Source organism: Scatophagus argus, chromosome 6, assembly GCF_020382885.2.
Source record: "Scatophagus argus isolate fScaArg1 chromosome 6, fScaArg1.pri, whole genome shotgun sequence".
NCBI classification, from domain to species: domain Eukaryota; kingdom Metazoa; phylum Chordata; class Actinopteri; family Scatophagidae; genus Scatophagus; species Scatophagus argus.
This window is the reverse complement of record NC_058498.1, coordinates 11705487-11849665: the sequence shown is the minus strand read 5'-3', so window position 1 is coordinate 11849665 and position 144179 is coordinate 11705487. Positions and strand designations below refer to the sequence as shown.

The 144179-nt window shown below is 40.8% G+C and overlaps 1 protein-coding gene and 1 long non-coding RNA gene across 17 annotated transcripts; one reads left to right on the top strand and one right to left on the bottom strand.

The window, feature by feature from the left end:
- Positions 1-41603: 41603 nt before the first annotated feature.
- Positions 41604-134985, bottom strand: adgrl2a (adhesion G protein-coupled receptor L2a). 16 transcript variants are annotated; one of them, XM_046391068.1, is made up of 25 exons: positions 134871-134985; positions 113796-113981; positions 95661-95874; positions 84501-84610; positions 79170-79184; positions 77217-78017; positions 66220-66519; positions 65370-65473; positions 64190-64375; positions 63519-63557; positions 61398-61581; positions 60551-60673; positions 59911-60116; positions 59087-59260; positions 58253-58462; positions 57259-57479; positions 56543-56609; positions 52531-52622; positions 49897-50065; positions 49567-49695; positions 48706-48802; positions 46917-47045; positions 46172-46189; positions 44851-44903; positions 44073-44211 (listed from the first exon to the last, which is right to left on the bottom strand). In XM_046391068.1, the coding sequence occupies exons 2-24, from the start codon at positions 113869-113871 to the stop codon at positions 44866-44868; spliced, it is 3702 nt and encodes a 1233-aa protein (XP_046247024.1). In that variant the 5' UTR covers positions 113872-113981; positions 134871-134985; the 3' UTR covers positions 44073-44211; positions 44851-44865. The 16 variants fall into 16 exon arrangements, with proteins under 16 accessions (XP_046247011.1, XP_046247012.1, XP_046247015.1 ...); XM_046391069.1 differs by having other exon boundaries at positions 44074-44211; positions 44865-44903; XM_046391067.1 differs by having other exon boundaries at positions 44129-44211; positions 44865-44903; positions 46138-46189.
- LOC124060293 lies at positions 133500-136382 on the top strand. The gene is made up of 2 exons (XR_006843549.1): positions 133500-134707; positions 134963-136382. It is a non-coding gene; the product is annotated as an uncharacterized LOC124060293 (long non-coding RNA).
- Positions 136383-144179: the final 7797 nt, after the last annotated feature.

Below are 144179 nucleotides of genomic sequence, written 5' to 3'. Positions count from 1 at the left end.
CTGGAATATTATCCAGAGGTGAGGGAGATTTTGGCGTTGCATTCGCTTGAAGAAGAATGTCATACAAATCTTTAATTGAGTTAAGGAAGCATCCTGAAGATGTCTACAATACCCCACATTAGCTCACTGTGAAATCTGTGTGGAACAGTTTGCTGGTATTATTTGCTGGAAACCACAGAGAGCTGTGTAAATATGTTGTTAGATCCTGATGCAGCATGAGAAGATTTAGCTAATTAACAAAGGTATACATGGTGTTTGACCCATACATAATTAAGCACAGCACATTTCTCAAATTAGACTCTGCAGGTGGAAAGCACATTTAGCTCTTGCAGCTGTAGTGTAATGGCTTCAGGTATTTGCAAAGGACATTACGCATCTCAGAAGCAGCTGTAGATATTTTTCGTAAAAATGACGCCTGACTTTAACCAGAACAGATTCTACTGTAATTGCATTTTTTTTTTTTAAAAAATGGTATTTTGATATGGATTTTAGCTTGGGTCAAAGGAAAAGAAACAAAATTCAACATACATGTAAATGTTTTTTGTATAATTTTGGAGACGTCTCTATTCACGCCTCCGTGAGTTTAAAAAAAACTGAGAATTTCTTTCTGCAAACTGCACCGAGTGCTAGAATGGCACTGCATTGCCTAATCTGCATAAACACAAACTCAGCTGTGCCACTTTAAACTCTTGGGGGCTCATCTGGAGCCACACTCCCAAACAGGTGTGGACACAACAACATGTCTAATAAATACGTTTACACTAACTTGAAACTTTGCATTAGCACAACATTAAAGGCTTTGAATGAACAGGTAACAAATGTTCTCTCCCACAAGTTGCTGTTAGACTATATAATTAAATGGTCTAGTCCTCTTTTCCTCTCTTATGAGGACTTGTATATAGCTCTATATTGTACTGTGTTGGCTGTACTTTGTAAATTATTAATTATAACTGTTTTTGCACACTTCTGGCTTTTTGCACTCTTTTTCTGTTCTTGTGAGCTGCCACGACAAGTGAATTTCCCCACTGCGGGATCAATAAAGTTCATCTTAATCTTAACCTTAATTTCAAGATGAGGACCAATACCAGTGAGTCAAAACCTAATCTCGTTCTTTTGTGGATTCTGATCATTTTCTCTGCGATTCAGCTTGATGAATCATCCACAGCATCAGACTGACAGCTCTTGACAAGTGAAAGACTGAAATTAAATGCATTGTTGGTTTTAATCGTGTGCTTCTGTTTTGTTTTTATTTTTGTCATGTTTTTGTGTCCTTCTCTTCCTTTTGTATCTATACTGAATATTATGCATTTTCATTTGAACGCACATGCTCTCTGTCACACACATACACAAGCTAATTTACTTCTCCAGCACTTCACTAAGTACTATATTGTGTATTTTAAAAGTGCTGCCTCAAAACTAGAAAACATGTGTTAAATATTTAGCATCATTTACATGTGTCATTTACATTTGCGTGTGATGCTTTGGCAATTGAACATCAAAGTTCTTTGGATGTGCCGTATAATCGACACTGTATACAGTACAAAGTTCAGCAGATGTCACCACGATATTGTGATTTACAGACACGCCTGCCAAGGCCAGGATAGTCTGTCAAGCTCTACGGCAATTGCCAAGTGTGTAGCAAAGACATGTGCGGCTGAGGCTGAGTTTCGCCATGCTGGCTGTCTGAGAAAACACTTCCAGGGAGACAATGTGAGTGTCTCAGCATGTATACCTGCCCTATCCTGCTGCCATCCCACAGTAAATGGCTATTTATCATGGCAGGGATGGATATGACAGCCTCTACCTGCCTCTTGAATTCAACAGCATTCACAGGCACTGCACAGGGTAAATTATGCCCTCAATTCAGATGGAATCAACCTTATGAGGGTACAACTTTTGGGTGGCAGATTGGCCTACAGGTAGCAAACCTGTCTAACAACTGAAAGGCTGCTGGCTCAAACTCGGGCACTGACAGGGGACTTTATTCCAGCAGTAGGATGACAACCAGTGGGTGGATGCTATTATATTATACATATATGAGACTCACAACGACTGCTGACACGCTTTCAAGTCAGTGAGCAACAGACTACTGCTTTACAGCAAACCCTGAGCTTTGGGTTCTCTGGAGACAACACAAAACAATAACCATCAATAACAATTGATTAATTTCTTAACTAGTTTATTGGACAAGTACAATGACCCAAATAATATTACTTTGGTTTAGTTTTGCATATCAGTTGCACTTCAAAACTATCATTTTAAAAAGGTGGAATGTAATCTATTTACTTAATTATTAATTCATACTAAAATTCTGCAGAGATAACCACTTACTGTGAATATGTTAACCGTTTGTCAAGACACATAACATGCATAGGAAGTCATAAGTGTGACACAGAGAAACAAACATCATTTTAACTAAAAATAACAAATAAAAGTATAATCATATTAGTGCTGGAGCAAATCCAGAAATCAGCAGGTGGAAATATTCCAATATGCTATGTAAGTCTTGGCATATCTCTGGAATTGTATTGATCTCTAGATTATCTCAATTAAATCCTGTGTGGCAGATAAAATGGTGCTTTATGTTATCTTCTTAAATTCCAAAAGGATTTTTTCCCCCTCAAATCCTATAACATTAAACAGGGACTATTTGAAGCAGTAGTAGTGCAAGTCATAGTTTTATTTTTAATTCCTTTAATAATGTATCAGTCAGGTTGGACTCGAAGGTTTTCCGAGCTTTAAGTTACATCAGAGCTGCAGGTAAAAATTCAAAGATGTGTCCAACGCTGGAGAGACTAACCAGACATCCAGCCATGGCACTTTCAGCCACGGCTTTATTTGTCCTCCAGTACTGCTTTCCTTTTATTCTTTTCTTCCTCATTTCTCATTCCTCTTTCCCTACTCGTACTGGGCTCATCCCCCAGACTTATTAGAATGGCTTTGACCTCATTATTCTGCATAGACCCAGCTGCTTTCTCCTTTTTAATATCAGCAAAAGCTACAAAGAATAAAGTCTGTGTGTGTGTGTGTGTGTGTGTGTGTGTGTGTGTGTGTGTAGGAGGTGGGTATTGGTCATCAAAATGTGTCCGAGTCCCACAAGCTGTGAGTCAGATAGAAATGAGAAAAGAGAGAGAAAGAGGAGGCGCACTGGCCATGAGGGAAGTGTGGGCAGACCTGGGGAGACATGAAGATGCAGGTGTTTGGCCGGTTTCTGTGGAGCAGGTGTGTTTTCTATGTGTGTGTGTGTGTGTGTGTGTGTGTGTGTGTGCACTGTGGCGTAAAGGCAATGCTAGCCAGCAAAATATTGAAATAAGCACTGACACCACTCGGATTGAGAAGAATAATTTTGACGAGGGACTGCAAATGATTACCGCATTAGAGCCCTTCCATCAAAAAACAACACCTGCACACCTCCGGCTTCGCGAGCCGCATCACACACGCAGGAGGCACCGAGAGGCATCCTTACACGCACACACAGACACATATACACACACATTCTTCGGTGCAGGTGGAAGATATAGCGGGAAAAACCAGAGTTGCTTTTTAGAGATTAAAAGGCAATGTAATGTTTGGTCATTACAGTTTGCTTTTTGTGGCTCTTGTTTAAATGTGTAAATTAGAGCCCATTTGTCCCGTTATGGAAGTGAAAAATGTGTCCCGAACAAAGAATGAACAAAGCCATTAAGCATCTATGGGCACAGAGGACACATGAGAATGCAGGCACAGATGCATTGCACACTGTGCTGGGAAGGTTTAAGAAAGTTTTGTTTGGTTTACTTTCTCTGCTTTATATAGAATATAGGTAGGAAAAATAAGCCAACAAAATCACAACAGCCTTTATCTGCCATTGACAGGAGAAAAATAACTGAAAAATGTGGTGTTAAACATAGTTAGAAGCCCTGAGGTAATGTAGTTTAATATCCCTCAGTAAAGATAGAAACTGCCTGAGTTTGTTCCTTGCTAAGCAAAACAGTGAACACCTTTCCCCGACAGCAGAGCGCTGCTGAGAACATGAATAACAGCCCTCAGCCTGTGGTGCAACTTCAAACAGGATCAAGAGTCAATAACACTTGAGGTCAAAATTAAAATCAAAAACCCGAGTCACAAGTTAAGAGATTTCAAAATAGGGGAATAATACTGGATGAATAATTTATCAATTTCAAATGAGAACGTACTGATTCAAGGATGAACACGCAACGCTGTCACCGTTCGTCCTATAAATAGGCACGTTTTTGCTGTAGCACCTGAGCCCATTCAAATATTATGGATATATGGCAGACCCGCGAGAGAGACAGAGTGAGTGAGAGAGAGAGAGAGAGAGAGAGAGAGAGAGAGAGGTGTCACTGGATCACAGCAGTAGAAACAGTGGTTACCATGTAGCGTTCGTCGTGGTACCCAGCAGTAAACATCTGTGCCATTACGGGTGTGAGCTCCAAAGGATGAGGCCTGGAAAGAATCCGAACAGGCAATTAGACAACCTCAGGCCAGCTGCTCTCCATCCCTGCAGCAGCGGGACCTTCTTCTCTTGGAGCTAATTACATAACAAAGACAGTCTTTAATCAGGTCTTGCTTGTCCCCTCCCTTCCCTGACACCACCCCCCACGACCCTCCCTGACATGCTTCCTTCCTCCCCCTCTTTTATCTGCCCAACTCATCCTCACCCAGACTACAGTTCCATGCAATCTATGAGATGAAAAAAGGAAGTAAAGAATAAGCAAAAACGAACGAAAAAAAAAGCGAGGCCAGTGGTGGTTCTTCTTCATGTTCAGACACGCTGCTGTCCAACTGGCTTGCTGGTTTTGGTTGGCCTGCTGGCCTCTCTCTGTTCATTAAGACCCTGACCACTGATTAATTTGAAAAAAAAAAAAAAGAAAAAAGAAGAAAGAAGCAAAAGAAACATAAAATCAATTGTGTGGGCTACAGTTCAGGGAGCGCAGAGCTCTGAGCATGCCAGATCGGTTTCTTTGTGCTTCACCAAAGAAAATGATACATTAAAAAAAAAAATCATTTCTACTTATTTAATTATTTTACACTTTATTAACCTTTCCCCCCCTTAATGTTAATATTGTGTTTGAGTTCCTGGAAAAAGAAATTGTGCTGTCATCTTGACACTTTGCTAATTTCTGAAAATAGCTTTTAAATATGATGATGAGTTGATCAGGAATTTCTTTTATTACAGTTTATATATGTATATATATATATATATATATATATATGTGTGTGTGTGTGTGTGTGTGTGTGTGTGTGTGTGTCTATCGAGGATCTAATTCACCCAAAACATAACACACAAAGTCACATCACTATGTAAGGATACATCGACTGTACTGTGTACGACTGGAGATTTCTTTGTCAAATAAACAAACACAAGGGATAGGCATATCTAACATGACATGTAGAACATGACATGTTATACTTGGCGTAATAACAATAACAAGGCTTTCTGCTCAATTCTGTATTTGTTCGGCTTTGCCAAATGTGTAATTTGTATCGAAGACAAGGGCTCCCACTTTTAATAATTGTTGCCTATAAGAAAATTTTAAAAAGACATCTGAAGGAAACTGCTAACTACTAAGCAGTAGAGTCTGTGAGACCAAATGAAATTTTCTGTCTAATTTTTGTGAAATTTTAAAGTTTAGGTAGAAGCTTCAAATTAGCCCATTCTGCCTCTCTCTGCATCATCATTATTTTTTTTCATTTTTATTCTATTTTTCCTAATTTTTGTTTATTTTTTTTAAATTGTGTCAAAGCTAAAACTAAATGTCTTTCATTCATCCCACTTGAAGGCACTTACTGGCATTTATCTATGATCCACCCCCACAGATAAATGGAAGAAAATGCTGGAGCAGAACAGGCTTTGAATTGATAAAGTTTCTAAAGAGAAGGTAGACAAAGTTGGAGGCAAAGTCCTTGACTGCTTACTTGCTGTGTTCTTGGTAGCCTGTACAAAAGCTTCTCATAAGCCAACAAAATAAAATAGTCTTTCATCTTTCCATCCATTAATCCATCCACCCTCCAGACTCTCAGAGTAAGGTTAAGGGGTCTGGTGACAATAGGACCACTTCTAACTCATAATACTGTTCTCATAAAACATAATAGAAACAAAGAACAGAAAGTTGTTCTGAGATTTTATTTTTTTTCAGATAGAATTGATAGCATCCCAGGACTCTTCTCTTGACTTTTCTCACCCAGCATCACCAAGCACCCTCAATGAAAATGAACCAATGAGCGGATTTGGAGAACCGAACGTGAACTTCGTGGTCAGTGACCGAAGATTACACAAGAACAGCACACGAGTACAGACTTGTACTTGAGTAGTTCTGTTTGATACTTCTTTATACTTCTACTTCCTTACAATTCAGAGGAAATATTGTACTTTGTACTCCGCTTCATTTATCTGACAGCTGTAGTTGCTAGCTACATTTTACACAATTTACACCATCAAAAACTCAACCATCAACACCATTAAAGTGCTCCTTGCTTGTTATTACTAATAATAATCTGATAATATTTCATACAGAAATCTAAACATCAATAGGGGCCTTTCTGCAGTATATTTAGTTTTGATAGATTCAGTTCATTTTGTTGGCCAGTATCTCTAGTAAAATGTTGAATGCAAGACTCTTATTCAAGTAAAGGATCTGAACGTAGTTAACGAGGGCGAGACTATCCTACTTTGCCAGCGTTAAATCCTGAAGAGAGCCATCGCAACCCAAAGCACACACAACTGGTGCACACGCATACATCATTTAAAATCACGATCTGCACCAAGTGGCATCAGTGGGCCACATGTGTCTGAGATTATTAAACAGATTCCTTCTTGGTTCTCTCTCTTTTTGTCACAACAGGAGCTCTTATCCTCATGTGCCGTCGAGATGCAGCCATTCCAAGTTGGGGATGAAACATCCATCACAGTTAATGTTCTTAAGGAAACTCTGGGTTATCCTAATTATCGCAAACACAGACTAGCACAATTTACTCGTTTAATCAAGTCGTGTGCTTTTGTTTAATTAGCTGGATATGTGCACAGAGAGGGAGAGGACAGGACGAGTTTTTTGAGGCGAGAGAGAGAGAGAGAGAGACAGAGAGGAAGAGTGAGAGAGAGGGCCATGCATGTACAAACATTCTTTGCCTGAGGACAGAAGGAATTAGAAAGAAAATTACCAAGCCATTGTAGAATTTGCACTCAAAGCACAAAAATTAGAGACATTTCACGAAAACTCCTGCAAAGACCAATTCAAGGTGCAACTAAATCTGTTCCACAACGAAGAAACTACACTTTAGACAAAATGGTTGACGCCATGGCACAGCGACTGAACTGCATGCTTATTTTAGAGTGTATTTCCTCAGTTTGCCATGTCTTTCACAAATTATTTATGAATCTGGTGTGAGTTTGCTTCTGATGTATATTTATGGGTGTTTATCTTTTCTTTATTTTGCTGGCTTGCCATTCGAAAATTCCCCTTGTCATTAAACAAACTGTTATTTTTTTTACGATTTTCATAAAGTCACGCTGATGTCACTGTCAGAGGTTAATTGCATCTCAACTTTTTCACATGTAATCCACCTTGACTTTCCACTTGTATTTGCTTTGTTTGACAAATTAAGCTCGGGAAAAAGAGAAATCAAACGCTCCTCTGAAGTCAGATACAATTTTCTGAAAAAGGTCCATATTCGCATTAGTCCACCATTACTCACTATCATAATTACTCTGTGCTTTCAGAATTCAATATTTAACTCCCTGACCTTTGCAAATAAAACCAGTCTTCATTCAGAACGATTAAAACAAAGGACAAAGTCAAGCCTACTGTTCAACACTATAAAGCCCTCTTCATAATCTAATGCTGTAAAGAAAGTTCTATGAAAATGTATATTTATTTAACATGATTCAGAGAGCTGGTTAAATTATTCTATTCTCAAACATCCATTTATTTAGACATAATATAGAATTCAATGACTATTTTTAACTTCTCCATTGAAATCACCAAATTTATTGGTGAGATTTTTCATGCTTTTACATACACTCTGACTATTATGCATGAAATCTTGTCCTTCAGATGCATTCAAAAGGCCCTTTGAGATTGCATTTATTCCAAAAACATAATAACTTATCATATATTCTTACACCATCATTAAATAATAAAATACTCGGTCAAACTATCACTGTCATTGTTATTAACAGCTCAGAAAAACACCAGCCATCCGTGTAAAGTGACACAAAACGACATTGCAGTGAAGTCTTTACCGCAAAGAAACCCCCAAAAAACAGAAGAAATACGAAATGATCAAAGCTGTGTAGCAGAGTGCCTAAAGTGAGTCCTTTAACTCAAGTGGAAGATTGTGTTCTTTTCTCCAGGACACATGATCCACTCTTCACCCTACATTGCAGTTGCCCTGGTCCAGCTCTCTGAATCTAACCCTCTTCAGTGTCAAATGAGACCAATTACGTCTCCCACCAATCAATCGTTCCCAGCAACTGAACCAACATCAAACTCATTGATTGAGAACAAGGCTCCGGTCGACGTAAGGTGATCAACTCCTCACAACTTCTCTCAGCCACATTGATTTTTTTTTTTTTTTTTTTGGCCACTGCACTCAAGGCAGATGAACAGATACTGTTAGATAACGCATAGTAGATAACACCAACTGCCAAGTGTAACTTCAGTCACTGTGGACAGAAACAGAGTTGTGGCACTTTCAGGAAACTCTGTGTATGACATTTGTATGATTTTTGCTTCCGCCTTAATGTTGCTACATGTAGCACACATGGACATGACAGGATCTGTTGTTACACATGCTGCATTTCGATGCCCTGTTTACAATTTATGCAGACTTCAAAAAAAAAAATCCATCAAAGCAATAAAATATGTGATGTATAGTCTTAGGAACAGTGAAATTAGTGAAAACAACAGCAGCTTGTATTATTTATGTCTTCACTGTCTATTCATTTTGAGACAATGCATATGACATCAATTTGTCAGTGGACCAGAAAAGGACAAAGCGGGAAGAAAATTTATTTATTAAACTACTACTTTATTTTCCTCCTTGGAGTTTGTTTAGGAATGTAATTGCTACCTGGACAATGTTCTCCTGCAACATGTTTTGTTGTGCAGCAATGTGAAGGCCACGGTGGACAGAGCACATAGAAGGCGTTTGACACCAGAGGACAGAGTATGTATCCTGACTCTAGCGTATGGTTTGGCTGGAGGCAAACAGGAGCCTTTTGTCTGAGTTTAGGCCGAGGTTGTGGTTTCAGTTAAATGTTAATAAGGTAAACGTGTGTGTCTGCCTCTGAGTCATATCTGTTGACAATACGGATAGCAAGAGTGAAAGACAGAATATGTGACCGTAGCAGATAAGGCTTGTGTAAAACTGAGAAGTGTTTCATAAAGAAAAAAGAAGCAGAGGAAAAGAAAAAGAACAATGAGAAGAGAGTGTGGCTGAGAGGATGTGGCAGAGAAGTGCATGAACATTTCCTAAGTCTAATCATTTTCAAAGGCACATCAGCTGTATTGTTTTGCCATTTTCACAAAACTCCGTTGTGTGTTTGTTGTTTTGTTGTAAAAGATTTATTCAATTTCTGATTGGTAAGTAGATTACAGATAGCGTAGGCACACACACACACACACACTTCTCCCTAAGCTGCTTATTTAGTAGATTCAGTGAGTAATCAGATGCAATGATAACAGGTCTGCTAGCTAATAGTGAAAGGGTTAACAGGGGAATTATTATACTCACACAAACACAATAAGTACGATGCAGAGACTATTTTTTTTTTTTTTTTTACAAGAGACTATTAAATGTTATGCATGTGCATTAGAATTTCACACAATAACATTTCATTGCATTGTGCATCAACGATATGAGTCGTTTTTCCTGCACTGCATGTCAGATGATTGCATTAAATATGTCTATTGTTACCTTCATATGCCTTCTACTTTCCACTTCAACAAATGTCTTGCGCCGTTGCCCTTTCGCTTCTTTCAAAGGTAATATTTAATAATGCACTCTGAGAATCTCCAACCTTGTCATTCAAAACAATCACAATGACTTTCTGCTACCCGGGTTTGGGTTTTTTTTCTCCCCCTCGCTTTGTGTCTGTACGCACTTAGGAAACAAATCTCTTGTCCTTGTTGCAGCTCAAGGACACACAATGCAGTGTGACCAGTATTATCAAATTGTTACAAAGATAAACCTTGGGAGCCTCAGGCTACAACTGCCTGGGAAAGTGTTTTGAATTTTTTATGAAGCGTACCTGATGCGGAGCGCTGGACTCTGTGATAGTGTCGCACTCACTGGCAGGTGAGGAGTAACTAAATAGTTTCACTCGGGAATGGGTAAAGGTAATCGCACTTCAGTCGTCAAATTGGAGGGAATGAGCTTGTCGTATGCCTAATGTATAGAGATTAATGGAAAAATGTTGTGTGATGTTTCTTCCAGGATAAACACAGAATCTGTGCTCCTCTTTGTGCCAATTTAAGGAGGACAGACTTGACAATTTTCTGACAGTTCTTTCCAGGATTATCACCATTACAGATATATTTGTGACCTGAAAATGTTTCACGATTGTGAAAAATGCAGTGTACTGTGTGAAAACACTAATCCGCCATTATTGTTGTGCAGAATTCTGGTTAAAATAACTGGTAAAAAGCAGTGTGTTTTGTACACTTAAAAGCCAAATCAAATCAGGCTCACCTCAGCTGCAGTTCTTTGTCAAGGAGCCAACTATGCTCCTAAGTAAATTAAATTAATGAAAGTGTTGAGCTATAGTATCACTTAAAGCCACAGACACCTTTAGCCCCTGATAGTTAGCATGTCAGACCATTTAATGCAGCATTTGGAGAGCATATGGCTGAAACCGATCATGTATGTTTCATGGTGAAACAGGATGTTGGGTCGGGGGGTTGGGGCAGAACATGAGGACCAAAGTGTAGCACAGCGGGATGTCAGCTGTTATGGGAATACTGTGATAATTATTGTTTTTTTTTTTTAATAGAGACAGACGACACAACTGTGCGCACTTTGATGCAGAAAATTATTTTTTCTGTGTCAGTTTGAAGAGATAAAGTGATCTTTTTGTTGCATTTTGCATGTTTTCTCCTCCAGTATTTGAAAAGCAGAGGAAAGTTAACATCTGCAGGACATTGCGTTGCTGCACACAGACACCGTTCTGCATGACCAAAGGAGAATCACTTTTATTGGAAGTTGCAGCTCTCTGTATGGTAATTAGAGAAAAAGGTTTGTCTGAGAGTTTGTGATGACCACATCGCAACAGATAAACCAGGGGATACAGTTACACAAAACTGTCTGTAATAACAGGACGGAAGTGAACAAGTGTCACATAAATGCGAGTCATTAATCCTCTAGTCAGTGTGAGCTACTCTGTTAAAATAAGAATAATCCCTTCACATAGGATAATCTGACTTTTCTGACCGATTACATTTCCTTATTCTACAAAGTCACAGTGGCAATAAGGAACAAAGCATTTGACATTTGTAAGGATTTTGTCTAAGCTAGAGAGATATTGTCTCTATAATCTGCCTTCTTTATAATAACTATGGCACCTTATGGAGAGGTGCAGAGTTGTGACTTTTACTTACAGAATTACAGACTATACAACATCATACTTGTTATAGACTTGATTTTATGTGCCCTCAGTAGAGGTTTTGTTTCTTCTTTTTTGTAACTGCAGTAGGCCTTATGACACAGATAATGAGGTAAAGAAAAAGAAAAAGGAACGCATTAGTTGGTTCAACAAATGCCTAATAAAGACATATGTCTGAGTTCAAGTGACAAAGACCTCTGGTGGCTGTATTATCACACTGGAGGCCTGATGGTTTCCTACTGACACTTGGTTTTGGTTGCTTTTTAGTGTGACCACCGTGCCTTACCGGCTGCAAGTCAAGTTATAATTTCAATCATAACGAGAAAGTTCTCTTAACCTCCACATAACAGCAATTTTAACTCACAGTCTTTAAACTTTACCAATGTTTTGAGCCTAATCAAACGAAGATTTGAAGAGCAGTGAAAAATTATGTCTTAAAAGAGTACTTCACCTGTACACTGTATTTGTATTTTAAATTTTAATGCTAAGAGCAACTAATGTAGCCTCAAACTGCTAGTCTCAAGCAGAAATGAGGTGCAGGCTACAGAGGTCCGGTGATGTAACGATGACTGGTTACCATATTTAGAATCTAACAAAGCATGATTTACTATTCAAACTAAAGTCTTGCTATTACAGTCAACGGTGTTCCCTCCTGTTCAGTATCAGGATAGTCCTTACTGAAATATGTTCTGATTAACTAAGCCACTACCACTTGCCACTTTTCGTTTTTCTGACATCTCTATTTGTGACAAAATGATCTGATGTGCTGACGAGGGGCGTTGCATGTTGGAATATGAGAACCTATTAAATCTCAAGCTCTGTGGTTGAGCAAATACTGCACAATGAATTCAGCTTTCCCAGAGTTGGTGGAAATACTGTGCCACGTAGTCACTGTTAGCCAGAGAGTTAAATGAATTAAACCGAATGAATTTGAATAGCTGTCTCAGGGACAACAGACACAACACTCTGAGAGGCTTTCCGGGAGTCGGGGCTGTCAGTTCGAATGCTGTAAACAGGCCGAATTGGAAAGAATTTGTTAATTAGTTGGTGATGGGAGCCAACTGGGGCCAAATAGACTGGTGATATGTTTATTTGACTAAGTCTGCCTGCAAGGGAGCGTTGATAAAAATGCAATTGCTTCAAGTAAAATCTGAGTTTTGTCAAAGTACACGTAGGATTTTTAAACGTTGGTTAGGAGGGAATTAAGACCTTCATGCCACTGAATCTATATCAGAGATTTCCCTGCTGATAGCTCTTAAATATAGTCTTGACACATATGAAGGTAATTTAGCTTCCTTCCATGCCCAGAAGATGATGAGTTGAATTGAGGACACGTTCAAGTCGCTGGGCATCATCAATGTGAAAATGCACAGCGGCTGCTCAGAATGGTATAATGTCCATTTTTGAAGCTAAAGAATTAAATAAATCAGTGGATGAAGGGATAAATGAATTTAGATGATAGGAACAATTTATCTTCACTGCTTCACTGCACTTATTTACCAAATCTTTGCTTTACAAAGGCCTGCAACACTGGCTTTAACAAAGAAGGACATGTCAGTGTGGCTTCTGTGGCAGCCACAGTCATCAGTCATCTCAGCTGGATTTAAATACTCCAGAGAGACCCATACATCTGAAACGGTTCAGGGCTGAGGCTTTGTGGTGCCTTAGAACATGTGCTATTTATATAGAATGATGGGAGTGAACTCATGTCTTTGCGACTGTATTTCCATTCACACAACATTTAAACATTTCAGCTGAGAAACATATCCAAACAGTGAGCAGCGCTTTATCATGTGACTGCACTGCAGATTAACTTACATCACTCTGCAAAATAAAAGAAAAAGTCAGTCAGTTTTCTAATTTGTCCTGACAGATGGATGATGGATAATTTTGCTCAGTACATCAAATGATCAGAAACAGGGACTGGAACTGACAATGGAAACTTGAAGGAGAAAAACATCCAGATAAAAATAAAAGAAGAAAGGTGGACTGACAGAGGACGGTTAAATACTTAAATACTGTTTATGCAGTATACTTAATGGGGCAGACTTAAAGCAATCATTATTTACAAGCTGTAGCCAAAGCCTTTTCTGTTTGTTTAGTTAAAATGAGCAGCACAAGTATCAGCAAATGAATTGTTTTGTCACAAATAGGATTATATTCTACATTCACTATTTAAAAGTTGTCAAGCGGATCTCAGTTATGTTAAATATTTGTGGGTGAGCACCTACTTACCAAAGGCTATATTTGGAATAATTATCCATACTTATTTTTGCCTTGTCCGGGACTGTGTAATTCTCGTTTGCTGAGGCTAAATTCTGATTGGTTCACTCAGTGTGATGTCACCTTCTTGACCACAATTATTTTAAAGTGGCGTGAGGGACGCAGAGAAACACAGCTCTGTCACGTGATAATAACCCAAACTTTAGCAGAATAAGTTCATGTAGGCCCCTGCAGGTCACATTAAGAGGCTGAGTGGGAAAATAAAAAAAAAAAAAAAAAAAGATTTTCAGGGCCTTTAAATATTCACTGGTTAAAGAGTCTTCACTGTAAAGGGTGCCGTGATCATCGCAGCAGGGTCAGCCCACTGATGAGTGCCCTCGACGACACGAGTGTGTGTCCAGTGCACAGCTTAAAAGAACTACCACATTCGAGGGCGTGTTAGTCTTATCAAACATCTATTGATTACTTTGTGTGAACATTTTTCAGCCAAGAACGGCAGCTCGCCAGCGCTTCACCTCTTCCTGCTGACAGCACAACTTTAGCAACACCACCTCTTCATAAATTGATAAAATTTGTCTTCTTTTTTTTTTTCCCCTCTCTCTCTTTTACAGATGACCAGACTCCCTACACTCTCGACCATAAATCCTGCCAGGCTTTTCTGGGCCCATTTGTTCAGAGGCCTCCGGTGCTGCGCTGGCAGGGGCCCCAGTCCTGGGGGTTTCGATCGGCCTCGGCAGACAGATGGCCCTTGCGCTGTAATGGCAAAGTTCTTAACTGAGCCTTAAGCTTTCATCAACAAGGCCTTGACGGATGAAGACACTCATCATTCCAGGTTAGGCGCCATTAGTCTAAGATCATGCCATTTGTCTTTTCCTGTAAGTGCCTGCATATTTTAGAATGACGGCTTGTGTTTTCGAAATTTCAGTTATCTAATGGCAAATAATCTTCAAAGTGAGATCATACACCCATACAAGATGGAGCCAAATTGCCCCCTTATCTATATAGTTAGTTTAGCTGAACACTGTGTTTTGACTGAAAACACTTACTCAATGAAAATACTCGATTTTCCAGTTTATACAAGCTGTGGTTTTGACATTTTTCTTGTGTTCTTCAGGCAAAGTGAAGACTGAAAAGGAGAAAACAAATAACAAAAAAAAAAAAAAAAAAACCCAAAAAAACAAAACAAACAAAAACAAGGCTTTTGGTGGCTCTTAGGATAAAAGCAATTTTAATTGTATACACACATTCACAAATGTATATGTTTATGTCGCAATGCATTTCAGAAACTGGCACAAATAAGATCATTAAATGCGAGTAAAACATCTGATGGAAACTAAATGTGCATAATGAGTTTCATACCTCTGTGACAGGAATGTGGGCTCAAATCCCACTCGCACAAACCACAGTCCTCACTTGCTTACATCCTCTTCAACTTGACATTTTTGTCACCTCAACCACTTTAAGACATTAAAAGGCCAGCTTACTATTTCTGTATTTCTATCTTTTCCTGCACCATCGAGTACACTCTTATCTAGACAAAGCACATTAAAGTGAAGCCCCACATTAATCTTATCTGCAGGAGGACTGAGGCCAACAACGTCAGGTCGAAAGGTCACCATTTGTTGGTTTCTGTGGAAGGAGTGATGGAATTTGTCAAATCTTAATCAAAGTACAGGCTGTGGTCATGTTCAGATGTGGTTTCAGTGATCTGACTTGCATACAAATCTAAATTACCATTCAGCAAAGTTTATCTGTCAGAGATGCTAGTCTTTCAGATCCAGCATCGGTGCTCTGCTATTAAACATTGAGGTGGGTTTGCAGCCAAGAGTTACAACACAGAATACACCACACACGAAAAAAAAAAAAAATCAATTCAAAGAATAAAATCAAAGGCCTCACAATCCCGTACCGGGACCTCATTTAAGAAACCGAGAAGCGGCAAAATCAGTGAGACTTTGGAGATGTCACTCCAGGACTACAGCGTAATTAACCAAGGATTACAAAGCAAGTCAAGAGTTGATCATCGGGGGCTACGGGATAAGTTCACTCACTGACTGATGAATATCTATCAAGATAGGGAAAGAAAAGACGTGCCTCTCTTGATCACTCTGATATTTTTGGCAGAAGTTGAAAGTCTCAGTAAAAACTGCGGACTCCTGTTAATCACTGTGTGGTTTGCTTAGGGATGCCAATGTTTACAGAGAGGAGTCTTATGAAAAACCTTTGATTGCACGATGAGCATCCACATATTTCGCCGATGTTTTGGCGCTTCATACGCTATAACTCCAGCTTCATATCATCAAATGAAGGTCCAAAAATAAACCCTAAGTCATGAGGGATTCCTTTCTAACTGTCTTGATTTGCGGTTGACAAACCCAAGAGCTTAAACCAAACAGCACCTTTTGTGATATGAAAATCATACTGAGCTAAGTTGGCAAGTTGTTTATTTTCTGTTTCCTTCTGTGCCATGACATCACTGGAAGAGATGCTAACGGATGAAGTCGTTCTATGAAAGGCCTTTAAATCTAAGTTTATTGGGGGAAGGCATGCATTCAAAATTAGACATTAACATAAGATCTTAGAAAATAACAAATAAGAATGTTATACTACAACTAAGTGGTATTGACTGTTAATTTCCTGTTCACAAAGTTTCAAGGCAGATATAAAAAAGATAAATGCACAGTCTAAATAAAAAGCACAAAGGGAGGCTGCGTAACTTAAAAAGTTTCCTCACCTCAGGGAGCGTGAAGAGATGGGCTGGCTGCACTGCAGAACCACTGCAGTGCTGAATCGAGAAAAACTAAACGACTTGCACTTATCGGAGGTGGAACTTTAACATGACCTTCATACAACATCACAATTACAATTACAGGCAATAAAGAGATACGAACGCTGCAGTTAGTTTAATTAGTCGGACACCCCAAATTGTCACAACTGTTTTCTTTTTCGGCTTGCTTGAAATACAAACTTGAAATGAAGCACACACAGTTTTTTGGGGTTTTTTTTCATTTTGATTGTCGTATTGTTGACAATGGTTCTATCAGATCCCTTTGTGTTTTGCTGGGTAATCGTCTTCTTTAAATTAAACTGTAAACAAATGGAGGAAGGGGAGAGAGAGAGAGAGAGAGAGAAAAGCACATCTTAATAACTTGATGACACTAATGAGTTTTATCGGTCCACCTCACTTCTACGACATTAATTTTTATTTCTCTTTGCTGTGTGCATTACATGGTACATATGTGCAAATAAACAAATTGAATATACAGCTGAAAACCCCATTTAAAAGGCTCAACTATAAGCCGACTCGTGAGTGAAGCGGACCTTCGGGTTAAAACACCTCATCTACTGGTGATAACTAGCGAGCGATCTATTTCCCAAGTGCACTGCTAGCAGCACGAAAAACAAACAAGTAAGTAAATTAAATTTAATTTAGCCTACAAAGCAATCTTGTGCCAGGAGAAAAAAAAACAAACAAAAAAAAATGGCTGTGAGTTGAATGTGATTACATTTATAAAATCCTGGGCCTAATACATTTAATAATGACAAATACTTGGTTTCGTTACAGCAAAGTGGGGTGAAACAGGTTTTTTTTTTGTGTGTTTCTGAGCGAGTGAATGGAGTCAGTTGTCATTTTTCATTTTGCAATAATCATTAATGAATAAATACAGTGTAAACATAGTAACATTAATTATGAACCTGGATAATTATTGATTTGGGCATAGTTACGAACTTATTTTAGCTTGATAACTGCACACACTTTTCCAAAAAAAAAAAAATCTCTCAATCATGTAGTTGTTTTTACTCTTCTGCACACATACTAAAAAGCTATTTTTCTATTTTTAGTTAGTGCACATGTTTACGTCGCAGCGTGAATGATGTGTACAATGTTACTTAACCACACCCCACAAGAGACTTACAAATGTCTCAGTGTGTGTCAAAATAGCTTGTGTGAAATAATAGCCCAACATAAGAAATTCAATTTATGGCTCTATTTTTCTAAAACAAGGTTTAATCTGCAAGTGTAGCTCCACACAAGCAGACATTTTTTTCTTTGTAAATCAGAAGAAGCTTACGGTTAGAGGAATACAATATGAGCAGTTGGTACTCACTCTTTCCCTGTAAAAGCAACAGAAAGTTTCCTGATGGATCAACCATAGAGTCCAGACCAGCTTCTTCGGACAAATCTGCCTCTGGAAGGTCCAGTGTCCCAAAGCACACATACACAGAATCCTAAATGTGCTTCCAAGGTCAGATGGTGACCCTTTTTGTTTCAGGGAAACACTGAAATATATCTCTGTGTGTAGTTGAAAGGTTACGACGTTGAGAGAAAAGCAATTGAACTTGGAGATTTAAACACCAGTTGAAATAACCAGTTCAAATATTTATCAGCCAAAATACAACATACCCTAACTGACAGTTACCTTACCTACCGTTTTAAAGCCAGAACAGTTGCTTTTCGTACCTGCAGTTGTGCTACATGGCCTCCTGTTCATACTGCATGTGCAACTGAAACTGCAGCTCAGCACAAGTGGTTTTGTTCAGAGTCATGTCAATACCGCACGCAAACCCAAGGAATGAATTTGCATCGCTGAAATGGAACCGCAACTTTGGATGTGGTACCGTTGATGAGCACTTGAATTAAGGTAAAGTTCTTAAGAGAACACTTAGTACCATTTGTACTTAACACGAGAAGAACTTTTGTGTGTTTCACCATTTTCAAAGACAGGATTGACATAAAAAACTGAGATATTACATTGATCATAAATAATTAATATGGCAAAACAATTATGAAAATGTCTTAAATTGAGTGAAATAGATTGTGAAATTATTTTTAATTTTCAACTTAGTTGCAATTCTCAGGGGAGACACTTCAATATCAACTGTAACAAGATTCGTTAATGCATGAGTGATCCTATTCTCCAAATGGAATATAAAGTGGCTCAAACGCCTGAACACACCATTTGCGGTTTGCCAAAGCAGACACTTCCACCAATACCTGCACATTTACGGGTCACCTCCTGATTAACTTCCATCGTCATTAATGATCCCTTCATCTGAAATATGATTTCAAGACTTTGACAGTGTGCTCACCAATTTTCAACATGTTATTAGGACGGCTGTCGAAAAGGAAACAGGCGACTTTCACGGTTCTACCAAAGCAAATGGCACTGCAAGTCCTGTTAGACTTGTGAGGCCCAAATGATGGGGTGAGTGAAGGAAGGACTGCAGGAGAGTCATTATTTTTAAGCCGCTGGATACGAGCCCAGATATTTTGAATTGGTGCCTAACAGGAGTATGGGACAAAACTATCAAGGTCTTGTCATTTCACAAAACTTTTTATGATGCTCTGTACTGTGTGGTGAGCAATGAGCAACTTTTGCAGTGGGCTGCCTGGATCGCAGACTGGACCATACTGTGTCTTAGCATGACGAGCACCTGCCAGCATACAGATGTTGTTGGCAACAGTTTAGGGTTTCAATGTCAGCTCCTACTTGGATTTAGCAGATTAACAGATTTGACAACTGCAAATTCCAAAAGCCTTGTCCTGAGCGACAAGTGTGATGTGCAACCACTAACTGCATCTCATATCATTTTAGAGAAGTCTCGTCACTTTTTAAAACTCTTTGCTTTCGGGCATATACGTCTCTCCATATGTTGGCGGCCGTTTTGCTGGGACTGCCTCAGGGTTCTTAGAGAAAAGCGGCCAGAATGCGCCATTACAGTTGCTGGAAGAGGGGTCAAATCTGTTAATGATTGGCCCACTTTGCTGGATGAGGTGTGGAACTGGCCCCGCTGCCCCCGCACTCCCCTGTTTTTCAATACACAGTCCATCTGGCTGAACCAGGAATGTGGCTTATGCGTCTGTGAGAAACAGAGTGGGTCATTGTTCGGGTCTCTGCCTTGCAGACCCCAACTGGAAATAATTTCTTCTCTATACATGATATAAGCAGCTAAATATACTGTTATGTTAATGTAAATCGCATACGCACTGTTGAGGTTTGGAGGTACCTGCATACTAAAAAAGCTTGGGCTGAAAATAACCTATTTAAACTTTTTCTCAAGTACAGTTTTGAGTACAGGAGGTGTACTTGCACTTGTATGGAGACTATATTTTACATTGCAGTATTTCTATTTTTACTTACGTAAAGGATTTGAATACTTAACCACTGCTAGAATTAGGGCAGATAATTCAGAGGAAATTGATTAGAAAAAATATCTAAGACAATATAAATCCATGCGAGGTGGACATTCTAAGACATGCAGTCCACCTTCTGACGAGGAAAACACAGCTTTGAGTTTGATATGAATCTCCAATCTCTATCGTACTCCCTCCCCTTTTTTCAAGACAGACACACCAATATTCACACACATGGATGGATTCAACATTGAACAAATGAGACGCAACAAAAACATGATGATTGTGTTGTTTTTTCTCGCACCCATCACATTGAATTACATCTTTCATGCCTCCACTTCAGCTCCCAAATGTCTCCTATTCAGGTTCCTCCCCATCAAAGTCTTGGATCCATTGCTCTTCTCGTGTGTGATGGACAATGTTTACCATGGCCATGATAAACTATTTCCTCATAAACGATTTTGTCACGGCCTTCTGCCGGCTGTCATGTGGGATTCCGCCTGCAGACTAAAACAACCATAATTCACTGGGTGTATTTACCTCCTCAGAGGACAGAAGCTTGACAGATGATAAATGGCCACTGCTGACAATCATCAACACATACCGCCCTGTGTTTGCCTTGAGTATAAGTGGCGCCAGGACATGGAAATAAGACTTTGACATATCACGTATGGAGAGAGAGAGAAAGAGAGAGAGATAGAGAGAGACATGGAAAGAAGGGGAAAAAGAGAAGAAGAAAAAAGAAAGAGGGAGACAAAGAGCTGTGCAGTCACGGCTCTATTAGCGACTGGTTCAGAATGTGTGCATTGTGTGTATTGAGCGTGTTTGTTTCTCCGTTTCCACGTGTGTTGACTCAGTAATATTTTCCTCCTGTGAATGGATTGATGCTGTACATGCAAACCCAGCAGGGGAGATGCACAGCTGTAAATTGAAGATGTTTTTTTTTTCCTCCCCGCTGCGTCGATGCGGTGCAGTCTTAACAGCATATGAGCGCATGACTCTGAAGATAACACAGTCAGGGTGATGAATGTGCATCTCTTTACAGCATATTTTTTGTGTAAAGATGTTTCCCACATGGGCTAATGACATGTAGAAAAGTCACCTGCTGTACAGCCTGTGCAGTCTTTCGTGGTGTTTTTTTCTCTGTGCGCTTATTGACGGTAGCTGTGTGTGTGTGTGTGTGTGTGTGTGTGTGTGTGTGTGTGTGTGTGTATGACAGTGTGGGCTGATGGTTAGAGAGACTCTCCTGTTAGTGAAAGCTCTCTAGTAGTCATTTCATCCATCAATCTGCATACATCATTGAGGAAAAGCATAAAACTCTCTATGGCACCTCTTCACTGCCTGGAAGTTTGGCAAAATAAAAGCTTCTGGAAATGCAAATAAGACTATTGCCGTGTTCCAAATCCACACTGTCTACTGATTCTAAGCAGGTTTTGTATCTGTGTCCACAATATAAAAGTGAGGAAATACAAATGCAGTCAGTTACTGAGTGTGCTGTGCTATTCTCCCACAGTGCACTGCAAAAAAAAAAGGAGGAAATGAAGGAGCAGATCACAGTTGAAAAACATGAATCAAATCTCCAAATGAAAAACCTTTTGATTTCTATTTCTTCAGTTTAATTTGTGGAGATATTCTAAAGTTGCAGTTTGAATGACATCCGACGTCACACATACTGTATCTTTTCCTGTTTATGCAAAATGATAACAGGCTGTAACTAACTGAACACCAATATTACACTAGAACATAAGTATGTATTGTTTATTTGGGACACAGCCTTAGAGTTTTAGACCACGCAAGCATTTCTGTGACGCTTCACTGCTAACAATGTCAACGCCTACACTCTGGTGTTAGCACATGTAATGTTTAACATATTAACCACATAGTTTAACATATTAGCACGCTAACAGTAAACAAAGAGTACATAATTAGGCTGATGAGAATGTCTGTTTTATGAACCAAAGATTTGTGAATTTTGCGAAATAATAATTTGAGAAACAAAATGTTGACCTTATGCCTTTTCTTTTAAAAAACTCTTAAAAACTGGAAGCAAAAGAAACATTTGTTAGCCATACCCATCTTACATCTCCACGACTTTAAATGTAGTTCTACTTTTTTTTGGACTTTTTTTTTTTTTACCTTCAAATGACCTATTCAGCACAAAAATGTGTTTTTTTTGTGTGCCAGTAAATATGGCTGTGCAACATGTTTTGAATGTACCTCCACCCCATGAAAACAAGGATAATTCCTAATCACCAAGCCTTTCATCCAGGTAAAGTACACCCCTGAACACAATATTAATTAGCAGCAAGTCTTTGATCTTCTTCTAACAAGGAAGTATGCAGTGTAGAGAGTCTGAAACTAAGTGTGTTAAAAAACATTGAGGTCTCTGCTATTTTCCCCAAATTTAGCAGTCTCATCACGGCCGCCGCTTCTTGAAGTTACATCTGTGGACGGTGCTATTCCTGGTAACTTTGTCCAGAGATGTTTTGCTGCGCATTGGGTAGACCAATGTGGCCTTGGATGGCATTTAGCTCTTTACTGCAGAAATAAAAGACAATTATAGCTCTCATGTATGCAACACTAAAGCTATTTAAGTGCCTTTGTGTTGCATCCTCCTCCTTCCTCTATGTGCCACACATTATCTATTTGTCAGAGAATTAGAAGATTAGTCATGTCAGACCCTACTTCCTTTGTGCACTATCTGTGAATTAGGCTCTGTGAAGGACATTTTTGCCAGACAGCAGTGAGAGGATCCTTCTTGTTTGCATATATTTCCCACACATTTTGCTTGCAAGTTGGGCACACATGGGGAGCCTACAGCTGTTCCCTCCCCTCAACCCTGCCAACAATCATTACAATGAGTCTGAAACCGAACACTTGCGTTAGCCTCATGCAAGAAAATGTATTCCTTGTTTATTTAAGTCTAGCAAATTCAGATCCATTAACATGGTTGGGTTTTAACTCCCAAGCTTCAGAAGAAAATGCAGTTCGCCCGCAAAACTTTCACAGCAAATGAAACTCAATCTGTCCCTTCTGACAATTTCAATAGGGTCAAAGTCAACAGCATGACATGTGGAGGCACTTCTGTTGAAAGTTAGTGATGCATCTCGTATCCAAATAGTTTGAAAAGGGCTCGGAGGATTTAGATCACTGTCTCGATACAGTATATTTGATTTGTTCAATTTCAGCCCCGTGAAAATCCAAAGAACATGACGTTTTCAGAATGTCAATGTTGTGTGTCATAGCCATCATAATGCTTACATATCCTGCTTTAGGACTCTTAGGTCTCTTCAGAATCCAGAGCACATGGTGAAACGAATGATTCCCAGAGATATCCTGGGGATATTGGATTTCCCCGGCAGATGAAACTATTTGTGACCAATATGTCAATTTTTTCCAGTCTGTTTGCGAGGGGCGAGGAAGGCAGGTTCTGACAACCCTCTGCCTCAGCAGACACATGTTCTGCTGACCAGCAAAAGCTTCATGTCTAGATATGGAGAGATTGCTCTGTGGCAATTTATTAACAGCCTGTCCAGGTGACAGGGTCAGCTCAAGACCTGCCTCACATTTGCAGCAAATTTAAGTGTGGAACTGCTCTCTGCCATCAGATTTGCAGCAAAAATCTGCTGCAGTATTTTAGATATTATGCTAATTGACATTAATATGTATGAGATACAATTTAAAAAGACATGCTAATGAACTGAATTGCACTCTACTATCTCAGGTCAGTGTTACATTTGCCAAAATTCAATTCAGTCAGGCAAGATATGAACGCTGTTCCAGATTTCATTAAGGTATTATAATAATGATTTGAAAAATACTGACACAAAATAGCTGCCTCCAGATAAATCACCCAAACGATAACATTTCCAGATCGATCAGCGCTGGCAGCGTCCCAGCCCTCACTGAGCATATCTACTTTTCACAAGGCATTTCTGTTCAGACTGATGTATATGGGAGCAGGCAGGCAAACACAGTCATTCTCAGCTCCTCTGTGCCATTTTCTCTTCCTCTGTCTGTCTTGAGAAAAACAGGACTTATTGACTCTATAAATGAAATCAGTAGCTTGAGACACAAGTGTGCCTCCCAGAATTTGTTTATTGTGCCAAGTTTCATTAAATTCACTTTAAAATAAACGGATACTTGCAGTGTGCCGTGTTTACTCACATCACTTAAAATGGTTAAATGCTGAAAGGTGACACCTGCTTCTGCAGCTGTGACACGTCTGTGCTGAACTGTTGTTGCGGTCCAGCTCTTTGTCAGTGTTAATTTTCCACAAGTCTCTTATTTGCTCTAAATCTAGACAGATCATCACCACTTAAAATGAGTTCCTGAGCATGCCACTATTTAGCAGTAACATAAACGTGTTTTATTCAAATGACGAGCGATAAGCGCACAAGAGGAAGCCATATCCCCCTTAGTGCCAGCAGGCAGGCACGTAGACGGATAGTCTTGCAGACTAAATTGTGCTTTTTTTTCCCTGAAAATTGGCAAGCTCCGGCTCACTAGAGGCACACTATGGTGTTGTCAATAACAATGACTGCCTGTGGCTTATTTATTTTCTTATCAGCTTTAATCAGTCTGTGTTGACAGTGACATCTGCGCTCAGCAATATCCAAATGCTACCAGTTAAGATCCATGTACATATTTGTGTTGTGTTGTGTCATATGGCTGTAGTGTATATTTTAGCATTTGTGTTTGAAGATACAATTGACCATCTAATTTTGGTTATAGTCACATATGTTATTCAAGAGCTCGACTTACACTGTATGTAGAGAGAGTTTTTATAGAGATGTGTCTTGACCCACTGAAACACAAAATACAAGACAAGGCATCACAACAACCCGTAAATTCATACAGCCTCGACAAAGAGAAAATATGCCTTCGATTTGGTTTGCTATTCTCAAACGAAAGCTATGATGAATAAAGTTCATCAACAACCTTTTGTCCATGACGAAGACAAGAGCATGGTGAATGATAACGTCAATGCTAAAGGTTTTGGTCAGAAAAAGGACTTAGACCTCTGGACACAATTTATAATTCAGCAGAAAAGAAAACACAGTGGTAAGTTAGCTTCAACTGCAAGTCCAAGTCCAAGCATCTAAATATGCTAACGTCAGTCAGTGTTACCGGGTCACTGTCAGCTTGTTGCAAATTTGTTAACAAGCCACCGGCAAGAAGCCAGTTTTTCCTCACAAAAAAATTCAGTTTGTGGTAGCAAAACGATGAATGAATGAGCCTGACTTTCAGGCTAATGTTGGTGATCAATGTGTTAGCAACTGCCTGCTTCCCAGAGCTTCAGAGCTGCGGAGTGAAACATTCAGCACTTCACAATCAACGTTCTAACTTGTCTGAGAAATCAAATCTATGGGGCATGAGCATCAAGTGCTGCTGCAAGTTTGCAAGTTTATTTATTGGACAAGCAACTTGTAATTATGCTCCATCCATTTTCAATTACTTGCCCTTACCAGAAAAAGCTTAATGGCACTGAACATGGCATGGATTGCACTTATTGTCCAATTATTGTTTCTGAGATTACACAGTAATCTATTTGGAAGACGTTTGTGTGTGATTTCTTAGCTCAAAGACAAGGTAAGTATTAACTGCGATTCTGCGCTTGTGTGATTTTAATGGTAATATTTCCAAGCGCACCTACTCCGCAACCTGTCAACCTGTCTGGCATGTTTAAAAGACAATCTGCAAATCTGCACAGCTGCTGATCTCTTCTGGTCTTTTCAGATGAGAAACAGCACACAGCCTGCAGACCTTCAGAAAATCTGTACAACACTGTCCACACTCAGGTCTGGTTAGTGTAGCGATCGATGTCCAATACCTGTATTAGTCTAATTAAATTAGTATTAGAAAACATTTGAACTACAAGTTGACAAAAATTTAATGGCTTTTTGTCAGTTAAAATTAGACTTTGTCCTTTTTCTTTTTTGTCTAGAAACTAAATTTAAAATACCTGGCAAAATTAATGCTGACAGTTACCCTAAATCTTGAAGTGGGACTTTGATAATATGAAGTGGGACCACTGATAAAATAGTATCAAAAGCCTTTTATTGTTATTGCACAGCTATACAATGAAATTTTAGTGCTTTAAATTCTACATAAGATAAAGTGCAAGATAAAAAGACAGAGTTAAGAAGATGAACAACAACAACGACTGACACACATAATAAATAAGTGATAATAGCATAAATAGATATGCACAGCATAAGTGGAGAATTTACAGTCAGTGCGTCGCACGATTCCTGCAGAATAATAACATAGCTATTTATGTGCAGTTATTTCCTGTAAAACACCGGAGGATAAAAGGTTATTCACTTCAGATTTTATAGCTGACGACTGAGTGAGAGATGAATAAAAAGACTGTGGCCTTTTGCCCTCTAGTCTCTAACTGAACAGATAGCTGCTGGTTTTGGACAGCTGTCTGACTGACTGCGTCTCCACTGAGGAGCACATTTTTCCACTTTTCTGCCCGGATCAACTGCCGGGTATGCCGAGAGGCGTTTGCCTGTCTGGAGAAGCGACGCTGGACTTGTGGGCAAATGTGTGTGTGTGCGTTTGTGCGTAAGGGTCTGTGTAGTGGTACGTGTATCGTCTATGTCTACCTCTCTCACTTGCTGAAACATATCCGTCCAAATTTGACAGCGCGAGGGCAGACAGCCATGTTGCAGAATTCTGATCATTTAAATGCTCAGAGGCCTGCAGAATAGCAGAGGTGTTAAAAAAAAGAAAAGAAAGACACACAGAGAGGAAGATAGAGAGCAGCCCTCCACATGCCTCCATATCACATAAGGGACGGCCTGCCACTTTCCTGTGAAAAATAATGCTCACTTGTCAATCTTCCAAGAGCCAGTCAGATAGCCGCCAGTCCCATGGAGCCCTATTGAGGTGTATGCTTTGTTTCATCTGGGGCACGCCTCAGAGGAGATCGGAGCTGTTGTATGTTGGAATTGCCTCCAAAATACAGGGTCAAAAAAAAAAAAAAAAAAAAAAAAAGGGGGAGCACGTTTGAAACTACTCTTGAGCCGACATACTGTCTTGCTCCAGTGTAGAAAACAAACCATTTACTCATTTGCTTGAGCAGAAAGAGACACAAAGAAGACAAATAAATGTGATCTGGATTTGAAAGCCATGCAAATTATGATAAACTAAAAGCTGAAAGGGCAAAGATAATCAGCATTTACGCCTTGCAGATACTGCTGAACTTGCATAAACACTATTTGAGCTGCTATTCAATGGCACAATTGCCCCTGAACTTTTTGTTTTAAAATTTTAGATTTATCACTGCCCTAATTACTTAAATTACTGTCTGATGATAAATCGACTAGCACACGGTTATGTACACAAAGGTACTGCATTCCTCCAGAAAAAGCAATTCTCTGTAGTCCATAGCACAAACTATAAAGGTGTCAAGTGATTTATCTATGCGGCACTGCAAATAAAGAAAAACATACCCAGCAGCTTGAGGACGAGGTCTGCATATCTGTCCACACAAACATTTCCACGTCATTTTGAAATACACTGCCTACTACAGTTTCATGATGCATAGCACTGAGGCAAGCCAAAAAAGCTTACTTGTACAGCTGTGGGAAATATAACTTTACCGCCAGAAAGGCTTATTTTTTTAAAAAATAAAGCTAATAACTAACGACAATGCCATAACGAGTCCAGAGAAGCCGAGCGTGTCTTAAGCCTACAGCGACCATGCAGAAAGAGACTCGTCTTAAATGAGGAGGTTTACATCAGTCTGTCTTGTACAGAGAGAGAGAGAGATTGAATGTTTTGCAAATTATTCACAGGGATTATAAATCAGAGCAGTGTCAGTGTTTCCAGTGATGGGAGAGGATGCTTCCTCATTCCTTAATACAAATGACATGGAAAACAACAGCTGCAGCAATAAAACGCTCTGCCATAAAAAAAAAGGACAAATAAATGTAGAAAAAGAAAGAGCCGCGGCTCAACATTAAATGTGTCGCAGTGGATCTCAATGTCATCTCAATGACTTGATTCCTATTTTATTGTTGTTGTATTTGCTTGTTTCGGTCTTGTGTAGTCAATTGTCTGATTCATTGACCTCATTCATTTTGTCTTTATGTTTATCTTATTGGATTTTAATTGTTATTGTTTTTCCCGTCTGTGAAGCACTCTCCCAAAGTCTTGAGAGGCAATTTTTAGCTTCCCTTGTGGTGATGTACAACGTAAAGAGAAGATCTCGCCATCTTGATATTGGTCAGTCAACAAACTGCATTGCAGTGTGTGACAGCTTCATATTTCTGCAGCATCCCGGTGTCATGAAATGACATTTTAATAATGATGGCACTTTTATAAACAGCATATTCCCAGATACACTCACACACAGGCACACACTTGGTAGTTTACCACAAGCTGCTAGCAGATGAAAGGCTATCTTCAAAAAAAAAAAAAAAAGTGAGTGAAATAGAAATAAGTAAAGTCCTCTGTTTAAAAATTAAGTTTGAATGAGAACCTGTAGTCTGACCAAATAAACATATGTTGGAAAATGTGCACGGCTCTGTTCATTCACGGTTCCCTCCAAGCCTCGCTTGAATGACAAGCAGAAAACAGAGGACTCGAAATTTATTGTTGTGGTAATGCAGTAAAATGGTTTGTTTTCACGTTCCACATGTCTTGTTAGCTTCCCCCATTCTGCACTGAAGACAACACAATAACACAATTTGCATAAGGCAACAGGTCACAGTGTGCAGTTAATGAACATCTTCCACTGGAGGCTTGTTATTCTTATACGGATTTTGAATTCAGTACCATCATGATGATCTGAAGGCAAAGATTCTTAGTCAGTAATCAGACCAGGGAACATACAGTTTGATGTGTGTTAACTACTGAGCGACACAGGTGTTGTGTTTGAACAAAGAGTTATAACTACATGGCTCTCTCCTGTGCTTTTTGAAATTTAACCATGACTTTTCAGTTCCAACAGTGCATCCAACATCTCTGCTATAACAGCCTCCATATCAAGGATTCAAAGACAGAAATATACTTGCAAAAAGTGAAACTCAGATCAGCAGCACTGACACAGCCGTAGTGAAAGGATTACAAAGCAGGACCAAAGAAATTTAAGAATCTTGCAAGCATTTGATTGTCATGAAGAAAAGTGTAACCATGAGGAGTCTGCACTTGGAGGAAAAGAAGTGAAGACTGTACCTTTTCTGGCTTATCCACTGTACATCTATAGACACAGCGCCAGAAGACAGGAAAACACCTTGGACCAGTTGTCTGTCCGCTGTAGGGCCAACACCTAAACACACACACACACATTCAAAGTCATTCCTAAAAGCTATTTCACCAGGAATAGCTTTGTCTTTAGAGCATGAATGAGCACAGAGGAAACTCAATATTCAAACAATAGATGTTTCTGAGAAACCAGTGTTGACCAAACTCAACCGGTCACACTACATTTTGGATTTTAGTTCAAACCAAAGAGCTGCTTTATTATTTCTACAAATATTTTACTGCAGCGACCTTAATCCCTGAGACTGAATTAGAACATTAAAAACAGCCAAGAATCAAAGTTACTGTAGATTTTTCTCCCCCTTGTGACAGCAGTGATGAAAAGGATAATAAATGACCGATGAGGGATAATATTCTCCAGCAGTCACCCCCTCCCAAGGCGAGTGTCGCCCCGTTTCTCCCTCAATTTGCTGCACTCTGTCATTATGCAAGACAGCAGCTGAGATAGTTAACTACACTAAGGCCAGGTGAGAGCGTGTGGTGACTCTGGCTAATGAAGGTGAAACACAATGACACTTCATTTCCACATTAGCCTCCCCCCCTTTCCTCTGTGGGCTCACAGTGACCCGATCCTCCCTGCTCATCTGTGTCCTGTAACGGCCCCAAACAGTCTCTCTCTCTCTCTCTCACTCACACAAACACATTTTAATTAATATACTTACAAGGACTGGCTTTATTCTTTATCCAGCACTGTGCAGACATTGCAGCCGAAATACTCTGTGAATAAGAAGTCACATTTCTTACAGTCAGGCACTTCTCTTTTGACTTTTAAAAATAGTTGAACCTTTGTGCTATGATTAGCTTGGGGGGGCAGTTTAACAAGAACAGAAGAAAAGACACATAAGTGGCAGCGTTTTTTTATGTCCTTGCGTAGATGTTGAAGGTATACTGCGTGTTGTGATCGGCCTCATGTCTCATTTTAAAGGATGAGGCTGATGATGTTCTATATTGTTTTACAATTGTAAACAAATGCTGTGGACAACCCCAAAAACCAACAATGCATTCGTACAACCCTCAATACTTTCTGACTCCCGAGCCCGTCTGTGGCACTCAGTCTCAAAACTATTTTGTTCCTACTGAAGACAAAAACCTTGAAGAGCAGGTCTTGAGCACTTACAGACAAAGTAACTGAGTATTGATAGCAGAAGGGTGACATATGTGGGACTGACGCAGTAAACTACTGTGCTCATGTTCATCATCATGAAGGAACTGGTCATAGAGTACCATGTTGTGGCTCACTTCTAGTTTTGGACAACAAAGTACACTTGAATAAGCCACACTGTTTAATACTAGAGCAAAGGTGCAAACGACTCTGCTTATTTTAGACAGAACTTGATTGGGGCCCTCGTATCCACACGGCCATATGTCCATGATAACATGATGAGACAGGGAATGAGCGACGCCGAGGACAATCTGGAGGTTTGAGAGCGCGAGAGGACAGAGGCAGACCCAGAAGAGCTCAGGGGGCAGCTGAAGTGCCAGATTGGAAGGAAATTGATACAAGTGTGAAGAATAAAACTGATATTAACTGAATGAGTTGGATTTCATTGTTCTATCAGTGTTCATTCTCTAGTTCAGGGAGGAGTAGCACTGCTGTGAGTGCAGCAAATGGCAGCCACAGGAACAAGAGGAACTAAAGTATGAGCACTCAATACTGTTGTGGAAAGATGTGAACTCAGAGGTAAAATTCAACTGACAGATTTGATACTTAACTGAGAATTTAATGAAACATTAAAGCAGAATTCATACCTTTTCTAGTGAGGTGCTTGTACATAGACATCTTAAAGAAGGAAGAGAACTGTCCATTCATAGCCCTTTTTTTAATCCTAAGATTCAAGGCTTCACCATCCACGTTTCATTTTCGTCAGGTCAAAAAGCCACTAACCATCTGGGTGAATGATGTGATGTGGTGTGCGACAGGTGAGTCAAATCAATGAGTAATCAACATCCAACATAGAATCAGAATCCATAGAGAGGTCATCCACAGCCAAAGAAGGCCTCCAGCCCTCTTTTTGCCAACCTTCAAGGAAGAAAGGACATCAAGAAAAATCAAAATTAAGTTTTTGCACACAAACAGTACAATTCTCCAAACCTTGACTCTCTCCTTGATTTAAACAAAGGTACTGAAGTCAGATAGCCTTGAGAAGTGTGAAGTGAGAACTAGCCATAATGTCCTCACTTTGTTTTGTCTCACATAAACTCAGCCAACTTTGATATTAGTCAGCCTGCATTAATCTGTTACACTTAGGATGTTGTATATATTTGCACCCATTAGTCATAGCATTTTTATGGTGCCAGGTAGGTATTCTCCACCCCACCAGTATTAGAAATGTATACAATGAAATACAAAGAGTTTACTCCAGAGAAGGGTGGACGCACAAACATGACAGATTCAGAGAAAATGTTCATCAAACATTTGGTATATCCTGCTACATCATGCAAAAGGACTATACATAACATAGTCCTTGTGCATTATGTAGAGTCTTGGGTTGTTTGCACCATGTACACTTACGTACAGGTTATATTTAACTTCTCATGTAGTGTAGCCTAGCACCTGGTCCCTGGAGGAAAGTTGTCTCATTTCACTTGCTGACTTTCACTGACTTGAGTTGAGAAGAAGACACTGAGACAAAGTTATGTGCCAAGTACACTGAAACACTGCATGAGGCCTGTAATGTGTAACTTTTCTTTTAATCCACTATGACCAGTTTAAATTTTCTAGGAATGTGTTGTGGGAGGGCCCCGCCACCTGCTAGCACTGTGACAAGATTAATTTCTTAATCCCTGCTAATACTTTCACTTGCAAACATTTTTAAGACGGACCAAACGCCGAGCACACAGCACGGCTGTTCTAATATTAATTGACTGCTGTCAACTTTTTCTACATGATGTAATGGATTCCTCAGATTGACTCGGAGCGGACTCATGATACTGTGTACATGATATTGTAAAGGCTGGGGAATTAAGCATGGAGCATATGACCCCAATTAGTACTTATCTCCATTACTTCGAGCGCTGCAACCCCATGAGGCGGATTTTAAATGATCATTGTCAGTCAGCATGAGACGTCAAAGAACTTTGAGAATGGCACTGTCTCAGAGAGATTTGGCCAACTCGTTATAAAAAAAAAAAGACATTTTTTTGTATGCAGAGGAATGTGGCCTTAAGTACGAAAGGATAAGTCAGCAGTTTCTTTTACTCTGTTGTGGCTAAATAACACTGAGTTGCTGCTGAGGGTGTTGATTAGATGCAAAGGCGAAAATCTAAGATGCTGGAAAAGCTAACAAACCAATATATATTCATGAGGTTAATTACAGGATGTGCTAAAATGATACCTTTTCATTATCATTGCCATTGTCAAATAGCAACTAGTGCTGAAAGGTGTCAGATTACAAATCAGTGGCAATTATATAGACATTACGAGTCGATGCTTTTTCTTAGGCTTGCGGGTTTGTGCTGTTGTGCAGCACACCAAAGCACTAAATTGTTTGGAGCTTGCTGTCACAGAGTGTTTTTATTTACTGTTTGTTACCTCCACTGCGAATCAGTTTGCACCGGGTGTTAAAAGATAAAATGAGGTGTGGGGACATCTGTTGGGTAAAGGTGAATACACAGTAATTCATAACACTGACAGTCAACTGTGGAGCATTTGTCAGTGGCTACCAGGAAAGAAAAAAATGTTTTTATTAGACTGAATAATAACGGCTGGAGGAGCTTCATTTTTGTCAGTAACGTTGGGCTCAAAGTCATTCATATAATGAATACTTAAGAAAAAAAGCACACATTTCATGAATCATGCAATGATAATCATAGTTTACAGGGCACGATGATGCTAAAAACATTGTGTTAACAAAAAATATGCCCTTGGATCTTGGATGTTGTTGATTTCAAATTTAGCATCACACTTAAGAGATTTATTTGTCTAAAACAAGTTGAATGGCCCAGCAATTTGAACAGATCTGTTGATTTAAAAAAAAAAAAAAAAAAAACTCAGCACACACAAATACAAACGTGTTGATCTTGAGCTTCATTTTTTTCCCCTCGCAGATGCCAAATGACGCCATTAATCAAATCATGTTTTGGTGGAAGGTGCAAAATTTAAAGTAAATAAAACGCACTGATTGCTCACTGATTTACTATTGTGTTTCACAATTGATGTTGTTATATCACTTTCAACCAACAAGTGGTCTGTAAACCAGCTCATGCCAAGAATCACGAACATGAGCGGCATTTCAATGCTTTATAATCACCTTGCTTATTATTCAGAATAGTCTATCCACTGTTGATTAATGCATCAGAGCAAATATGTACGGAGGGCCTAATTGATCTGCAGCGCTGCTTTAATCAAGTGAACCTTTGTTTTGTCCAGCCATCTAGTTTGTCCAAGAGCCTTGCACTTTCACATGGTCACTTTGTACCGATCACAGCAGAGTGAGAAATTCTGCAGAGAAAAAAAAAATGCTGTTGGACTTTGCCACTTTTTACCCTCTCCCTCACTCATCTGTCTCTACGTCTTTCCTTCCTGTGGGTGCTTTCAGAGTCTGGCTGTAAATTCTCTGAGTATTTTATCATGCAGTCGCGGCTGTGGGCACCCCTGTCAGGTTGCTCTGACCCCAGCGGCTCTCTGCCACCATCGACCAAGTGACCCAGTGTACTGTAAAGGGAAAACAACATTTCCTGCAACTGCGCTGAGGTCCCCGAGCAGCAAGAGAGAGACCGGCAATGTGACTGACATCGGGTGACAAACACTTTGAACTCAGACAACAGGAAATTAATGCAAGAAGCGCAACTCGATTCACAGCACACTGCAGGCAGCACACTTAAATCGACACTTCTATCCAGATGACACATGTTGATACTTTGGCTGTGGCCTTCGTGCAACTTGTGATTCTCTGCATCTGTTTGTCCTCCAATGCTGCTGGCACACTGGCCACATAAAGACGGACCCTGCAGATGCTGTAGCTGCTCTGTGAATACAAATGCAAGTGGCTTAGGTTTTCCAAGCCGAACAAATATCAGCATGTCCTCAACAACTTGCTCTGTGCTCTGAAACTACCACCTATTTTAAAGCACAGTTTGCACTTTCTATGTCCATCAGTCATTACTTCACACCAAAACACCCACCAGCGTGGGCATGGACAGCATCTGGTTTTTGGCCTTGTTGGCCTCTGGAATTTGCACCCGTAACCCTTCACGCCTACCGAGCTAAAAAGCTGTTTGTTAGCCTTGTCTCTTTGCTTTGTTTCCGCCCAGTCCCAATTAAACCCTTCAAAATAACCTTTGACGTGGATGTCGGATTTCACACTTAGTGTCTCCCAGGTTGCATTGAACCAAGCGAATTTAAAACAAAAAAAATATGGCAACCCTCTTTCCGAATATCTGCTGAAGATTTCATTTCACTGCTCTGCCAACCGGCGCTGTAAGCTATAACATCAAAGTGAGTCGTAATGTGGCTCCTACATGATATCACCTTCAAGCTGAAAAGCCCCCAGTGTACTCAAGACAAAACAACCATTCAACATCTGTTGGTCTCCCCCTGGCTCTGCTTTAATGCAACAGGGCATGTGCAAGGAGGAAATATTGTTGGTCCCCACAAGACAGACATCACAATGAGCATTTACCATTATTATTGCACTCCACTGTAGGCTTATACAGCGAATCACAAATTCAGCCCACAGTCTGTCATTAAAATGCATTCCCAGGAAGGACATCTGCAGTCACGGCCAGACTTGTGCTAAACACAAAGGGTGAAACGAAATCAATCAGGTGGCAGCACCACCGTAATCCATTACACTCAACCTTATTGAAATACATTCAAATTAAAAGTCTATTTCCAGGGCTTCTGCTAGAACATGTAATAAGCGCCATTCATAGCAGTGAGTGTCAATACTGTGATTATCACAAATAAGCTGAAAGCAATTTACTCTTCTGTATTAACAGAGAAATGGCTGGGAAAGGCGGAAGTGCGCCTGACATTAGACCATCTGATCATTTAAATCTATTTTTGATTGCTGGAGATATGAAACCCCAGCTCAGATATCATTAATTGCTTGTCCTCCCTTTTTCAGTCAACATAATGCTTCCCCCTCTTCAATATCTGCAATGTGATCCAGTGAACCCGAGATGTAATTTACATGATTGGCAAGACATCTTATTGTCATTTGTAAGACATCAGACTTAAAAAGTTTAAAGAGGAAGCTTTAAAGGTCAAGCCAGTAATTCCATCAGCTAAGAAATGTAATGTGGTTTGATTTGCAGGCTTCCTTCTGAGAGAGAAACAATGGCGTTGCACTCTCATACTCTTCTGTCGCACCGTCATACCACATTTAAAATTTTTGTCAGGATCATTTAGCATATGAGACACAATTATTTCTTAAAGACTATCACACTTAGGAAGATCTGTCTCAACTTTGCTTCAGAGTACAGAAACATTTGGGGGCATTTTATCCTTTCTTTACAGTCACACAATAAATGATCAGCTTTTAATCCTTACTAAAAGCTTCTACTTATTTTCCAAGTTGTTTGTTTAAACGAAATTTGCAGACCCTCAATCGAGCATATATTCAGTCATAGTCAACCAACGACGTGGTGCTATGAGCTGGTGCTGCTGGCCATGGGTGAAATAAACTGTTGATATGAATCAAAAAAGTGCAATTGATTCCTTGAAATGCATTCACATTTTAATAAAAATGAAATCAGATTAGATCTCACAACACTTCAGTCATGCTATATTGAAAGTGACCTGCAGTTCAGTAGACATTACATTATTCAGCACACTGTGCATTCCTCAGATGGATTCACCTGTTCCTGTTTCATTGCCTAAAGCAATGAATATATTCAGTGTCAATACGGTTTCATAAATAAGACGAGCGGTTTGTAATTTTTAACACTTGTTGAGTCATCGTTAAATCTCAAAAAGAAAATATGCCTGTATGGACAGTCTGATTCTGTGCTCTACCTGAAAAGAGAAGCAGCGCAAGTTGTAGATTTTGTTGTCTCAACCAGTTATTTGACTAAGACAAACTACTACACAAATAGGACAATGACAACAGAAAGGCAATGAAAGTGATATGACAAAGATCACAGACACACACGCACACACAAAAAAATGTTCTGCTTGCTCACAGTTGCTGGGAGCCTGTGGGACCACTTGGCTGGGATTAGCATGACAAGGTTCCTCTGCAAAGACTCTTCTGAATCTTAATGAGAACTACAGTGCAACAGAGACATTCATAATATATTTTATATCTTGTCTTCGCAGTCTCATTGCACCTTCGCCACCAGCAAGGAAACTTGGAATCAATATTCAGTTGCAATGCACACCTATACTCAAGGTTACAACTGTTTTCCCTCGACTTATCAATTATAAACACAGTGCCGGGCCCATCAACCTGCTTTATGGATCCCATTTATGCCCCACTGAGGTTCCCAGGCACGGTGTTTTGATGAGACATGACCAAAGCAAATCAATGGATCTTGATGTCCTAATCATCTTAAATAGAAACACTGATGATGGGGAATAATTTTGCATATAGATTCCACCAACATTTACAATTCAACACATATGATTAAACGTTGTCATTAGTCTTACATTAAGCAGCATGCAGGTTCTTCATGGAAATAAATGCATACTTTTGAGCTCTGAATAATCTATGATTTGTTCCCAGAGCAAATGAGCGGGTTTTACTTATTGTTAATTCTCTTTTATTTAGATAAAGCGCTGACAAGATGTTCCGCAGAGAGCTTGGAAAATCTGTTTCCCTGATGCTTTAAATTTAGAAAGTGACCTTCAAACTATGAATGTTCCTTCCATTTCTGAAGACAAGCCAACTAGTGAGCACTCACTGGTAGTAAGAATCCTTCAGCATGGTTTCTTAGTTCACATAAAATGATGTTCTATAAATATTTCAAGTATTACCTTCTCTTATGAAGGCTTTCAGGGCACTTGCTCAAACTTTCTTTGATAGGAGAAATGGCCGCTGATGGATATACACTAATAATTGAGTCTTTGATTTTTCAGTTACAGAGCAGCCTCTGTTACATTCCATCTGTTCTGCAGCTAGAATAATATCTCGCCATGAGGAAAAGTAACAAACATCCTCTGTGTTGTTATAAATCTCTAATGTAGAATATTAGAGATTGCTGACCCGCTCCAATTTGAGAGTTAAAATGTGTTTCTCTCAAACCTGCTTATTACAATAACAACAGCACCTTAAGTGTAAAGCAATAGTTACCCTTAAGAAGCAAACAGCACAGGTGAGCGGCTTTTAAGTTGCTGCGTGCCGTATCATGAACAAAGATGTTGATCCTGTGCGAAACACCAGCATAATGGATTCGTTTGCATGAGTCTGAGCATACAGTACGTGAAGTGTGAGCGGGAGTTATCTATATAAGCCTGGAGAAGCTTGTACGCAGCAGGAGTTCCTGTAGTTTTTGCTCGAGGCTTCCCTCCAGCAAGTGCCTATGAGTTTATCGGACAAATGTTAGATTTATTGATGAGACAGAGTCTCTCTGCTGGAAAGGACATGAACACACGAAATAAAGCATTGTATGGTGTCTCTTTACTGACAAACTTGTGTTATACCATTTATTAAACAGTATTGGATGTTTCTGAAGTGTAATTGCACTGAATATGTCTATTCCTGACAAAATGCTTCAATAAAAAATAACAGACGGAAGGGGACACTTAATTAATTAATTTGGATTAATTGTTTGATCCAGGAATAAAAAAGCAAGTTCTGCTGGTATTTTCAGTTTTGTTCCTGTCAAACAGTACAACCACATTCCTCCAGATTAGACACAAGATGAAAATGTGTTTGTGTCTTCTTGCGGTGTGATTTAAATTTTCTTTTTCTGTGCTCAGATGAAACCAGAACCTGAATTTCTAGTAGAGGAATCAATGACTTTAGCTTTGTGTGCTTCAGTAGCTCAGGGTTTTATCATTTTGTGAGTCCATGGCTCAATTCTCATTGAGATGAAAGGGCCTGCACCACGGGCAAGGCAACACACAGCAGCTCTTGGAAAAATATAAAAGTCTCCGGATGAATGGGTGACGTCATGCGTGTTGTTCTGTGAGTGTACGCTTGCAGACTGGAGCAACGTTCATAATCACTTTTAAAAGAAAGAGAAAATAATGCATTAAACCTCACTAATTTCTAATCACTAATTGTTGAATTGGTTGTTATATGTTGCCACATACTGTAACTGGCTGCTGCTCATTGCTGTTCTGCTGAAACGGCACAGTGAGCATCTGTACCAGCAGAGATCCAGAAGTGCTCACACTGTCAGTGTTTTCTGACATGTTTCTGTGACTCTACTCTTACATGGTGTATTTACATTGTACCATCACTTCAAAAGTCTGAGGGCAACACATTCAACAGTCTATCCAACCTCAATAGTTATTTCAACATCCAACCATCCACACGGTTTTGTTAGGATATTTCCAATTCTGATTACAAGCGCTTTTGCAGGTCTCACCTTCAAACCCCAGTCATAAGAATTAGCTGCTCCCCCTTGAGGTAATTTGGAACTCTGTATACTGGCGGGGAATGGTTTATTTCATCTTTTTTCTGAGCCGGTCGCTCTCATCCTTTTTTCATTTGAAATCCTGCATCTGGTAATTTCATAATTATGGGAGGGAATTATAACGACGGCAGCTGGAGCTGCAGGTTAATTGGATTTTTCACCTCGACGGGACCAGATCTAAGTCGCCCATGGGCCGCAAATCTGCACATTTGAAGTTGGGGACAGGACAAAAGAGGCTGGGGGAAGAAAAGAGTGAGCAGTTAAAGGGTCCCCTTTGACTTCAAGAGTTTGGTAAGTTACTTTTGCACTGCCAGTTAGTGTTTGTGGCTTGAGAGGTTTTCCTTTGCTTGTACACAGTCACTTTCATCCACGTTGATGGCATCTATAATTGGCACTGTTTCCTTGCTCACAGGAGTAATTGCAGCTGTTGCTATTGCAACCGCTATTGATAACCTCACAGAAATCCCCAAGGGTTTGAAATGGAACTTCTTAAACTGAACTTTCAACAAAAAATTACTTGCAAAAATGGCCTCTGTCCTTTATGCTTTGAATGGAATATGGAATGATTTTAGCTGGAGGCTTAGAAAATATATATACACATTCATTTTTTATTTGTTAATGCAGGGGTGTAGAATCAGAAAGTGATGGAAGTGGTGATATTATGCACATAATTATTATTTCATTCAAGCTGATAAAGCTTGTCACAGTTGATCTTTAACTGATGATTAATTAATTAAATGTTCATTAAATCTCTTTGTAACTAAAATACCAAGTTCTGTTAGGAAGAGACTCATCGTTTTTTTGCCTCCCAGAGAGGACAGAGACACATCTGGGAGACACATACACACACACACAGTTGTGTCTCCATCACTTTTGGGGACATTACATAGACTTAAATTCATTTCCTGGTGGCTTAACCACCACCTAACCATAACAATAAACATTACTTGCCCACCCTAACCCTTACCTTAACCTAACCCTAACATCAAGCTAACCATAAAATAACTCTTCACCCTAATATTTAATGATTTACATTGCGGGGACTTGCATTTTGTCCTCATAAGGAAGGCGGGTCCTCCGTAAACAGATTTTTGTGCCCACAGCTATGGGAATACACATCCACACACACACACACACACACACAGTCTTTCATCAACAGGAAAATCTCTTTCATGCAATTGCATCATATCCAACAGAAATTCCTTGGATCCTGAGAGTTACCTCTAACTCGACAATCATAAATACCCATGTTTGGTCACGCATTAGACTCATGCCTCTGTTTAGTCAATAACACATCCGTCTTTAGCAATTTCACCTCCATTCTGCTGACAGTATTCTCTACCTCGGCTTCCAGGGACAGACTCACTCCTCTGTGGGAGCAGGCGAGCTCTCAGCCCCTCGGCTCCTGGCCTACTTCTGAATCAATGTTTGACAAAGGGCGAGTCTCTCCCTCAGCAAAAGACGGGGAATTAGAGAGGCTCTTGCACAGTGAGAAGGCCACACGCAAAGCTAGAGGGTGCCCAGTCCACATTCACTGTCAGACAAACAGCCAATCCAAGATCGGATTTCCCTGCCTTTAATAATGAAAATAAACCTGCTTACCAGTTGAGTTTCTCCATGTCTAAGGTCACTGTGTTAGGATAAACAAACTGCAGTTAGAGAGAGGAGTCAGGAAAGGGTTGGCAATTATTTATCTGTATCTGAGGAGGGTGACTGCCTACTTCATTAAACTTACAGTTTAAAGAGAATCCTGCAATGAACAATCGTCTTTTCCATGTCAGGTCAACAAGATGCTCTTGAGATGTGACTTAAGAGATTTACGCTCTCAAAAACAATGAGCAAAGACCATCTCTCTCAGGTTAGAATAACTTCTGACAAAGAGACATTTGCTTTTGCTGTTTCAGTGCTGAGCAAATTTTGTTTAAGTTTAACCCAGCATTCTGTTAGTGTGGGATGAGCCATGTCACATTAACATGATTTAACTCTTGAAATTGCTTTTTTTCCAATTTAGTTTGTTTTGGGGTTTTTTTTGCTGCCAAAGAGAATATTTCACATTTATGGTATTCATAATTATTAAAAAAGGGATTGGTTTTAATGCTACATGTTCAAAGATTTGGGCTCTCATACACACATAAAATGTTGCTGCACGTTTTACATGCAGGACGGAAATCAATATAATTTTCTTTTTCTGTCACTGTTATGCACGTCATTATGTCTGCCATTTTCAGCAGTCAACAATCACCTCAACACTTGATTCCTAACTGGCATTTAAGAGGTCTGTACAAGAGATCACAAGAAAGAACATAATTCTTCTCTGACAATTTGTAGCCTCAGATAATTGCACAAAATGTCACATAATTGTGGAAAAAAAGTCAAAACAACACATAGCCCACACAGCATTATGTTCACCAGCTCTGACATAAAGTGCATTCTTGCTAAGTTCTGAGTCATTTCCTTCAGTGCCAAATGGTAAACAGTGCGATTTCCAGCTACCCCGCTGAGAGCTGTCACTCTGTCTCAACTGATGTTGTATTAAAAATGCTTCGTAAATTAGCATTACCTGAGGCATAAACTGTACAAGAAATGACTGTGGGCTTCAGCAGCAGCAGACATTAATTGGAGCAAATATGTGTCATACTCGAACATATTACGTATAACATATTTCTACAACCGCAGCCAAGTGTAACGCTGACCCCTTGTTAGGTCCACGGACACGTTTCCAGTCGAGCACGTCATTAAAGCCAACATCTTGCAAGATTTCTGTAGTTACAAGGCTTTCTAATGGTGCCACGACTAGTGTTCATTCAAAATATACTAAGTGGACAATGCTGTGAACCAGTGTCATTTTTGAGCCTTTATTAGAGTTACAACCACACAGAAGAACATTTACAATGCAATTTTCCTACCTGAGTTTCTCATCTTTGAATCACATGGAAAGATTTGGCTTCTCTAACACATACGGTGAAAGGAGTTCTCTCTACTCTGCAGCGATGGAAGAAAAAGCAGAACAAAAAGCAAATAAATCCCTCAGAAAACAAATTCACCATTTTACCTTTCAAGGTGCTCGGGACTTACTTATAACCTGAGTCAAAAGTGTGTTTTGTCCATAGCAAAATAATTAAAACTTATTTTCTCAAATAGTACCAAAAACACAAACCATTAAAAAGCAACTGGCAATTGACAAAAAATCTCACATTTATTTTATTTGTTAAACAAGTGTTGAACTTTACATCAGTCTTAAGTGATGAGCCCCTTGGTAACATGTTTACATAGAAAACATGAGCTACAGTACAGCATGTATACCAGTGCTGGAAAATATTCACACATTTCCCATTAATTTTTTGGAAAGATTTCAATAAATAAAATGTCCAAACCAGGCGGAACAACTACATTTATGATAGAAACTTTATTGTCAAAAGTCAGTTTCATTTTTGCTTCCCCTTTACTCTGCCATGACTGTTAAAAAGATCTATTTCATTCAGAGTTACACAAAAAAACTGTGCAATGCATAAATCACTTTAACTGGGTATTTGCATTCCCATTCTACTTAAGTAATGATACTTTGGCAAAATCAAATAGATATATTTCAATGGGCGGTAACGATGGAACTCAATAAGCAAAAAACACTGTTCACAAGTGGAAAAGGTGATAATGCATCGAATCCTCCTTACTTTTCAAAAGCCTTTACGTTCAAATACACTACCATGAATGAAGTGTTGGAACCATTAACACGCTGTATAACATATGTGCAACTTCTACACAATAGTCTCTCAAATGTTAAATTTTGCAATTAAGAGGTTTCTTCATATTTACGGTTTCCCATGATTTTTTATTTTACGCTAGCAATACAACAAAATATATATTTTAGCCATTTTCCTTGACAACAGTTCAATGTACAGTTGAGAAAATATAAGGCCAGGGGCTTGATTGCTAGTGGTTATACAATCCAAACTTCATGGTGATGGAGACTCTGGGATGCCAGGAGCTGATACTCCTTTTCTAACAGTTTGATCAGGATCATTTTACAAACAAAGTCCATGTCCTGGTCCAGGGGTGTTGTTTCGTTTACAATAATTCAAAAAACAAACAAACAAACAAACAAAAAAACAGGCTTCAACAAGGATGTTGGGGAGTGTATGTACAATATTTTGACCGGGAAGTTGCTGATCTGATGTAGCCAGTAATGTTTCCTCGTTTTTTTTTGTTTTTTGTCTTTTTTTTTTTTTTTTAATTTTCGTACCTTAAAATTTTCTCAATTATTCAACAGCAGCAGCACATTTAAATACATAGTTGGCTTGTCTCTTAAAATTGAAATTCGACTCTGCATTTATGTACAGTCTCACCGAAACTTTGCACTGCCATCGCTATGCACCAAGTCTGTTGGTCTGCAGAGAGGGGAGGAAGGGAGGCGTGTTAGGGGAGCAGGAGATGGCAGCTGAAGGAGGAGGAGCACGGTTGGTAAATGGCTAGTGAGTGTGACGGAGCTTCTTGGCTCTCTTCGAAAATAAAACAAACACTCCCCTTCCCCTTCACTTGTGTGTCCTCCAAGAGGTCTGGGCTGCAAAAGGGCGAGAAGAACTTTGGGGATGATTTAAATACATTTAAAGGCTTGTCACTAACTGCATCTGTCCTTCCCGTACATCGCCTTCAGGGACGCAGCCCTCTGTAGTAATAGGAATAATGTAACCATCGCTGCTCCCTCGGCCTATCTGGTAGTAGGCTTGGAGCTGGTGGCCAGCCCCTAAATTAGGCATGCTCTTGTAGTAAACCTCCTCATTCTCACTCCCCTTGGATGGGGACAGATCCTCCACCACTTCAGGGCTGCTCTCGGGGCATGGAGAGTCCCTCAGATTAGGCATACTAGTGTACAAGGAGTCTCTGTTAGGGGACTGCAGACTATCGTCGGCGGCGGTGGGTGTCAGCTCGCTGACAAAGGTATCGACTGCCCCATCGGTCCTCACCTTCTTCTGGGGTGCATACAGAAGCGAGTGAGTCCGCTGCGGGATGAGCGGCGCCTCCAGCTCCTGCTGATGGTGCAGCTCAAGGCCCACTGTGTCACCCATGTGCACCAAAGACGAAGCATCAGCGACGATAGCGTCATCTTCGCTGCTGCTGCCGCCTACCACCGTCACCTTGGGCGGAGCCCGCTCCACGTGGGGGTGATGGTGGTACTGCGGGGGCTGCTGGTGATGGGGCGGATGATGTAAACTGGGGTGCTGCTGCTGTTGCTGTTGGTGGCTTTTGTTACAGGCACGCAGGTTGTTGTGTACTAGCTCGGAGATGATCATTTTCTCAAAGGCAGCATCGTCCAGACTGAGGCCGCAGTCTACTACCTGCACGCTGTCGCCAAAGTCCCCATTGCGGAGTGAGTAGCTATTGTTAAAGTTACCATTTAGCGGTAGAGTATCCATTGCACTTGTATCCCTCATCGCATTGTTCAGTGAATGCCCTGGAAAGAGAGGAACCCGTGAGGGGATTTTATATTAGTCGACACCAATGGCAATTAAAAAAATAAGAGAAAGTTTAATGCTGTTCAGGATGCAGTTTCACATAGAAGGCTCAAGTCAAATTAAGCCATGCCGTAAATCTGTTAGTTAGGCGCAATCTCAAACATACAGTATATAAGCATGCACTACTTGCAATGAGAAATCATTTTACTTTCTCACATATACATTTTGACTTTCCCTTTTGAAAATTGCTTTATACTAAGCAGTGTATTTTGTGCAATTTAGTCTGCCACAAAAGTGACAAAGCAATGAAAAAGATCCCAAACAACATTAAAAAAAACCAAACAAACAAACAAACAAACTGTAACAGTAATCACCATCACAACACACAGGGCAAAAGTAGATGTCCACAAGTATGAAGCCACAAACGGGTAAGCTACAACACTTGCAGGTTTTCTAGCAACTAATAGGTTGGATGTGCCAAAGGGAAAGAAAAGGACAGAGATGGGAAAAGATGACAAAGACAGAAAGGGAAAGTAGTCATGTATCAACATGGGGCAGCCATCTTTGTTCTCACTACAAGGGGGGAGCCCACAAGCAGCACTCCACCATCACCACACACAGCAGGTGAAAAGACTCACTTTAGACAACTCACATCATGTCTGTCTGCTCAGGCTATCTGGTCTAAGAGCAGCTGATGTACAAAAGAAAGTAAAATGATTTATTGTAACATGAAGAAGAATCACTCAAAAGAACAACAAAACATAAATTAAAAGTCTTAACTGCAAATTAGCGAGAGCAAGGGTTCAGCAAATGAAACAAGCAAGCATTAAATAGCTTTTACTTTATGAATTACAATGCCAACAGCTACTTTTTGGCCGATTTTTTTTTTTTTTTTGGTGGGGAGGGGGTTGTTTGTGCTGGTACACTTTCTGTCCATTAGTGGGCAGCTTGTCTACCCAAGGCTGGCAAAGGTCAGAGCTTGCCCGCAGCCCAGCACTTGGCATCCGTCACAGTGACAGTTCCCAGTGAGACCCCGGTCACGAGCAGAACAGCTCAAGAATAACACAGCCGCTGCAGAGGTCAGACGCAGTCATGTTAGGAATTTCTCAAAGCATGGAGGTCATGGAAAACGGCAGCGAAAAGGATAAATATTAGTTATGCCATGATTGAGAGAGGAGATAAAGGAAAGATTTGCTCTGTTGTGGCTGATGTGCTTCCTCATAGAACAACACATGTAAAAAATTAAGATGAAGACTAACGGGATATTTTGCAGCAACATTTGTCTTTGTCACAAAAAAGGGGGAGTCATTGTGATTATTGGAAGCATGTGAAAAGTGCTGTTTCTTTACACAGTCTAGTGGAGAATTAAGGGGAAATGATGTTAATAAATGTATGTAAAAAAAAAAAAAGAAAGAAAGAAAAAGCAAACAAGGAAAATTTAACAGCTGCTGCCATGAAGTCTTGTGCTTATGCCTGCCAGGAGGCAATTTAGTGTCCAGACAGGTGTTGTCTGGAAAGGTGTGAGGGGAATACTACTGGACACTGAGACTGCCGAATGCCACAGGAGGACAGACATTTGGGAAGAAAAGAAAACAGAAAAAGAAAGTAAAACAAACAAAAATCTCTCTGATAAATGCTCCAATCTGCCAGGAAAAGCAACACCTTTTTGGTTTGTTAAAAATCACAAATTAAGCAGAAGAGAGAGAAGCAGAGTATTGGGCATTTGCGATAAAGCCGTCAGATCTTGGAGAAGACTTCAAATGGCTAAAGAGGAAATCTTTCGTTTGTTTTCAAATTAGAGCAGAATTTGGGTGGATAATTTTGTGAACCACTTGCTCACTGAGTGTGTGTTAATGGCCTAAAGTAAACCAGTGATTGTGCCAGGGTTTTGGTTGTTTTTAATAAGCATGCTGAAAAAAATTTACATTTGATAGGCAAAGTTAAGTTTTACTCCCATACTTGTCTCTCTGTAGGTCACTAGAGGGAAGCACAAGGGAAAAGCACAAAACATGACAAAAGATGCCATTTCAGTTTCAAAATAGAATAGCACACATAATGGCAGCACAGTCTTAACAGTGTGATACACGCTTAAAAGCTAACTGAAAGACTACATCTATCTACACACAGACAACTTAATGCAAACGTTGCTTTAAGGAGCTCTGTAGTAGTAACATAGATCTTGCAGTTTAACACGTTTCCCTCTAACCCCCCCCCAAAATAACAAATCACCTGATGAATTCACGAGAATAAATCTTAATAATCATGCAGTTTATCCTACGGCTTCACCACTGTTTACATTATTGCAAGGCAGAGCATGCATCATCTCCTTCCCATCTTAATCATTATGTCCCGTTCAGAGTTCGGATAAGAGAAATATGAGAACACAGAGGATGGATTGAGAAGAACCGCAAACATCTCTCCGTCCCACATGAAAACAAGTGCACGTTTTACACACACACACGCGCACACACACACACACACAGGATGTAGTGTATCAAGTATTTGGGAGACAATGATTCAGAAGGAAAGGCGATACTGCAGAACATCCTGCTGTTCACTTGGCCTGCTGTATACTCAACTGGAGAGACAAAGAGGGAGAGAAAAAAGAGGAGACAGAGAGAGAGAGAGAGAGAGAGAGAGAGAGAGAGAGAGAGAGAGAGAGAAGAAAAGGCTGAATGCAGGTGAAAGTATTCAGTAAGCACACCTGGCGAGTTAAACACTGGAGCCGTGGGGGTGTTACATACGACTGTCTCAGCCAGTAAGGTGTTATAAGGGTTGTTAGTGCCTTGTGGTCGAAGAAGAGGATTTGTTAGTAGGTAATTCCCGGTCATTCCTGGAGTGGCAAGACAGAAGAGAAGCAGATATGAAAGTTTCACGAAGAAAAGAATTTAAGGACATTTTGTTTAAGCATATGGTGTCATCCAGGGTGTCTGAGTGAAGTTTACTTTGAGGTTGAGAATGCAGAGTTTGAGAGGGAAGCAGGGAGAGGCAAGAAAACCAGCTTCTTCTGCTCGTTCCAGAAATATGCAGCTTGTGCGCCTTCCTCACATTTATCAACTTAAGTTCACAGGATTTTAAACTTTCAAGTTAATTTGTTATGCATGCTGTGGATCATTCATAACTCATTAATTTATGAACCAATTTTCAACCCACTGAGCTCATTATTGCATCCTGTCACCAGTGCTTTTCATAAGTCATATTTACTTAATATTTTGAACAAATACAATTTTTCAAAAATAGCATCCTGCATCTCTGTGATTGGTAAAAATGTTTTACTGTCTGAAGTAGGTCCAAAAATAAAATCTCCCCTAAGACAAAGAGACAGAGTCCTTCCAAGTTTTGCTATCAAAATCTTTATTCCGATTCAAATTTGGTCATTGCCTTCCAAACCTCATCTTCCTTTTATTTCTTCCCCAAGCTTGTGGTTTGTTTTAGTGATCTGAGGTATTTCCATTGCCATTTATCACCTGTGTTAAATGCCATCTGTCATGTTGGGAAGTCTCCAGGGATGTTTTTAATGACAGGGAAGTGCTTCCAGGAGATACAGCCCTCCTTTAGTGCACTGACTCTACAGGGTAACTAGGCTACTACACCCCGGAGTGATCAATATCCAACCTTTACATTAACATCTGCAGGAAGCGGTTTTGCAGGGGCGGGGGGAAAAAAAGAGTCCTGCTCCATATTGTAACTGATTTAGAGAAAATGTGCTTCAGAGGGTCTAATGTTTTGCCTTGAAACTGACAGCGAAAAAGAAAGAGCAGGCAAAGGGTGGCAGCGACAGGAGTCAGAGAAGGGCAGAGGAAGGACTGAAGTCAGACTACCTCGGTGTAAACTCTCTTCCCCCGCATGCTCGAAAAACCAACTCAGAGGCAGCAGAAAGCCTAACAACACACTAAGCACTCCAGGTCAGCCAGAGTTGAACATCATCTTCTCATCATCATATTTGTGCTCAAGCTAAATAATAAATGAAAGTTTTTTTTTTTTTTTGCCCTCCCTCCATCATAAATCCCCCTGTAAAGTAACAGAGGGCACCTCACATGCCAGGCAACAAATGGCCTCTCTGCGTGTCAAGATTTTTCTAAAATACCCCCTCCGCTGTTTTCAGTTTTGTCTGTGTTTCCCCAGAGTCTGGGTATGAACTTTAGACAGCCAGCGCTTAAATAAAAAAACAAAAAAAAACCCACTCTTCTAGCTTTGCCCCAATTTAAGAGTGACGTTACCGGCCAGAATGACAGCGCACAGTATTTGAGGACGGATTTTTGTAATCCCTAACTGGCAGAACAGAGAGACAAGACTAAAGGCCTAGGTCTTTTTTTTTCTCCCTTTTCACCATACAGCTCAGTCTTTTCAAGCTGAAGGCATTTATTATAACTACCAGCATAGGATCCTCAATGGCGGTGTGGGATCATTGGAACCTGAAGGAGGTATTAATAGCTGGATGATGAAATGTGTGCATAGGTGTGCATGTGGAGAGAAATGAGGTGTGAACTGACCTTGGTTAAGGGTGGAGGTGCTGTTGATGTCACCTGAGATAAAGGAGGACTCAGATTGTTTTCTTACGGTGTCATTCCACATTCTCCTGATACGACTCTGTCAGGTCAACAAGGGACAGTAATTAGGACTTTAAACAAGCCCGCTCACATCCCAGATCAACTTCCATTTATTTTCTATGTGCATACTACTGGCTTTGACACTCCTCACATGCCTACTAGTACTGCAGTGAGGAAAAGGCAACTCTAATGCTCAGAACTAATTTTATGTAAGTCAGCTCTTGAGTGACTTCAGCTCCAGTCATGAGTATCCCGAATAAGGCTGGAGGTTTAAGTATGATAGGGATGTTTCTCTATAAGCACCGTGCATCTGGAGGTATTGTCTAATAAGGCCCATTAGCCTTTAATAAGAAAGGGATCGAGCAAATGTTTTTTGTTTGGTTGCAACTTCGGGCTTTCCCACATAGTAAAATGTGCTTGCAATGCTCTTTAAGCAGCGCAGTACCTTTTCCCATGCACATGACGTTAGTGAGAAAAAAGATAAAAGCAAGTGCTAAAGGGGGCAGAACAGAAGAAAGGCACTCATGCAGTACAGCAGATATTGCTTGTAAAATATGGCACAATGTTTGTGTCTCTGAAGCTACATCTGAAACTAAAATGCATGAGGTGCATTGATTTGGTGCCATACCTGCATGCTCATGATGAAAGTAGATTCATCATGTGCGAATGTTTAAACTGTGGGGTTCTTAACAATACAAATGAACTGTATGAGGAATGTGTGTGTGTGTGTGTGTGCAGAAACACTGTATTCTGCTCTGTGTTGACACTCGGTGAGTCTCTGGCTGTACGAAGCAGCTGGTCTACCTGTGTACCAGAGGAGTAGCGAGCGCTGGTCCGTGTGGTGGAAGTCTTTGCAGAACCGTGCGAGCTCTCGGTCGGCAGCCCTCCGCAGCAGTACGTGTGGCGGAAGCACTTGCTGTACTCTTTGCGGACCTGCGTGAGTAAACAGCTCGGCGTTTACATACATTGTTGACTTTACACATGACTTAGCCAAGATCTTGAAGCGAGCGGCTTCTTTATATCAGCGTGTGGCGCTCTGTGAATTCTTGATGCTGGTTGCATTCATATTCAGAAGTGTTTCACCTTGAAAGAAAAATCGCTGTCTTTGAGCACTGCGGAAAATGAGAAACTCACTTTTTTCTGGAGGAGGCAGTGGAAGATGAAGATAAACATTCCTTGGAAGGTGTTGAAGATAGTGAAGAGGTACGCCATGACAATCGAAGCCTCGTTGATGAAGAAGAGACCGAAAGACCACGTGAGACCCAGCAGACACAACAAAGCGAAGGCTCCCATGACCCAGGATCTTAAGGAAAGAAACAAAAAAAGGAGGACAAATACAACATGAGAGGCACTTAGGTGGGCTTTTCAATCACCTTAACTGTGAAAAACTAGGGAAAAAAGCTGTAATCCAGGTGAGAGGAAAACAATAAAATGACAAACGGCACCTATACCATCCTTACATCCCCAGGCTCCCCACCCCTCCATCTACACACACTGCCAGCCCAAAACTTGAATGCAGTTCTTGCCATTGAAAGGCAAAACACCCTCATCTGGTTTTCTGTAAATAACTATTTACACGTTAGAACATACAGAACAGCATCATCAGAAAACACGGTGTCTTTAAAAACAAGATAAAAGAAGCATTTAACACTCAAAATCTTCCTAATATACTAAATGTTTATCTAGTGAGCGTGTTATCGGAACTGGGCAGATGTGGAAAGAGTTCAAGGAAAAAAGGAGATTCCTCCACCTCGTGTGTGAAGGTCCTGTGGAGCCTTCAGACACCAGCAGTGGTCACAGTTCGGTGCTCAAACACGCAACAACAACAACAACAACGACGACAACAACAGCAACACCAGCAACAATGGATTTCAAGATGATGGACATCGTGAAAGCAAACAGTCACAAGGACAGTGGATGAGTAGCTTTGAAGTTGTGGTTTTGAAAAACAAAAAAAAAAGACAGAGAAAGAAAGAATAAACAAAGAGAGAGAATAAACTACAAGCTGAAGAGGAGACTTCTGGGCAGCATGTCCTTACTTGATAAACCGTTTATTATCTTCATAGCTAGAGAGCATGATAAGCAGGAAGAGAGAAACACAATTAGATCAGAGCGCATAACAGCGTGGGTTAGTCGGCATTTGAGTAAGATATCTTCAACTTTGATCCAAGGGAAATCACGGGAGGCAATGAAATTAAGCGTTTAGCAAGAACTGAGAGATTGTACGTTTTGCTGTTGATGATTCAGTTACAAAATCCCGTGTAAAACATTTGCTCAGACCACATTGTCTGTGGTTGAATTTGCAATGATGCCACTGCAATACGTGGGTGGTGTTGTGTGGGTAAAAAAAAAAAAAATTGTCTGAGGTGTATAGTAAAGGCTTACCCAGGCAAATCTGTATTATAGTAGCCGTCACAAACGCGATAATTACTGGTGTGGATCGCAGAACAGAGAGAGGAGGAGAATGACAGCAGAGGAGAAAAGGAGAGGCCGTGCGTTAACTTTGCCTTGACATGCAACATGCAGCGACACTGGTGCTAAACTGACTTTTTTTGACAAAACTTTGGCACAAAAAGACATACAGAAAAAGACCACAGGGAAACAGCTACTGATGCACAATGTACCTCTGCAGTGTAAACAAGCTTAAGACAAATCGACCCCGACATCCAAGTAGGAATGCGCACCAATCTCACCATGCGCCACCATGTTCGGTAAATGTGTTCCGTTGCGGTTTCCTTGATAAGGGAGTAGTCTATCTCAAATAAACCAACAAGTCTAAATAAGCCCTTTTCTGACTGTTCCTTCCTGATTGCAGTTTTACCACAGCGTTGTAATGTTGCACACATTCATTAAAGAAAAATGAAAAATAACAAACAGTGGATGGGAAAAAATAGCAATGCCACTGCTCCTGAGTGGAGAGCTGATGTTGAAATACGGAATAAAATGGCAAGGGGCTGCGCTGCTGCAAGCAACACAAATCCAAAAGGAAAATGCTCTGAAAGCCAGTAAACAGCAATGACTATCATTTCCACAGAAGTGCAAAAAAAAAAAAAAAAAGGAACCAAACCAAAACAAAACAAAACAATTAGTGCTTCAGAAAACGTTGCCTTCCTTTCCAAAGCAAAACACGTCATAAATGTTGAGGCCACTCAGAAAGCCTGAACTACAAGGGGTCGGGGGGGTGGAGGCTGGTGGTCGGGCGGTGGTGGTTATGCAGGGAAGGAAATTCTTCTTTTTTGGGGATCTATAAAAAAAGTTTGACATGTTCCAGCGGCGAACACACATGGTAGCTGTTACACTGCACCCCACCCTAGAAGAGCTAACGTTGCACAGTTATGTCGCAGCCTGAGAGTGATGCGTGTCATGCCAGTGCAATTCTGCGGCCGGTGGCTTGGAGCAAAACAACGGAGGGCGAAACGACTGTTCGGTCATCATGACAGCTAAGTCGTGCAAAATGTCTGACTGAAAAACTGTGTAACCAAGTCAAAATAATGAAGATGGTCCATATGATCTGGATCATTAAAAAAAAAAAAAAAAAAAAAAATCCATATCCTTTAATGTCACTTGCTTATCCAGCACTGAAATTAGGCTTGGTGATAGAGGTGATAATGCATTTTCCCATGAAAAATTATGATGTGGAAAAAATAATCATTACCTCAAGAGTAAAAGAGCCTTAGTTTTCCTGGGGGTAGTGGCAGAATAGCACCAGTGTTACATTGCTGATAAGCAGGAAAATGCAGGGGGTTCAGCATATGACCCTTTACTTACTTTATATTCTCCAGTCGGCTAGAGTCTGGTTTCAGGGTGGTGGAGTGCTTCACCATTTTGTACATTGTGATGACCAGGAAGATGAGATTGAGCTGTCAAAACAGAGTAATGGCAGTGTTAATACATGAAGATGTATGACTCAAGATACAGCAGACAGGGAGAAAGAGGAAAAAAAAACTGTTAATTTGTCTATAAGTATTAAAAGAGGAGAGCCTTCAGTTCTCTGCATGTCCACAGACTAATCCAATAAACATCTATCGTTCCAGCCGGGCTCAGACGGGCCGACTGGCGCCAAATTTAGTGTCATTCTATATCAATAAGAGCATGGAAATGCATTAAAATCCATCACAGTAAAAGAAAAAAAAGAAAAAAGAAAAAGAAAAAGAAAGAAAGACCCACACAGCAGCAGTCTGGTGAAGTCAGAAGGGAATGAAAAGTAGCAGGAGAAATAAGAGACTCTCTTGTACAAAACAACTGCATATCATTTTATGCACATAGTGAAATATTATAAGGTATAACCAGCTCCGAAAGGCTGGGGGAACATGGTATATTTTGTTCGATCCTTGCGTGTGGACAGATGAAAAGAGAGCCAGAAGGAGAAACAGAAAAGTATGGGGGAGATGGTGTTTGCTTGCTTGTTTTAATGTATTAAATCTTAAGGGAGCCGGTGGCACATATCAGGTTGAGACAAGGATACTATGTGCTGCGTTTCTGAACGCATTCATTCAGTACCTTAAAAATCAATACTGTGATTTAGAGACACAAAGGCTGGGTGGGCCAGCAAGGAGCCGCTCCAAATAATTTACTTCAAAAACATTTATTCTGGGGCAAACTAGTCCCTGACACAGCATGTACATGCACTCAGGCAGCAGAGGAACCAGACTGTGTTTGTACTGCAAGCTGGGCATGTATAAATAATGTCAAGGAATATCTAAGAAAGAAAAATTGAAATGTGTGTCTCCAATAGCGCACAGGATCAGAGAAATGAAAAATACAGCAGACAAATACATGTAAGTTATTGTGCTGCATGTGAGACAACGAAGAAAACAACAAAAGCTGTTTTCAAGGTGAGCTTTTTCAATAGCGTTAGTTTCAGCGTTATCGTGTTACCTTTAGAACGCCAAAGCATAAGCAAGACAAAGAGGGAGATGCATTTTCTGTGTGAAATAAACAAATGACCTTTGTGAGCTGAACTCAGACCACAGCCGTTCACTCTAGTACAGAATTTCTCCGTGTTCTGGTGCACACTGCTATCAAAAGACTGCCTGTGATCAATACATCACTCCTCCACATGCAATCAACCCATGGAGCCGCTCACAATAACCCCAGCAGTAAAAGAGAGGGGCGACTGTGGATAAAAAAAATAAAAAAAAATAAAAAAAATAAAAATCCTGACTCGCCAGCCTTCTTTTATATCAGAGACAGCACTGAAACTATGTTTTGTTTCTCAGCTATCAGCCATTATTTCTATCAGTCGTCTGCATGAGTCAGACATTGGCAGGATGGGGGAGGTGGGGACAGGAGAGCGAGGACTGTTTTTTTTTTTTTTTTAAAAAAAAAACCTTTCACACAGCCTTGAGTGGTGACATGGATCCAATGAGACAGAGGAGAGGGACACAGTACTTTCAAGTAACCCAGCACAGCAAACCCCCCCCCATGCTTTCGCAGCCCTTCCTGAGGGGATCCCCCCCTTTGCTAGAGCTGAGCTGCCTTGCCTCTATCCTTCATTCTGTCTCTCTGTCTCTGAATCATCACTGCAAGCCATGCAGAAGCACCTCGCCACACTGGGACCAAGGAGAAAGCTTTTTTTTTTCTGAAGTGGGCTGTGTGTGTACACACTGAACTCCAAATGAACTGCCAGGGATAAAATATTAAAGGTGCAGATGGAGCTGTCCAGATGATAAGAACTGCTCGCGACGTGTCATGATCCAAGAGGCCTTGTGTTGAAGCTATCTCAAGCATACTAATGGCTCCCCCCCCACCACTCATTACTTCCATGTTCCCCTTTCATGGAGCTAATACCCTCTGTGCCCAGAGACAGGGCAACCTCTGCCTAAGAACAAGGATCTAAATGCCTTCTACTGGCTTTTGTTTTGTGTCAGTATTTAGGACCTGTTTCAAAAAAAAAAAAAAAAAAGCAAGAAAAGAGAGTGAGAAAACAAAAGGACAACAAAAAAGCATGACCACCCTCGGTCAAAAACAATGTTACTTGGCGCAAACATGGCTTGGGTGGCGTGTGGAGACTCAGACCTGAGCCAAAGCAGCACTGTTTTCTCTTCTTTTCTCCTGCTCATGTGCCGTTTCTTTTCCTTTCTCTCCCCCTCATTGACAAGGACAAAGCCAATTTGTAGAGAAACCAGGGTCACGGATGGTGCAGACAAACCTTGCTCCTGCACGCTCCCCTGAGATGGCCCTTTCCACAGTACTTTGTCTTTTTGAGTCAATTGTTGCACAGAATCAGAGGAGCAGCGTGCGATGCCGGAGCACAGCGCAGCGAAACCTCATTCCTGTCACACATTAGCTCTGCTACAATACATTAGCTCCTCACAGGGTCATGATTCTACCTCGCCGGTCATCACCGCCGGGATCCTGATCATCTTTCCCACTACAGAACGTATTTTTCATGCAAATCTTAATAGAAGCAATGCGCAATTGGAAAACAATGAGGGCCCAATTTAGGGAAAGGAAACTGTGGCTGACAGAGCATTTGCTGAGACAGGGAGAAATGGATGTTTGCTTTTTTATTTTTATAGCTTTGCCTCAATTATAAGCTCACACATTCAAAGTGGGTGCTGGGCAAAAAACAAACACAAAAAAAAACTCCCTCCCTTTTTCAAATGCTGAACTGAGGGGCAATGTCTCTCTTTGAGAAAACTGAAATGCAGCACAGTGAGCACATTCGTCTTTTATTTATTCTGCTACCACGCAGACAAAGACTTGCATCTTTACTCTGAAAGCTCCTAGCGGCGTGCCAGTGGTTCGCGGAGGCTCGCTGGAATTTGACACGGTGCCCCCTCTCTTCAGTATATTTTCAGTGTCAGTTTGATGTTCAACAGAGGTCACTGCATCTGTACATACAGCACTGACTATTATGCTGGATAATGAACACAGTACTGAACAAATACCACCAATCCTCCCCAAGACAAGTTTGTAGAGCCTCCTCATCCCTTGGCGTGCATGAGGGCAAAGCAATATGTGCAGTGGTGGGCCAAGAGGAAATATCTGAGGAATACCACCTGCTATTTCTTTCGTTTTTTTTTTTTTTATGCAGGGAGGCAAGACTCCCAAAGGTCTCATTCTTCTGAGCCTCTCTGATGGAGCGGGAGATAATAATGTCATGACCAGTAAATAATTGCATGCCTCAATGGGACATATGTCATCATGATATGCTTCATGTCCTTCACCCTGATGGTCCTTGACCAAACAGAGAGGTGCTTTTGCTTTTCCTTCTTCTCCCCTACACTGTCATCTGCTATTTACTGAAGGCAGTCTCACACACACACACACACACACACACACACACACACACACACACACACACACACACACACAGAGGGATGCTGATGCAGAGATGGAAAAAAGGAGCTAAAAAAAAAAATCTGAGTATGCACTTCCAAATGCACGGCTCAGGGCCATTTTTTAAATCTTTTTTTTTTCCTTTTTTTGCTCCTTTATCATAAAAACTTTTTGTAAGGCCTATTAGGCGATATCTGTATCATGAGACTTCATGGGAGTTTTGGAAGTGCAAGGTTAAAGTACGCTATCAAAATCCTGATCCTTGTCAGGTGGTGAGAGGCAGGGAGGATTGTCGGATGCCTCGAAATCTGTCTTTGGCGCAAAATTAACCTGTCACCACCGGAGAGACTGAGGAGCAAAAAAATCTGGCAGACTTTTCCTTCAGTTCAACCACCTCAATTCCTCTATCGCTCTCCTTCATCTCTTTCATCTCAGCCTCTCAGTCCCTTCCTCACTCCGTCAGTCTCAGTATTCAAAGAAAAATAAAACAGCTTACCATGATGATAAAGGTGACAGGTCCTATAAAACTCCATATGAAATGATTGTCCACACTTAGCCAGCACCTGTGACAAAGAAGCGCACACTTCAGCTCAGGGGCAGAACATAAAAACGCTATCAGTCTTGTTTTCATGCTCCTGTAGCCAAGCACTAATGTAGAGATGTTAATTTCTGGTTACTTGGGCTGATGAGTTCGTGTAATTTCAGTCAATATTTAACTTGGACGGCTTTCAATCGCTCCTCTCACAGGTTAAGCATTAATACAGCTGTACAAAACAATGTGAAGACCCCAAAGTAGCCCCTCTTGATAGCTGGGTCTTAGCTGAGATACGGCCATTAATCTAGGTAAAAGGCTTTTTCTACACAGTGCTCTTCTCTTTAAGGGAGCATTTACAAACAAGAGGTCACAGGAGGGTCTTTAAGCAGAAAGGCTTTAATGTAGCTGCGGCCCTCCCTGAAAACCACAGTGTTCAGTCCGTCAGCCACTTTCAAATGACATAAAAAATTGAACAGCTGTCCATCCCTGGCAAAAGGAGCTCAAATGTTTTTGGTGTAGTCTCCAGAGAGGCACATAAGGCACTGGCAGGCAGAAATGGTGAGTAGATTTCTTTTCAAAAGCTGCCAAACACAGACACAGCAGGTAAGCCTACACAGTGTAGCAACCAGTGTGTCTGCTCTGAGTTTCCAAGGATTTGTTCTGAAAGCTGCACTTACGCCTTCTCGGTCCCGTAGCTCTTGTAGTCAATAGCTGCGGAGACGCCCACCACGATGGCAGGGAAGAGGTAACCGGACACGTAGTAGTACTTTTTCCGTGAGTATTCGCTCTCAAAGACCTCCACCAGCATGAGGTACAGCTGGACTCCCTCAAGACACATCCAGGAGAAGGAAGCCAGGAAGAAGAAGTGGAGGATCCCAGCGATGATGGCGCATCCAATCTAAGATTCAGACAAAGAACATTGAAGGAAAAGCGAGGATAAACACACAGTTTCCACGAAAGCTCAGCTTGTGGTGCAAATGTGATATAAAATATGATATATAAACATGACAAGTATCTCCATAGCACTTTCTTTATTGAAAATTGTATATCACCCCCCGCCCCCCACATCTTTTATTAAAACCCACTGAAGAGATGACATTCACCGCTGCTGCCTCACACATTCACACATATCAGTGAAACTGCTGGAAAAAGGCAATGAATATTCATTCTCCACATGGGCTCTGACTGTGCACAGGTTTAACTTTCCATCAGCACGATAGAAATTTAAATGGCATTCGTATTTTAAGGTTGGAGCTGGGAGATTTAATCATACAGCTCAGCATTTGAGGCTTTGATTCTCAGCTGTATGTGTGGTAAAATAAGTTTTTGTGCTTCTGGAGACTGGAGAGGAAATTCAGGTGAAGGAAAGTAAAAAAAAAAAAAAAGAAAAGGTATGGATGCAGGCTGTTCCATGGCAACCAAGGCTTTAAGTGAAAAAGGAAAAAAGACCTGTCAAGCCGAAGACATGGCCCCTTAGTAATCTATATTAATGGTGCTGTCCCACTCATGTCATGTCAGGGACAAGCAGAGAAGGTTGGAAACAAACAATGCTTAAAGTCTCATCCATTTCTCCCTGAAAGGGTCTTTTGTTTTGTTTTGGCGGCGAAAGGAGATAAAGTGAGCGGGAATGATTCAAAACCAAATCAATAGGGTGCAATCGTTTCAGCTTACCGTCGGTTCCGTCATATCGATACCAATTAGGAATATTAACTCTGCGATGAAAAGATTGATGCACAAGTTCTTGTGGATGGTGTTGCGATCGCTCTGCAGGCCCCGGAAGAAGCAGAAGGTGAAGATGCTGATGGCGAGGCAGACGAGGGACACCACGATCCCGACTCGAGTGATGACAGTCAGAAGCAGCTCGTGCCCTATGTTGTTACCCTGTAGGGCATGGAAGATGGCGAATGGCAAATTAGGAAATATGATTGTGGAACAGAGAGCAGCTGGCTTGCTTTTCTTTCTCTGTGAGAAATGTCTGAAACATTTTATGTCTCAAATTAGAAGCACTGAACTTCCTTAAAATATGCTACTAAATTAGCATATTCAGTCTGAGTTTTCTCATATTTATTTTTTTGTTTTGGATACTTTCACCTCTGCAGGTGAAAGCCCTGAGAATTAAGTATCTGTGTTTTTAGTTTACAATTAAGGAGAGTCACATTGCTTCATTTTAGGGAACCACTGACCCACACAACATTATGTTCTGGCTCAGGCTTTGGCTGAGCGTTTTGGCGGAGAAAATGATGCGTTTCAAACCAAGTTTTACTAAATTAAACACTAATGAAGAAAGCAGCACAGCGTAGAGTAACTGCACCAACCGTATACACAAGCTTCTCCTTAAACCTCGCTGCGATTACTGTAATCTTGAAAGACTGCCATTTAAATCTAAAAACATGAATGTTTGGAGCTTCGGGTTTGCTTAAGAGACAGAAAAAAAAAGAAGTCTCAAGCAGTACACGTGGGTTTGAAAGAACACTCTAAAGGCAGGTATAAATAGAAGTGACATACTGAGATTTCACGGTGCGCCATGAGGATGGCAAAGTTGGTGAGATGGTTGCAGGAGCAGGTGGTGTGTGTTTTATTGGAGTCCAGGAGTTTGCAGCCTTGGGTGGACCAGTAGCCCATCATACTCCTCTCAGAGTAATTCCAGAAGGAGCAATTGGAGTTGAAGTAGTGCTCCATCTGCAGATAACAAGAGATATGGTTAAGTGTCCAAATAATTGACTGCCTGAAATTGAAGTACATGTAGAACACAGAGGCCATTTACCCCCTACTCATACAAAGTATTTTTCCACACTGATATGGATGAGGATTTTTCACTTCACAGCTCTTGTGAAGCAATTCATATGTTGTATCTCATTTGGCACATGCTTGCCAAATCAACCGAAGCATAGTTGGGTATACGAGGCCTTAATAACAGAGAGACATAATTGTTTGACAGCATGTCTTTGGAATTGCACAGTTTCTCTGATAAAGAATGGAGCCACTCGTGGCCCTCTGGGAACTCTGGTGACAACTTTAAAAGACGAAAGATAATTGGTGCTCCAGTAATTTTATCCTAGATTGTACGGCTAATCTAGGAGTTAATTTCCCCCACTATAAAAGAAAATGGGTATCATTTATATCCCAATGTTGATTAAAGAATTAGTTTTCATTAAGAATTCACTTAGGTTCTAAAGACTCCTTTAATTTGATGTTCAATGACTTAAATAAACTGCCGACTGACCTAGCCAGACATTTACAATTCAAATTGCAGATCTCTGTCTACTCTGGAAGTTCCCTCCTGGTGTTTTTAATATGACTTCTCCATTCACTCCAGTAGGGAGACTCACATTAATGTGCTTCAGGGTGAAAATCACCGGGTCATTAATGAATACACGGCTGGACTCTTTGTTGATTGAGGCGGCGATGATGTCAGAGTTGACAGCCACTGACACGTTGCGGCCATAAGCCTCGTTGGCCATCTTGATGGTGGCGTTTTCTGCACTGAGGAACTGGCTCAGGTTCTTGTAGAGCACAAAAACCAGCTTGGCAACTCCTGCAGAGCGAAAGAAGGGGACAGATGTCAAAGGATGAGAAAAGAAGAAAAAAAAAATCAAGCAAAGTACAAAGAACCGTGGTGACAAAATATGCAGGACACGAGGACTGAAAATACTTTAGACTCCGATTTATTTCAGTGTAATTCAATTTAACATTTAACATTCAACAAAGGAGAAAGAAGAGAATTGCTCGGCCGAAATCACAGGGTTTTGGGGTTTTTGAGATAAACTCCTTTGTTGGGCTCCAACACTAATACATACAGACTTCTTTGCCTTTTCACAGAAACAAGGCTGGGGCAAAAAGTCAGACACACATAATTACAGTGCCCAGTTACTCACATATTAAATAAGCACTTCATTGCTTTTAGAATAAGCAGGAGTATGTTGACCAAGTTTCTTTCTTTGCCTTCAGCATACACTGAAGAGAGCTCACCATTCCGACTGTTGAGCTTGACGGTGTTGGCCGACAGCTGGATTGAGATGCCGCTCTCGCTGGACTGTGGGAATTTAAAATCCTGGACCTGGCCATCCGTGCTGAGTACATACACGTCAAGGACTGTGCAGAAGACAGAGCACAGAAGAAAGATTAATGGACAAGAGCAGTGAGATATTGGTCATTTCAGACTGTTTGACTTCAACAAGAGGGTATGAAAACAAAACAGTGCAGCGATGCCACGGCTTTCTTCTTGACATTTCTGCACAAACTGAAACGTTGGCACAGGCCAAAGGACATATCAGCGACTAACACACCAAAGCTTTGTGACAGTGAGCTACACAATAAAAACGTCAATCACAAAGTGATCATTTCGGCCCAGTGAGACGCTGACTAATATGAATAAAACAACACTGCAGACTGAGGAGAAGCCTTCCTTATATGGTCTAACAGCAGAAGAAAATGAGGAGGAAGCTGTGGATAAACAATGTAGTTTTTCTGACTCCACAGCAGGCTAATGTTCACATTAATGTATAGAGTTACAAGGTCTAGACGCACACATTTATAAACTAAGCGAGCGCAATCAGAGAATCCAGTCTATTTAATTGTCTGATATTCATCACTTTGTCAGTAAGCGACTCGTTAAACCTAATATGCGCTGTTTTTTTTCTGCTCCCTCGAGGTTTAAATGCTTATTATGAAAACAAAGTCCTTTTTTATGCGGCTGCCTTGTTTTCCTATCACAAGAGTTACTCTCTCAATGAATTGGAGGTAATCAAATTAACTTAACTCGCATCAATCGAGTGCGCTTGTCACTCGCTCGCCACAAACTCTTGTCTTTACTTACTTATATTTTCTGCAGGAACTTTGACAATGGCGGGTTCCATGAGGTTGTCGGCGAGGACAAAAGCCCCTTCCTCTAAGGTATCCAGTAACATGGTGGCTGCGTGCGTCTGCTCGGTGCTGTTCATGTCCTGCCATGACTTCAGGGCCTCCGGTCGCAGAAGGTTATCTACAGTGTCCACAATGGCCTGCGTCCACCAAGACAAACATTAAGATACTTGAGCAACTCTGAAAAGATGAGTTTGTATGGAGACATGAGGCAGTGACATGCAAACAGTGAAATGAAATGAAGCATCACATCTGTGAGGATTAAAATGAACGTATGAAAAAAAAGAGACAATTGCGTGACGAGATCGATTAATTACAGACATTCACTGAATAAGAAAGACATGATTTCTGCAACTGTATTGATCACGAAGGAGGAACTGCAGAGGAAGAGAAGAACAGGAGCGTCACTGGGGATGGAGAAGATTCGGTTTCCTATTCTGAGGGTCACAGTGTATTGAGCCTATCAGGTTGGTCGAGAAGCAGGATATTAAGAGATGGCCTGATGAAAGTGAAAGGACCACAAGCTGCCCTTGATGAAAATTCTCTAATTGCAAAGTTCAGTATTAATGCCTTAATTTTTCTTTTAATCCGTAATTTCTTTTAAACTTATACTCAAGTTTTTAAGTCAGTTAAAAAAGCATTTAAAAAGCACAACAAAATATCATCTTAAACGAACTGCATCTTTTGACCAGACATTTTTCCATCCTCACATTTTCTGCCTCCCGAACAGCTCAGGGCAGGCAGCGGTTAAATTGGGCGTAGGAGTCAGACAGCGGTGGGTTTTCTTAAGGAAACAATCAAATCAATGCGCCTAATCAGGTAATCAATGCTGATGATGGCTGGCGGAGAAGGTGGGCAGGTTGGGGTGGCTGTAATAATGCTGCATCAAGTATGGCAGATGTCAGATACTGCTGACTCAACAATCTCTGTCCCAGAGCCTCTAATGCTGTCGTTAGTAAAGTAAATGCTCTCATTTACATGAACACAATCTCTCTAACACTGTCGCTACCTCTCAGTTCAAACCTAAATGTTGTGATGTTAATATACCAAAATCATGAGGTCACATTTTTGGGCAAGTGGTGTGACTGCATACATGTATTGTTCTCCCTTTCCCTCCTTTCTTTTTATGAGCTCACGGCCGTTGACTGGCTAATTAGCTCGATCCATTTTAATACCCTCCCGAAGGAGAGATCTGGATTGGGGGGGTTGGGGGGATGTGGGGGGGGGGGGGGGGGGTGACTTTGGTGGCAGGTGGAGGACACTGATCTCCCTAATGGTTGAGGGATATAGGAATATATGGCCAAAATACTTTGAGGTATGAACCCAACCGGATAGCATTCAAGGAAAAAATAGTTTGACCTGGCTGACCCTATTAACCAGCTAGAGCTTACAATTTGCACCTTCAATTTATGAAACAAATGACTTCCACGACCTAAAACCTGTGTCCTTGTGAATCAAGAGCCACCGTTTTTTACTTAACATTTGGTGAAAGGTGAGGTGACGGTCCTTGGAAAAATAAAAGCTCTGATGAGCTGCGTTTGATGCAGTATTCAGGGTGGGTGTTTCATAATGTGGAGAGCTGTCATATAAAAGTAAAAAATGGTAAAGTGGTAAATCCTTCAACAAATGAATAATGAGAGGGGCGTAAGACCAGGATGTTGTAGTGTTAGGCATCCAGACGTGCAATCTTGAGTAAACACTTAAAATACACACAAAAGGGAAAAACAGAGTGAAACAAAACACGTGATCGCTGCCAATGCATAGAGTGGAAGGAAAAACAAACACACAAACAAACAAACAAAAAAAAAAAAAACAACACAGAGACACATCCAAGTAAAGTAGCCACCTCAGTTCACTCGAGATGGCTTTTTTTTTCGCTTAGAAAAAGCACTTTGGGTACAATTGTGTCTGTGTGTAAAGCAATTACTCAGAAGAAGTAGGAAGCACAGGGAAGAGGAAGTACACGACAGAGCAGGGGGGGGCATGCTGCTGAACTTGGGCCGGGTCATATACAATAGCACAGGAACAGAAGAGGGGACGGCAGCAAGCAGAGTGGGCAAAAGCACTGCTCCCGTACCTTCATGTATGCCCTGCATGTCCTTTCTCGTTTTTGAAGCTTTTTTTTTTTTTTTTATTAGAAAAGGAAAAGAAACAGATAAAAAATAGAAACACGTAATTTGCACAAGTTCATGAGCTTCGTAGAAACAATTCCCAGCCTGAGAGGTCAGTGTACAGACTATATACAATATACAGCCACTCCCCATCACATGGTGCACTCACGTCTCATGTGCAGCTGACCTGCCTACCTGCAGACTGAAGAGCAAAAATGCTTTAACTCACATTTATGACAAGCTGTATTTTCCTCTCGAATCCTCCTGCCACGTCATAGAAGCATGGCCAATACCACACATGCACACAATACTGCCATGAACACAAATCTCTGCTACACGTCAGAGTCTAAAACAACAAAACTACTTTCTTTTAGCTTTATTAGCTTTGTCTGTCTCACAGCTTTCCCGAACTTGAAAAAAAGAGTGCATGTGACAAACAATAACAACTGCTGTAAATATTACTGAATAAAGTAAGGGAGCTCTGTGTTCCCTTCTGCATTTGTCGTTTAACACTATTAACTTGTCAGTGAACAGTGGTGCAGCGGGAGAAAAGTGGTGCGAAATGGTTTCAGTCTTTATAATAACATGGTGCATTAAGTGACACAAGGGAAGGCGTTTTTCTGGTGGTTGTGGTTACCTTGTTAAAGCTCCGTCCTGCAGAATCCTTCTCGCTGGGTCTGAGCTCCTGCAGCTGAGCATCCAGGATGTCCACCAGCTGCTCCATCAGGCGCACCGAGGAGCTGACGTCCCCGGCAAAGATGGGGCCTTTGGTGTGCTTGGCTAACTCGTTGGCCAAGTTAGCTGCATTTTCACCGCTGCGGATCTGCAGGGGTGAGAGTGAATAATGTTCACAGGAATGCAAGAAGACAGATTTGGAGGGTTATTCGCAGCCCTGTTTCTGACATCAAACCACACTTGAATGAGTCCTTGAAATGCCAGTTGTGAAAAGGGGGTTTAATGTTGCCATGGTGGCAGTTTTTTCAAAGTGTGGCAAGTTAAAAAAAACAAAAAACAAATCCAGGTACACTGAGAGCTGCTTGCTGTGACTGTTGTTGCGTCTCTGGCACACATTATACAGAAGTGAGACAAAAATATTGCTTCATGTAAATGACCTTTAACCTGAAGGCACAGATAATATGGTAATATACTTCTGATTATATAGTGCTTATGTCTGTCATATCTCTGTGCACAGTTTGTGGATGTCATAATCTTCTTATATACGGTAAGCCTTTTACAGTCTTCACCTGTGGGGGCAGCTGTGACCTAGAGGTTGAAGAAGTGGCTTGTGACTGAAGGGTTGCGGGTTCCCTCACTGGACATGGAGGAAAAATTTGGGTGTGGTAGAGTGATTAATGCGAAAAATGCCCCCCCTCATTAGCTGAGTGATGTGCCCTTGAGCAAGGCACTTAACCCCCAATTTGCTCCCCAGGTTTCTTGACAGTGGCAGCCCACTCTCCTGTGTGTGTTTCACTGCATGTAATTTGCTGGGTGTTGCATGTGTGTGTTCAACTAAGGATGGGTCAAATGCAGAGGACAAATTCAGTGTGTGTATGTAAAAATATATATACTGCCAATAAAGCCATTCTTCTTCTATCTTCTAGTAAATTTTGGAAAACATGCACATCAATAGGTGACAAAAGGAGCTTTTTCAAGCCCTTCAAAGCCAGTTTTGCTGCCATCTATGTAAGTGTGATTAAGCTACATCACGCAAAAATCCATTACAAGGACACGTTTCCATTATTTTGTCTGCGTCCTGTGTGTTTTTAAGGAGCACATTCCACTTAGAGGAAAAACAGTGACTCAGAGCTCATACAAACCTTCTGGGCTACTTGGTTGACCCAGTGGGAGGTACAGTTGCTGAGATCAGGGCCCTTAGGGTGCCAGGTCCCATTGGAAAGGACACATAAATAAGAGGCTGTGCCTGAAAGGGAAAACAAGAACAAAATAGTCAAGTTCAATCAAGTCAAATCAAATTCATTTTCCCATGAAGTCTTTTACAGGCAAACCAAGGACAAAAACACAGACAACATGAGGAACATGCAAATTTTTATCTTTTCTACAACTGTGAAGCCAGCTTGTGTGTGCTTTCCACAAGTATCGACCCTGGAGGATATCTTGTTTTTCACTGTGCTTGTCTGGTAAGACTGGTTGATTCCGTCAAAGGACAAATTAAAAAGAAATTGCTGAATACGTCAACCATGGAGAAGTGAAATTTTGTTTTCTGCAACCTTATTTTCTCAAAATACTTTCAACAGCTTGATCCTGTTTTTGTGGCAACGACGTTTCCGCCGTCCTAATTAGCACTGTGTCTGATGAACTCTGAGCACTAACACGATTTCACACACACAATCAAATGAGGGATGCACGTCTCCACGCTAGCTGCAGGAGAAACAGCTGAGCCTGCTCCCCTGCAACACAGCCGTTAGAAATTGCTAAATCATGTTTCGACTTAGAATGACACAGCTACAATTTGACGCCAGTATAAGCTCTCTTTTCTGATTCCCCTGAAAACAGCCTCACACTGGTGCTCTTTAGAGATAAAAAAGATCCTTGTATGACTATCAGACAAACCTAACAAACTCATGGACGTTCTCTTGGGACGCCTCAGGTCATAGCGAGAGCAGCAAGCACACGGCCCTGATGTGAGACGGAGAGAGCCCTGTTTACCTCGTGTTCCTTTGGGGCAAGGCCGCTCCACAAGCATGCCCCTCGGGGTCTGAGGCCACGTTATGTCTCTTTCCTCGGTGGCCTTGCAGAAGCGCTCAGGTAAAGGGAAGGACTCGAGGGGTGGAGGGGAAGTAGTCTGTGGAATCACAGGAGGCGGCCGGGGAGCTCCCCTGCTGCCTTCCCTGAGCCCTGTTGTGGTGGTGGTGTTGGCCACACCCCAGTGCGCCGTGGTTGTTGTGGTGGTGGTGGTTGTAGTTCTCTGAGGCTGAGGGGACACGGTGACTTCTGACAGTGGTGGAGCTGTGGCAGAGACAAAGGCACACCGTTTAGCTGGAGGGCTGTTATGTGATAGCGTGCGGCCCAGCGGGGAAAACACAATCTATTCCATGATTTATGGAGTTTGATTCGAACTGGGTCACATATTAATCAGTGATTACGAAAACATGGTGCAGTGCTGTGGAAAAAAAAAATGCAAAAATAAATACCAAATATTAGTTTGTGATACTGGGCTGCAAAAATGAAATTGATTTTGACTTGACTAGTCTGACCCACAATTACAGCGTGAGGTCAGCTAATTAGACGCACCCCTGGTACGCATAATGTGAACTATATCAGGTATTTTTGCAAAACAATCTGGCAGCTTTTCAAACATTGACCTTTGATGCCCTCATGTGCTACTAAACCTTAACAGGTGAGCTCCTGTAAGCAACATTCCTATCTTTTTTCCTCAACATGTTCAACACTGTAATGCTTATACATCCAAGTATCCTGTTGTGTAAATTGCTGCTAAGTGCTTTGTGCAACAAGCGTATTTGCCTTCCCGTTGACTATGGCTTATCCAAGGCACTCAGTCTGCAGTGAACAAGACAATAATTACAGTAACATCCTCCTGCCTGGCAATCATTCTTGCCTGGGAGATTTTGTGGCATGGCTGATTAAATTTCAGTAGAGCAACATAGAAGCTGTATGTGTAACCGTGGTGCCTGAACATTCATTTTACAGTTGTTTCTTGCTACAGCTCATACTCTGATAAAGCAGGTGTGCAGTAACTCATGCAATGCCCCAGGCAAAAACAATATGTTTCCGTCCCGGGAAAGAAGAAAATAGTGCACTCCTTACATTTAACATGAGCCACTAAGGAAAAACGGCAAAGGCATTTTTCTTGTGATACACCAGAGAAGTGTGAGCAGCCCTGTAATTACATTTCATAAAAGTCGAACATGAGGGAGTTTCATAGATGAAATGTTGATAAACACTACTTGATATAAATCTGCTCCACATCTACAAGTACAAAGAGAAAGCAAGACCCCCCCCCCCAACACACACACACACACACACACACACACACACACCACACACACATAAAAAAGTATTTGTTGGTTGAATTTAAAAGGCTAAGCTACATAAATGAAAGGAGCTCTGATTGGAATGCAATGCGCAGACTGAATCTAATCGCATTTGAGTACTTTGATTTCCTCCATTAGGCTGCCTGTAGAGCATGCAGAGAATGTGAAGAGGTGCTGTTACACTGCTTGAGCCGAGCACAGTCGTCATCAGTAGCACAACCGTTACTGAAAAACATTGACGAGGCCGAGAGTCAAAGAGAGGAATGAGTTCGAGGCAGGACATGGGGAGGGGGGTGAAGGAAAACAGAGGCACACACAGAGGGCGATAACAGGAAGATCCAAAAACAATGGGGCCAAGGTGGAGAAGACAAACAGAAGACAGTTTCTGTCCTCCGGTGGACTGCAGGAGAGGCAGCCGGACCCCAGGCAGCAACACCTCCAAACACCTCCATATCTATTGCCTCCATTGGATAATGGGTCTGGCTGATAGCAGCAGCCCCCCCTGAACACACACACACACACACCAATACTATCACTAAAAGCCCCCACAGTGTGGATGAGAGGCTTCAGCACAGGTGAGCTTTGATGCTGGCTGCTACCTGTGGCGAATTAGGCTCTATTGACCAGAGGAGATGACGCTGTGCGCTCCCTCCTGGTGATGGGGGTACAGAACTCAACACACACACGCACACACAAGCAGGTGACATGAAGGTGTACACAGCTGACTGGCTGTTTTGACACTGAGCTGAAGGCAGATTTGGCTGGCTGGCTTCACCTCAGCCTCCTCTTCTCTCGTCCCTCCACCCCCACCTGTATCCTTTTACTCAACACAGTGAAATTCTCGCCTGCACGGCCTGTCACAGCGGATGAGAGACAACCAGTGCTTAGTGTCCTTTCAGCACTAGCATTTAACTGGCTGTGAGAAATGCCCGTCTCTATTCTGCTCCAATACCCTCTAATTGCTATAACCGCTGTTTTTTTTTTCATGACTCACTGAGAAGACTAACAGAGGTGAAAGCAATAGTCACTAAAGAAATAAATAAACGCTTTGCAAATTTCTGGATAAGTTTACACACTACAGCATGTAATGGCGCGGTCAGGTCTGAAGAAAATAATTGCATGTCGACTTATTTTATGAAGCAAATTATTTTTGTTGTTTCTTTTTAAACATCTGGGTCAGGTTTGCTTGGCAAACGTCCAGAAGATTCCCAAGAAACTGTGAGGCCCCCTTACAGGTTTCTCATTTCAAAAGTATGAAAGATGATAATGATAAGATCCCAGTCTCCATGGGTGGGGAGTTTAGAATCCAGACAGAAATAAAATGAAAAAAAATCACTGTTCAAGCAGCATGATTTAAGATTAAGGGCTCGCAACCCCAACCAATAAATCAAAGAGGCATCAGCTGTAATCCAAGCACATTCCTTAAGCATGTCAACTAACAACTGTGTCTTGTTTACAGCCTCGCTCCAGAGGCCTGCTTGTCATGACTCGCTGGGATGCTGCGCTCCAACATGTACAAATAAATCACTTTGAAGTTATGTTTTTTGTTTTTTTTTTCATTGCAACCTGCAATTAAAATTGAAACTGTTAGGGCAATTAATGTTAGCATTGCTTAATACCAAATAATATCATCTGGCTCACCTACAGCATTCCATCGGTGAGAGATTGGCCCAAAGCAAACCAGATGGCTTTAGCTTTGGAAAAAGAGTGTGAGGTGCATGTGCTGAGCCCACTGTCTGTGCTGCAAGAGACAGAAAAGCTGTGCTGGAATTGGTAGAGATTGTTGCTCTCTGTGTGCATCATCACAGAATACAGCTGTACATTAAAGACCTTCATTAGCAAGAAATACTATGAAAAGGACACAAGTAAAAGGGCTAAAATAATCCTGTCGGGGAGGGTTTCATTTCATGTTTATGAAGCGAGCTAATCCTCTTTTGCGTGTGAAAAAGATGCTAATGTGAATACAGTCTTCCCAGAGAGATTTGTGCATAAACAATGCAGCCTCTCTGACCATTGCTGTTCCTGTGTACATAGCGTGTCAGCCCGTAATCCTGCCAGCAACACAATAATCTTATTACTTTTATGCCGTAGCTGGGTTTAATTTGATCCAATGAAAGCCGAGAGGAATTAACCCACAGGTATTAAAACGGACAGTCCTCTCAGGCAGTCACTTCTTCACAGAGATGTCTAAGTGGATAAGTTTATAAGCAGTCACTGTGAGGGATAGGTATTGATTTGTCGGTAGTGCTGCAGCAGCCTTTCCTATACCTTTTGTGATTCATAACATGGACCAAATATTTTCTGCTTTCTACTGTGGCAACACACGCCTGACACCACTGAATACCTTCCCTGTGAAATACTCCTTTGATTATGACAAAAGAAGCAAATCCCACGTTTGCGAAACCAGAACAGGATCCTTGATTATTATGTCTCTGCTGCACTCAGCCCAAGGGGAACCTTCAATTAGCTGTCATAGAGTGTGAGTGCATTGAGTGATGTTCTCCAAAGTACCGCCAATAGTTAGGACGGACTTATTCATAAGCGCTTTGTGCGACTCAATGCCCACACGTTGTTGCACTTACACAGTACGTATCTCAGTGGATGTGTTATTACCACTGGGGTCGTAGGTCTGGGACTGATGACAGACAATGGGATGAAAATGTAGGAAAGGAGCACAGCCTTCAAGTAACTACTCAGGAACACACACACCGCCCACACACACACAAACGGAGACAAGACGAGACTTTACCAGGACTCAGCAGTCATGCCGGGGTGACAAATGAAAAACGACAGCATTTGTGTCTTTTATATCATGCTTAATGGATTCGCTTTCAGTAGGCACTGCATGGTTGTTCATCAGGGTAATGTTTCATACACATTACCAGGTGCTGTTTGTTTTGCAGGGGGGGGGGGGCAATGGTAAGGGAACACATATTTAGCATTTGTTTCAGCTAATTTGCTTCATAAAAAAGTTAGGAAGAATTATTATTTCTCACTCCTCCTCCATCCTCTGCACCATCAAACAATGACATGATGGTTCAAGGCGAGTCTGCTTCAGAGATTTACCTTTTTGTTCTCGCTTTATGGGAGACTTGCTAAAGTAAAAGAATCGTGTCTTTTTGAGCACTGTGAAATGTGGCTCTCGGGTGGTAATCACCTCCTAATGGAAGAGGAACAGCAAAAGTTAACAAGTCAGTGGAACCTCAAACAATTCAAAGTCCGATTCTGCCATCAGGAGGGGGCCCACGCTCAGTCTTTGGGAGGGGACCAAGAGACTCTAGTGGATGGAAGATAAACCAGAAACCCATCAGCTTAAAAGTCATTCGGCAAAGAGCGCAGGTTAATTGAAATAAGGTGTTGAACTGTGAAAAAACAATGTGTAAATTGTTTCCTCTGCTAATGCTGCTACTGAAATATCTGTTACAAACATGCATTTCACTCAGTCGTCTCTGGATGCACCCCTGCTTCGAAGTTCATATGGAAATGGAGCTGTTCTTCAGTATGAAATAGTGTGATGATTTATAATACGCTTGTGATGCATTTTGATTTCTACCAATAATAACAATAATACACAAAGGAAATTGGATTACACGTCTTTCACTCTGCGCTGCATTTGTAGCTGCGGAGGGGAACACACTGTATGATTGTTGGCGTATCAGCAGTAAATATGAAGAAAGCTGAGTGAAAATTTGTATAATTTCCCATGAGTCGTATCCTTGTGAGGGTGTGTACTGTATACGTCCATGTCTTGGGGAGCAAAACCTAATAGCTGGATTATGTTATTTACTGCTGTCTCCCATATTTCTCATTGCATTGATTCATATGGACACAGGCATGCAGAGTGTACTCCCACGCACGCACTCACTCACACACACATACGCACCCTTATAAACACATGTACACACTCGCACACAGAATGACACCAAAGTATAGAAAACAGACATAGCAGCTGCCAGACTACAGCCTGCGTTTTTTTTTCCCTCCTTGCAGCTTCCTCTGTACTGTACGTGCCTCAAATTTCAAGCATTAACTCTAAGAGTGCCGAGCAGACTGATATTTAATGCTGTGCACACAGAGGGGTGTCTATTTCAGGGGTGTTCATCCACACACACGCGGATACACTTCCAAACAGATGCACATACATAAAAATGCAAGCACGCAAACCCGATTAGAGAAACACAGACACAATAATCAGGCCTGTGTGAAATAAATCTCCTCAAAGGCGTGTGTCAGGGAGTGATGGGGGACCATTGTGATGTCTGAGTAATAATTCTTTTAATACGTCTTGTTTCACAGTCAGACCGTAATCAAACAAGAGACTGCGGATCCCCTTGGCTACAGGGCTCAGCGTAACCATAATCACATCCCGCACTTTCATGTAAAACAACTTTGTGACATTTTAAATCATAACCCCGGGTTTGCTGTTGCCCACATGCTTGTACGCTGACGACGACGATCATTTGGCCACGCTGTGTACAGCAGCAGCGGTGACGAGCAGCATGGGAATATGAGAAAACATTATCTTGAGGTGTGTTTTTGGATGAGGAGTGAAATGCTCAACCTCGTGCGGAAACAACTGGCCCCGGTGCTGTATGACGTTTGGCTGCAGAAAGAGCGGCAGAGATCAAGATTAGATTTCAGAAGAAACAGGTGACCTCCTGGCCTCCTGTGCTGTGCAGACTTTACTGTCACCAGACACTGGGTGGTTAGGTATTATCCCATGAAGTAATATCACAGACACTGTGAACAAGACTGTAAATCCCCATCGTGGGATCACCTCCCCTCCGCCCCTTTTATCGCCTGAGTTAAATTCACCCCTATATCGTAACCAAGAATGAGACCAGTGGGTCACAATGTAGACAGAATTACATCACACTGTATCATAAAATGGTGGGTAGAAAAGCTACATGGGAGGAATAAAGAAAGGTAGCTGGCATATAGGTAGATCCTGTAGTCCAGCAGTGAAGAATGAGGCCTTTAGCTTAAGATACACCCCCCCCCCCCCCAGCAGTGTCCCAACATCTCAGAAGTTCTTCATAGCTTCACAGCTCAAAATATTATCATTATCTGGGCAAAGCCCCCCAAATTATCTGGGATTTATGTACATCTTTTGGGTGCTATACCAAAACAAGAGACTTGTTGAATTAACCTGTCACTTCTACCCACACACTGCTTTAAGGGTTTAGGGGTCAGGTCAGGGGATTTTTACACAGACGCTGGGCGGTTTTCTGCAGATTGTTGAGCACCGTGAGGTATTTGATTTGGTCTGGTTCTGCCTGGCTGGGTTTGTTTAGTCAGTAAATATCAGTGTGATCCTGACCACAACCAGCAGAAGTTTAGGTAGATGGATGACAAAGAACCAGAGAGAAGATGCTTACAACAACAGCTTTCTGTCAAATGGGTAACAACATTTACATCGTTAGTTACCAATATGTGCAACCCCAGACTTGACAGAATAAGTGTCAGGCAAAATGTTTTAACTGAGTAGTCTCACTGGAATCTAAGCACTGTTGTAAACTGTTCCCGAAATGGATAAATATTTCTGCAAGACAAGACTGGGGAATGTGTGATGTGCATGATGGCCATCTTTGTGTGTGTACACACACAACAGAAGGCGCAGTGAAGGATTTACTTAAATCCTGTCATTTAGTGTACACTGTTCTCATCAGGCATGATTTGAACAGTCTGACCAAGGCTTTAGGCTGACTTCAGGAGAGAAGCCAAACAGACACATATATGTGTAGACATGCACGCACACAAATGCAAATATCCAGATGTAGGGCACAGTTTATGGATGATCACAGAGGAGGAGGACTGAAAAAGAGCAACGGGAGTCTACAGGCAGAAGGACAAGGGTAAAAGATGAATCCTAAAAAAGACAAAGAGAGGGGGAGGGAGAAGAGAAAGACAGCCAGAAACAGAGAGACTAAACCCAATACAGAGATGAGATGAAAGAGAGAGACAATAAGATGGAGTCAGGCAGAGAAGAAAATGACAATGAGAATATGACAGGAGCGCAGAAAAACAAAAACAAAAAGGGTGATTTTCCACATCGATATCCTCTCTCTTTCACACCGCTGTGTCCACTTGGACAGCTGACAAGGGGTTGGGTTGGGGGTGGGGTTGTTTGTCCGGGTAAACAAACAAATTGGCCATTTTAACACATCCCGACCAGCACCACTGGTGAGCATGCAGGAGACAGAAGTCTCTGCTATTTTAGCTGAACACCTCGGATGGCTGATGTTGACGTTTTAAGTATCCATATCTCTCTCTCTCTCTGTTTTCCTTGCTTTCTCTCTAAATGTTACCATGCATAAGTTGACCTCTATGTAAGCACTGGAGAAGACAGGAATGAATCATAGTGGTGCTTATTAGAGAGCTGTATATTCATCAGACTATAAGAGGTAGGCTCTCTGGGGTGACTGCTAATGCATATGACTCACAAGCATCTGTAACAGCTGAGCATTTTTGCATTGTAAAGCACTTTCCCGACACACAAACTACAGGACATTGTTTCGACCACATGCAGAGTTTTGTGAGCTAATTGGCAAGTCGCGTCAGTGAGCCACACCTTATAATTTGAAACAAATTGGGTCGTTCTCCTCCTTACGATCCCCGCTTGCAAATATATAATTTGAGGATGCAGCAAAGATTGAAACTGTATGCAAATGTATTGACATTTGAACAATTAAAAGAGGAGGTCTTGATTTGTGTGGGTGTTAACTGCAGCGCCAGGGGCTTTTATGTGGAAGTTATTCAGAAACTAATTTTCCAACAAGGGATGAATAAAAGGTATCCTAGGCTCACCTGTGTCCCATTGAGGCAATGATACAGTGTGTTTGTGCACACTTGTGGTAAAAAAAAAGCTTTTGATACACTTACCCAGTGGGTTGAGGCCACATATTGAAGCTTGGCATGAATAAATGCTCCACTGAAATGGGTACATAATGAGTTTTCTCTGGGAATACTTCATTTAAATCAATTTAATCATCTCACTTACAAGAGGCGACAAAGGAGCATATCTTTTTATGAGCTCCTATATACGTACAAGAACGAAAACAGGCATGGAGCCACAATTATATGAGTGGATTATGGCGTGGCCAGTCAAAGCCAAGAGACGGACTTACTGACCCATTTAATGTCCACTTTCAGTGGAGCTGCTTGTTGGATGTGACCCCATATACTTCCCCATAATCCTACAAGGGATGATCTTGCCTCGACACGAGCAGCGTTATTGGACTTGACAAGAGCCCGACTGTCGGCCACACAGGGTCTTAACATCACTTTGATGTGACTGCATTGCATGACGACGTGACTCGTGAGACGGAGTTGTTCGTGTACTTGAAAGAGTGGCATGTGCAGCGTCAAGCAGGAAATGCATATAGTATCAACGTTGCTTCCTGGTAATTACAATGTTGATTTCATTCTTGTGTACATGCTTTGAAATTTTCTGGAAGAATATAAAAATCTGTGATTGAATTAAAACTTGTGGATCCATTTTTTTTGTCTTTAAAGTTTAACAGATCAATTAACACATCTCTTGTATCTACTTTAACAGCTAAACATGCTCTGTTGTGTCAAAAATACTTTCTGCTCATGCATGTGCCGAGCTTTCTCATTTGAAATTTAAAATGTTCTTTTGATTTCTGGTTTTCTTTTCTTTTTTCGAGTCAAGCGTGGCTCAAAACATGCTCTTTCAACTTTTAACACCACAAAAGCACTCTGATAGCTCGTTTCAGTGCCTAGTGAAGCAGACGCTGAAACGAGCATCAAGATATCACAGAGAGGGCATCCAGTGACAGCCAGAAAAAAAGTGCCATCATTTATGTGTCAACATCAGCCATGTGGGAGGACAAGTTTATTGACATCTTGATGATCATCCTGGACCATTCTGCCTTGCACTCATCGACTGCAACTCAACATACATTAGTCAGCAGCAGGACCAGGCTCATGTCTCATTTGTCAGGAAGAGAGGACCGGGTACTTGTTGACATTAAAATAAGGATGTGAGAATACAGGAGCCCAGAGAACCAAATACAGTACATCAGGTAGTGTTTGTTTCTAAACATGAGCTACAGGAAGGCAAGTGGCTTCCGTTGGGTGCTTGGGAGGTCTGACTGTAAAATAAAATACTGAAGTATGTTTCACACAGGTGCAACACACACACACACACACACACAAATAACCATAATATAGTGTTATTTCAGGATCCTTTTAAAGCCTCTGATATCTCTATCGGTAATCAGTGTCCATTCAGAATATGAATAAATCAATTGAGCATGCAGCCTGTCTGTGCACGGCTTATTTCAAGAATCCATAACAGTTAATCTGAAAATAAAGGCTGCTGTTGTGGAGGCTGCCGCTTGACTCCTTAATAATCAGTTTACTGTATATAAACACATAATGACAAGTCAAGACGTGCTCCAGTATGTTCTTATTAGAGAGCAGAGAAAGTGACTACTTTTACAGCGGCTGCAAATGCAAAGCTCTGCTTGTATTATGTTTTGTACAGGGCTCAAATGAGGAAACACCTCTAGACTGCGGCATATTCCTCAACGTTTCTTCCTCTAAATTTACTTGCAGAATGCAAAAATTGTATTAAAATCACATCTGTTAGTGTCTGTCTTTCAGAGATGGAAAAATAAAAACAGTCCACCTGTGCATATTAATTTTGTTTTCCACCCTGGACTGCATATTTTGTCACAGTAAAGCTTGCCTTGGCCTGGCTGGATTGATGTTGTTACACTGGCTGAACCCAATTTAGCAGCCCGTGTCCTATCAATAGAAAAGTGGACGAGCAAACACATTAATAAATATTGAGCTTTCGGATAATCTGTGGAAAAGTTGCTTGACCTCTGTGGCTCATCACTGACTGTGTTGAGCATTACGTGGATTTAGGATTCTGGGTGTGGAGGGGATTAGGATAATTACTGTTATTATATTCTCATTGTAAGGACTATCACATGTCTAGGCTAGCCTCCCCTCAGCTCTTGACAGCTAAATTAAAAACATACACTGTTGATGTGACCCTGGATGATTGATCCTGCTCCCTCGTGCTAACTATCTTGCTCTCTCTAAGGCCGAACCTTTAATCCATACAGTCCACCTACAGAGTGTGAAGTATTTTTTTTAAAGGCCAATGGAGAATTGGAGTTTCAGCATCACTTGGGGAATGATCTAACCTTGCCCCAGGCCAGACTTTGCACCTGTCCGGGCATGTATGTTTCCAGAAGTGAAAATATATCTCTCTGTCCCTGTCTTACTCTCCCTAAAAAAAGGGGATATGCTAGCAGGGGTCCCTTGAGCCTTAGTACCAGGGACTCAGGGAACGCCCGGATGGTAAACCTCCACAAATCCCCTAGATACTGATCCCTTATGATATGGTAACTTGCTTCAAGGTGTTGTTTACCACAGAGCCCCGCTCACTTCACCCCTGGAGATGCTTTCCTACACTCCAAAGCTTCCGTAACATATCTAGCACATATTAGATTCTAAATTAAAAATCAGTGAGCTGTGACACTTAATACAGACATGGGGAATACCGAAGGAATATCAAAGTGCATTTGACATTAACTAAAATCGCAATTTCAGCAATGTAATTTAGTAATACTGTAAATTATTGTGGTGAGAGGGGGTCGACTGTGTTCTTACCATGTGCCGGGTCAGGTGGGCCAAACTCCAGATTGTATCGCAGGATGTAAAAATTATTCCATACATAAAGCTGGTTATCACGCGGATTGTAATCCACAGCTGCAATGTACTGGTACTGGTTGGGAAAGTGGATATCAACGTATTCCCCACGGTTCTGTTTGGTATTGTAAATGTAATCAATCAGGCTCTTGCTGACCTCACTTTCATTGTCTTCGTAGGTGGAGCGGACCACATAGAGTACTCCGCAAACCATGAAGGCATTGGAGGCTGAGCGCTTATCATAGGCCGTGTCCCAGGTAGCCTCGAAACGCAGCGTGTAGGGGTTCAACTGGCTGATTACCATCATGCCATTGTTCTGCTCTGTGGCGTAGATCACCCACAGGCCATTTTCGTCTACCGCCAGGTCAATGTCTGTTTTACCACCCCACTTGTAGGGCGACGTGTCGTGGTAGTTGGCATTATTGATGATCGCCTCGCCACTTTTGATCCGAGTCCGCAGGTCAAACTTCACGATGTTGCGGGTGCGCTCCTTGTTGAAAAACACAGCCCCGTCGTAGACCACAAATCCGGTCCCATCTACCCGGTGGGGCAGCTTGTAGGTGATGGTTTGTCGGGCATTTTGGAAGTCATCCAGGGAGGAATACTCAATGAGTGTGTCTGTCCTGTATGGAGTCCAAGGCATGAAGTAGATTTTGTCGCCAGCTTGAAGTGGGTCTTTGCACCAGGCACCAGCTTGTTGCTCCGCTTCAAATACAAAGGAAGGATCACCGACAGCTTTCAGAGTCCCAGGACAAAGAAAAACTAGTAATGGAAGAAGAGTAGAATAACAAACACACACAGGTTAACATGTGAAAAACAAAACCTGACAAAACAATACGCAACATCCATGTAATTTCTAACGTCTTCATTTTGTTTGATTGTTTGTTTGACAGGTTGTCCACGAGGAATGGGGACAAACACACATTAAAGAATGGCCAAAACACAACTAACAGCTATAGCCAATATTCACAAGCAGTATAAGGAGTTTGGTTTTGTGCATAGAAAGAAAAAAAGAAATAGAAAAGTTATTAAGCATAATGTTTAATTATATAAAGTAGTCTGAAACAAAAAGAAGTTTGGCCTCAAAGACATTTACTGTTGGGAGTAGAACACAAATGAGGGGAAATACAACAAAAACAAAACAAAACAAAACAATTGGTCCTGTAAACAAAATAAATAAATATATAAATAAACAAATGCAGCCAACTAAAGTCACTTGGCAACAGACGGTAGAGGTTATGAGACAGCAGGAGTCAACGAAGTCTGCAAACGTTTGTGTGTACTTTGATGTATATCAGTAACACCATTTCTACAGGTTACACCTGAGAGGCACGTCATTACGAAATGGTGCAAATGTCACAACCATTAAGATTTTAAAAACTTTTCATTATGGTTCTCTTGAGGTGTTTTGGTTGTTGCTCTGAGGCATAGGAGGCATAAGAATCAACAGAGAAAAGAGCAGCAAGTGGTCAGGTGAGAATAATGGGGACAAAAGTGAGAAAGAGGACGAGGGGGGGGTCTCCGAGGGAGAAGGGACAGTAGAAATCAATAGCTTGAAAAAAAGGGCCAAGAAACACTGTTACTATGGCATGCTATGGAAAAGGGTTTGGAAGCCAGGCAATATGAGATTCTGCTGAGTAGCAAAAGCACCCAGGGAGAAAGAGGAAAGAAAGCCCCTATGGACTGCAGCCAATATGTCCCCATTTACATCTTTTGGCTGCTTGTGTGCTGCCTTTTTTATGGCCAGCCTCACTTCCCTTGTTGAACTACACCGGCCGTTAAGATCACAGTAAGAGTATTCTGACGATAACGTCTGAGATGCGGTAGTCAGGGGGCCACCATGGGAAAATAGGTAGTTTACAGCCAGATGCCACAAAACAAGGAGCTAGGGTTTGGATCGTGTCTGTTATTTACCTTTTTGCTCCACTTCTATTTTAAGCGTTGGAAGAGAGAATGAAAGGGGTGCAAGGGGGAAAAAAAAGAGATTAATATGAATTAACGGTCATCGCTACGATTACATTTGCAGAAACATGAGACATGGACAAAGACGGGTAGACCTATTTAGAGAAAGCAGGAAAGTCATGAGAAAGGTGACACACAGTCATCAAAGACCTGTCAGAAAAAGGGTTTGATTAGAACATCGAGAAGAGCTCTCATCGTAGCAACTGGTTTATGGCACAGTGGTGGATGGATTTTATATTTGACAGGCTGCCAACTGCCTGCGAGTAAGTGCTAGCACTAATGGCTTAACTTCTAACATTCGGAGGTAAAAGATCTTTGATTTTTGTTTGATACATATGCAAGCAATTCTGGGAGAATGAGCTCTGATTAGTTATAAATATTGTAAACATAATTACAAGTCTTAAAAAAAATGAAAAACATTTTCTGAGACTCAAATTCGTCCTGTGGATACTACATTAAAGTGATATTTATTGCATCACTTTATTTATCTTAATTATGATTTCACTCAACTTGACTCTGTTTTGCTGAAAAGCAAACCAAGCTGCTTTCAAACTGTATTCTGTTTCAATCCATGCACCACCATAAACCAAGCCCATTTTCGTGGGGAAAAAATGTGTCATTTCTTTTTTTTTTTTAAAAAAAAAGAAAGCCAAATATAAAATAGTATATATGTCTTTGCTAGATCTGTTATAGATTTGAATACAATAAATATGTCATTCTATCATTTTGAAGCATGTAACAATTATTAACAACAGGACCCCCTGTGTAACATTTTAATTTTAGCGTTTTTCAAATTATGAAGCCATATGAACACAGAAAAAAAATAATGGTGGCCTTATCAAGGAAGTAAGTAATCAGTGTAAATCACTGGAGCAAAGTACATTAATATAGCTTTTGCGCACTCACTGCTGAAACATATTACATTCCTCAGTACAGCACTGCACTTTATTTGCAGAGTTATTTTGTGCTTTCCAATACAAGTCTGCTATAAACTGGCCAACATGGGCACATTCAAACAAGGCACTCTAAAGGCAACTGTGCTCAGAAGCATTACCCAGTCCATTAATCTGACATGTCCATGACTGATTTATAGAACATATCTCAAGGCTTAAAAAGTACAAAAGAGACGTGTTATTTTTAACTGCAACAGCAAGACTGAAAATTATTTATGACTAGTTTACAAAGATTCTTCCAAAAACACGTTTCTCAGGGTTAGTCTAAAGCCGAGGTCAGACTACAAGACTGTTCTGAAGACAAGTCATGTCTTCAGCAAAACAGATGGTCTGCTTGCTGTTCGATTAGCAAGGCGGGGACATCACAGAAAAAGTAGAAAAAATTCTTTACCTCTTCTTATCAGATGATACTAAAGCTACAGTTAAAACTAACACAGGAATGTAGTTTATCTAATTTCATTGTTATGAAACTTCTTTGTCTTGAAAAGTCATTTCTGCTTATTCAGGCACATATTTGATGCAGTCTAATTAAAAATTTATTCTTTCAACAACATCGTTGCACAGACTGCTTTTGTTAGTTCTTTTGCCCTTGATTCACACTTTTATCGGTTTTTGGCTCCGTCTTTTCTCAGATTTCAGTCTCAGATAAAGTCCCAGCCACAGAAGACCTGCGAGTATCACTGTTGAAATGCTAATTGTACACATTTTTTGGCCAGTTCACACTGTGGGATAACGTAGTCAATCATAAATTAGGTTCTCCTTGAATCCTGAAACCCTCTGGCTCCAATTAGTGCAGGTTCATATTACAATCTGTTTTAATTGTTGAGTCTGACCTAGGCTTTAGCGGCAGAAAAAAAGAAGAAAAAAAAGAAAAACAGTGGAAACTAGAGATTCAGAAGGATCTGCAAATGAAAGAATGCACGGCAGTCTGGAGAAGAAATTTAAATGTGTTGCAGCTAACTAAGAGATCAAATGCGGACAGGAAGCAAACAAATTACAAATTACAAAAGCAGCTACAGAGTTCTCAGGGGCCGCCTCAGCCACATGAAACACAGGAGGCGAGAATAGGACAGAGAAAGATGACGAGAGGGAAACCTGCAAGGAGAAGGAGAACACATGAAGGAAGACTTGATGACGTTAGTGGAAATGTAAAAATAGCGATCAGTGTGATCAGAAATCGGTCAGTGGATGAAGAGAGTGAGTCAGATAGACGAGGAGGTTTCCTGCAGATTGCACAGGGGAAGGGAAGAGAGTCAGTCACATTTAATATTGCAACATTAAAACAAACAAACATGAGACACATCCCATCCCACACTAACCCCAAAAACACTTTCTCCACTACACATCACACACCTTCTAGGGAATTCCTGCTGACTATTACTAGCGTGACTAATGACTATTACTCTCCACTGTTGATAATCAGGTGTTCCATCTTGATATGGATGGATGTCTGCTGTCAACTGCAGACCCAATCAGTTGCTTCAGTGTTCAGTCTAAATTAAAGCACCACGTAAGGTACACTGATATATCAAATACGGAGGAAAAATTGAGTACAAAACAATAACAAAAAAAAAAAAAAAAAAAACCAAAGGGGACCCAAAAGTCATGCTGTTAAGGCTTAACTTCAATTTTCATAATCTGGCCATCACTGTCACATGGGGCAGGGGGTTTACTGGCATTAGAAAGTGATGAAAAATGAAAATATTACCACTGAGGAGTATTTATGCCCACTGGCACGACAGTTTAGCAAGGACAAAACTCGAAAGGAAACTTTTTCCTTTTAAACATTTTTTTTTTTTTACGGTTTCAAAATAGCTTGCAAAGAGCAGTCTTCATAAGAAAAAATTGTCTTGGCTTTTATGTCGCCTGATTCAACCAATTATTCAAGCCAATTCAGAGGACAAGTCAGTGCCAGGTGAAGGCAAAATTTACATCCTTGGCTGGAACATGAAAATAATGTTACTAATGAGGGCAGTTCATGACAAGAACCAAATTATGAAACCGAAAGGATGAAAATGGCGAAAATGTAGGGAACTTGTTGCAAAAAGCCACTTGCACAGAATTAAAAAATCCTAAATTGCCAGTGTGATTATGCAAAGGCTCAGACAACAGAATGAATTAATATGACGTCGCATTACATTCAGTCAGAAATAGATGAAAACAAGTGTTTATTGTGTTATGTTAATAAACTGGGACAGACAGACTTTAAGGGGCAGCAGTTGCAAGTCAGAATGAGGACACTGTCTGAAGTCCCGTCGCTGATCAGCTTAATGGGGATTTAATACGTTTTCTTGCAAAACAACTTCTCAAGTCTTGTATCCCAACAAATCCAGGGGATCCTAAGCTCCTGAACCACTGCAATGTTTTTAATCACAAATCTTGCTATCTGGCATATGATATATTCCATCTGAAAACTAGAAAACTGTAGTGAGGTATTTGCTATCCCATCTAAAAACTGCGGTGAGGGTATGCGTTGGTGTGGAAAAGCTCAGTAAATCTTCCCTTATGATTGCCTTTCTCTGCATTAGTCTGGCTCTACAAAATGATCCCAGGTATATGGATTTTATTTTGGGGAAGAGAAGACAGAGGGTCGGTAAGGAGGAAGAAACATAACACAGAACTTTGCCTGCAAATCACAATCTATCACAGTTTACAACAGGGCTTGAGTGGGGAAAGGCTGGACTGGGCTTTGTGTGGACTGGATCAGACTGGGAGAACACTAAGCACTTACCAGGGCAGTTGCGATAGGATACATTCTGTGTTCTTGGTCCTATTCTGGTTGGGCATGGACCTTAAGAAGCAAAAAGACGGGGCTACAGACATGCATGTTGGAAATAGCTTAGAGCGAAGTGAGGACCTGTTTGGAAATTTGTTAGACAGGCTTTGCCAGGACTGAGAGTCCTTGAGCAGAAGTTTACTGTTCAGCACACTACAGCAGGCTTGACTGTTTCCTTGGTGCAAGAAGGAGGCAAAAGACAATCATAACAGTGGGTGGACATGAGTGCACCTTGAGGCTAATCCTGCTATTAAGGTTTGAGGTAACACAGCAAGACACAGGATCGATACTTCACTTAACTATGAAGTAAGAAGAAAAACAAAAAAAAAAAAAAAAAAAGGAAAGAACAAGCAGAAAGGAGTTTAAGAGAAAAGCTACAGGATTTGTCTTTTCTCAATAAGGTGGATTCAAATACTCATTACTGCTGATTCCATTTTTAATTACAGGTCTTCAAAGCCTCTGAGAGGTTAACCTTTAAGTTGTAATGAGTTCCACCACGTAATGATGTTCACTAATGCATTCTGATTCAACACTAAGGGGAACATCTTGGACAGGTATACTGGTAATGAGCAACGTAGGAAAAAAATTGTTACATGTTCTTGAAATATAAAAATGTACTCTAGACCAAAGGTGCATTATTTATATTTGGGCTAAATTTTCCCTTTCAGATTATTCAAAATGAACAACTATCTAAAGACACAAAATACTCAATGCTACAAGAGTTAAATGCTCTTAATCTTCCCATCACTCCCTCTCTAATTATTTCAGTTCCACCTGATTAGTGATTCTGGCAAGTCATCTAGATCTTTATCATTAATCAGTTTGTAAAGGTTACATGCGGGATTTCCTTCACAAATTGCAAATGAACATGGCAGCTTAAAGGACAAAGGCCAATCTAAAGATTGTTTGGGAGCTGAATGGCAATGAATATTTTAGCCTCAAAGGAGCAGACAAAATGTTAACGCCATCTCTTCAGATGAAATATTGCCTTGTTGACTTTCGAGTGGAGCCATCCTGTTCTGTTACATAATGAAGCATCTGTTAGCATATTTCCAACACCTGTTGTATGGACATATATTAAGCCATCAAGGTGAGCTGTGTTTTCGCGCCTGATAGACTTCTCCGAACAAGACTTGAGTAATGAAACACTCGCTTGCCATTGCGGAGAGTCAGCAAGACTTCCTTCCTCCACCCTCCCTCTATTCTGCTACCTCATAACCAGGCTCGTCGACCCGCTGGAAACACGGCGAGCACATCAATAATAAAAGGAGTACAGAAGAGGACCAAAGGGTTTTACAGGTCATATTTCATGAAAAGTTCATGGTGTGACACAGGAGGACGAAGAGAAGGAAGAAAAGGGTGCAAGAAGGTGTTGCAACATGATGAGAGCAGACTGTCTGGACATTGCAGGAGGAAGAAATGGGATGGGTTACGGTGTGACACAGAGGAGAGAGGGCAGAGAAGAAGAGAGAAAATGTGGATGGGAAGGGAGGCGGTGGGGGGTGGTGGGGCGAAGGGAAAGTTTTCAATTCATGACAGTAGGGTCATACTTACTGTAGGGCACACACTCATACTGGACCTCCAGGTACTTGTACGTCCCTGGGCAGGGGTCAGGGAAGACATCTGAACCCGTGATCACAATACATTGAGTCCGATTGTTGCACCTGACAAGAGGGGGGCAAAAAAACAGAGAAACAGAAACAAATTTAGGAAAAGATCTCTTGTATCTAAATACATATAACTCAGCCTTTTCATGTAAATAGTCAATGGAAATGAAATGCTTAAATATTAAAATAAGTAACACATCACAGGGAAAAAAAATACAAAAACAAATGTTCTTATGTTCAAATTGGACAACATTCACATTCCCCAACAAAGGAGTTAACAGCATCACCAAAAAGGGCTGGTGAGCTGCTGTCACCATGTAGCAATGTATTTTCACTCAGCACTTGCCTGTTGGGTCTCAGCTATATGCATGGTGTGAAAGAGGTCCTTTGTGAGCTTTATTATTCTGTGTGTCTTTTACAAGAATTTGGATAATCTGTCTGACTGTGTACAGGCCACTGAAGGGATTCAGTAATAATGCAGTGTTGCCTGTATAGTCAATCACTGACCAACAGTGTATTACACTCCTGGTTTTCTGGGTTTTTGAATGAATATCGCAGCTACATAAAGTTTGGCACTGCTTCTGTTCTTTCACTTTTTCCCTGCTAGTCGTGATCAAATCTAATCCCGGCGGCCTAATGTGCGTGTGTGTGTGTGTGTGTGTGTGTGTGAGTGTGTGGTGTTGTTACACATGTAACTGCTTTCTAGGAATTAGAATAAAATGAATTTTGGAATAAAAAAGGCACATACGCTTAAGTAAAAATCAGATAAAGCATTATTCACACTGGGCTACAATTGCACAGGGACCTCATGTAATTTTGGAATTTCCACCCCTACGTCTGTATTTCATGGGGCACATTTGACCAGGATAAACAAAGCCTGTGTGTTTCACTCAAATGTCCTGACTTATTGATTTGAGCTTGCTCCTTCTCTGAATGGGCCTACATGCTGAGTAGTTAGATGAGGCTCTAGAATTTGCACCCAAAATGCCATCAAAGGTCTCATTAATGATTTCTGCTGCAGCCTCTATAATTCTCTACCCAGAAGTGAAAAAAGTACCAAATATTCATCATGGTGTGTTTTTTTTTTTTATTATTTTTTTAAAAAAAGAAAGAACAGAAAAAGAAAGAAGGAAAAAAAAGTATTGTTATGCTACATGTTCCTTCACATGGGAGACCAAATACTCTAGTGAAAACAGGATTTAAAATTAGATTTCTTACAGAAACAGAATTGTGTTTTAGCCATCATATATATATACATACATATACATTTTGTTTTTCATTTCACCAGCCATTCGCAGCAGTGCCAAAAGTTAATTTCGGTCGCTGCCTTGAACATCTGGAGGGCAGACATTCTAATTGAGCGCGAGCCGTGCTCTGAAGCCAGGGGAATTGCAGGTGACCACCCTTTTGCTGTACTGAAATCATGATAATGACATCAATACCCCGAGCAAGTCGTCTTCGCTACCAGGGGGACTTGCAATTCTATTGGCAACGTGAGGAGCCAGATCAATATCTCTGCTCTGCTGATTTAGCAGGGACCAGGGATGATATTTGTTTCTTCTTATCACAGACCAGTGCGCCCATTTACAGCAGATCATTGGAAAATATATTACTGGTTGCATTGTATTGTGCTTTGGGTTTTGCCTTTGTTTTGGGCTGCTGAGGTAATCACTGCTCTGTGTCCAAATGTTATTAATGTAATATTAGGCAGTGCAGTGGAACAGCGGAGAGTTGCTTACTGTTGACGTGTACAGCACAGAACAGACACGGGGGTCTGGAAACTGGCTCTGTTTAGGTTTCTGATTGAAAACAACCACATTTTAGCTGCATAACATGAACACATGCAGCAACAAATGGCTCCTGTGTTTGAATAAAAAACAGACCAAATCACTGTGGCGGCAGAGAAAGGAATTAACCATTACTCTTTCATTCTTTTCCAAGCACAAAGGCAATTCATCTCTCTCTTCCTCCTGTTCTATTTGTCTACATCAGCACATGCCCAATTAAAATAGTTCGCACTTTTTTCAAATACATTTGATGGAGTGCATTTTTTTTATCTCAGCTAAAGATATAAAATGGATTTTTATTTATTTGGCTTTTACCATTATATCATATCACAGATCCGTAACGATACACATTTGTGTCTACACCTGTGTGTGCATCTGCGTTTAGTGAAGGTCTCAAGGGGAATTTCACTATATTAATGACCTTCATGTGTGATAACAGATGAGAATATCAGCATATTGTATTTGTTTTTATGGAAATGAATTACTGTTTTGGAATTAAAACATGCACCTCATGCTGGGCCCATAATATGCTGCTTGTTTTTGTGGGTAATATTTCATGACTCTGCAGCACTTTCCATATATTATATGGTCATTTTGATGATTCTGTCCCCTTTGCTCATGCATACGCATATCATGCAGGAGCAATATAAATTACAATGCTTTAGCTAACAGATTCCAATGAGACTGAGAAATGAAACCTGGTTTATGTTAGGCACATGAAACAGAATGAATCAAAAATAAAATTCATGGCACTAATGAGACATAGACCTGCCATCGTTTCTCAGCGAAATGTATTAAACAACAGGACGCAAGCACCGGAAGCAAGCAAGGAAAAAAAAAAACCCTCATATTTCTCTTGAAACAATGTTGACATAAGTGTTGATAGCTCCTCCTGATATATTGCCCTAATTTTAGAGCTGTGAAGAAGGAACGCCCTGATCCACAGGATTGTGTGACTGATTCCTTCTCATCTGTGAATCCTTGGGCATCTCCTGAGACCGATTGAAAAAGCCCTAATGACTTCGTCTATGCATAGTCCTAGCCCTCAATTTGAAGGAGAGCATGTAATTGAAATTCCTACCATAAAAAGTTCAACATTTGGGCCTGCCAGGGCACAGGTCTCAATGTGCACACTAATTAAGTACATGTAAAATATGATATCTCTGACTATCTTTTGATAGTCTGAGGCTATATAGTAATTAATCATGTACATAATGAATATTAAGTCAAAGGAAGCATTTCTCCACTTTCCTCCAGAGTGAAACATTCTATTTCTATAAATACCTTGACTGCTCAACAGGACTTTTATGAAGCAGTGGAAGTGGAAAGAGAACTAATTTATTTTATTGCATAATGCAAGCAAAAAGATAATTAGCTGGCCCGAAAAGCAACTCAATATGAAACACTTCTGAGGCAAAAATGTCGCAAGTTAACGTTTTACTAGAGTGACACCACACAGTTGTTTGGTAATGTTTCTGTACTGGCTTAAATCGAGACAAATGCACATGGCCTTTTGTTGACTTTTATTTATTTATTTGGACAAATTGGTTCGGCTACGTCAAACTCATCTGTGGCATGATTTAACAACGGCTTTTCCAGTTTTAAAAAAAACTGAATAACTATAAAGTATGGTTTCCAGACCTTTACGCCCTGAATATGACTAATCCACATTGGCTAAAATCCCCAAGCTGTATCTATCTATAAATTACTTTATGTTCTCAAAGTGTCAAAAATTGTCCTGACATTTTTTTCTTGAAGCAAAACTAAAATAAGGGCAGGACGGAGCTACTTTCTGCTTTGATTGCCTTCATTTCCCCTACCAGTCCGTTAATCACTCTGCAGTACTCCAAATGTAATCCCATCACATCTCTGACCTTTTGGGAGAGGCAGACATCAGTACAATTAGAGTGTCGTAGAGAATGCTGCTTGGATTTGATGCAAATCTCCTTTAAAAATGAGCACTCCCTGCTGACAGCGGGAAGGGGTGAGATAAGATGCCAACAAGGTGTAACTGATAGCACTCCTGATACCATGTATCCACATGCAATTTAACCTTTTCCACTGCCATCATAAAGCATGCCAGAGGAATAATTGGACATGAAGATAACGTACTAAATGAATAATAAATTGCCTTGAGTATGAAAAACTCTATTTCCATTAACAAATGTGGTAAACGACATCACTTCGGTCTAAAGCCTGCCTTTAATTCTGATCTGTTTTTTTCACTAATTCATCTGAGCAGATTACAATGTCATTTTAAGCTGTGTACAGTAGATCAGCGCAAGCTTGAAACTCAGCTTTACAGTTCATTTACATGCACCTCCTACTTCCAGCATTATGATCAAATGTATTTAGTGAGACAGCCACATTTACTGATTACAGCCCTTCAAAAACATGCGATCGACAGATATGTCAGGCAAAAAGCAACAGATGTTTCAGGCTCATTTAGAAATGACGTCATCACGATATAGTTTTCCTGCCACAGAAAAATGACGTGTTTCTAACCGTGAAATCCTGTTAAATACACAGTTCTTTGGCCGATGTAATAGATCCCTTTCAAAATGTTTATTTATGTCAGTGTGTTTAATTAAAACTCTCTTAAAAATCTAGTATTGGACAGGTTAAATAACAGTAATATAATATAATATAAATATAGTAAAGAAAACGCATAATCTACCAAACCAAGGGTTGCTTTCCCAAAAAAAGTCTGTTTGGTTTAAAACATGTAACCCAACAGCAAATACCTCACATGTAAGGTATTACTTTACAGCTTTGACTGCATACATAAATATTCCATGTACAAAATAAGTGTCTCCCTTTTATGCCTTTCAGTGCTTTTAAGCTGAACCAGTGCGAACAGACGTGGAGGTCTCTCACAACCATTTCAAGTTGCTCATGTGACACGACCAGTTTAGACTAAGGATGAGATGCTCCTTAATTGCTGAATCTAGATTGTTTTGCTCCCACTGCTCAATTTTCTATCCCTCAGCACTCCACAGCATTCAGGAACCCTAAGCAGCCACTTGGAATTCACAATATGAAAAAAATAACGTCAGCAGCAAAAACAATCGCAACTGGAGGAGAAAAGCGACATGAGTGAGGGGAGCACATTACAGAAAAAGGCACAATCTACTTCCTGGTGCTCCCAGTTTGAATTTCAATCAAATTAGCGTCTCTTAAACTCAAAGTGACCCGTCTAGCTCCATTTCATCTGAAATGCTGATGAGGTTCATGGCACAATTATCAAGGCAGACATCTCTCTCAAGAGGCAAGCCTGTTGATAGCAGACAGGCCATTGAAAAATTAAATCATTTCCAGGGCCACAAAATGGCAGCAAAAGAAACAATCTGTTGCAAACAGGACACAAAACACACACGTACCCGCACACATGCTAGATGCACAATCGCTTCCAAAATCAGTATATTTAGACCATTTTTTAAGGGGGTGGCCCAATGATGTTTCAGGAAATAGGTCGTTAGAAATTAACCATTAGCATCCTGCTCTCAACTTGAGGTCTGATCCAATATCCGGCTAAAAACTTGTAATTATTGTCATATGCTTGTGTTTATGCTGTATTTGCTGGAGCTGCCAGTGGTGCTCAGTGGGGGGAGACCAGACTCTTACACAGTCACAGTCTGTCTGACTCACATCCGTCCATCTCACCTATTGATTTTTAAACCAGCAAAGGTATATTTCCATGCCTCTCCAGTCAATGGAAATACCATTGTGACATTCTGCAGCTCTGAATGTGACCTTTATAAGACGGAAGAATGCAATGCTAGCACACCCAAGCATAAAGCCAAAGCAACACCGGAATGCCTTGAAAACAACAATGTAATGTCCTGGTGTGACTGTGTCTGAGTGCGGATCGAGAATTTATGGTCGGACTTGAAAAAGGCTCTTGGCTCATGATCAGCCAGTTAAAGAGTTTGGACAGTTCTGCGAAGAAGAACGAGGAATAACTGTAGTATCCAGATGAGCAAAGCTGATAGAGACTAATCCACATCCAAAGACGTGTGCATCTACTAGAAACTGATAATGATATGTTGCAATACTGATATATATGTTATGATATATTCTGTGAACTCCATTGAGTGTATTTGTTTACAGATAAATAAAATAACCAGACTTGAATCTAGCCAATTAAAAAACTGAGATACATAATCACACCGATGCAAAAATCTTTCAAAAAAATTCAACTTATCCATGAAGCAGTCCTGCTCACTGACCTCCAACGCTGCACAAAATGGCCTAATGCACACGTGTAAAACCCAAGGCTCGCGGGGCCCAAGATTTTTCCCACACACAGGATTATTTTGATTTATTTTGTGTTAATTGCCTATAGGCAACTAACCCTAGCTTCCATAATGTTAACAATGCATTGTGCTACAATCCCCAGCAACATCCTGAGTTCAAAAACAACCCAGTCTTAAGGTGAAAATGTGACTGTCTTACAAAATAGCAGAATGAGTGGGCTCTGCATGAGACGATGTCAAGGTTAGCCATTAAAAAACTGTTCTATGAATTTGAATGTTAAGAATTTGTTTCCAAAAACGAAAAAAAATACTAAAAACAAAAACAAAAAAAAAAGTAGAATAGATGTGTAACTTTAGGTGTGTGAACGGATACCACAGAGGTAACTAACTATTCTTTAATTTTCTGCACATTTGAAATATTTACTGACAAGACTGTTCACAGTATGTAAGAATAATAATCATAATAATACATTCTTATTATCATTGCCAAAATTCAATCCCTTCATTTCAATATATGGAAAAGTTTTTTATTATATTATTTAATTCCATAAGTGTTACCCGCTGGTCTGATAGGTTGTTTGGCTAATGAGGATTCCTGATGACTTTCCACATTTTTTAATTTAGCACATCATCACCAATATAGTGTTGAGTAGAGTGCAGTTTCATGGCTCATGAACTTGTGCACACCCCTCTGAAACGTCCAAGCTGAATCTAGATCTTTATGAAATCTTAATCTGCTGTGCTTTAAATAAACACGAACACTTTATGTACAGAGAGGAAGAACAAGGCAGTGTGCTGTCAGGCGGCAAAAATGCTGCTCCTCGGAGAGCCTTGCAAGCAGTCCTGTCACTGATATAAATAGTGTAAGCAGCACTATTTAGTCTCTAGAACTGCCTTGCATTTATTGACAAGAACTTGAAAAACAGTGATGTTTCTATTCAGGTCATTTCAACATTACAAGTCAGCTGTTACCAACCCTACTAACCCTTAAAATATTTGTGAAATCTGTCATATTTAAGCCATGTCATCTCAAAATAAAGTTTCAAATACCTACGGCTCAAAGGACTATGATCTTTTCCATTGTAATTATTAATGATAATCAACTCAGTCTGACTCTTAGCTGTCTTGTAATGCCACTAATGAATTTCACGTCCTCTGTTAGAGAGCCGTCTGCCTTGATCATCCTTGTCAATGATATGCCCCTTGGAAAACACGTGATCCACAGGCACAGCAGGAACCAGCCATGTTATGTTACAGCAATCAATGACCTTGTTATAGAATACTAAGAGTGAGGCTCATTAGTCAAAGAAAAATCAATAGATGACTAGTCACTTAATTCATAATGAATACCTTAATATGTTCTTTTTTGTGAAGATGATTAGTCAAAATGTGTCACCGTCATCTTTACTACTCCTCAAGCTACTGTGATAAGAAGTTGTGGTCAGATTTACAGCAAGGCACCAGATGGTTAATGCATGTGTGGTTTCAGTGCATTACAAAATAATATTCAAATATATCTGAATTGCAGCTTTAATCTAATACATGTTATCTGTGTGGCAAGGTTGTGTTGTGGTTGCAGTCATTATCATTATCATCAGTGCAGATGATGAATTGTAATTATTAAAAACTAAAATCCTGAAATGAAGAACATGAAACAGCACCTCACTGAATATTATTATCAATGAATTAATTATTTCAAACTGAACTGCCATGCAGTTTCACATCTGCTGGGGAGGTGTCCACGTGAAAAATTCCTGTACAGATTATCACCCACTTGAGTCGACTAATTGCTTGCAGCTGAATGTTCTAATTGAGCCACAACAGTCCTAAGGCTATTTTCATAAAATCATTGTGCTCATGAATATAATATGCCAGCCAGATATAAAAACAACTTGGAGTGCCAACAGGATCTATCAAACTCAGCGAAGCCTCAATCCAATTCTCCACACTTCAGGACCACATCAATTTCGGATGTTTAAAAGTGAGCACAAGTGCTAATGTAATTTTTTTCCCCCCCACACACTTAAATTAGAAGGCCGGGGTAATTATAGCAACAAACATTTTTGGCTCTTCAGTCTTTTACTGATGGATACTGTAAAGTAGGAATTACGATTTTCTTCCATACGCTGTGTGTGTAGCGGGTTGCCCCACATATGGAAAATTTCAGCTGGGTTAGCCTCAGCAGGAGCAAACCCAGAGACTGGATTTGCGGGGAAGTGAAGGGCCCAGACCTCCTCGCAAACAAACATTTCATTCTAAACAGAGAAAAAAAAAAAAAAAAAAAATCAACACATTTCTTGTTTGAGGATAATTATCTGTGGCAGCACATTCAGAGTTTTTTTTCTTACATTTGCTTCCACTTTTAGTCTAAGTCTAAATAAATGACAATAGATTTAAAAAAAAAATCACTAATTAGTCTCACATGCATTCTTTGGCATTTGTCAAGCTGTTCTTGAATCTGTTTTCATGTAGGTGGATTGTTTTACGTTTCTGCAGTGATTGCACAAATGTTGCATTTATGATGAAAACCTACACAGGAATTAAAATTGTGCATCTTAAAATCTATGGCTCATTTCCACATAAATAAGAACTATAAATTCGTTCTCACACTCTCCATGGTGATATATTTCACGAGAACTTGCGCACTGATAAAAAAAAGAAAAAGAAAAAAAGTGCTATATAAAGCACTTTATGTAAATATATGCAAGTTGTTTTTTTGCATCGGTTGATCTCGTTTGGATTTCTTCGTGCAGCATCAGATGTAAACTCTTGTGAGGTTCCGTTTGTGTGATTTTTGAACCCACGCACCTGAGAGACACCTTTTGAATCACAGGACTTTTTCTTAAAATGCATGAATTTCTCTCTCTGCCCTCTTTACAATAGACTGCCAGTGACATTGAAATGCTAAAAACACATTTAAAATAACATCTGAACAGGAGCCCCTGGCACTCTGAGGATATGCATATGAGGAATGAACCTGGGTCCTCTACAGACGGCGGTGGAGACAGTTTTCGAAGAGGTGGTTTGGGATTTGTTGTCGGGTGGCTGGGTCAGTATTTGTGCTTCAGTGGACTGTTTTTTTTTTCCTTAACAAGGCTGAGGGCAGCATAATACGCAGGGCCACAAGCAGGGAGCAAGCAGGCTGCAGCCTTTCAAGACAGACAATGTGAGTCAGCTATCTGACTTCATCAAATAGGGCTTGACAATAAACCCCCTGAATACAAGGGCTCTACTGTTTTATTTCATTATTTTTTTTATTTCCCAAGGCAGCTAGCCAAAGTTGCTGACGCTCTCATACCGTCCAATATCGCTCTCTCTCATATGTCATTCCATCCTGTGCACTTTGGCTCAGCTGGCACCCCTGTGTGACAACTGGTCTCATGTATAAGGTCTCATGCATACGGTGTTTGCAGAGGAACCCCTCTAAGCTCCGTGCGAGTGTGCGCCAGTCTGTGCACCTCCATGGGTTTGTTTTCCACACTAAATCATCCTTCTCTGGACATGAATGATGGCCACAGAGACAGTGACTTTTAAATGAGGACACATCTCTGTGGCCCGTGGTCAAATCTCTAAGTCGGTCCTGCGAGCAGTAGGATTTACCAGAGGGCCATACAGAAGAGCAGTATCTTAAAGTTAAGGAAATGCCAGTGGGGGAAGAAGGATTCAGGTCATTTATGAGGTAAAAGTAGCAACACCACACTGTAAAAAATGTTTCATTAAAGTTTTAGCAACATATCTTTAAGCATCAAGTTGTCATTGTGCAGAATGACATTTTATTATTATTACATTAAGATATTATATATTATATAATATATACAGTATGCAGAATATTATGATTTATGCACTAACATGTAAGCAGTACTTTAATGGGCTGGAGCATTTTATAAAGTAAAATCTAAATATGAAATAAACATATGAACTATAGCTCTTAAATAACTGTAGAGTAGGAAAAGGTCAAACATTTGACACTGAATTCAAACGGAATAAAAGTAGCAAAAGGGAAATACTGATGTAAAGTACTTATCGTCAGTGTTGGAGTAAATAGAGCACTTGGTTATTTTCCCATCACAAGAGCATGAGTTGAATGAAGCACATACTGTAGTAAACTGCCAGATGTAGGTAAATAATTTTCACACACTCTTACACACACACACACACACACACTACACGGATTTGGCTAAGACCAAGTGGCTCAACTTCACTTATATGGCAAAACAAAGCTAACAGTGAGAGACTAATGTTAGCATACTCAATCCAGAGTGCACATTTGCAAGGTAATGCATTTAACAAAGTAAATTACAATAGACAGAATAATTAGCTCCTGCAAGCCTGATCAGATCTGCAGTTTGTCAGTCCTGTCAAATGAGAAAAGACAAAAAAAAAAGCCCTTTGCGTTTTGAGAATACTGCTGAAAAGTTAATTTGTTATATACATATTTTGAAATGTCAATTTGATGTCCATTGTTTAGTGTTTTTTTTTTTTGGTTTTTACTGTGCTCTCTTGACTGATTTCTTAAAAAAAAAAGAAGAAAAGAAAAACATTTCTCCTGTTTTCAAGCCTCGCTTCACCTCCCTGATCTGATGGAAATTTCTAATTCTTGTATTCTCTTTCGATCAGGTTCGGCTGCGTCGGCGTTGGTGCCGACATTAATGTCTTGCAGGTTATTGATGCTGACAGGCGGCTGTTGCCTTTTTCCGTTTTTACTCTACACTTGCATTCAGTTTTGCTATTTTCGATGGAGTAAATCAATCCAATGGCAGCCCTGTTATTCTCCTTGGCGGAAGGTTTTACTCCAAAGGCAAGGGATGTGGAGGATTTTTTTTAAGCGCAGGAAAAGGGGATGCCAACAGGGGCAACCAGACAAAATGAAATGTTTGACAGCGGTCCATATCTGGTTGCTCTGGGCAACTAGGCAACCGTCACTGTTGAGAGCTGTCAATTAATTTCTAAGAGTCCTGTAACTTTGGAAGATACCTCATTTTAGAATCTTTTAGAATGTGTAAGTGTGTGTGTGTGTGTGTGTGTGGGGGGGGGGTAACGGCACAGGCATATCTGCAGTTTTACCTCTGTGACATGATTTTGTAGGCATCTGGAAGATAGCAGTTGATGTTCTCCATCTGGAAAGGGTCTGCGTCGCAGATCTTGTCATCCGTTCGGCCATAGTTGGCACTTTCGATCATTATGACATCACTTCCTGGACACCGCAGATCGATGGGGTAACCCTCACAAGACAGCTCTCTCCGTACTAAGCCAAATGGCAGGGCAGCTCGACTAAACCCTGAGGGAGAGAAGAGAGAAAGAGCTCTATCAGTGCAAATCGAACGGAGGTGTGTAGTTGGGCTGACACAGATGAACAAGGTATGAAAGAAAGACAGACAGAAAACACATGAAATCAGAGCTGGATTTGCTGGATATCCACAAAATCAGCATTTTCGTACATGTTAATCAAAACGCTGTTTAGCAAGATGAATCATGCTGATATGTGGATAGTGATCTGTGAATTGGACTTCCAGCCTGACATACATCAGTATATTGAGTGAACATTTCAGATCTCAACCGCACCAGTGAGATAATGGTGCTAGTATGTCATCCCCGTGCCTAACTGGTGCAGCAAAAATCGATAATTGTCATTAAAGTGTAGTTTGTCAGCTAAAATGTCTGAAGGGTTGTAACCCCTCATGGCCGTCTGTACAGTAAGCACACTGATACAACATAATGACCAAATCTGACAGCTGATGTGATGGTGAATTTAAAAAAAACATCATTAAGAATTTATTTTCTGATGGTATTTGTTTTATAAAGAGCATTCTACCAGTAGAGGCTGGTCAATAGAGAGCTCTAGGGAAACTCAATCCCTCCCAACATGAAGAAGAATCCCGCAGATCTACACCTGATTAAAATTTTAAAAATTAGACATACTTTTTAAACAAGAAAGATAAATGATATGTCAGAAAAATTAACAAGCTTCAATTAAAAAATATGAAACAAAAATCTTCTACGTTGTATAAAGTTGGCATAAAGGTGACATATTTCTGAGCAAAAATCTTTGCCAACTGACTCTTGTTACACATGAGTAGTTTGCTCCTCTTCAGTACGAGAGACGGGAGCCTTTTGGGCTTTTTGCACCATCCAGATAGCATTTAGCTGACTTACACATCACCGCACAAAAGGCGGCAGCAGAGAGTGAGTGGCTCATTGTGGTAGCTTGGCACCAACTAGCTGGACTCGGATCCTTTTCAAGTCGGTTTACCGAGAAGTCTTAGCTAACTGCAGGTAATGATGCCAATGCTTCATTTTGCATCCTTTGACTCCCTTTTTAACACCTGAATCAGATTTGGACAGGTATAAACCTGAAGTTTCCGGAGCACAAACACTGAGAGTCCATTTTAGAGTGCAGTTAAATTACTGAAATAAAAGTTTTGAACAATAACATATTTTTAACGAGGGTGAAGGAGATGTGATTTTAGGGATTCCAAGGTGGCAATTATACTAAAGACACATTATTGTTCCAAGCAGAGCATTTGTATTTGAATTTATTTAAATACTCTGCTGTACATATTAATGATACTACAGAAGCTGGAGCCCAACATCATCACCAACATTTTCTCTTACCTTGTGGAATATGCCATAAGTAAGCTTTTTGTTTAATGCACCTGTGATATTAAATATTCTTTTGTATGGGTTTGGTGGTTTCATATTTTAATGTTGTTGACCTACGTGGGATTAAAATCACTGATTTCACTGTACATTCAGTTTTGTATTTCTGCATTACTGACAGTATTTGTCTACTAACCCCCCACCCTCCTCCATTTTTATCAGCCACAACCTGCATTCCAGCACACTTTTTTCTTTGTAATGCTGCTGTTCTGTGTTTCATTTCAATATGGGAACACACTGTCATTGCAGAGTCTATCACTAGAGACTTGTGGTTTACTCACAAAGCTCATTTTTCTATCCAAAATGAATAACTACAACAAGCATCTGTACGGCATGAGTGTAATTTAATCCACTTTGTTTACAGTGCTGACAATCGAAGGACGAGCTATTGGAAGGCTGGAAAAAAGTTTGTGTGTGTGTGTGTGCGCGTGTGTGTCAGGGAGGGTGTAGGAAAAAAAGAAAAGAAATCAATATTGTGGCTTTGTGCTCTGCAAATGTGAACAATGCCAAAAGCCATACTTAAACTGAAAGTGAACTGCATATATAAACTACACCAATCCAAATACGGGATATTTTTGGTCAGAACAGCTTTCTATGGCCACCACATGTCACATATTAGAGAAGAGTGGCATGGAGCTGAATCAGATTGCCAGCTGTCCCTCTGTGGACTGGTGCCACTGAATAATAACTACAGTTTCCTTGCATACAGGAGTGACTTTGTCACCTTGTTGATTAATTGTGTCGTTACCTGCAACTTGCTTGATGGTTGTGTTGTTAGTTTTTCCAAAGTCTCGATTTCCGTAATGAGCTTTAGTTCACAGTCACAGAAGAAAGAGAAAGAGAAGAATACTGTTACTAATTCTCATGGACTAATTTGTTTGGCACCTGGACAAGTCCGACCGATCCATTTGTGTAGTTGTTTATAATTCCAAAATGCTCTTTCTTTTCATGAGTCATCTTGTGGAATGGTCTTTGTGTGGCAAAAGTTTACTTAAAGCCACTGACTTTAGCACTGCAAATGAGCCTGGAAAGGCTGAGTTCATTTTACCCTATTGGATGCTTCATCAATTAACTACCAATACAATTATCTTCGTCTGATTAAAATGCTATGCTACAATGGCAGGGTATTAGCATTCTCCACTCCTCGCCTGGAAATACTACTGTGGTATTTTACAAAGGAAGATAAATGTCAGTTTGTATTGCCTGATCTCTCGTTTGTGCACCAATCAGGTAAAAGTTCGACTTCTAAGGTGCTCAGTGAAGAGCTCAGGGTAAACAAAGGATGTATCTGTACGGAGGAGAGCAGATGGCCAATCTAACCTCTGTAAGACTTTATTTGTTTGAGAGCATACAATCATCAGGGAAGGATCTTTTTTTTCTCCTACTTTTTGACAGCAGACTTTCTCATGTGACCAATAGGCATGAAAAAGAAAGACTTTCAAATATGATAGCTTTCAGCCATATTTCATTTTTGCAGCCCCTTTTTTCCCCAGAGTCAAAAAGGAACACTTAAGGTGATAAACAATTTATCAGAGACGTTGGCTTGAGAGAAAAAGCACAAGTGGAAAAAAAATGAAAACACGGTGTGTTAGGAACACGACTTGACAGCCAATCTTGAGTTCATGTCAACGCGCTCCGGCATAGCTCCATCAAAAGTCAGCAGTACAATATGTAGCAACTCTAAGAACCTATGTAAAACATCAGTCAATGACACATTACAATTTTTATTCTCAAACTATGGCTAGAAAATAGCAGACGTATAATGGAGGCCCATCTACTGCTTCTCTCTCACCAGTGAGTCTTATCGAAGAAAAAGACAGCTTTCATAGTCCACATAAGGTGTATCTGAGATATTTAAAAGCTTTTTGAAAAATAGAAGTGGAGGAATTCAAGTGATTACACCACTACAGTGGTAATGACAAGAGGTCTGTCATGCAGTATCTAACAATCCAATATATCAATATATATATATCCACATATTCTCTTCAGTAGTTGAAATAAACAATCAATTTTCTTTCTGTTAAATAAACTTGTTGTACTATAGAGGTTTTCACACTGGTTGGATGGACAGCAGTTGCGTGAGGCTGGCTGGGTTATCCTACCTTGTACTGGCCTACTTTGTGGTTGAATGTGAACTGGCTCTTTTGGCCGTGTGTTTGATCTCCAAATCTGGAGCCAAACCCACTGATGCTCTGTGGGTCCCAGGAACACTGTTATAACATTTAAATCACTCTGCAGAGCCTTTATGAATGTCAACTTCTGGTTTTATGATTTAGCGCTGATGCAGTCTCTCCGCTTAAGTAGGAAAACAGAGACTGGAGCAATGAGGAGATAAATGTGTGCTCAAAAATACTGTAAGGACTGAAATACATAAGCGACTTTTCAACCATGCTGATGACCATGGCCATGTAATGGTACATTTTTGTGCTCAGATCTTTGGGATTCAAAGAAAATTACAGTCCTCAAAGCACACTTTATTTGCCAGCAGGGTTTGCGCATCATGGACCAAAAGGATGGCTGTAAACAACCTCAAAAAGCCTCTCTCAATTGATTAGGCCTGAGGCTGAACTACTTTCTCACTCTGGTGTCGGATGGTATTTTTGGTACATGGGGAGATGAGTGACAGACAAAATCAATATGGGAACACCCAATAGTCCTGCCAACAAATTTCAATGCAATAGATTAAAGCCCTTATTACAATTAAGTCAGCAGTGTTCTGTCGTGTTCTCTGAAACCTTGTGCACTCATTTTATTTCATTTAGGTTCAGTTCACTACCTTTCATATTGTGTTTCGAATGAGATTCTTCAAAAAATATCACCTCTTGAAATACAAGTCTCACACAGCGGTGGTGTTATCCAGCAAAAATAATTTGCAACTACAGCATTCATAAGCAGAAATATCCAGTGGTCGAAACAAGCTACAGAAAAAGTAATTTGCACTGCTGTAGAGACGTATCAAAATCTGCTCCTTGTATGAGTTAGGTCCTTTGATATTGTATAACAGAGGGCTTATGTGCCTGCTTCAAATAAATCTTATTTCTCTTGTATTCATACCGATAATATGAAGACACCAAAACACCATCGATCATGCTCTGGCATGACAATGCATCGCAATTACATCAGAATAATACCATCACCGTGAATCTAACATAAACAAAATCCAGTGCTTACTGTCTCACTTAACTAAATAATTTCATTATTCAAATGAGCCAGAAAAGTAATCATTATTTTACTCATGAGGTCATTAGCATAATTATTAAGGGAACGCCTTGATGTGAAAATTATTTACTTTCCATATGGTGACAGTAAACCACATCAAGAACATCAACATGTGCTGAATGTTAAAATATTGGCACCTCCATAATTTTTCCTCTGCAGTCTTCCCTGATGAATCTTAACACTTTATTGGAGCAGCTGAAAGCACTTGTTGTTATATTGTCTTTCAGGAGCCCTATTACTTCTGAGCTTTCTGCAGTTGGGGAAAATGACAAAATGGCGCCACATGTAGCGCGCGACACTGATGCATAGGTGCAAAAACAGAGCCGAGACTGCAACCAAGAGGAATTTTTAGTTGTGTTCGTTTTAGGTCGTCACATACACACACTCTGTTCACACTCAATGGGAAAATCAGCACCTTCCTCTTCACAGGTGGCACACACTTCAGACACCTCCTCAAAAGATGTTATTTTACTAGCTTTGATGTGCTTTCACTCTGTGACAGTGCATCTAAACCTATACAAGGGCTGCAAAGAGAGATTGCCATCTATTAAACACCCAGAAGGAGGAGCTTTACATTCTCTGCACTAATTAAACACCGGGAAGCAAAGCATCAAGGACTACAATATTATGTGGAAAGATAAATCCTGTGACCATGGCAACATGGTGCAGCAGAGATATTACTGGTCAGATCCTTATCATGGCCTTGCTGACACTCCTCCTAATCAGGTATTCTGGTAACCCATCATCACCACTAGAAAAGCATTTCAAATCCTCTTCATCAGCCATGTAACAAGCACTGAACAATGATCAGTGCCATTTTTACAATAGCAAAGCCTTGAAATACTGCATATTTTACAAACAAGTTCAAATCAGAGACAACTTTTGTTTTGCCCACTAGAAAAAGCAGTCTTTTTTTTTTTTAAAAAAAGCACACGATCACTCAACCTTTTGACATGTGCTTATTGCACATGTTGTTATCACATGCTAGTAATTGATTTTTATTGGTGCACAGGACCTCTATTTCCATGGGTTATAGCACTTTATTACACCAGTGAGGAATCTCTGCTTAAGGCTTCCCAGGCTGGCCTTTACTACCATGTGTAACCATTGCAATTACATTAAGTCCATACAGGATCTGCAGCTGAGAAAGAACTGTGAGAAACTCCCATACGTAAAGGGGACCCATTATGCACGTCTCGCCAGTGCTGTAATGTTTTAATTCATTTTTTTTGCCCGCAGATGAGCCAAATCAATTGGAAAGTGACCATCTGGTAGGATATGAGTGTGACTGAAGCAGAGGTAATGAACAAAATGTCTTCCTATTTCACAGAAACGAGGAGTCATTAAGATCTTCATCAGCCATGTGGGGCCCTTATATCATACTCCTGTGAAACTAGACATGACCATGATCAAACCCATGGGGACATACAGTACACACAATGAACATAAAGAATATGAAGAGTACACACAGAAGAAACACAGCTTCTGAAACGGCCGTACATTTAATGAGGGCAACAAACTCGACTCTCTTTCAATTAAACAGAATTATTCCTCTTTTGCCCAGCGCTGATTATGCAGCATAAATGAAAGACAATCTATTTGGCTTTTCATCAGGACTATCTTGCTTTAAGTAAATGGTTTTCATATTAAAATGACCCTTTGGAACTTGAGTAAAACCTGCTTGCAGAGTTAGTCCAGGGGCAAGGCAGAGGCTGATCAAAAGGCCCATTCAGCCACTCATGCTGCCATCATTGTGGCCAGAGCACAAAAGAGGTCTCCAGATTATTTTGATGTGAAACCAGATAATTTTTCTGTCGAGAGCCGGTGAGAAGTGTGACGGGGACGCTCCCGATGCTTGTCGTCTGCCGTTAACGCAGTCCTTTGATTTTCCTCGCTGTTCAGATGAGAGCTAAACAGCTGCTTGTAAATGAGCTAGCATCTCTACTCAGCCTGCCATTATTCTGCACTCCTGAGCTGACAAGGTAGCTTGCTGGGGGGATTTGGGGTGAAAGAAAAGTATGGCCTATAGCATTAGCTTGGAGCCACAGGAAACGCAGCTTGAGTCCTTCAGGTTCCGCCACCCCACCCTTTACCCCTCCTCTCTATGGTACAAGCAAAGGAAGTCTGTAAAGGAAAAGAAACCTTTAAGTAAAGACTCTTCCCACAGTGCTGATTCTATAATCCAGAGATATCCTTTACAAGAGCATGTATTCTTAAGAAGTCATGTCCACACAGGGGAGGAGAAGAAAGAAAATATTGCATATATCCTGCAAACAGCAGGGTACGAAGCAGACTGCTGACTTTGTGTGGCCATTGTGAAAAAGAATTGCACGACTGGTCTGACAGATATTAGCATTCTTTTGAACGCCTTAACATTAACTTGAACTCAGGACTGTGTTTCTGTTTTTTTTCCGCTTCATGTGTTGAAGGCTGATGTCACTTTTTGGGCATGGCTAACAGCAAACGACAGTCACTTATGTAGAGGGTTTTTCTCCTCTGTAATTCAGCCCATAACATCTGTAAATTATTAAACTCTTTGACAACTGATGTTTAAACTATGGCTTGTGTGGCACAGAGCACACTGACAAGACATCTTAGGTCACTTTTATATCAGAGATGATCAGTAACAACCCAGTAATTCTGTAGTGGGGAAAAAAAAACATTGATTTTTCTGTTCTTATTTCATCCGTCCAGCAGCATGATGCCCAGTGCCAGACTGAGGGAAAAAAAGGGAGCTTGCGCTACGCCATAGTGGTCTGTTTTACTTTAAAAGAAATATTTTAAAAGTAAAACAGATCTGAGGCCATTTTCCAAAACCAGAAATATAAAAAAAGAGGAATATCACATTATGTTGTGTCAAAATATGCAGGATATTGGCTCATGTTAGGTCTTTGAAATCTACTTGCACAGGGAGAGGGAGGCAGGAACAGAGAAATATATTGGGAGAAGAAGAAGAGGCAAAGAGCAGCAGGGGAACGAGCATTCCAACCTCATTTGTATTCTCCACCATCCAATTCACTCCAGTTCATTTACATCTCTGCTACTTCCATAGCAACAGCAGGGGGGCTATCAGGAGCATCTTTGATATAGGTACATGACTCTGAAAAAGATCTTGTCATTTCTCTCTGAATAGATGGCATGAAAAAACGACTCTAAGACTTACCCCCCCCTTTTGGTGTTAAGGTGGGTTTCTTTAAGCAGAAATTTACCCTATAAGAGTTGTTTTTTTTTCCTTCACTCTATTCCTCACTCCCAGCCGGCCTTTGTAGACACATAAGCCTGCACAGGAAATGCTATCATTGCACAGAAAAGAAATATGATCCTGTAGCTTTGCACTTGATGATTTTACGGTGTTCTGACAAAACATGGACATTAGCAAAGTCTGGTATCCAAGAAAGTTTTTTTTTTTCTTTCCTAATCCAGAAGAATTTGAAAAGATACGAGGCATCAAGTGTTGCAGACAGACAAAATGAATAACCACTGCAGCAGCAGGAAAACACGGGCTCATCAAATTCCATGTACACTTGTATGTAAATCAACCTTAAGGCCTAATTAAGCTCCATGGGGCTCATCAAGGTCATAAATCCCCTTTTTTCATAATGCATTATTGACTTCACATCATCTGCACATGTCGGCTGACTGCACTCGCACAAGCACACAATGTCATCTCACTGTCTAATATCGGATAGCCCTAGGGCCAGTCAGTGTGTGTGTGTGTGTGTGTGTGTGTGTGTGTGTGAGAGAGAGAGAGAGAGGGAAGAGAGGAGAGTTTTTTTAGGTCACAAAAAAAGCAAGGACATCTTCTGGTAATGAAATGGATGCAATGACCATCAAAGGGTAAATTTTGTCCCGTGGTCCTTAACAAATAGTCACTGGTAGATTTGAGCCTTAAATTAAACTGCATTTTCAGATTATCAAGGACAGGTCAAGGCTTTTTGTCAATTTTATTATGATGGTGTTGAAGAAAATTTGGTGCAACTTTACAAATTTGGCAAAACCTACACTAAATTAAAATTATAAAGGAAGGAAAGGAAGGAAGAATGTTTTTTTATTTTAGTGTGGGGTGAGCCGTGACCTTAGAATTTAAATTTCACAGGCTGAAAGTGACCTTAAACGTGTTTTGTTTGATTAGTGGCGGACTGATCGTATGAGTCATTCCCAAAGAGAACTGATATAGGGCAGTCCCTGCTGAGAGTCACGGTGCCTTTTAGCGGAAGCAAGACCTTTGGACCTCATTACTCAGCTTTATCAGTGACAATATTTCAGACAATATAAAATGATCTAGAATTTAAACGTGATAAGGGTGAGTCATATTTTTTGCAGAGGACCTTCCAGACTGGATGTGTTTGTCAGCACTTCTCCTGGTCTGTATCATTTCCACAGTTTCCATTACAAACAATGAAAAAAAAAATATAGGCTCAGATACATTGGGTCGCCCAGACTTCCTTCTCTGCTCCAATGAAGCGTTTGATGCTCCTCGATTCAATAAGGAAGCATTTCCCAGTGGGTCACCAGTGGCAGTACACACAAATGAGAAGAGTCCATCTGCTTGGTTTGCATTCCCAAAGTGCACTTCCTCAAGCAGGCCACAGCAGTGGTTCCCCTTCCCGAGACTCGGCTCTCATGTGTATGCATTTGTGCCACATTATTCAGCTAGTGCTTCAACTGACCCCCACCTGGCATTTAAATTCCCTGACCAACCGGGTAGTCATGCCCTGATGACACGACTGCTGCTCCAGCTGAATTCTTTATGCAGCTCTTATTCAGACTAGACTGCGGACTTGCCACCTTCTAGGTTAGGCAGATTGTTATGTGACACAATGCTAATTTACTACATATATCCTGGCTTTTGTCTCTTTGTTGGACTTAGCCAAGGTTATGCACATGTTCTGCACACCTACAGAGGGCTTACCTGATGAATACAGTACAAGGGAAACAATAGTATTTTTTTCTTTTTTTAATAAAGGATTTTTTTTTCTTAATCAAGAGGCTATTATCTTCAGATTTCATGCGGTTCAAGGATCCTATCTGCTAACACTTGAAGAGAACACTGTTCAGGCTAAAATTAAATTTTACTCTTGTTTCAGTTCATCACAGATTTATTGACTGATATTCATTATAATCCAGAGGCTGAATATTATCTTGATGACCTTCCATCTCATATGTATTTTTCTCCTTCAGTGAACTGATTGCTACAACATTCAAAAGAAGGTTCCCCTCTAACATTTTTTTTTTCACTACAAACTTTGAGATTTGGATTAACCTCATTTGAATCAAGTCCACAAACTAAGTGAGCTTCCTAACGTTGTCACTCCTGTTTCCAGTCCTTACACGTCACAGCGGGGGCACTTTGAAGGTCTCACTTAAGGATTTATCAGATGTCTCTCAAGCTTATCGGCCTTAATTATTGCTTGTTGGCTATCTAAAAATAATTTGGGGACTTGTGGTGTGTGTATGTGTGATTGAAATTGGAGTACAAGAGCAACTATTAAGCGAGATGCAATGGTCCAGCTGAGCTCAGTCAGTATTATTAAAGACACCCTTACATACTGAGAAGGGCTGGTTCATTTCATTTAATATTGATTTGTAACATTTCCACAGGGGGAAATCTGTCTTTGATGACTATTTTTCACAGCCCATCATTTATTTGAGAGGGGGCCCTAAGTGCACAGGCCCAAGCCCTTGACATACGGACACACTCGAGGGTCATTATGTCTCAAAAGGTCAAAAACTCAGTCACAAGCACTCAAGTCACAGCAATCTGCTAGAGTGCAAATGACCCAACCTGACGTTTGTTTGCCAGCAAGTAAAACATCACTTCATGACTTCTGCACTCTAAATGATGGCAGACAAAAATGGACCAATGAGCTTGAACATTGTTTTTGCTTATTATTGACTCACAGCATATTTTTGGCAGCCTGCCATTGGTCAAGCAGCTTCACGACAAAGAAAGGGGAAAATACTGAATGTACCGGTGAAACTCTCTAAGGTAACAAGCTTCATAAATGGGCACTCATAGTTCCTTCCAAAGACCCTGGTTTTAAATCCTGTATATTTATGGGCGTAGTTTCACCACCCCTCATTTATAGGAGCCTCTTCAGGATTTATAGCTGCACTAAATCAGGACTGAAAGCAAGAGGACAAAGAGGATTCCACTAAGGGCAAGCAGGAATATCTTGCATCTGACTCTTGAGAGTGTAAAATCTGTGAAACCATAAGCCTTTGGATTACGTTTTCTTAACAGAATCTGTCATTACATGTTCTGCAGTCAGTTCATTCATTACATGACATCCAAACCATAACCACACTCTGCTGTGCTTCAGTGAACATGCCTTTCAACAGCAACCTCACAATGAAAACGTGATTACATACCCCTTGAACACCTGCAGATTGTTGTTGTTTACATTTAGGTGTTTCAGTTTATATAGAATAGGAATCTCACAGGCATGAGTCAATGGTTTCATAAATTGCGGTTCTCATAAGACCACTTCAATGCATTTATCCCTCAGTTACTCTTGTTGCTCAAATCAGAAGGTTTAGAGTGACTAAATTGCTTTAAATGCATGTGATTCACTGTACGAAGGAAGGATGCACAGCATGCAGAGTAACAGTTCATTCATAACAGTTGGCATCAGCCTTTGACTCACAGAGAGAGCTCAGGCCTATATGGATAACAAGGGAATATTTCAATGCTGCACTCCATGTGACCTGAATGCTGCAGTCTAATCACCTTAAAATTCCAAAGAATTACAGTAGCAAACAGGAAACCAAGCTACACTTGCCCTTTGACCAGCTGAGCTGGTGCATTTGTCTGGCGGGAGGTGTACATGCTGGTTGCCGTTTGAAATACCATCTACGCTGGATAATCAAAAACATTCTCCTCATCTGCCCCTTTCAGACAGCACTTCAACAGCAATTCTTGCATGAGGTCTGCCTGCTGTCCTTGATGTCCACTGCACACGTTCCAGCAACATAAAAATATTAAAGAACTAAAAACCCTGTGCTATTTCTGCTATCATACGGCTAGCTTTAGGTATTTTCTCAATGCACATGCCTTGTGAAGTACATAGACCAGAACCTCTGAGATAAAATCCTGCAGCCGAGTTAAGGTCACTTTTCCATTCCACCACAACAAGTAACAAATATAGAACAACAGGAGAAAACAAAATGAAAACTTTAAAAATGGAGGCATATCCCTGACAAATGGAAGCCTGCTTATAAAAAGATACCCACATACTGCTAGCCACATCTGCCATGGCCAGATCAGACACAACCAACAAAAGCACAAAACAATAAATGTTCCATGAATAATGGGTCTTTGGTTATAGACCACTGCACTGGAAATTGATAAGCCACATTTGGTTTTGTCTGTCTTTGAGATTCAGAGAGGAGACTCAATGGGTTATCAGAACGTGTTTTGTAGATTGTTTGGGATATACTTGTTAGGGACCCACATGTTTCTACCTGGGCAAGAACAAAGTGAGACAAAGCATGACGGTAAAATCCAAGTCAGATAGGGACATGTGGGTGGATGACTAATCTAGGGCGCCTGAGATCCCACCCAGCGAGGGCCTCTCGGGACCCGTGTGAATGCCCATTATCCGCAAAGATCAGCACCGAGAATGACGGGAGAAGGTAGGTTTCACACTAAGTCTGATGCTCTGTCACGCTGAACCACTCTCCTAGCAAGTCTGAAACCCAATTAAGGACCATGTTAGAGGTTGAGCACCATGTCAAGAAACACAGTCCTGTTGTTTTGTGCGAGAAGTCTGCAAGGCTCACACCTTAATTAAGCAAATACCCACAGCCTTGCATGGGAAATACTCTTTGGCTAGGTTTATAAAGGACCAAATACACAGTTGAGGAACCTAGAAATAAGTGAGAATTTGAGGGATAATTAGCCCCATAAAATACCACTTAAAGCACTCCTGCTATAACTAACACATAGAAGAGACTAATTGGAGTTAAAACAAGGCATTGTGTTTCCTGTCTGGACTGCTGGATTGGTGTCACGGCTGAGATCTCCCTGTGAGTTATGGACGGCGACAGCACACAACAAACCAATGATGCTTCGCAAGGTTATCTGTGCATAAATAACCATTAAGAAGAATGCTGATGTAGCAACCTTAACCCGACATCTAACATAGGCCACTGCGATCGTGTTAAAAACCTTTGGCAAGGGCAGTGAGGTAATAATTACAAGTTTCATATCTTTTGGGTTAGTGGAACAGATTTTTAACTGTCTCAGTTACCAGGTGAAGGGAGCGTCTGCGTTTGGGTGGAAGGGAGGAGGGTGGCAAGATGTCAAGAGCTCCACCATGCTCTTGCATGACAAACACCAACCTGGAGCCAGCAGTGACAAAGCCCTAATCCAGAAAATCCCTCCTTCCTTTGCTGAAAATCCTAATGAGGATTTGAAGTGCTCTGCGGGGAGGAGACCCAGGGGCTGTGGTTACACCTTGCCACTGCTTGCTCTCCCAGTCATTGTCTCCTTATCTCCTTATTGGCCAAGCCTGGCTGGCGATGAAAGAGACATGACAGCATGGTGGGCCTTCGTACACAGGCCCCACGCCTGCCTGGCTCCACAGGAAGCCAGATTCCACAGTCTGCCACAAACAACCAGGATGACATCAAGAGGTAGGTGGAAACACAAAACCAACAGAAGTTGTTTACTGAAGACACACAAGATAAAGGAAACTCACCCCTTTAGCTTTAACTGTTTTATAACTGTTTCCAATGTGAAATAAATTGGAAGCTGTAAAAACTTTGCTTGATGGGTGTTTCATAACATAATTACCTAAGAAATTATTTGTTTCTCCTTACAAATTAGCTATGGGCCAGCCTTTTCAAAGTACCTTAAATGCCAAATTAAGTGGTCAGGGAACAGGAGCATGGCAACGCAGTGGGATTCTATTCTTTTCCATGGACACAACACTGGCACAAATTAGTGCTTCAGAAGAACAGGCCTACTGCCTGTGGTTCTACAAAAGCTTACATGACAGACGGTATTTTGATTTTTTCTTTTTAAGATAACACGCAAAAGCAAAGCTGCTGAAAAAGAGGACCCTAGTTGGCAGAATGAAAAGCAGAATATCTGGGTGTTTAATTTACCTGACTGGATTTCCCTGTTGCTAATCTACTTTAATACTGCTATATACTAATCTACTTTCCCCAGAAATTATGAGCCTGCTCTGAAATAGTTGTGCAGTTATAAGTGCGTGGGTATGTACTTGTGGCATAAGGGTAGGTCATAAGGAAAAGTTCTCAGAGCACAAAAAGAAAAATGATGGAACAGCCATCTTCATAAAGTAACATAAATAGGCTTCACACTTTCATGATTACAAGAACAGGCTAACCAGGGAAAATAGGTGGTGGCACAGCAAATGGGAGGTGCTGGGTCCTGTTCTTGTAGGTTCTGGCTCACATTAAGCCCGAGGCTTTTACTTCCAGTAATTACATTTCAGAACACCTTGATTGTCTATTTCACTCCTTTCACGTTGAGATGAAGGCTTTAAGTCTCTTCTCTTTTCCTTTCACATGGCACAAAAAGAGGACTTTTAAAGGTGCCCTTCCCTGTTGCCCTTGAGAAATCTCAAGTACTTCAAACATTTGAAGCTTGGAGGAGAGACAATAGTGTGGTTTCAGGGCGTAGACAGGGAAAAGAATTTCACTGTATCAGACTTGTTCGCACAGGTTTTGTCATTACCAGACCATACCATGGGAACTTCTTTATTTATCTTTATACCAACTAAACATCATAGGCCCTACAGTAATGGACATGACAAAATATGATCTACACACAGAAATTGTGGTTGATTCACTGTTACATAAAATCCCCATGACCCACTTAACACTGCATTGCTTTACTTCAATAGGGCACGGCCTTTCACTTGTTGTGAAGTTTGCAAACTGCATAGCCAGCAATGCTAAATGATGAAGAACAACAACAACAAAAAAAAACACTAAAAGATTTATGTTATATCAATAACATTTCAGTAGAGATGATCATAGTAACATTAGATGCAAACACCAGACAAATACCTGTGGAGTTGAGGACACAGACACATTTTCTACTGATACATTCTTAGCGCTCTACATGTTGCAAACTTTGCCCCCTCAATCTCTTGACTGAGAGTCCTCACTCTGCTTTCTAATTCTGCCTTGCCATAATTTTAACAATCCTTGGAAAAGCCTTTGAAGAGAGGGTAAGCATGAACTTGGTGTGAACTGTTATTCTGTTGCTGATACAGGCAAATCCTACCAGCCCGACCTGAGTTCACAAAATTATTTTGGAAGACATGTGAGCCAATTTAACCATGTGTTGCAGGGCAAAATCACCACAGTTTTTACATTTTGCCAAAAAAGCAAGGAAAGCATTATTACTTTACGAATTACACCACCTTCACCTTATTTCTGGTGGGTTGCTATGGTGATATCCGCAGAGGACAGCAGTAGGACAAAGGGAAATAAACCTGCTGCTTCAAAGAAGATCATTTTGAATGCCAGAGGGCAAACTTGTGCAGATGCAAAACAATATCAAAGCAGGTCAGAGTACAGCACACTGATTAAAGTGATAGACACTATGAGTCTTTTACTTCCTGACCTACAGTATCCCATCTACCTTAAAAATGACCATCTGTGTGGAAAATTACTGAATAAATAAATATTGTCATAACCCAGCTCAAGACACCAATGAAAAAAAAATCCAAATCGATGCAGCAGTGACAAAGATATCCTGCTATTAGTATGCCCATACTGGACTAGGACAAATGACAACTGGCGGCCCGTGGGTCACACCCGGTCCAAGATTTCCATCCGTCCCATGGAATATTAATAAATTCAATAAAAATGCACACCGGACGTTACTCACCAGGGGAGGAGGCCTAGTTGGTCCTGGGCGATCATCAGTTTGCTTCCCAACCCCTAGCAGTGAGCCAAACAGTCCGCAGTTCTCCGGTTCTGCAGAATCAGATTATTCTCCAACTCCACCCTCTCTATTCCGCGGACCCACCATCTAACCAACCAGCCTCCAGGCTGACCGTTCCCTGGAGCTGACAGCAGTGCACTTGCTGGAGTACAGGAGGTTGTCGGAGAATCACTAAGCTTGTCTTGTACAGATGTAAGAAGTGTCACTGGGGTTTATTTTCAGTGGCCAGTGCAAGGGAAACAAGGGAGTCTCAAACAAGTATTTCTGTTTGCTTCTTGAGATCCTGAAGTGCAGTTTTTGTATTGAACAACACTAACTGCCTACATTGTACTGATACAGACTAATAAAAACAACATTTATCTTGTAAGAAAGTGAAAATATTAAACAATAATAAGCTAATTAAGCATATATATAGATATATATATCCTTTTTTTTAAGTTCGGCTCCCACACTATCTGCTTTGAAAAATGCAGCCCTTGAAAAAAAAAAGCAGTTCATGATGACCCTTGCCTTAATCAAAATAATAAGCCAAATCAGCAGATGCAATGAAAATAAGGAAAGTGGGAGATGAAAGGAGGAGCAGTGAGTCAGCTGAGCAAATACAAATTACAACATGTATACATGTGGACATAAGTCCAGCCGATCAAAGGTGGAGGATGAGATATGTATTGTACCGAAGGAGGTCGCAGGAGGAGCACCGTCCCCCACAGCTACAGTGTCAGTCATTGTGTATCTCTTACTTCAAACGCAAAGAAAGGAGGAGAAAAAAACCCCACAAACTTTAAACTATTTACAGCATTCCACTAACCCATCTAATTCAATTATAAAAATGCATTAAAAAGATATTAGGGGTAGACGCAGTTTAATGAAGCATGTTTACTTGGGGATATTGTTTGTAATGAACTGTTTCTGGGCTGATCTCTGCAGCTGAGATGGGAAATGGGAAGGAGGTGGATGGGAACCAACCAGAGGAAAAGGTGAATGACAAATGTCATCAATAAACGGGTTTATTCCTTTGTTTTGCATGTATTCCTTCTCTCCCCTGATTTGGAATAAGCAGCTGCTCACATACTATAGTCACTATGTACTCTCTCAGCTTTTCCCTCTGGAGTGTTTAGACTACCGTGTGCCACCTCCGAATCACTCAGAGCTTCAACCTACCGCATCCCTGGCGGCAGATGCACCCTGCCTAATCATTATGAGCTAGTGCTGTAGTGTCAAGATCCTTCCTTGGCTTCCCACCTTTCAAACAAGTGTACACTGAATTCTGTGGTGGGCTTGATGAAACCAGGAGCACTGACAGAAACTCTCCGGGGCTCTTTCTTCCGACCTAAATAGGTTTACTTACATACACATAAGACTTGTAACTGCCAACTCTTATCTTTGCATGACGCTTCTAAAATTATATGTCAAGAGTGCTGACATGCTGTATATGGAATACATATGATGATGCACTGACACTTTTAAGTGATTTCTATGAAAGCCTCTGGGTTGCATTAATCCACTTGAAGTCTATAGAGACCACACACTCCTCAAATTTCACACTTCTTAAATGAAAGATAAAATCCAAGCCACATGATTTGTGAGAAACACATATGGTAACATATAACTGGCAGTGTGCCTTGCTGCAGTGTAAATCAAGCATCTTGAGGAATCATTACCTTCCAAACTTGAATTAATTATCCTATATGACTGATTTTTTGAAGTATGGTTGGCCAAAGCTTCAACAGTTGGCACCAAAAAAAACAACCCTGTAATGGCTCTTCTGGTACATTGCACTGAAAAGATGGCAAATTTGGTTTATTCTAAATCCAGTCATCAAACATCTGAAGAAACACACCTCTTGTGATTAAACACTAACATGTTAGGGATACAGTTTATAAGATATGACTTGCATGCCTAAATCTTGTAATTACGACACAGCAGAGAATGATTTAATCAAAGCTTAATGCGCTATGATTAAAACACATTCAGGCTTTATATTTTTCGAGGTGTGAAATCTGTGTGAGTCTGCCATATGAGACAGAACATTTTAGCGGGGAATTTACAAATGGATCCAGCTCTGATGCCACTGGGAACAACTGACGCTTTCAAGCAGAAAATCTCAGACAAATCACAATTTACCAACTAATGAAACCACTCAAGATTATCCCCCATCCGCCTGTGCCCACTGTCCTCAGAGCTGCATTACTTACACAAGCAGTGCCTGCACTCAGAGGAGCAGCTTTGGCTGAAGCAACATTTTCAGTGCTTATGCCATATACCAGAATAAGACAACAGGCTGTCATTGAGCCTGAAACAATACTCATTCAAAAGATTCTACACAAAATACTGGTGTGAGAACAAAACAGAATGTTTTCAGAGGAAGCTAAGACGACAGTTCAATATGTACTTACCCTCTGTGGAGTGCACATGGGCTAGCGTGAAGAGAAACCAGCAGAGGGTGTGTAGTTTCCACAGGGAGCATGCCATGGCGCCTTGGTGCTGATGGTTTGTGGCAGGTTTGTGTTCTGACTAAAAGGTTCTGATTAAAAAAGTCCAAGCCAACTGGTCTCAGAGATGTTCATCATTGATCCTCTCACCTGTGGAGCATACCAAGAGAGACATTCACTTCAGGGATCAAATTTATTCCACGTGGGAGCTCAGTCCCTGTGCGATTATACAGAGGAATTCGCCCTGTCACACTCTTCTCGCAAGGAGCTTGGTGCTGCATTTACATTCCACTGCAGAAATGTGACAACCCCTAGGCTGTGAAACGCTACAAACCCACGTAAGCCACTAAAATAAGCCCAGAAGGTCAATAATCCTCAGAAGGGAAATCCCTTAATGGTAGATGAATGCTAACCATTTCACTGGCAGGGACGTGGAGCAGGGTGGGTCCAGCAAAGACACCGGACCCACCCTGTTCATCTCCTCTTGACCTATCGCAATTGATGCTTAACATATCAATGCTGTGTCAAATTGTATTTAAACCTTTATGGGTATTCTGAAATTGAATTATCAGTAATCAAAATCAAATTTCATATCAGCCCTGAAGATTAAAAAAAAAAAAAAAAGTCTACAAAAGTCTGAAGGAAATGTTAAGTTAACTGATTTAAATGCTAAAATTATCCATAATAATACATTTGTCAACATTAGTCAAAAGGTTTTTCATCCGACTACAGTCATATTGGTTTGTATTAGCTTAGATAATCAGAACAATCAATGGAAAATCTTATTTCATAATAGAGAATAATAGAGTATATATATTATGTCTTCTTTGGTCAAATACTGGTGTTGTTTTAACATGAAGTTACAGTTACAAAGTCTACATGACTGACAATTCAACATCACATCAGTGTAGACAGCTCAGTCTCACTGGTTTCAATGCATTTTAAATCAGCTACATTATGGTGTTATTTACGTAGAGTTTCCTACTACTGGCATTTCATCACTTCTTCGAAAGTAACTACTTCTGTCTGACTGATATTGTGTGACTCTTTCCACCCCCACGCCCTCGCCAAACAAACAAATAATGAAACCCCACCAAGCAAATGGTCACTTCTTTCTGTTGTTACTGACCACAAACCACCTTATCTTTCCAGTCCCTTCCCTCCCCACCCCCTCCTTCACATGTCTCCAAACTAGAATTCCTCTCTCCCCACCTCATCCATACCTGTCCCTCCAGTGCTAGTCTGTTTGAATGTTTGTTTTTGCTCTGTTTCACTACAAAAGCAAATGGCCTCCTTCTTGTCATGGATACAGTGCTAGGCTGTGTAGGGTGAAACCTAATGCCTACCTGCGCGCCCGGGCATGCGTTTCACACAACTAACGGCTCCCTTTTGTCTGTGTGTTTACACTGCTGGGCTAAGCTCAGTACTCTCACTCCCATGAACCATTAGCACATTCACCATGGGATATGGCATCACTCCGGCAACAAGGCACATAGGACCCCATTAGAAACTGTTTTTGTTAGTCTTCTTTTTTAGCACAATCAAAAACAGCATTCCATTTTTTTTTCTGTCTGCAGCCTGCAACTGTTTGTTAAGATTCAAGGGACTGAGTGTTATCCATCATACTAGCAGCTAACAAGACGATGCAACTGAAAAGACGGTGAGGAATTCTGTTTGTCATCTGCAGCCAGAGCTGCACAAATCAGCTTCGGCTGGCTCCTCCACACTAGAGAATATCCACGGCCTGAAGAGTCTTTGATCTATTTTGTCTGAGATCTCAGACAGTGTAATAATTCTTCACCGAGAAAACATGCGGCGTGCACACATTAACCAACAAAGTTATAATTAAGCCTGCCATAATCAGCTCATCTAGTATGACATTATGCCTCACCTGAGACCTCTAATTTTAGAGCCATTTAAAAGAGGTTAACAGGAGGAGAGTTCATGCAGCCACAGTGTATTTAGTTTCAATGGAATAATATGCAGTCATGAGACTCGATAAATGAAAGTTGATCACTGAGACCAAACATGGTGGACTCTAACAAAACCTTTGTCCTTCAGTTGATCAGTGCATATGGCATGAATTAAATTTATCAGGCAAGTGGCTACAAATAATCAGCCTACACTGAAGGTCCATACAGGATAACGAGCCCTTAAGCAGATTGTCTCCACAATAAAGCTGCACAGAGAGCACATAGGCTTAATGATCTTCACCCGTGTCCACAAAGTCTTACTGTTTGGCCCACTTAGTAAGACAGAAAATGCTGGGATCACACACACATTAACATGTGATGAGATCTAAGTGATGATAATCCCATTCAATTATTACATTCAACAAATAGTAATATAATAGGAAAGTGGAGAGAGACATCTTTGGTAATAATACGTTTTCGCATCAAATTTTACAGAGCAGGTTCACAGAGGAGCTATCACTGGAGGTGTCGGTTGTAGCATTAAATTTGTTTCACTGTCACTCAAAAAAATGAGTTTTATTTTCCCACCCTCCCTAGCCTTGTCACTCTTTTATCAAATATAGTCCCACTTTGCATCTAGTTCACTCGTGACCTCTGTGGTGCGTGCACAGAATCAAAAGACAGACAATATGGGATATGCCAAGTGCAATTTCAAAGAATAATGCACTGCCCAACTCGGCTTATGACCTTGATGGAAGTAAGATAACCCGGTAAAGATTTTACAAGATAGTTGCAATAGCTGGAGTATTGCCTTACTTTGGTTGTAATCGAATTATTAGAGTGCACATAAACACACTGATTTACTCGTCTAAATTGAGCAGATTAATGCAGTGGATTAAGTGCTGTACCCAAAACTAGTGCAAATCCATCTGGAGAACTTTAAAAGTCACATCACATTGGCTCCTTAATTCCAAAATGATGAACTGTAATTTATTATTAAATTCCACAGTTTTGCAAATTGAATACCTGAGTGTACCTTTAATTACACCCGGAGCAGGTTAAAAGCAGTCGCCACTATTAAACTGTATGTTTGTGGAACCACACAAGTTAAATTTGTACTTTGCATACATATTAATATTTGTACGATACATGTCACATTATGTTAAGACCACATGTTTATGACCATTTCTAGCCCAAAATCAGTGCATATACGCTGGATATTTTAACTTGGGCGAACCCGTTAAGCGCAGTAGAGCAGTAGCAGCCCAGTAGACAAATTTGCCTTTCTGGTTTTTGTTTTTTTTCTTTTTAATGGTGTGTCATGTTAGAAGTAGGGAACAGCAGAAAGCAGCAGATCATATTCCTCATCAGACTACACCCAGAAAAAAGTCAATAACACATTGTTTTGTTTTGTGCAGAGCTGATGATAGAGATAGTCAAAGAGTGAGCCATCTTGTTTTCTTCCCATCAATTTCACATGCACAGAACTGAACGAGTGCTGACATGGAGGACAGTGACGATGTTACGGTGGTTACTTTAAATGTCTTTTACTTCAGCTCTCTTTCAAAACTCGAAGCAGACTGAGTACTGCTTAGGTTCGGATGGATGGAAAAGTATTTATACGCCAATGTTGTTAACGTCAACATGTATCTTAGCATCATGCTGGAAAAAGGTTGAAAATCAGCATTTGTTTACATCACAGCCAATCGGCGCTGGAGACGATAAATAGCAGTGCCTCCTGCGGAGCGCAGAGTGCAGAGTGACGCTGGAATGACTGTCGATTGTACCCTTTGTCCAATGTGAAAGAGGTACAAGACGAAGAGAGGGCGGCTGTGTGGGTAATTCTAGTAAGTGTTGGGAAATTTTGCAGTTCTTTGTGGGTCCAATCATGAAGTAAAAACAATTGGCATATTTTAAGATACAACTCTGATCTCTGGCTAACCTCAAACACACCTTAAGCACAGCATCATCACAGCATAAAACTGAAAACTGAAACATGAAGAAACATACGACAACAAAATTGCCAACTGGGTGGGTTAAAGGTGTATATTCCAGTATATTTATGTCACTTTAACTCCCGGTGCTTGTGTTTACATATGTAAACAAACTTCTATTATAAGTCTCAGCCTGAGATAACAGTGCTGATTCAATATGATTATCCTCGCTTGCCTGTCATCATTGCTTAGTGTAAAAAAAAGTCGCAGCGTGCTCAACAGACCTCCTGTGTCAGAATGTGAAGACAAAGACAACACACTTTTAAACAGTTTTGCCTCCGAGGCAGTCGAGACCCCCTACCAGGAAAAAAATTCAGAATGTAGATCCCTAGTACAAGGGGAAGGGAGTTCTGTAAACTGATGATAACAGTCCTATACTTTAATATATTTTGTATCATGCTGCGAATGTTTAACATGCTGAGGCACCAAAGGCACGGACAGGAGGGAGACTGAAGGCTGCCGTTCTCCTCATTAAACGTGCTGAGGTCTCCCCTCTCAGCTGGGGGTTTCTTTTCTCCCCCGCCTTGAATCAGAAACTGCCGGTGATCATAACTTGGCTGTTTCCTTTTTAAATAGCCCTCGACTTGGGTGTGATCTCAGGTTTTAGTATCTGCAACAATCTGCTGTTGTGTTGGGTTTTTTGCCATTTATACGGGGGATGGATGGATATGCGATGAAGAGTCTCGTCGTCAACATGGCTGCCTCTAATGCACTAGACAAATGATCAAAGCAGTTTTCTGTGATTGTTAAGCACAGATTGCTAAAAAATCAACAGGCCTCACACTGTTCTGGCTAAATATGAAGTCACTGCAGACAGATGTTGATGCACTCTGAGAAAAGGGAAGCCACAGGGGCGTGAGCCCAGAGGCTTTAAACATGTGTGTACTGGATATAGTCTCAATACAACAGAATGCTTTATAATTGACAAGTGAGTGACGAAACCGTGAATTGCAGAAGCTCAGTTGGCCTTCTTGGGAGAAAATAAAATAAAAGGCTTAGTAACTGGGAGGGAGGGGGTTATTAGAAAAGAGGGAGGAGGGGGTGATTGAAAAGGACAGTTTGAAATTTGAATGCAGCGGGGGTCTGAAAACAAGAGGCAGATGTGAAAGAATGCCGGCTTCCTCAGACAAAGGTCCCGGTTGTCCCTCTCTAGCTATTAGAGGGCCACAGGAGAATAGAAGAAGAGTTGGGCCATTCTATAAACGAGGTCTGGGTGAAGAGAGGGGGGGGAGGCAAAATAAAGAACCTGGGTGCAGGAGGGAGGGGGGGCTCCACTTACAATAAAAGATTGACAGCTTGCAAGTCTTGCTTGACCCTTGAATTAGCCCCTGAGCTTTCAACAGACCTCAAGAAAGAGTTGGGATGTTAATTGTCATGGAACATCACAGGGATGCAAAGGAAGGGAAATAGGGGACCAAAGATTCACTGAAATGTAAATCAGAACCAACAGACCACCACATGTTGAATGAGGAGGGAACACATTTGGTTTCTATTGGCTTTTCCCAACAGCATACTCATACATGAATTCATACATACTATAAGAATCCTGTTATCTCTGTTTCTCTTACCCACTTTGAGGAAAAAACTAAAATACCTGGGGACACAGGGCTCAGTCGCAGAACACTCAGTATCAGCTGTGGAAGAAATATATTCCCAAAAGAGATTGTGTTCCTGCCTTGACACTGCTGAAGATGTACAATTTGCAAGCGTAAATCAGAAAATTCGCACTCCAGAGGGGACAGATTGGGCTGGTGATGGGATGAGTCTGGAGCCCCACTGAGTCAGATATGGGGCAGGAAGGAATCAGAGGCTGACCCCTCTGCTGGGGGAATGATTGAGAGCAGCACAGGGCTAGAGAAGCTGAATGACACCCAACCAAACAGCGTGCGACTGCTTGTGCCCCAAACGCCGTCCCTGACCCTGACAGGAGCTCAGCCAGTGAAATACCAGGTCAAAGACGCATGCTGCGCAACAGGACAGCTCAGCTGCTTTAGGAGGGGGACTGAGCGTGGGGTGATGTACGAGATAAAGGAGGGAGAAAGGGAGGACTACAAGCGGGAAAAGGGGAAAACAAAAGGAAAGCATGAGGGTTTTTCTGATTGGAGTGTGTGTGTGTGTGTGGTGGGCAGTGTGTGTGTGTTGGGGGGTTGTTACAACATTTTATCCGAACATTATTAGCAAAACATAACAGTTCGGTAGGAAGACTATTTTTTCCCACATTAGTGTAGTTACACTGCATTGCAGCGATTTATCATTTTCAGGTGTTACCTAACCCATTTCATCATCTGAGAGTACATAAAAACAATTGTTTTTGAAGCTGTGGATCATAATGTTTGGATTAAATGAATCGTTAACTCGCTCGCTCTTACGCAAGACACACTGCAAGCCACAGAAAGTAACAGAGAGAGAGAGAGAGAGAGAGAGAGCGTGTGACACAAGTGTGGGGCTTGTCATGCTGGCTGCTCTTAGTGTTTGCACCATTGATCATTTTTATGAGTCACTCAATTAATCGATTAGAGTACTCCCCACAGGTCAGGACATATGGCTACTAAATAAAGCAATCATGAGCCAAAGCTTGGAACACTCCAACTCATCAATACATTTATGGAGACAAAAATGGTAGCAATGTCAAAAACAAATTCATACGATAGAAAGAAAATCTATTTTGGCGTAGCTTTGAGAGGCGTCCATATCTATCAGTGAATATCCCCCAATTTAAAAATGCCAACATATAGTAAGTTTTTTTTTCCTCACATGATTTTTCATCTGTACCCAACGGCACTGAGTGCTATGTTGCCCTCTACCTGAATATATATTTACTCCATCGCCTCATAATCACTTTAGCAATGCAACAAAATCCTATTAGCACTGAAAGATACCTTCACCTGTCTGTCCACATGGATTATAGCCAGATGATTTGCTACGGTAACAAAGTTTATAATACAGGTTCCGTACATTTTTAGTTGTAATTTTGATGTTTTACTGGGAAGTGAAGTGGATTATCTCAAATGAAATTTCAAAATGTCATTTCCACTTGCTGATAGCACAAAACTATTCCTTTCAGGTCTGTTGAGATAAGAATGATTCAGCCAGGGCCGTTAAACGGTGTCTTTGCCAAATGTTCCTCCGCTTAGGAATTAATAGGCTGACATTAATACAGCAAGATAAATAGGAAGGTCAGGAATGGAAGACCTGCCATTATATGGGCATCTCATGGTGATAGTACCTGCCAATCAAGTCCAATAAGTCCTTGACACAGCACGATTCACCTTGGAATACACAGACAGCATGTAGTATAGAGTGCATATTCCCCTGTCCAGAAACCCAATCCAATTAACACATAAATGCACATAAATACTTTCAGATTGAGACGACATTAGGACACCATTAAAGAAACATCCGTGTGTGATCCAGTTTGCCATGGCTAAATTGCTCAAAACGAATCAGGGATTGCGAAAACTGAGTTCGGCAGTTGGCCAAGACACTCAAACTTCAGCTGATACTTTCAGTTTCAGCGCGAGTGCAATCATTTCTGTGCAGTGCGTAAAAATAATACAATGTAATGTGTCTAAGCAAGGTCAAGCAGTGGGGACAAAAACAAGAACAACAACACATTTCACAGCAAGACACAACTATTGTGAGTCATTCATGTTGCTTGCATGCTTGGAACTGAGCTACGATGAACAAATAGACAGCTGAGGCCATAGATTTGCTCATTGGGGTCACGTTCAATGAAAAAGCGTAATTGAGTTCAGCAGCTTGTGTAACATATTATATTTTATTTATTTCTTTTTTTTTGCATAAAAGGGACCAAGCTCCTTTTGGGTGCACAGGGCCTGGCTTTAGTCTATGATAATAATGTGCTGTATTTACTAGGATATGCACCAGTAAGCAGCTTTTGTGACCCTCCTCCCTCCCTTTCCTCTTCAAAATGAGTGGCTGAATGGTTAAAAATCCTGCTCCCTCCTTCTATTAAGGACCTCACCATCAATAATGCACCGTGATCGTGAGGCGTTATTAAACATGATGATTAATTTTTAAGGTAGCGGGCAGCAACACAAAACATGAAGAAGGTAATGGAGAAGATGACTTGTCAGAGACACATTTAAAATGGAAGTGGAGCACATTGGAAAATAAGCAGTTTATTCATGTCGCTTAAGCAATGAGGAACAAAAGAGAAAGTGAGCAATTATCTTTGGGACCAAAATAAAAGGAGCTGGTTTTTTAACTCCACCCTCAATGTAAGATGAAATAATTAAGTAAGTCCTTGCCTTACGCTGAATGCACAATCCTGATGTTGAGCCATAGCCTGTTTTGCACAGTCCACATTGTCTAAAAGCTCCTTCTCTTCTTTATTTGCTTTTCTTGATGAGTTACATCTCCTCCTTTGTGACTCTTACATTTAAAAATGGCTTAAAGATTACCTGGATTCACCCCATCGTTGCATTTAAGCAAGCGTCATATTTTTCTCTCGGTATTTGTTAAAGAAAGCATCGAGAAAAGATGCTCCATTTTTGAATATTTCTAACATTACTAAAAAACAAAAAAAAAATCTCCTAAAAATGAACTGGCTTGGAAAGCAGTAACTGTGTTTCTAGAGTGGTGGATATTTTGATTTTTGAAGGGTGCTAATTCTTTCAGATTGTGCATAATGTGGCCAACCTTGGAACTGTGTCTAATTGAGGCTTTTAACCTTTCTGTGGTTCGGTGGAAGGACAGACGCAAACTCAGCCAAAACAAGGGACGCCACATAATCTCAGTCCACGTTAAAATAGAATACAGCACAAAGACCTTACCCTTACAGCAGAAGCTACGCTATACAAATTATTTCTGCAGTGGAGTGGATCTACTGTAGCCTACTTTATCCATCGCTTGGCTGCCGTATCTATTTTCAATCTAAAAGATGACATGAATGCCTTTGTCAGACAGGGGAAGGAGTGCATGTCAACCTAAAAGAAGCTATAGCACCGTGTCTAGTCAGGGAGCTCAGACAAAAGAAGTGGGTGTAGTCTTTCCTGAATGCAATCACTTGTCAGCCCTAAATCTTCACTCACTGGCAGTGCCCTGACACATAATGGTGCTTGTTAAACCTGATTAAGGTATATTGGTGTTTATTTTTTTCCCCCAAAGACACAAAAAATGTTGAAAATGCTCAGAAATAAATGTTTTACACACTCAGCTGCACAATAACATGAATCATATTCTCAATAAAATGGGGGGTGGTGGGGAGGGTGGGGGTGGTGTAGCTGATACCACATTTACATGCAGCAAAGTGACAAAATAGAGTCACTTAAGTTTGCTCTGGATTTTCAGGCTGCATCATTAGATTTGCTCGTGCAGTTTCAGTGTCACTCCTCCTTGCCCTTTCCCCAAAGAGTGAAAGAGAGAGGACAGTTTTGGGGCTGAGCCTTCTCCAGAGTGTGTCATTAGCATAACATCAGCACCGTGTGGGGGATTGTGATGCAAACAAGCTCAGATTGGCTCATTCCAGCCCCCCCCTCCCACCCTTTTAATAACTAAGGTGCTATAGGATCTCACTCCTGCATGCTCACTGTACAATGCATCAGCCTCTGTGGGACAGAAAGAGAGAGAGAGAGAGAGAGAGTGGACATTTGAATATGAGAAAAGGTTCAACTTCAATTTGCAAGTCAGAGATGTGGTCACAAACATTTGGCTTCCTTTCAGTAGATACTGATAGAGTGGGGTTGCTGTACTTTGCCATTGCCCAAACCTGGACACATGGCATACCACAGGAGAAAAAAGCAGTAATGGTAAAAAATATATATATATATCATGTTTGTTATATGCAAAAATATCTCTTTTCAGGAATATGTCGTGCTTCCAACTGACCACGATTCAGTCTTGACATGATTAAAAAAAAAAAATATGTAAATGGATCTGTGGCTTATGTTATCATCCCCTGCCACCCACAGTAGGACAGCAGACCCAGCAATCACCGCTTCTGCACCTTGTGTATGTTTAATATGTGTTTGCTCTTTTGTGATAACAAAGAGGAGGGAGGGCAAACAGGGTTTTTCCTTTTTTTTTTGTTTTTCTTCTTTTCTTTTTTTTCCTCTGTCTCTCTGTGAATAACCGGACCAAAGTCAGGGAATCTAAAGACACAAGGAGAGAGAAAACAGCAGCAGATTCAGGAGACTGTCAAGCTTGCTGCGATAAAACATTCACAAGGAAATTATCTCCCTGTCGTAGGGCCCTCCTGTTTTGAATACCAAAGGGATTCGAATTCCCAAACAAACTCTGAAAGGCTGACCAATTTCGTGCTCTGCCAAATGATAGCGGATTGCAGTACAGGTCGCACCTTTGAAACGCCGCGCTGGAGGTAGTACGAAGCAGAGAGTTTAATCTCTGTATCTCTGTATGGGTAATCCACTGAAGTGTAATTGCTGCAGCTCAAAGTTATACAAAATAATGACAGGAGAATAAGACTCCATATGAATATGAAGTGAGTATGATAACAAAGTCCCATGTTGGGAGAGAAGGTAATACTTCAACAAGGGCTCTTGGTGGGGGAAATTCTTCTCTGAACAACAACAAGCGCCTCTGTGAGGTGGTTTGTAGCAACATAAGGCACCGAATCATGTACATGAAAGATTACATTTTACTTGTCTAAAACGACTAGTTTATATATAGAATAAGAATCACCTTCCCAGTTTCTGTTAGCATAATAAACAAATACTGAGTTTGTGTGTACCTTGTACTGATGACTGTCACACAATATAACAGAGACACGTGTGAATGAGATGCATGTACTGATGTCTAAAGACTAATTTTATACAATAAGGTCCTGTTGAATAGCAGAGCAGTCTGCTGTCTTAGGTATTTGAATTCACTCAAATGGAACTGAACTTTTTGCCTTCGCCGCCCTCTTCATCAATGACAACATTTTTTTGAAAAGCAATCACTGAAAAACACAGAAAAGCACCAGATGATTAAGTGTGACACAGCTTTGTTTGTGCTTAATTGCAAGACTTTAGACTTTGTCTACCAAACCAAGTGTGACCTAAGAATTCGGAAAAAGGTGATCGACACATACGACACTCACAAACACGATTTCACATATTAATGATTTAAAAAAAATGCAAAATTGTGTCAAATATCGCCTTGAAAAGTAAAAAAAGTAATTCTTCAAAGCTAAAATGTGACTTGAAAAAAAAAAGACTTAAAAGCAGTTATCCTCTGAATATTTTCCATCTCTGTCATCCTTCTATGTTTTATACACCAAAATATCCACAGCGTCAATTAGCGCTTTGTTTGGGGCTATCATTGCATGCTCCAGTTGTATGAGTCGAGTTATAAAAGCCTCATTACATATTTCTTCCTTGGCGCAAAAAGCGTTTAAATTTTGCTAAAGTTTAAATACCAAGTATGCAGCTGAGAGAGTCTTGTAGCAGTCAGAATATTTTTGCACTATTTCCAAGTATTATCTGCTCACCCCTCCCTTTGCTGCACAGCTTCCATTATGCACAGGAGGCTATGAGCCTTTTCAGGTGAGAGAATAAAACATCCCCCCCCTCCTCCCTTTTTTTTTTGGCCCTTGCAGTAAAGTGAGGAGGCGTTGCGGCGTCTGCAAAATTCACCATCTATTGCTGATTGTTAGGCTCAGCTTTAGTTTCTGGTAGCTACATTTCAACATCACCATTTAAAGAGCAAAAGTTCCCGTGGTTCATTATCGGCAGATCTTTTGAAGCCATGCTAAATATCTACACCAAATACAAAACCTCACCTTTAAACTAGATGGAAATTATTGGGCAAAACATGGCAAAGTTTTCCATCCTTCAGGCAGGTCTCGGCCTCTTCGAGCTGCAGCTCCTCGCCTACGCCCTGGCCTGCTGGACCTATTTCTGATGGTAATGGCTGCAGGAGCCGCATCCTGTCAGCTCACTCCAGACTCACTAGTAATCAGCTCTCCGGCTGATGAATGATGGAAATGCCCCTGGCTCCACTGCAATGACAAAAATGAACCAGTTTCCGCCCCCCCACCCATCTGACTATCCTCTTTACACTGCTTTTATTCCCATTTCCACCAACTACTAAAGAATAGCACTCATCACATTGGCTCAGCTGCTGATGCTGAAGCTAAAAATGAAATGTGTGTTGCCGGGCACAGATGCAACACTTTGTGCAAAATTGTGCAGCTTGCTCAGAGCTTTCTGTCCGGTCACCATTTAACCTTATTTTGATGTTATCACAAAGCGGTTCACGGTGACAAAAATATGTGTTAGGTTTCATGTTCCTAGTTGTTGTTTCTCACAAGAGCACAAACAGAACTATAAAGTAGATTAAGATGAAAAATCTTATATTTGCCCGGCGATTTGGGCATTTCGGCATTTAACTAACTAGATGACGATAACCAGTCGGTGCCATTTACGTCCGAATAAAGAAGGTTCTTCAAAATGTAATGTCAGGTTTTATAGACTGTTTTTATGTAGTCGCAGTCAGCTGCGTAAAACACTCAGTAAAACCTGAAGCCTCACTTTTTGCTTAAATCAAATTACAACTACACTTTCGCAGTCCACTTTATCTACTGCTCAGTAGGTGGATGTTGCAGTTTTTCTTTACATAAAAGTTTTGACATTTTGGAGATCCTCCTCTCCGCGTCTTCATACTGATGCCACAATGACACCGAATCTCTTTTAAATTAAGCCTGCTGAATAAATATGTTTCAAGCAATTCAAGACTAAAAATAATAACCAACAAACAACTATTTTAGCCACACCGACAAAACATGCATATACTATCCATGTATGTGCTGCCCCGATATGAGGGCGTATATAATACATAATATATACTAGCTCAACTGGATTGTGATTTCTGTTGGCTACTTCCATCTTTTCTTGCTTTCTGGCTTCTTCACATCTATGCGTTTCACGCCAGGGAAAACATACCAGGTGTGAAGTAGAAGCTGCAGTTCTCACACTTGACTTGATTACTAAAAAACAGTTTGCTAGGGAGTGAATAGCTGAATTAGACAAACAGGGCGGTTTGATGGATAAAGCAGTCAGGGTATGTGTGATTTATAGCAGAATTCACACCAGCAGAACCACCTCACACCTCATTTAGAAAGAGGCATGACAAATTATTAGGGTAGCCTGTATATGTATTTTTCCTGTGCAAATGCCAAAAAGATCAAATCAAGGTGTCATTATTAAGCCTTCCAATTTGAAATACATTAGTAATTTGATTTCTCCATCTACACGCACACACACTCACATCCAGAAGCTCAACTTATCTGCAGTATTTAAGATGTTCATTACCTAACCCCCAGTAGTGGAGGAGGAGTTGGATCCAGCAGACAGCAGTGAATGCCAGGCCTGGCACAGCTGTACAAGCAAAGCTGTAAAGAGACGTCACCGGCCACTGTCGCTCAATCTTCCCCTGTGTTAATCCCACACTATCTGCATTCACGTCAGCCCCGTTCCTCGTGTCCCTGCATTTCTTTTCACACTCCTAAGTTCAATTTGGCATGGAAGTGGACATGTTGCATCACTTCTTCTGCTGGCTGAAGAAAATCCTCTCGGCATTGTTCCCCTCCGGTAATCTTTTTCTGAGACAACATGATGATCCAATAGTCATTTTTTGCAAGACATTTCTTGCTTCTTGGTTTCTCTTTCAGGTATCCACTGAAGCAAATAAAACACGTGTGCAAAAATATGCGAATGCTATTACAATACTAGACGCCAGTCCTATGACTTTTTACAGCAGTGTGGCAAATATGAGCACATATGAGATTTAAAAGCCTTTAATGCTCGTGAATCTCTTCTTAGCTGATCAGATCATCTTCTGAATGTCCTCAATACAGCAGGGGCGGTGTATGTGTGTGTGTGTGTGTGTGTGTGTGTGTGTGCAGAAGAGTCAGCTCCATTTATCTGTATTCATCATTTACAATATTAAGGAGAGACAACTTGCTGTCATATCATACCCCAGACTGTTACTGTAGCTGGACAAATGCACTGAAGAATGAACATGCAAGCAGCGGTCAGGTTTTACTAAGCCCTAAGCCCTTTACAGACAGGCATTTTATACCCAAGCTCTAATGGAACCAAATCCTGGCCCTCGGGGCAGAAATTTTATTTTAACATCTCTTTTTGGGACTGACATTTTGTCCTGTGTTTTCAAATGTTTTCCCAAGAAGCCTCTCTCCAGTTGACCCAAGCAGAGACCATCGCCTCTGGCTTGTCACGGACAGAAGAGTGATGCGGTTCTGTGGGCAATAGAGAGGGAGGCTCTGTACTGAGACAGCAGCAGGTGCAGCTGTGACAGTTGCCGTGTTGTTGCTAGCCCCACACTGTAGTCAAGATGAGGTTCACAGATGTAGCCACTCAGCGCAGTGGTTTATTGGCTGCCTGAAACAATGCATCTCTGTCAAGAACAGCTCCTCCTAAGGCCATTTCAGTCGAAGAGTGCTCTGTATGAAACAAGGCGTAGAAAAACCTCATTCTGACACACAAGGTCAATTCTGCTCCACAACAACACAATCAAAGCTCCCCCTTTCGTCTGCCAAAAAAATGAAAAAATAAAAATAAAAAAAATTCCAACCCGAAGCAATCGGTCTGAAAAATGGGCATCTGAGAAATATTTTCAAGTCAAGCAATTTGTCCGTCTAAGCTCCAAAAAACATTAGTAATAAAAAAAAAAATTAATGTGCAAATAATAAATACGTGTAAAAATATTTCTTGATAGTATTATAACTCTAATTATACATAATTGCATAATTATATGATTACACACATTGCTATGCTGCAAGCGTTGTTTGTCAAAACTCATTTATCATTTATTATTACCAAGCCTCTCTCGCACGCATGCTTCTTAAGCCAACCAAGCACCACCCAAGCCTGCACTTTACCCCCAGGTGGATCTCACCAGACGTGCATTCCAATCACGAGACACTTTCAATAAACCGAGCCTACAGAAAATTAATGGCATCCATTTTCCCATGACAAAAAGCCAACCTGATTTCTTTCTTCAATTCAGACCCCTCGAAGTAGTCCGCAAAGTCCAATCCAACGTAGTGTTTTGTTGAATCTCAGGGTCGTGGAGATCTGAGATAATATGACCAGTGTTTTCCTGTAAAGCACCCAGTCTCTGCTTGTTCAATTACTGGAAGGAGCCTCAACAAGGGCGGTTAAATCATTTGCAGAGACATTATCTACGCAGAGAAAGACAGAGAAAGAGAGAAGGGGTGGGGGGGTGGAGGGAGGGAGGGAGGGACAGACAGAAAGAAAGAGAGAGAGAGAGAGAGAGAGGAGACATAGGGGCCAAACTTTAGCCCGTAGAAGAAACAGAAACATTTTTTGTAGACCACACAGGGAGGGTAGAGCAAGGATAAAAGCAGCAGGATTCATGATTAACTGCATGAAATTAATAGACTAATACTGTTCTCTCAGTCTCGATGCCAAAAACCACATAATAAGATAAAATTGTTTTCATTACAGGTGATGATTTATATCAATGTAGATTATGAAAATGGCCACAGAAATTTCCAAGAGAGCGACTGCAAACTTCTCCCGCCTCACATATGTCTCCCACAAACAAAACCAACTCACAAGTGCTCGTCTGTCAGCGTGAGCAATCATTAGGAGATAATTTGATTGTCTTTTCAACCTCGGCTGTGTTTGATGTCTCTGGCATGGTAGCAATTGAACAGACAATTATTTTGTTGATTAGCTTAGTTTTTAGCAACTTACCATGCCTGTGATATTCCTCTGAAACTCCCAGACCAGACGCTCAACTCCATCTGACTTGGCAACTGAATTGGGAGAACAAAGCTTCCACACTCCTCAACTAAATACTGTACAATAAAATATCATTTATCAAAGCCTCAGACGTCCAACCCAACCAGACAGCCTAATAAGCATATAGAACAAAATAAGCGGCGATGCATATACTTCAAAAAGTGAGCACAAACATAAGATGTTTATCTGGCGAGATGTCAAACGTGTTTCAGAGTGCATTTACACGCATGGCTCACATTCACATTTTCACAGTTTGACTCTATTGTTTGGTGTATCCGATCATCCACAACCAAGGCTGCTTTTAAAAGACTGCATTCCTACACATAGACTTCAACTAGGTGAGCTTCTACTGTACAACATTAATATGCACACACATGAAAGGAAGCAGTGAAACACCGGATCAGAACCCGTTTTCAGCTCCATTTTCAACCAACTGGAAGATGTACAACTGGTGATTTTTTTTTTGCAATAAGAAACTGAACAAACCTGTTTTGATGATATAGTAATTCACTTAACTGTTAAATCATTGAACACAACATGAATGTACAGTATTTAACAGGCAGCCAGAGCTACAAGCATTAGAAAAAAAAATCCATGACTTAAAAAAAAAGGACAACAGATTTTATTTTTTTTTTTTAAATAAAAAATAAAAACACTCTCATTTGAACAAAAATGCAATCAGATTCTAATGGTGAACACTGCTTACCGGTTTCCCACTTTGCTGGAATAATGTCAGTCTGAATACACAGAAGAACGCCCACAGCCAAGTATGAAATTATTATTATTAAAAAAAAAAAAAAAAAAAGAAAGAAAAAGAAAAAGAAAAGAAGGAAGACAAAAAAAATGCACCAGGAATAAAACTTATCCCACTTACAATGAGTCACAACTGTCGAGGACAACAACAGTCTATATGGAGAAAATACATTGCCCTGGTGTGTTTACCCACGCCATCCATAAATAAAAGCCCCGTCTTGTTGGAAAAGGGGCTTTTAAGTGTGGATGTGCTCCTCTCTCCTATAATCCAGCCGAGACATTACTCCTTCCCCTGGCAGACGTCCGCAGATCCCCCCTCTCTCCCAGCCAGGCCTTGCTCTCGGCTGCTATGGCAGAGCCGCAATAACTGCTGTTTGCTCAGAGCCTTGCCTCCCAGGTTCTCCTCTGTCACACAGAAATTGAATATTTTCCCAAATAGTGCTGCAGCTGTGCACAGATAAGGACAAGTCCTGTTCACATAGCACAAAGAATGAGACAGGGTCAGTGTGTGTGTGTGTGTGTGTGTGTGTGTGTGTGTGTGTGCGTGTTGTCTATATGTTAGTCTTCTTTACATTAGAAAAGGAATGAATGTAACAAATGAAATGACACCAAGAAAAATAACTACCACGTATAAAAGGTAATTATGAAAGCAGTTAGAGGATTTTCCAATAATCTTAAAAGTGTTTGCAATTTCCTTAAGATCTTAAAAATTATCCAAGTGATAAAAACTAATTATCACTTACGTGATGGCTTTAATTTTAATCTGTAAAATAATAAGAATTAATTCCTAAAGCGTTAAATTCCTGAAGCTCTTTTTGCACAGTGCTTTATTGACATTTCTCTAGCGTTGGGAGTGACCTGAACGCACACTGCCAGCAGCACACAGCATATCTCTTCCGAAACACAGGTAGTGTTTTCAGCGTGATGCAAAATGCATAAGTTACGATTAGAAACCAGGTCAATATGTTATACGCCCAATCTTTTTACGACCGCACGACACTTTTTACTGCCCTGTCTTGCACTTTGCTCTCCCTTCTCTTCTAAATACCTTTCAGAGAAGCAGAAAACGAGTGATGCAATGAAAAAGAGACGCCAGATAAGCTCAGGGAAGCTGCCACTTAAACCGGAGCACACAGAGCTATGTGAGAGCCATCGGCTAATATCCGTGTTGTTTCTTGTCACCAGAGTTTCAATTGACCCTCACTTTCCAGGGCCTGTGTCCTTGCTGTGTAATGTTCTGCTAGGAAATTATTTAGGCAAGCAGAAAGTTTCACCTGCCATTTCAGGGGCACCGAATCCCCCGCTGCACCAGAGGCCTTTGGCAAGTGGAAACAAATGTTTCACAAAATGGCAGGGAGGGGAACACGCTGGCGCGCAGCATTTTACTGATTGCCAATCGTAAAATAAAATCAGTCATGAAAGGGGAGGCATTCTGGCCCACCAAAGGCCAGCACATTATATCAAATTTGCCATAGCTTTCTTTTACAGCCTTGTTTCTTCCCTTTAATGGCTAGCAGTTATCTGCACAGTATGGCTCCTTGTAGGTGGTTTAGCAACAGAAAAGCCTGCATCTGAAAACACATCCCCACAATTTACACGGCAAATAAGCAATGGGATGTAAATCTTAATGCTTTAACAACTAACACGTCATTTGCAAGAAGAGAAACTTGAAATTGGTCCCTACACACTGTTGGGCAATAAATGCTGCCATGCTCACGCCTGGCCACGGTGTTCGCTGTGAATAAAAGCACGACGTCCCTACAATGTAATGCTAGCACAAACAGCCACAATGCAGCCTTTCAATCAATCACATGGACTTTGCCAGTCGCTGCTCAGAGCACACTTGCGAAACAGTGCAACAGAAAAAGGAAGGAAATGTTGCTACTGGTCAGTGTGTGGAAGCTCATATTGAATTAAGTTTGACACATTTACTTAATAAAGCCAGGGTAGAAGTGCCTCGTTTGTTGTTATAATTTTAAAATCTGAAGAAGAAGCTCAGAAAGTCGGTTTAATACTCCAGTCTGTAGATTGCACAAAACCTTTCAGGACAGCTGGGGGGGGGGGGCGGTGGGAGGGAGATGCCAGCAGAAAATGAAACAATAGTCCGTAATGTCACAAATTTTGATGCGTTCACACCCACTCGCCCATTCACGCTCGTAAGAGTCTCATGTGCTCCAACAGCACAATATAAAGAGTTGAGAATAGGGTGAAATATAGCACTTTGTCTCCCCCAAACCCATATAGAAGTGTGCTGGGCTGTATTGATCTGCGAGTAGACATGAACGCACAAGCAAAGAGGGGCAATCTGGAGCTCTGGTAGATCAAGAGCAGCTGCAGTTCTTTGAAACCGGACGCACTTCCACTGAGACGAGGCTATAGACTGAAAAGGTACTCCCTCATGCTGCATTTGACCGTAAAATGCTCATAACAACGTGTTCGAGCTGAAGATGTGAAGCACTGAGACACCCGAGAAGATGGTTTCTTTCTTTAGTCTGCATTCACCAGTAGTTTGTATTATTTCCAGTGGGAGTAGACGCACGTTTTCAGTGCTAACGATTCCTAAAATTTTGCTCTGTATTAATTAGGAACTCAGAAAATTAACCCTGTGATTTTTTTTTTCTAGTAAAAACCAAATGTTTCTCGCACAACATTTCACCACTACGTGAGCCACTGTGCAATTACCCTGCTGTGTGAAACCAGATTATGTTATACACAAGGTGTCATACGGACCTGCTTACAAGAAAAGGGGGGGAAGATACACAAGTCTTTCAGTTTTACCAGCACACACACACACACACACACGCACACACACTCCTTCTCAAGCCTTTCAGGCTCAGCCAAAAACCAGTGGCAGAAAAAATATACGACTCCTTCCATTGTGTAAGGGCTCTGACCACTTTGATATGCTAATATGTTCCTTCCAAACAGCTGGAATTTGCACTTGCATTAATTCAAACATTTTTTTTTTTTTTAAATGCACCAACACGTGAAAATTGAGTTCTCCAATTGCGAGGCTTAAATAACAAGTGTATCTCCTGGAGCCTGATAAAAGTGTGCATTAGCCCATTTCTTCCACATTCCTGAAAAACCCAATACGTATGCCCAAATAGGGAGCCTTTGAATTCAACAGAATGTCACTTTGTTATGTATGACCAGTGAGATAAAGCCTCTTCATCCTCCAAACACTTGGTTTATTCTTCTGTTTTCTATCATCACGTCGCCTGAGAAAAAGGTTGAGCCTATTCAGCCAGGGCTGTAGTGTTAGATCATGTACAACACAACAAAGGTCACATCTTAACAGCAGCTGTGTATCCCTCTCATGGTCAGCAAAGATGAATGTGCCCTACAGAGATATTAGAGACCAATCACAGGAATGAGACACATTCATGGACTCTAATCCAGGAAGGAATTCGTAGCTCCCTCTCTCTTAAGATCAGGCGCACAGCCTAAAATAAAACACACGCACACATACACACACACACACACAGGCGAGTGGTGCATGTGAAGGCTGGAGCTAAATTTATCCCAATCTACTGATCGATCACTGAAGATCACTGCCCTGCTCCAGGCTGCCATGCATCACCGGCTGGCCGCTGTGTGTTTGTCGGGCCATGAGAGGCACACAACGCGCCGCATGTGCGCTTCTGCTGCCTGCTCTTTAACACATGGTTGACAAGACGCGTTCGGAATCGGTCGGCCTAAATAATAAATGTGCAGTAAGAGGATCTAATTTTACTGCCACTCTGCGCCAACTGGGTTTGAGTTAAGTCTGAGCAGTCAAAGTCGTCCTCTTTTGCGCATGTTTTCTTTCTTTTTGTTCCCCCACTCGTCTTTTGATTGATTCCGATATGACATTTCCTACGCTTTTAGCCCGTTGCATCACAGTCTGGCCCAAACTAATTATTACATCGGTAGGCGAGGCTTGACTGTTTTTCTCCCTCTTTCTTTTGGACAAATAGAACTAGCCCCAATTATAATGGATTAGCCTTTGAATGGTCTGAGGAATCACGCCGACATCGCTTCTCAGGTCAAAGCTTCCACAGCATAAATCCCCATTCAAACCAACAAGACCGTCAGTGGATTCAGAATAAGCTCGGTTGACCAGCACCACCAACAAAACTACACTTCAACTCTGGAGGCATGAATTCCAATTAAAAGGAGCTTTACGCGTTCTGGTTCACGCAAAATGCGCTGCTTCCTCACTTGGAAAAAAACATCTAAATAAATAAAATGAAACAATTTCCCTTCCGCCAAAACTCGACAGCCGAACAAATCAATCCACATCTGCTTATGGTTCGATTAACCACCTTTCAATTAAGCACGGTATCCCCTCGGGCAAATCAAACCACCACAAAAAGAGGTGTCCCACTTTATTCAGTGTTCAAACCAAATTACGTTCCTCTTGACAAAAACCTGACCGGTTATTAGGCCCACTGCAAAAGCAAAAGTAGCTGAAACGCACTGTAACTAGAGTAATGTCTAATGTCTAATTATTATTTCAAATGCTCCTTTCAAACGTAAGGCTCTGAAGTGACCGAGCAGAGAAAGAAAAGTTACTCCACTCCGCATCAACTTGTCAGAATAGTCTACTGCAACAGAAAAGAGAGGAAAAAAAAAATCTCTTACCTTTCTTGAAAAGTAGTGAAGCCAAACAGGCCTAAATGAAGTCAGCAGAAGTGATTTTCTCTCTCTCTTTCTTTTCTTTTTTTAAATGTCAGATTGTGGATAGACAGTCTGATGGGAACTCCTGTGCAGCCAAGAGTCTGCAGCTCTGAGGCATGCTCCCCTTATCTGGGACAGAGGCTGGATATCAGGCGGCAGGTCCCCCTCTCAGCCCGTACATCCCCCTGCACCGGACACGCACTTCCATGGCAAAGCAAAGGTGTTGCTCTTACGCTCAGTCCTGCCTTATTAACAACACCTAACAACGCACTTCTGAGCAGCTCATCTATTTCTCGGCTCTCCTGTGTGCGCCTTCACTTCCCGAAGCGGCGGCGGCGGCGGCGGCGGCAGCAACAACAAACAAGAAGAAGAGACGCGGAGCTCGGGGACCCAGAAAAAGACTGTGCGTGACTGAAAAGGGACAGAAAAAGAGTGGGGCTTTCAGAGTCTTGATGAAGGAGGAGGAGGAGGAGGAGGAGGTGGGGAGAGGACTCTCCGCTCTCCGCTACTTGGGCTGGATCTCTCTGCCTGGCTCCTCCTGAGTGAGACTGACTGGGACAAGTTTTCAGCGGCTCGCCTCTGGAAAGGATCCCGCTCACAGTGTTGAGACACTTGGTGGAAGCAGCGCGGAGCGGGCTTCCAGTAAACAGCGCCAGTGCAGAGGAGAGCAGGCTGGCGTCTGCAGGAGCCCGTCTGAGCGGACGACTCCACTAAAAACCCGGCATGGACTTTCACGTCCGCGCTGACTCGGAGTCTAGATCGGTGCAAGAGACTAATCACATCAACTTATTATCATGCCCGGTAGGAATCAGTTCTAACAGCAGATTCAGCTGCGTCACACAGACAGGAAGGAGGTTATCAATAAATTCCCCCCCTCCGTCCTCGTTTTTTGGCCCCCTTTTTTCTGCTTAGAGATGCAACACTGCCTTCCTTTTGGGTATGAGAGGCCCACACTCTGTCACAGTAGGCAGTCCAGCCTGTTCAACCAATGACAGAGGACTTATTCTACTGTAATACTACCAAGCATCAAAAGGAACATGGAAGCACAGATAGACCCCCCCTCCACCCAAGCCTCTCTACAACTGGCCCCACAGGATAACAAACTGGCCCGGGTAGCAGTGGTCAAACTGCTGCTGCTGCTGCTGGTGCTCGTAGTGTGTGGAGCCATGCAGTTGTTCAAAACCAAGAATCCCTCTGCAATCGTGAGTGTGTGTTTTGTTTTTCCCTCTTGCACTTTTCTTTTTACATCATTCATGATGCCATTCAGGGGATTTTTCTTGTCAGGCTGTCTTGCACTCCTTACTGTAAGCTGTTATGTTGGTGATCCACAATTGGCAGATTCAGCGGTGATCACAGTTCGTCCCGTGCAAAATGTCTAAGGGACATTCCCTTCAAATAATCAGATCTGCCATTTTTTCATCTTTTATTTTCTATCTTCAGATCAGAATATCTTAAAAATAAACAAAACACAAGTCACAACTGTTTCATGTTTATTTCTGCATTCGGTAAAGTCTTGGAGCGTGTTACGTTCTGGTTGAGGAATTCTGTCCAGAAACATTATCAGGCAGGACGTGGGTACACACCTGGCTTCAATAAAAACTGTCTTTCACACACTGTGGGGAAAATGTGAAGTTGAGTCATGCTTGCCAGGTGAAGGTGAACGCGGGAGAGGGGCAGACTTATGTTTTCATAAGCATAATTTTACATAATAATATAGCTTTTTCTTTGCAAGGGACAAAAAAAGAGAAAACAGATGTAATAAAAGGTCACTCAGTGGCAGGCATCCATATCTGGAGAAATGTTTATTTATAAGCTGAGAATAAAAACACATGTGGCCGCAGTGCTGAGCAGCTTAAACTGCCATTTTGCAAGAATTCATTTGAATCTGCTTCCTCAGATTGTCAACAGAGGGCATTAGACTTTTATTGTTGTTATTCTGGAGGAACATAATTCACACACAACTTTAGAATTGAACCAAAACCAGATGAAATGCAAACAGGTAAAGACAGAGACATCAGTTGGACCCACGCAGTAATTAAATTTTCTTTGGTTAATTATAGACCACCATGTGTGTGTGTATGTGTGTGTGTGTGTGTGTGTGTGTGTGTGAGTGACCCCTCAGCTTGTGCTGTCATTTTCTTTGACAATCAAGGCGGTTGCACATAAATTGTTTAAGACAAAGTGTGACATAATCATATCTTGCAAACGTAGCACAATGTATCATGTAATCACTTACCAAATGACGTGTGATTAGAAAAAAAACATTCAGAGGATGAGAAAGAAGGACAGGAAATTATGACAGTATTTTAAAATCTCAAGTACATATGAAGTCCAAGAAAAAGCAGCATAGTGAAGATGTAACTGTAGTGCTTTCCTGGTTTTGTACGGTTTCAAAACGATGGTAGATTCTTTGGACAGATCTCAGTCATCCGCGGTGAGAGCAAACATGGCTGCCCATTTTCCCATGTGGCTTCAAGCCTGCCTCTTAACCTTCAATTGTTAAGCTAACAATGCTTATTGGTTCCTTCCCAAAATATTTGCACATGATTGACATTTCAGGCACACATGACCAGTCACAGGACTGCTGCTGACCCCGACAAATCAGCGTCCTTTCGACAATGACGGACAGAGATTTGGTCAGGTCGCATGCTTCAGAGCACAATTAACAAAGCCACGTCCAACCTCGATCACTCAATCGCTTGTTCATTAAGTATTTCTGACCTTCTTTATTTTGTCTTTTCATTAAACTCTGCTGGCCATGACCTAAACATAATCCTTACATTACTGACATGACCAAACAAACAAACAAAAAAAAAATCTAAATGTGTTGAACCGCTCCTGTAATTGAGACGTCCTTTAAGCATACAGTTCACTGAATAGTGCAGATAAAACAATCTGCTTTAGGACACCGAAAAGGGTTGCGTTTCCTATTTTCCTCTTGTCATATCTCTCCCGACCACCAGAGAAAATGTTCAAAGTGAAGCTCTGAATATGTGGAGTGCACACTAGTGATGTTTCCTCCCCTGCTTCGTTTGCATGAAATCCTGCAGCTTGATCTGTTCCAAACCAAGTGAAACTCCTCCACATCGCAACTACACCGACTCTCTCTCTCGGTATTCTCTCATCAATTTTGTCAAGCTGGCTTTAGTGGTCTCCTTGGATATCAAACTCTCGGAGCAGACTCATAATCAAAGAAGGCCTCTCTACACAGCGGAGACTTGGTTAATATTTATGTAGCCATGGGCAACCATGCAGCTTGGAGTTCTGACCTCACTTCAGCAGCACCTTGAGGAGCTGCTCTGTTTCTACACTGCTTGAACCAGACACAGAGCTTATTTAGGGACACAATGTGGCCTGTATGGGCTTATTTAAAAAGGGAGGTTTTATTGTGGATTATGTTTACTGGAAGTTTGCGTGTGAGTTATGTACGAGGATGGGCTGATAAATAATGACAATTCAAGGCTCTACTGCTGAGATGTTGCTCTTAAGTTTTGCTCGGAAATATGGGTGATCGATCGGATGGGAGGACCTGGGAAACCCACTTTCGTTCAACAGGCTTTATTCTTTTCACTTTGACACGGATATGTGTTGTTCAGCACGTGCACATATAGCATGTATATGTATGGTAGATTTCATCAAGTCACATTTTAAGATTGCAGATTTTATCAAATGTTGACAGAAATGTTTTGAAACGATGCATCATAATCATCCATCACCATTACTTTCACAAGTATCAGAAATCATACAGCGTGCAGGCAGACATTATTTTTCCTTTACTTTGCTGTTAGGATGAATTAAAAAATGAAGGGATTACCACATCTTAATGAAAGCTTGTTTTTATGTGTTTTTAATTTGCTTACTGACAACTGGTTAATCTTTTGAGTGCTTTTCTCAAGGCTCATATTTTGTGTTAAATACAATACCAATGGGGTGTTTACACCGGAGCGCACCTGATCCAAAATCAATAGTGGATTAAAGAGTAAGACTGTCTTTGTCTCCCTCCCTATTTTCATTAAACAGACCTAAGAAAGGAATCCCAAGCAATCATCTCCTGTCTGAACGTGAATCAACATGTGTACGCTGCGAGCTGGCACACCAAGTAAAATATTATCAAATCAAGCCCCAAATGAGTGATCTCATCATTCTGCTCAAATTTCAGATATTTAATCACTCTGTCTGTTGAAAAAAGGCTGCCATAGTTGGTCTCCCCCTCCAGAAAGGGTCCAGGACATATAATTGACCCAGCAGACAGGAAGCAATTAAAAAGAAGTCAAACACATGAGGGGCTCTGAGATCAAATTAGAAAAAACCAAGGTCCAGTGTGGGCACATTGGGCTCTGGCTTGCACAACTGTCAAATAAGTTGAGTGTTAAAAGACCACACTGCGTAAACAAATCATTTAAAGCACACAGTGTCACGGTGTAAACAGCAAAGAATCATGGCACTCTTTAAACTGTGTTCTGTAATCAAATCTTTTCAGAAATGCACCAGTTCTGGTACAAAACAGCCAAAACTCTCTGAGGTTTGACGTACGAGATGCATGCTGGTTTAAACAAGCGCAGGGGAGCAACAGATATAGGTGAAGAATCTCTATTCAAATGTTTTGTATGGAAACAGCCAAGTGGAAACAGATGTGCTTCACTTGTGACCTATAAAAAAATGATGTATGGTCACCAGTAATATGGTTCAGCAGAGGCCAACAGTTCCAATTTGCTTCACTTTGCCGTGTTGTGCTCTGCGTTGTGTTAATGTGGACATATTTTTCAAACCAAAGATGTGGCATTTTCACTGTAAACCAAGTGAATGCTCGGTATACTCTGAAATGACCGGGTTGAAAGAAAGATCCATTTATTCATGATTGCAACACATTCGAAACCACAGGTTTTCTGGTAAGTACAATTTTATCACAGTTACAATTCATCAAGTTGATACATTATAATTCCACACAACAGAGTTAATCAGCGACTGAGAAAGTCTGTAATATTTTCTCATATTTTTCTAAGAACGCTGAAATAATAAGTAAACATTTTTTTACACTGTGGTGATTCTACATGTGTTTCCCACAGATTTGAAGGTAGTAAAATTCCAAGTGCTGCAAGGTAATACGCAAAAGGTACTTAAAAGGCAAGAAATGTTTGGTTCAAAATGCATTCACAAGTTAGAATGACTTTTTGACAGAACAAGACAACTACTGAGTGAGCTGCATCTTGACAACGTAACAAAAGTGACCTTCTTCTGCCTGCTGCAAGGACAAGAAAGTCTAAAAAGTGTTGATGAAGAGGAGGAGTGGGTCAGTGTGGGGAAGACAATGCTTCAAAATCTGCCTTTACCTGGACAGACAATAATAGAAATCAACTTTATTAGTGAAGTGTGCAGGGGATAATCTGTCTGTGTTAATACCCTCCTGTAGGAGAGGAAAACGCCTTCAATTGTTCTCTCTAATGAAGATGAATACTATAGTGCAAAGACAGAGGAAAATATGTGACCTCACCAGTCCCTTTAGAGGTCAATAATCTTTTAGAATAATTGCCTGAAATTTTAATTGAAGCAAAATCTTACTTAAGCATTCATCATCGTGGACAGACATTCCTCCCTTCAATTTTGCATTCCGATTAATTCCACTAATTTAAAAGTAACTGCTTTGTGCCAGTATAAAAGAACACAATTATAAGTTTTAAATACATATAGCTTATTTCCATAAAACATTACTGTTCTAAATACAGAGGCTGCTCACCAGGGCATAAAAAATGACCAAATTTATGCTGGCTATTGCTGTAGATGCTTAAACTTATTACTAAGTCAACAACAATCTTTCAAGGTTTTTCAATTTGTCAAAACTTGCACACATTACTAAACAACTTGTTCTTGAGGGCTGATTACTTTTTTTTTTTTTTTTTTTTTTTTTCTAGAGGTGAGTTTGCAGCCACATGCCTCAGGAAGCACAGGCTTTTGTAAATGTGCAAGGTTGTGTCTAAATACTGCCAATACCAAAAGCACATGCTTTAATACACATCCACTAATAGGCCTGGAATTGCACCCATCCAAATCATTTGACACAACTGTTTATTAAGCCAAATTAGCCCAAATGAAATCTTTCCAAAGCCAATCAAATAGTTTGCTTGATTAGTGGCGTGTTCTTTCTGGCACACTGAAGAACTGATGAATCCAATAGGGGGAAAAGACAAGGAAAGGAAGGGCAACTCCAATTTCTGAGGACAATGAACTAAATTGTTCTGTCCCAATTTCTCAAGAGATACTTTGCAATCATGGCTAATTATTGTTGCATGGCAAAGTGGGAAAGGAACAATAGTCGTTGTTCCACACTTTCCACGAGCAAAATAAGAGATATTTTGAAGATTTGCAAAAAGTTCCATTGCTGAACACCTGAGTTCAACACTGCAGAAGACAAAATACATCTCCCAGATCTCTGTTGATTTGTCTCAACTTTTATACTCCAAACAGCACATAGCACACAGCACACAGTTCTACTTCAGGAGTTTGACAGACACTAATTAATTGGTATCAGCCAAATACACCAGTGGGCACTGATGGAGAAAGTATTAAGATTCTGCAATATGTAAAAGGTCCTGCACTGAAAATATTCCTTAAGTAAAAATACACAAGTATGAGTGCAAAGTGTATTTAAAAATCACATGTAAAAGGACCCATAATGCAGGAAAAGAGTTATAAAGTACTGGGTTATTGTACTGATCCACTCATGAGTAAGTAGAATTTCTTGTTACAGTTGGTCGAGGTGCTGGATGCTATCCAAAGGGACTGTTTTAGAGGGCAGTATTTGTATCTACAACGGTGTCATATATTATTTTGGATTATTATCTATTGTGTGTAATAAACTGAAAAAACTTAAGGTGACACAGATGTGCTGGAGTAAAAGTACAATATTTCCCTGTGCATCATAGTGTAGTTAAAGTATAAAGCATGAAATGGAAACACTCGAGGAAAATGTTAGAAAAGTGCAAGTTACAAGACAATTTGTCTTTACGGTACTTGAGGATGTTGTATATAGTCAATCACTGGCAGTGTGAAATAATATTAACATACAAGTTTTTTGGTCCATCAGACAGAGCCGACCCCTTTTTGTTCATTCTGATGCAAAAGAAAAGCAATGTATCACAGATGAATGTCTCAGTGTCTGTGCAGTTTCTCACCTCTGCTTTGGCCTGCTTGATGCATTGGATTTTCTCTGCAGAGCTTGTGTTATAAACTCAGTGTGGGTGTTTTGTCAAAAGTTCTCTCAATAGCAACCCTCTGAGAAGCAAAATCAAACAACCTTTACATAAATACCACTCGGATTAGACTGCATTTGACGATTTCTTCAAAGCTAGCCACCTCAAATTTGTCTGCATTAGGGTTGACCAAAGAGAGGAAATTAGTCAGACACGTCAGGACTAACATAAATACCTTATGAAAGAAGCAGGATAAATAGGGGTCAACATAATACATGCAATAAATGTTCCACGGGCAAAAGGAAATGGAAAAATGGAAATGTGCAATGGATCCCATCCTTTTTGCAGATGATGGGACAGGCTTGCCATGTTTAACCTAACGCTGGGATGTTTGATTAACTGTGTTAATCATTTCCCATCTGCACTGGGCCCCTGTCTCTGCCTTTTGATTAAATTCCGACTAGTCTTGCATTGTTCATTATGTGTACTTGTCAAATAATTGACTGCTTGAAGGCAAAAAAAAAAAAGAATGTACGCCTTTCAATCTTGATGAGGAAGTGCTTTAATATCATGTCATTCACTTTGCATGGCATGTCCAGGAGACGAGTGAGAGGAGACGGGTAGAAGTGCCACTCCAGCACCATCTGAGGAGGTGGGGCGGGGGGAGCCAGAGGTTATCATGAATTTGGCCTATCTGGTTTTCAACAAGCTTTTTTCTCCCCGAGATTCACGTCCAGGGTCACACCATGGGTCAACATGCCGACTTTGGCCCTGGCTAATTCAGAGAATGTTTGGAGGACGCATAGCTGGAATTCGATTCACAACATGATCTCCAGTGATGGTAGGTTTGATGGAAAAGGGATGATGTTAATTATAATGTCTTTGAAAAGGTAATTATGAATATCTTTTAAGCATGCTGTGAGGTAGGTGTAACAGTAGAAATTCGAGTCATACTGTTCATGTAATTGGTTTCCATTAATCCACAAATACACTATGTCAAGTTATGCATCTTTTACACTGCATGCAGTATGATTAGAAACATTTATATGGATTTACATTTACATTTACATGCAACTACAGAAAACACAGTAGAAATACACAGTGGAATGTTGTAAATATTTTGTGCAGAATTTGTGAATAAGACCTTTTCTGCTGTCTGCTTTTCATATCTGAGAGAATCCAGTGTTATCCTCCTTTTTAATTACTTCACAGCACAAGTGAATCTCAAATCATAAAGCTGTCAGCCTTCACTAAGAACCCAGACCTGCAGCGATAATGATACCTGACACAAATGACAGCTCCATGCTGTGTTATTCCTGGGGTTAAGGGTGTGTAACTCCAGTCTCTTCAGCATCATCTTTGCTCCCAGCTCTTAATACAGTCTTGTTTGTATAGTCCTTAATAAAGGAGCACACCACTTTGTATGCATATGCGGGAAACTGACAGGCGTTCGTTCCCTCCTCAAGGATAAATGGGAACCAAACACTCAATGTGATTAAACCTTGTAACGCAGGTATAACTAAGCTGAAGTGTGTGTGGGATAAAAGACAATATGAAGGGTCATGTTAGGGTTTGCTTTTCAACTCAGTTATAACCCAAGATCGCCACATCTGTGTGAATAATTCATTCGTTATAAGCTTGTTTTCCAGCAGTCCCAGTCAAATCGCCACAGCGTGAAAGTGAAATGAATTTACTCGCATGGTTCCACAAGAACTGTCTAATGATGGACTTTTAATATTATGGGTGCCTATTGTCACCATGCTACTCGCTGTCAAATCTACAAAAGAGGCTGGATTTAATTAAAACACTTCTTGTGCATTTCATCTCAATTGCTATGGCAACATCCTAACTTCGCTCACCAGGCTGCAGGTTTGTACTACATCACATCTTGCTCCTTTTCAGCTCAACACAAACTGAAGCTACGAAGATCACAGAGGACCCCAGTTACAGTTCATAACTGGTGCATTTTTTGGGGGTAATGATATTAATTATGTTGTTGACAGATAAAGAGACAAAGAGTTCACCCTTGTTATTTTGTCCATGTTGAAGGAGAATTTTCCCTTTCAGACATTATAAGCTCTTAAGA

Excerpts from the sequence above, each read along its gene's own strand:
- adgrl2a (XM_046391055.1), bottom strand. The coding sequence starts at position 113,871 with ATGGCATGCTCCCTGTGGAAACTACACACCCTCTGCTGGTTTCTCTTC. Across the intron at positions 64,376-65,369 it reads TCAACCAAGTAGCCCAGAAG|ATCCGCAGCGGTGAAAATGC; the intron begins GTTTGTATGAGC and ends TCACCCCTGCAG. Across the intron at positions 58,463-59,086 it reads TGGCGCACCGTGAAATCTCA|GGTAACAACATAGGGCACGA; the intron begins GTATGTCACTTC and ends CATGCCCTACAG.